The sequence below is a fragment of the Apium graveolens genome, chromosome 9, assembly GCF_009905375.1.
Source record: "Apium graveolens cultivar Ventura chromosome 9, ASM990537v1, whole genome shotgun sequence".
Taxonomy (NCBI): Eukaryota; Viridiplantae; Streptophyta; class Magnoliopsida; order Apiales; family Apiaceae; genus Apium; species Apium graveolens.
The window spans coordinates 258,884,020-259,028,198 of record NC_133655.1 but is presented as its reverse complement, the minus strand read 5'-3'; the positions used below and the strand labels follow the sequence as shown (position 1 = coordinate 259,028,198).

Below are 144,179 nucleotides of genomic sequence, written 5' to 3'. Positions count from 1 at the left end.
CATAAAATATGTTAACTTAAGACCCACTGGAACCTTATTCTTAGTAAGAAGTGATCCAAATTGAATTTTGGATACTTGCTTATAGTTTCCAATTAGTGACCTATTTACTCCTTCAGGCATATGTATATCATTGACTTATGGTTTAAAGCTGACATAATAAATCTAGGTAGAAAAATTTCCTTACCTCTTGACTCCAATGACATTGTTAGCCTGGTGCTCAATTCCTCCAGTATGTAGTGTCCTACATTGATCTGTTTGTTGTGGGCCATTGAGTAGACCAGCTTCTGGACAACACTTGATATGTTGTCAAATCCTGACTTCCTGCAGGTGAATGCCCTTATCACTGAATCAAACATAAAGGACCATTCCCTCCTTAGATGCTTCTTGTTCATACTGACCAGGTTGATCTTCTCAGAGTAATTGATGAAGTCCATGAATTCATACAGCTCATCCTGAGTTGGAGCCTCCACCAGCTTGTTAGTAGAAATTCCCAATATCATATTTACATCATTCTCAGATATCTCCACCAGTTAGCCCTAATTATGCAGTTTATCACAATTATTGCAGCTTGGTTCTCATGCACAATTGTCCTTGTTGTAGTTGTGTTCCAAAAGTCCCCTAACACATCCAAGTACAACACAGGATTAGCAGTAAGAGCCCCTATAAAGTAGGTCTCAGACAAGAACTTGACAAAATATTGGAAAATTTTAGGTTCTTGGTTTGCATCTAAGAATGCAAAAAAGTTAGTCTCCTTTGGGATGAAGGGTACAATATTGTTAGCTGCCATTGTTTTGAGTATGAAGTTTAGTGGGTAAAAAAAATTATTGAGAAAGGAGTGAAAACGAGAGAGAAATTGGTTTTGGATTGAAAAGCTAGGTTACTTGAGTTCTCGAAGTTGTAAGTATGTATATGTATCGAGATGTCTGGGCATTTATAGTAAAAGCAAATGACTTATCGAGAAGTCAAAAATAGACGTTTGGGTTATACTTATCGAGAAGTCAATTTGAAAATGAATTACATATTGAGAAGTCATTTAAAATTACTCTTTTAGGGAACTAAAAATTAACTTATCGAGATGTCAAATAAATACCCAGTTTATCCGGAAATGGACTGAATTTTATTCCAATTTTTATTTGAATAAATCAAAATAAAATCAAAATAGTTTTGCCAAAAGTATTTTACCAAATTAATTTATTAAATTAAAGTATTTTAGTTCTGAGTTATCTATAAGTCTAAAAAGATACTTGTAGAGAACTCTGTAAGTTTACACTTATAGAGAACTCTACAATGACTTATCAATAAGTCATAATAAAGCTTATCGAGAAGTCATTCGAGAAGTCAGTAAATTGACTTATCGAGAACTCACTCGAGAAGTCTTAAAATGACTTGTCGATAAGTCAGTTAGACTTATCGAGAACTCAGTTCTCTATATACTTTTGATCAATTTGATTTTGCCTTGTGTTAATTTTACATATTAAAGATGTAAATTAACATTTAGGCAGTTTTCGTAGAATTTGAAAAATTCCAAGCTGAATTTGTTTTTGAAAAATAAATATGCAGAGATTTCTGAAATATTTATAATTCATATTTCAGTTAATTTCCAATTAAATCAAATTAATTTTGATTTACTAGAAATTAATCTGCTGCAAAACATTAGCTGAGTTCTTGCCTTAGGATGAAGAATTAAGCATTCCAAATTCACCTACAAGTCTAGTGAAAGTTGCTTCATCCAAAGGTTTAGTAAAAATTTCAGCTAATTGTTTTTCAGTTGGAATAAAAATGAGCTCAATGGTACCATTTGTAGCATGTTCTCTAATAAAATGGTACCTTACATCAATGTGCTTTGTTATAGAATGATTAACTGGATTAGGCACTATAGATATAGCACTAGTATTTTCACACATAATTTGAATTTTGTGTAACACTAGGCCATAGTCCATTAGTTGATTTCTAATCCAAAGCACTTGAGCACAACAACTTTCTGCAGCTATGTATTCAGCCTCTGCTGTAGAGGTTGACACAGATTGTTATTTCTTTCTATACCAGGATACAAGTCTTTGTCCAAGAAATGGACAGCTTCCACTAGTTCTCTTTCTGTCAATCCTGTATCCAGCAAAATCTGCATCTGTGTAGCCAACAACTTCAAAACCAGTTCCCTTAGGATACCACAATCCCAATTTTGGAGTCCCCTTCAAGTATCTGAAAATTCTCTTTACAACCATCAAATGTGATTCTTTTGGATTGCCTTGAAATCTTGCACACAAACATGTAGCAAACATGATGTCTGGTCTACTTGCAGTTAAATAGAGCAATGATCCAATCATCCCTCTATAGCTTGAAATATCTACATTTTTGCCCTTTATATTCATCCAACTTTGTTGTTGTAGACATAGGTGTAGATGCAGGTGAACAATCAACCATGCCAAACTTTTCCAATAAATCTTTGACATACTTAGTTTGGCTGATGAAGATTCCATCACTTTTTTGACTGACTTGAAGTCCAAGAAAGTAACTTAATTCCCCCATCATACTCATTTCATATTCACTCTGCATAAGGTTGGAGAATCTTTGGCAAAACTTTTCATTTGTAGAACCAAAGATGATATCATCCACATAAATCTGAACTAGGATCATATCATCACCATGCTTCTTGTAGAAGAGATTCTTGTCTATAGTGCCTCTAGTAAAACCATGTTTAAGTAAGAATTCTGACAATGTAACATACGAAGCTCTAGGTGTCTGCTTTAGTCCATATAGAGCCTTGAGTAACTTATACACAAAATCTGGAAATTCTGGATCTTCAAAGCCAGGTTGCTGTTGCGCATAAACTTCTTCTTCTAGCTCATCATTTAGGAAGGCACTCTTGACATCTGTTTGATACACTTTAAAATTTGAATGTGCAGCAAATGCTAGAAAATCCTTATTGCTTCAAGTCTTGCAACTGGAGCAAAATGATCATCATAATCAATTCCTTCTTCCTGTGAGTACCCTTTTGCAACAAACCATGCCTTGTTTCTGGTAACTTTACCATTTTCATCCATCCTGTTCCTGAACACCCATTTTGTTCCAATTATACTTATGTTCTTTGGTGCAGGAACTAACTCCCAAACTTTATTCCTTTCAAACTGATTTAGCTCTTCCTGCATGGCAGATATTCAATCAGGATCCATTAGAGCTTCTTTAGTTTTCTTAGGTTCTACTTGAGACAGGAAGCATGCATGTAGGCAGTCATTAGCAGTTACTATAATATCCGGGATATATCGTGTAATTATTTTTGCTATTAAATAATTATTATATGTGTTCAGTATCTATTCTATGAATTATTTGTTAAGTGTTAAATGTGTTTGGATGTTTGAAAATATTATTAATTGAGTATTTTAATTTTTATATGTCCAAAATAAAATATAGATAATTGTCATATCTTCCTAATTATTTTTATGTTGATTTATGAATTTATAGGAATCATATGAATTTTATAAAATCTTTTTTCGGGTATTTAAAACCTATTTTATAGAAACGGGAACCAACCGACCTCATCCGTTGTTACGTTTTTAGAATCCGAAACTCTTCCGAGAACTCCTTCCTAACCTAATTGCAATATTCCGAGCATTTTCCATGTTTCGACTTTTTCGATCCGGCGTACGGTTTGTCTTGCGCGGGTCCCGGCGCAACATTTTTGATACATTATTCGTTTCGGTAAATCAATAAAACTTGTATTTTTGATAAACGGGATCTTTTTATTAAACTATCACAATTATCACCTCGTGATACAAGTAACCAGGTGCTGAGACCAAGACCGCAGTACAAATTGTACTGATTTGGATAATTATCCCGAAAACCGGTACCGTTTGGATCAATTTTTATAAATAAACGTACCGTTTTACATCCGGAATTATCCAACGGGATACTAATTTTCCGTAACTATAAATAGCCTCTACTGTATTTTATTTCGTACCAGAAATAATTTGCAAACAGTTAAATAGATAATTATCCAGAGAAACGAACCGTGTTCTTCGTGTTCTTCGCAATCAAGCGAGGATTTGAGGACGTTATTGGAATCTGATCGAGGCGTATGAATAGTCAAATCGAAGCCCTCGACGAGACAATTATATCTGTATTAAAATCATCGAATAATGGTATTTACTTTTCAATTTCATATTTTTTTAAGTTTTTAGTATAATTTAGATTTAAATTCGGTTTATGATTTTGAGGGATTGTTTGAATGTTTTGTTGATTGGATATGATTCCTGAGATCATGAGGATCATTTTCAGATATACCTTGTGTGATTTTGGTTCTGTTTTAGTTAAAACCGAAATGTTGGTTTTTTATAAAATTTCAATTTGAAATTCTGACTCTGTTTTTGATTGTTGATTGTTAAGAGTTAGGGTATTAGATTCTAAATGTTCTGGGCTTTAAATCCCCCTATAACTCGTTGATTTTGGTGCTGTTTCTGAAGAAGTCGGAGTTTGGCCGGAGTTCTTCGTCGTTTTGCTTGGTTTTGATCGGAGCAGACGATTCCGATATGTGTTGCTCTGATTAGTGTGTCATCTGAATTGCTGGTGTCGTTTTAAATGTGTTTGCTGCGAAAACCAGTCGAATTGATGTTGTTTTAGGGGGTTTTGGGGCCGCCGGAACTCAGCCGGAATCTGGAAATTCCAGAAACCGGCGAGTCGCCGGTCTTCTCCCCCAATTCTCCGGCGAGCTGTTCCACTGCAAAGCCGCTGTTTGATCCATTCTGTTGCTTTCCAAAAACCAAAAACCTGTTTCTAGATTTTCTGTTTTAAAATAATTCAAAAATGCTTTATTTAATTTCTAAAAATTCATTTCTAATTCCTAAATTCATTTTAAATTCAGAAATAAATCTGAATTATTTATTTAATTAATTTTAGTTAATAATTAATTAGTTAATTGGTCAATTAATTTTAAATATTAATTGATTAATTAATTTAGTTAATTATTAATTAATTTTATTTGATTATTTAATTGGGTTTAATTATTTCTTTTGATTTAAGAATTCTAAAAAAATAGTTTCGAGCTTTAAAATATTATTTTAAATTATTTTCAAGGCTCGATAATTAATATAAAATTATTTTGAAGCCAGAATTGGCCAACCGAACCCTGTTTATTACTTTGAAATTGATCTAACGACCCGTTTTAATTCCGAAAAATGTTTTAAAAATCATTTTGAATACCCAAAAGCCTGTTTATAATCCGAGACTTCTTTATAAATGATATGTCATTGATTATTTGATGTGTTATGTGCTATATGTGACTTGTTAGTTGACTGTCGGTCTACATGTTTGGTGTTTACTTGTTTATTGCGTAACTTTCAATCCGTTAGTCGAATTTGGGTGAAACGAAGGGTAGATAGAAGTGTATGTCTAATAGAATCGTATGAGTTAAATATTGATGGATACTTATGATGCCTAGCAGAGTAAGCAAGGCGTAAGAAAGGTAAGCAGGTGATCAGAAAACGGAATCGACATGTAGAAAATACAGCTAGTAATCAGAAAATAGAATCGAGGCATAGGAAAAGTAGACAAGTGATTGTTGAAGAGAGTCAATTGACGAATACAAGTGAAATTGGAATCGATTATGATAAGGCAAGTACTTCTAAACCTTCCTCGAAATATATTGCAAATATTTCTAAATTCTCTTGTGACATATTGTTAATATTCAAAGTAGCTCTGTTTTATATTGGAAATACTCTGAATCCTTCAGTATTGAACCTGAGCCACATCATTTGATCTTTGAGCCGTAAGACTTATTCTTTGTGAACCATTTCTTGTTGATTTACCAGATATTAAACCACACAAATACGATACTACTCCACAATATATAACCACCATATACCAAACACTGGAACAAAATTGTTTACACATACATAAACGTTTATACTCAATCATACCTTGTGACAAAGTACTAAAACCTTGTAAAGACATTTTTCATCTAATACCCGATTATCCTACAGGCTGGAGGCCACTCCTTTTATATACTTTGACATACCCTTTTTGGTACCCATGAATTTTCACCATGCTTTTTATACAAATGCTTTATTTTTATTGATTATGATCCGGTTTTATTGAATTATATTGTTTATCATATTGAACTGCTTTAGAATTGGATAGTTTTCTTTATGTCGACCAGATTCGTGGTCGGACCATATCGATGGTCAAGTTAGGCCAATGTGTGCCTTGGATCCAGTTGTTAGAGCAGTGATGTGTGCTTTGCTCGGGGTTAGTGCGTGACTGATCAGCAGCCTAACCTTGGTTTTAAAAACTTAAAATGAATATCCAATTCTATTGGTTGTTTAACAAGAATCTTGAATCCTTTGAATCATCTCGTTTGATCATTGTTTAACCTCGGTTATTATTATTGTGACTTGCTAAGCTAGTTAGCTCACTCTTGCGAATCTTTTTATATATTCTACAGTTAAGAAGGATACGATTGATAGCGAGGTTTTCCTAGTCTAATGTACGAGTTAGGATTCCAGACTGAGTTGGATCGAGCTAGCAGGAACTTACTACGGTAGTGAGATAGTAAGATTGTAAGAATAATTTCATTATCAGTTGTAAGTTAAATTAGTTGGGATTTGGTACGTTGTAATAAAAGTTAAGGTTATGGCTTGTTTTCATACTTTAACCTGTTGCGATCCGTGGTTATGTAAAGCAGGGTCATTGCAAATAATATTTCTTATACAGGTTTATATATTGTGTATGTGTTGTGGACCCCAAACTTCTGACCCGGGTTTGGAGGGCGCCACAGGTTGGTATCAGAGCTACAGGTTATAAGTCACTGAAACAAGCCTAGATTGTCAGGATTGGGTAGAGGGTTAGGATTAGGAATAGGAAATAGAAAGATAAGACGTTGTGAGGTTGAGTGCAACTGTATAGTAGGTCTCCGGCACGGTTCGTGTTGCAATCTGGGATTCTTAGCTTGCGACGTGATTTCCAGGCAACGGCAACGGCAATGGCAGATCCTGATTTCCCTGTATCATCTGATCGTTTGGAGTTTTCCGTTCGAGGATCGTTATCTTCTCTCAGATTTAATTTGCACCTTGTTCCTCTATCAGTATTAGCGGCACTACCTTCTGTTATGACAATTGTACCTCTTCAAGTTATTCCACGCTATTCTACCACCTCTTGTAATGAGACTACTTATTTAAAAACCTTCATCTGCTTATTCTTTTTCTACTGGACATCCAGCTGTGAATGTATCTTTTCGGTTCCCCTACACCATATTTTATGCCCTTAGTTAAAACCTATCTTATGGAGCAACAGTATTTATGAGGATGGATTCGGTAGCTACAGTAAATGATTAGCGCATGATATATTAATAAAGGTGAGAAAAAGTTTAGAAAGAAGATTCAAGTGTTTCAGAGGTTAGCTGTTATCAGGTTAAAAGAAGCCATTAGTAATTAGGTCACCCATGATTAGCTTGTGGAATGGATTAGATAAGTATTGAAAAGAGAGAGTTAGAGGAGATTATGGATCTGGAGTTTTCTTGAAGATAGATAATGGTGTTTTGACGATATGATATATTTATAGTAACAAGGTGATGTGGCATTAGCTGACTTGTTGACTATTGGATAGTCTGTTCCACTTAATGATTGCAAGGTTGTTAACGGGAGTATTACCAGTATGGAAGCCTTGATGGGAAGCCACGAATAAGATAATATGCAACAACAGTTGAAGTTTGCATCGACTAAGGAAGATAATAGAACCAATGAAGGAGAGGAGATAAATGGAAGTGAATGGACCTTTATGTGATCGTTTCTTTAACTTGGTATCTGGTTATAAGAAGGACAACAACCCACTCATATAGTAAGGACAACCAGATTTGTGAATTTTCAAAAATTTTAAACAAGTTTTTGAAAAAAGATATTTCCTTATAAAATTTTTTAAAAGCCTTTTCTTCGAATAAAATGATTTTTTTAAACTTTGGTTGTCAAGTTACCACTTGAGTTCTTGTTTTTTAAAAGACCCGGATTACCTGGAAGGATACTTATTTTAGATTCAGTATTATTAATTCAGAGAATAAAGTGATCCGCGAGTATGAAGAAGTTGATTATTCCTAACGGTAAGGTGTAAATGTTGTTTGACAAGGTTAATAACAGAATCAGCGTACGGAGTAATTATTCATCCAATCACTGGGACTATTAGAGTTCAAGGAATTCATTGATTTAACAGGAGCCTGGGCATGACTGAAGAAGATTGGGAAGATTCCCAGATTTTTCTAAAAGAAGAATATTAATAATAAAAAGATCGTTATGTTGAATGATTCATGGTTATTCTAAATTAAAAAGAGGAAACTCAAGGATTATCTGATAAGAACGCCATTATGATCGAATTGTTAAAGTATTATACTTGTAGATGCGATGTTGCAGACGCAGGACTTAACAAGTAAGAATCTACCATAATTCTTAGTTGTGAAGGCATTTCAGCATACTTTCTAAAGTTGTTATATGACACAAGTGGGACATGATTGAACAAGCTCGAAAGATGAACATAAGTAAAATGTGGATGGTGACCAATGGTATCATCCTTGTCCTCAACATTATAGCGTATATTCCTTTTTAATTCCTAAAAATGTATGAACTCCTTTTCTTAATAAATTCTTTCTGATAATATCAAAAAGGAGGATTTTGCATTCCCTTTCAAATTTAATTGTTTATCTCAAGTTTTGCTTTCTGATTTGGGACAAACAGTGTTATGATGAGACACTTTGTCGGAATGACGAAGAGTCGGGTGGGACGCCACCTAATCATGTGTTGTATGCCATACGGTATGAAAGACTGGCCATCTTAAGTACCAATGTGGTTGTCTCATTCATATTCAAATCATTACTTCTTCTTTCTTTTCAAACTCTAACTTTTGTTTAATTTTGAATCCTTCTAGTCATTTCGTTATACTGTCGGTCTTTGCTAGAGGCTTTCAAACAGAGATCAACGTATCCGGAATCAAGCGGGCAAAGTCCCATTTACCTCTCATGCATGGAAAGGAAACAAGGGCATATGGCGGGAATTGCAAATCACTAGCTCTAGCCAGGGATGCACTAAGAGTCAAGGGAATCTACTTAAATATGAAATACGTCTTCGAGAACGAGAATTTGCGATTTTCCTGAGAAATATGTTATTTAGAATATGGATGTCATGACGTGGATGATTATTGCGGATACCGTATACGTTAAAATATTGAAAGATGCGGGAGCAACTTGATCGTATGTCTCTCAAGGTTTTGTTGATAAGATGAATTACCCTATCGAATTGATAAGATTATGACTAAAGGACTAGCAAGTTAAGAATGTGCAATTATTAAATAAGTACCAATGGTGGAATCGATATTTCTGGCAATAAGTTGTGAAGAATTGATATCAATTGAGATAAGAGGATTTGACATTATCCTAAGGAATGGATTAACTATTCAAGTGTGATGCCCAGGTAGACCGTCGTGATGGAAGATAGTTCTGAAGACGTCAAATGAGAACATGAAGAAGTTTAAAGGACAAAGGAAAGTAAAGAACTTGTTAAGAATGATTTAAGATTACAGTGACCAAAATATAAGTGCTATGACGATTATAAATAAGAGTCAGGAGCAAACCGAACTTGAAAATTTTACAGTCTCAAGATATGTTTCCAGACGAGTTACCAATATTTCCTTTAGATAAAGAAAATGCATTTATGATTGATTTAGAACCTGAAATGAAGCCAGTGTCCAAAGCCCCGCACAATGGCACCAGATAAAATAAAGGAGTTACCAGAGCAAACGCAGGAGATAATTAGAAGAAAAAGCAACCGAACCTAGCGTACCCCCTAAAGTGCACCGGCACGATGTGTTAATAAGAAAGATGGAAGTGTGAGATTATGTGTTAGCGAAAGCTCAAAAAGTTTACTCTCAAGAGCAGATATCTGTTACCTCGAACCAATGATTTGTTTAATTAAATGAACGAAGCAAGGTATTTTTATAAGATTGATTTAAGACTGGGTATATCACCAAGTGAAGATTGAACTTATGGACATATCAAAGATAATTTTCAGAACTCAGTATTATTGTTATAAAATTCTAGAAATGTTAGTTAGATGAACTGATATACCGGTGATATTTAAATTTGATGAGTAAAATCTTGAAGGAGGAATCTGGATAAGATGTATTTGTGTTATTTAAGAAGAACCATGCAACCTATACAATGATAGCTGAGGAGTCAAAGAAGAAAGAAGCGGTATAAAAAGTTACCAGGTGAAAACTTTAATGGCAGTAAGTATAATTCTTAGTATAGACAGTCAGTAAGGAGGAGACCAAAGGGGATTCAGCAGAGAAATTTAAAGATAGTATAATTGAAGAAAGACCAGAAGCAACAACAAAAGTAAGAAGCTTTATCATGTGCCAGTTATTATCAGAAATTTGTGCAAGATTTCTTGAAAGTTGCAATATTTTAGATGAAGCTAACCAGGAAAAGCAAGAAGGTTATATGAAATGGAGAAAGGTGAAGAAAGTTTTGCGGAGTTAAATAAAAGAATGGTTACAACACCTATTTTATCACTTTGAAAGTATCAGGGAGATTTTGTAGTTTATAGTGATACTTCTCGTAAGGGAATAGGATGTGTGTTGACGCAAAACAAGAAAGTTATTGCATATGCATCCAGACAACCGAAACCTTATGAGCAGAAGTACCCTACTCATAACTGGGAATTAAAAGCAACAATAATATTTGTTTTGAAAGATTGGGAAATATTATAAGTATAGAGAAAGATGTGAAGTATATACGGACCATAAGAGTTTGAAGTATGAACTCCCGAGGAAAAGCAAATGTAGTGGCAATAAATGAGTAAGAAAGAGAGAATGAACATAGAGACTGTACCAGAAGAATTATCTATGGAATTTGTTGTGAATATGTTGTGTACTTGATGATTTCATAAAAAAAACATCTAAGTGGATTTTACTTAGTGAAATAATGTAGCACTCGACGGATAAGAATTATAGTCCCGACGGATAACTCATTATAGTCCCGACGGATGTTAACTTATTATCCATCGAGTGAGTAGCTTATGTTATAATAAGTCTGTAGCACAGTTATGTATGCACCTTTGTATAAAATCTGTAGTGGCATATAAGTCATGTTGACTTTAACTAGATATGCAGAATAGGTTGATTAATTGTACATAAATGATGTCTTGTAATTCTGTATAAGTGAAGTGAAGTCATATGCTTGATTGCTACCCGACGGATAGTCTACAAAGCAACCGACGGATGATCAACAACCCGACGGATGATCAACAACCCGATGGATGATCATGTACTCAACTAATAAAGAATTCAAACAACAGTTGAACAGTGAAAGCTGAGCACAGCCGTCGAGATGTATACAAATCTACTGTGGAAGCCCATTAACCGAGTAATAGAGGATGAAAAGCAGCAAAGCTTTAGACTGATAGTTTTTTAAATTGTTCAGTCTTTTTGACTTTGTAATCTTGGTGATATATAAACCAAGAATGTAGCAAATAGAAAGAGAGAGCTGAGAAACATAAAAACAGAGAAATCTTTGTAAGCAGAATTATTAGCATTTCATGTATTCTCAGCAATTCAATTTGTAAGCAGCTGTGAGCATTCCTGCACACAGAGTCCTCTCGATATATAATATATATCTCTGGTGGAATTGTTTAAATCCACCAGAAAATTTTTAAAGACTCTTGTTTTTAATTACTTATGTTTTGATTCAATTAAGTTTCTATTCCGCATTGTGCTAATCAAAACACTTATATCTATATTCGAGTTGAACATTTTTATTTCAAGAAAAAGGTTCAAGAATTCCATTCAACCCCCCTTCTGTAATTCTTGCTATATTGTTAAGGGACTAACAATTGGTATCAGAGCAAGCTCTTAATCTACAAAGAGTTTAAAGATCAAAACAATTCAGTAAGATGAACAAGAAAGACGTTGGAGTCAAGATTCATTTTCTAGATAAAGATAATTACCATCATTGGAAGGTAAAGATGCATCTTCATATGCTTTCTCAAGATGAGGCCTATGTGGACTGCATAGAAAGAGGCCCTCACGTTCCAATGAGAGCTGCAACAGGAAACGAGCCATCTGTTCCAAAGCCAAGGCACGAAGGGTTTGATCCTGACATTGAACAAGTCAGGAAGGATAAAAAGGCCATGAACATTCTGTTCAATGGAGTTGATGTAGACATGTTTGATAACATTATCAACTGCAAAACTGCCAAGGAAGTTTGGGATACAATATAGATAATTTGTGATGGCACTGAACAAGTTAGAGAAAACAAGATGCAGCTCTTGATTCAGCAATATGAGCATTTTCACAATGAGGAAAGTGAGTCACTCACTGACATTTTTAGTAGATTCCAAAAACTACTAAATGCTCTTAAGTTGCATGGAAGAGTCTATCAGACTAAAGACTCTAATCTGAAATTCCTTAGATCTCTTCCAAAGGAATGGAAACCAATGACAGTCTCATTAAGAAACTCTCAAGATTATAAAGAGTTTACTTTGGAGAGACTGTATGACATCCTGAAGACCTATGAGCTTGAGATAGAGCAGGATGAAAGGATGGAGAGAGGAAAGAAGAAAGGAGGATCCATTGCACTAGTTGCTGATTTGGAAAAGGTGAAGGAAGTGAAGATGGAAGCTGTGGAATCAACTTCAAAGGTCTGTGAGAGTAAGGGCAAGGGGCTTGCAGCAGAAAGTGAAGATTCATTGAGCCAAGATGACATGGAGGACATTGATGAGCACCTAACATTTCTTTCCAGGAGATTTGCCAGGCTCAAGTTCAAAAAGAACTTTGGAGCAGCCAAGCCAAATAGAAACATGGTGGATAAATCAAAATTCAAATGTTTCAAATGTGGCTTAGCAGGGCATTTTGCAAATGAGTGTAGAAAGTCAGATTTTAGTAAGAAAAGGGTTGAGTCTGTGGATTATAAGCAAAAATACTTTGATCTACTCAAACAAAAGGAAAGGGCTTTTATTACACAAGAGAATGACTGGGCAGCAGATGGTTTGGATGAAGATGAAGATGTCAGCTATGTCAATCTAGCCCTAATGGCCAAGTTTGATGAAATAGAGACATGTTCCTCAAGCAATCAGGGAAACAGAAGGAATCTTTGGTACTTGGATAGTGGTTGTTCAAGACACGTGACTGGTGATTCTACCCTGCTCACAGAGTTTAAGGAGAGAGCTGGCCCAAGTATTACTTTTAGAGATGACAACAAGGGTTATACTGTGGGATATGGCTTGATTTCAAAGGACAATGTCATCATAGAGGAGGTTGCCTTAGTGGATGGTCTCAAACACAATCTGTTGAGTATCAGCCAGCTTTGTGACAAAGGTAATTCAGTACCTTGAACAAAGAAGCCTGTGTTGTGACTAATATTCAAAGCAACAAAGTGGTTCTCACTGGTGTGAGAAGAGGAAATGTGTACCTAGCTGATTTTAACTCAACTAAAGCTGAATTTGTAACTTGTCTTCTCAGTAAAGCAAGTTAAGATGAAAGTTGGCTATGGCACAAGAAGCTATCCCACTTAAACTTCAAGACCATGAATGAGCTGGTAAAGAAAGAACTAGTAAGAGGCATTCCTCTAGTGGAGTTTACAAAGGATGGACTGTGTGATGCCTGCCAAAAAGGGAAGCAGATTAAAGCATCATTCAGGAAGAAACTTGATTCAGCAATTGAAGAGCCTTTACAACTGCTTCACATGGATTTGTTTGGACCAGTCAATGTATTGTTAATTTCAAGAAAAAGATTTTGCCTAGTAATTGTAGATGATTTCTCAAAGTTCTCTTGGACATATTTCCTAAAGTCTAAAGATGAGGCTAGTGAAATCATCATCAATCACATAAGGCAAGTTAACAATCATCCTGATTTCAAAGTTAGAAGAATCAGGAGTGACAATGGAACTGAGTTCAAGAACTATGTCATGAGAGCATTTTGTGAAGAAAATGGGATCTTGCATGAGTTTTCAGTAGCAAGGACTCCACAACAGAATGGAGTAGTGGAAAGGAAGAACATATCACTTATTGAAGCTGCAAGGACAATGCTTGAAGAATCAAAATTACCAACATATTTCTGGGCTGAAACTGTAAATACTGCATGCTACACTCAGAACATTTCTCTGATTAATCAAGCAAGATGCATGACTCCTTATCAATTGTTCAAGAACAAGAAGCCAACTCTAAACTTTCTTCATGTCTTTGGCTGTAAATGCTATATTCTGAGAAATCAAACTGATCAAAATTGGAAGTTTGATGCTAAAGCAGATGAAGGAATTTTTGTTGGATATGCTGTTGGTAAAGCATATAGAGCCTACAATCTAAGAACCAACATTATTGTGGAATCTATACATGTTGTGTTTGATGATAAAAAGATTGAAGGACTAAAAGATGGAGATTACCATGAGAGCCTCAAATTTGACAATGTGGAGATGGCTAGTGATGAAAGTGATCAAGAAACAGTGTCTAAGGATAATGCAGATAAATCCACTACCGATGAAGCATAAAACTCTACATCTGTCGAGTTGCATAATACTTCATCCGTCGGGAGGCAATCTGTGTTATCCGTCGGAAAATAACCTGCCTCATCCGTCGGTACTCAAAATTCACCATCCACCGGGTTATCAAAAGGAGCAGGAAGTCAAGGTAGATCACCTATAGAAAGTACCCCTTTCTCAAATCAAAGATCCACAAACTCAGGGGGAGTTTCTAGCAATCAAAACTCAGTCACACATCAAGACAATCTTGAGGTCTCTTCATCTAGAGCTAGTCTACCTCAACAAAGGAAATGGACAAAAGATCACCCCTTTGAACTTATTATTGGTGATGTTTCTTCTAGAGTTCAGACAAGGAGAGCAACTCAGGAAGAATGTCTATACAGCAGCTTTCTGTCAAAGGAAGAACCAAAAAAGGTAGAAGAAGCTTTGTTAGATCCTGATTGGATTTTAGCTATGCAGGAGAAGCTAAACCAATTTGAAAGGAATAAAGTATGGAAGCTGGTACCCAAGCCTAAAGGAAAGAATCCAATAGACACCAAGTGGGTATTCAGAAACAAGATGGATGAAAATGGCATAGTAGTCAGGAACAAAGCTAGATTGGTTGCTAAAGGCTATTGCCAACAAGAAGGAATAGATTTTGATGAAACATTTGCTCCTGTTGCAAGACTTGAAGCCATCAGAATCTTCTTAGCCTATGCAGCCCATGCCAATTTCAGGGTCTATCAAATGGATGTCAAAAGTGCCTTTCTGAATGGAGATTTGGAGGAAGAAGTATATGTCAGTCAACCTCCTGGCTTTGAAGATCCAAATTTTCCAGAATATGTCTATTATCTTCTGAAAGCACTTTATGGAATGAAGCAAGCACGTAGAGCCTGGTATGACACTTTATCAAAGTTCCTTTTGGAAAATCACTTCACAAGAGGTACTGTAGATAAAACTTTATTTTTCAGAAATGTTAATGGCTTTAGCATACTTGTTCAAATTTATGTAGATGATATTATTTTTGGCTCTACAGATGAGAAACTTTGTAAAAAGTTTGCCAAATTGATGCAAAGTAAGTATGAAATGAGTATGATGGGAGAACTGACTTACTTTCTTGGTTTACAAGTTAAGCAAGTTAGTGATGGAATATTCATTAGTCAAACTAAATATATTTTTGATCTTTTAAAGAAGTTTGATCAAATGGATTGCACATCTGCAAAAACTCCCATGGCCACTGCAACTAAGCTTGAATTAAACACTACTGAAAAGTCTGTGGATATTTCAAGTTATAGAGGTATGGTTGGCTCACTTCTGTACTTAACAGCTAGTAGGCCAGATATAATGTTTGCTACATGTTTGTGTGTTAGATTTCAGGCTGATCCTAGAGAATCTCACTTAATAGCTATTAAGAGAATTTACAGATATCTCAAGGGAATACCAAAACTTCGCATTTGGTACCCTAGAGATTCTGGTTTTGATCTAACTGGTTATTCAGATGCAGATTATGCAGGTTGTAGAATTGACAGAAAGAGCACAACAGGAACCTGTCAATTTCTAGGAAACAAGCTTGTGTCCTGGTTCAGTAAAAAGCAAAATTCAGTTTCTACTTTTACAGCTGAAGCTGAATATATTGCTGCTGGCAGTTACTGTGCACAGATTTTATGGATGAAAAATCAACTGCTAGACTATGGTTTGCAAGTTGAGAGGATTCCTATTTTCTGTGATAACACAAGTGCAATTGCCATCACTGAAAATCCAATGCAACATTCAAGGACAAAGCACATAGATATCAAGTACCATTTCATAAGGGAACATGTGATGAATGGTACTGTGGAGTTACATTTTGTTCCAAGTGAGAAGCAACTTGTAGATATCTTTACCAATCCATTGGATGAATCCACCTTTTCAAGGTTGGTAAGTGAGTTAGGTATGCTTAATTACTCTTAATTTATCTGAGTTATTTTGCAAGTTGAAAAGTAGCCAGAAATTTAGCTGATTTTTAAGTCTTGGATGAAATTTTGGCTAAGTCAAAATTTGCATCTCGACGGATGACCTTTATCCATCAAGTTTAGTCATCCGTCGATATACTATTTGCCAATAAAAATCAATTACCTTTCTGGAATCTTTTAAAACTCGACGGATAACAGTTTATCCTCATCTGTCGAATTGTCTAAATCTCAGCCGTTAATTCCCTGAACATTATCCATCGAGTATACTTACAGTTTGTAAGCATTACACGATGGATAATGGGTGGAATTTTTACAGTTTATTTTTAAACGGCTATTTTAGGCAATTTCTATTGGTTAATTTACTCTTCTTTATTATTTTTATCCGTTGTTTTTGAGATAGTATAAAAGCTTATTTCATTCCAATTATTTTCTTTTATCATTCTCAAATTCAACTGCTTTTAATTTCATCTCTCTCAAGCAAATATTCTCTTTCTCTTCAAGCTTTCATTCTCTAACAATGGCACCTGTAGTAAAGATTATGTCTCAAACTGGGTTCATTTATGAGAAGAACAACTTCACTGCTTTGGTCAATAAGGGTATATAACAATCAGAAGACTATCACAAGATGATGGACTTTGTGAAGAACTGCAAGTTAAACTATGCCATGCTGGAATCACCCACAATTTTCTGTGAAGTTGTTGAAGAGATGTGGACCACTGCAATCTACAACTCTACTAACAAGACCATCACTCTAACCATCAAAGGTAACGAATTCTGTATCAATAGTGATGTGATAAAAGCATGTTTCAAAATTCCTGATAATAATGTGACTTCACCACACACTGACACTGATCTTACCAATATGCTTAATTCCATGCATTATGCACTTCCTACTTCTAAACTAAGTGATATTAGAAGAATGGGTCTTTGGAAGGAGTGGAGTTTCATGTGTGATGTAGTTACTAAGGTTTTCTCTGGAAAAATCAGTAATTTTAATTCTGTAAATATTTCCTTGCTTAACATGCTATACATGCTAGTCACAGATAAATTTTACAATTTCAGTGACCTTGTCTTGATTGAGTTAGGTTTTAAACTAGGTGAGTTAGCTAAAAGAGGAAAGAATGTGTATTATGCTAGATTTTTCATGTTATTGGTTAACCATCTATGTCAAGAAATTGTGCTTGAGAACCCAAACAACAAACTGGCTTGTTGGTTTCAAGAGAGAAGACTCATTGCAGACTTGAACAGAGCCAACCATCACAGGGATGTGCCAATGTTCTACTTTCCTGTAATGCAGGCACCTCAGGTAAGTGAGGTAAGTTCATCCATCCCTTCAACTATTCCAACCTCCTCAATTTCTTTGAGTTCAGGAGTAGCTATGGCAACTGTGATAATGACCAAACAGTTGCCTACCAAAGCTGCCAAAACTACTGTTATTTCTAAATCCAAATCAAAGAAAACCCCCTCTGGTATCTCTCAAAAGGTACCAGTTGAAAAATCCACCAAAGCCAAAGAGGGGAGTGTGAAGGAGGGTAAGTTGGGTGAGAGAAGGGGTGAACATCAAAGAAACCCCAAGAATAAGGTTGGAGAGTTGAGTGAATCCCAGCCTAGCCACACTGCAGTTTCCCAACAAACTGCAGTGCTTAAAAAGGATATAAGCTCACTTCTAGCTGCATCCTCCCAAAAGGATGTAGTTATTCAACAAAGCTCTCATCCAAGAGCACATGCCAAAAGGGTTAGGGACACAAGCTCACCCCAAACTTACACAAGAAAGAAGAAATCTAAAACCTCTGGGGATGCACAGGGCACACACACAGTGCAAACTGGTGCTAAAGACACAGTCCCTGCACTTTCTCAAATTCAGTTTGATGTGGCTCCAATAAATGTGGAGTCACAGCCAAAATCTCTAATAATAGAAGCATCTGACACACCATACTCACCAACAAACTCTCTGGAAGTGGATATGATAAACACTTTAATTCCTGATTCCCCTTCTCTAACTCTGTTGGGGAAGCCAAAATCTAGTGCAAGTGAGCATCATCTTTTAGATGATTTGTTGGCTCACTTGCCAATTCTTTCAGATTCTATTGTGACATCTGTGCCTCAAATATCTTCAATCAATACAGAGTCAACAATAGTTTCTCTTCCCAACTCATTCATTTCTACTCTCTCGATGGATATTGCTCATCCTTCGAGTAGTGATTGTATCCCGACGGATAAGCTTAACAGCAGTTATTCGTCGGATAGCATTACCACTCACTCGACGGATGTCACTTATCCGTCGAGTATCTCTGCACAACTTCAAACTTCAATTATTTCAAGTGCAGAAGATTTAGTGGTTGTACAGTCACTCTTAGGACTGAGAGAGGAGAGTGTATTGAGTGAGAGGCTGGGTTGCTCCCAGGCAAAAGGAGAGGAAAAGAGTGAAACTCAGCAATCCAGTTATTCAGGATTGGCAAAAGTGAGTGAGAGGAGTCCCACCTTAGTAGGTGAAGGTGAGGGTGTGAGGGTGGGGAGCCAGGGTGAGACCCTGATACAACAAAAGAGAGATTATGAGAGAAAAGCAGGTACAGGAGAAATAAGGGTGGATCCAGCCATTGCTAGTGAGTCAATGATTATGGATGATGCTGAAAAGGAAAGACAATTTCAGCAACATTACAAAGCTGTAATTGATAACATTTCCTTGGATGCTGACACTTTTACTCATCATGTGTCAACCTATCAATTGTTGGCTGCTCAGGGCAATGTGGAGGCAGAACAGACTTTGGACTTAGTACACACCTCAGAATCTCTTCAAAGAGATAAAGCTGCTGTCAATAGGATGCCTTCTCAAGCTAGTGAGCCATCTGAAGAATTTGAAGTAAATTCTAATGATGATGACTCTGTCTCTTTGGATGGAAGCATGAACTTAGGGGAGGTGAAGGCCCAAGTTCTGTTTCAAGTTTACCTGAATGGGCATGGACAAAAGAATCTACACCAGGACAATTTGGTGTATCTTTGGTTAAGCAAGTGATGGCTATTCAAAAGGCCCTTCAGGAAACTTCAGATGCTGGTACCAAGGTTATTCTTCAAGCTCACTTAGACTCTCTACATCTCATGAAGATCCAGTAATTAAGACAGAATCTAAGTGTGGATGAAGTAAAAAGGGATATAGCTGACTTGAAGACCTACAATTCTGAGAAGCTGGATTCAGTCATGCCATATGATACCATGCAAGATCTATTACTAAGATTGAGGAGAGAATCAGATTCTAAAAAGAAGCTAACCAAGCTGGAAGACAGAATTCAAGTTATTAAGAATTCAGTGGCTATCCTTCTTCAAAATCAACAGACTCAGACAAATCTTCTCATACAACTGGCTAAAGCACAAGGCCTAACTCTTCAACTTGATGATAACAAAAAAGGGGAAAGGGAATCAAGTAAGGGGGAGAAAGGACCAAGTGAGGGGGAGAAACTTCAAGTACAAATCAGCAAAGTAATTGTACCTTCAATTACTATCTCCAAGCCAACAGTTGCAGACGGTATAGATCTGATTAAAGCAGTAGTAGCAAATTTGGAAGTTGCTGAGAAAGGAAAGTTGAGTTTGATCAACTGGAATAAGATTGATGAGGAGATACAGAAAAAGTTTGAACTTGTCAAGGAGCCAGTTAAGTCAGCCATTTATCACTCTCAAGTCAAGCCAATCAGTATGAATGAGATGAGCATGAATTATCTGGAAAAAGGACAATCCTCCTATATCAAGTCTCCAAAGGCTGAAACAATTCTAAAACCAAGGGCAACTTATCCAAAATCATCTTTGAAGAACCCCTTGGACATTGTTTATGAGACACCCAAGCCTGATGAGAAGAAGCTTCTGTAAGGGTCAATTGTCTTCTATAAAGATCCAGCTGATTCAGCTTTAAAAAAGAGAATTGCTAAGATATTCAGAAATGGAAAGGAAATTTGTGTGGTAGCTGGACATCCACAATTTGCTCAAGCAAAGAGAGAAGAAAAATCCAGATTGAAGCAGGAAAAGAAGCAAGCTGCTCTAGATGCAAAGAAGACTAAACAAGAGAAAGAGCAGATTGCTATCTTGACCAAGCTACAGGCTGTGAATTCATCTCAATAAATTCCCTCTCAACCATCTGAAGCTGCTGAATCAAAGAAGAAAATTGAAGAACAGAAGAAATTCCCAAGGAAAAAAGAATTGGCTAGAAGAACAAAAAGGAAACTGGATATTGTTGACAAGGAATTGGAAGATCAATTTCCTAAGGAATCCACACCAGCTACAACTCAAGCATCAAAGTCCTCTGTGGTATTTGAAGACATAAGGGTGGTGGATCCATACAGGAATATTCATGGTGAACCTATTGTGCCAAAGGATGAGCCAATAGAATGGGATAAATTCCCAATTCCTGACTTCAACTTACCAATCCAGAGCAAGCCAAAAAGGACAAAGTCAAGGGCAGTCAAGAAAGTGAAGCTGTCACCTCTCAAATCCAAATCAGTAGTTAAAACTCAACCCAAAGTCAACAGGGGAGACTACTTGTACTTGTGTGACATCAAAGAATTTTCAGATCTAAATCTTTATCTGGATGAGCTGGATGAAGTGAGGGGAATTGATGCATACAGGAACCTACCTGAAAGGTTAGTGTTCAAGTACAAAGGAGGAAGGGAGATTCAGTGGCCACTTTACAGGATTCTTCAAAAAAGCCAAGTTGTACTGGTTAAAGTTTATTCATCCTTCAAGAAAAACTTTGGATTCAATGTCACTGCAAGAAGACTAGTATTGAAGAAGATTGAAGAACTAAGGAGTGTTAGAGCTAAAGATGCACTCCCAAAGACTCTAATCATCCCATACACAGGGAGAAGAGTGCATCTAAGGCCTTACTGGCTGATGGAGTTCATGGATGACAAGGGTGTGAGAAGATTATTCAGATTAGAAGACCAATTGAGTATCTCTAACAATGAGACTCTCTTGGAAATGCAATAAAAGCTAGATCTCTCAGAATCTGATGAACTGGAATTCCACAGGCAGCTACAAAATCAGATTGAGGAAAATAATAGAAAGCTTGGAAGAAGATCCAGACCTTCAAGAAACTAGAAATATCTGCTCAGGCTAGAGGAGCATCTTGAAATGACTGTGAGCCAAACCTTGTACACTTTGATTATTTGAAGCACTTTCAGTATTATCTACTTATCATTAAAGCTGTATGTTTAGGATGTTTTGTTATCATCAAGTACCTCTTAATTTATGGCTACAATTCCAGTAGACATAAATTGGGGGAGATTGTTGTGCATATGTTGTGTACTTAATTATTTCATAAACAAAACATCTAAGTGGATTTTACTTAGTGAAATAATTTAGCACTCGACGGATAAGAATTATAGTCCCGACGGATAACTCATTATAGTCCCGACGGATGTTAACTTATTATCCATCAAGTGAGTAGCTTATGTTATAATAAGTCTGTAGCACAGTTATGTATGCACCTTTGTATAGAATCTGTAGTGGCATATAAGTCATGTTGACTTTAAATAGATATGCAGAATAGGTTGATTAATTGTACATAAATGATGTCTTGTAATTCTGTATAAGTGAAGTGAAGTCATATGCTTGATTGCTACCCGACGGATAGTCTACAAAGCAACCGACGGATGATCAAAAACCCGACGGATGATCAACAACCCGATGGATGATCATGTACTCAACTAATAAAGAATTCAAACAGCAGTTGAACAGTGAAAGCTGAGCACAACCGTCGAGATGTATACAAATATATTGTGGAAGCCCATTAACCGGGTAATAGACGACGAAAAGCAGCAAAGCTTTAGACTGATAGTTTTTATAATTGTTCAGTCTTTTTGACTTTGTAATCTTGGTGATATATAAACCAAGAATGTAGCAAATAGAAAGAGAGAGCTGAGAAACACAAAAACAGAGAAATCTTTGTAAGCAGAATTATAAGCATTTCCTATATTCTCAGCAATTCAATTTGTATCCTCTCGATATACAATATATATCTCCGGTGGAATTGTTTAAATCCACTAGAAAGTTTTTAAAGACTCTTGTTTTTAATTACTTATGTTTTGATTCAATTAAGTTTCTATTCCGCATTGTGCTAATCAAAACACTTATATCTATATTCGAGTTGAACATTTTTATTTCGAGAAAAAGGTTCAAGAATTCCATTCAACCCCCCTTCTGTAATTCTTGCTATATTGTTAAGGGACTAACAGAATTCTAGAAGTTGGAATTGGAAGTCAGGTTTTATGATCCAAAAAGGAGTAAGAATGTATAAGTATGACTTTTCAGTCGGAATTGTTAGAGAAGATAAAGAAGTGTCAGGAAGAGGTAATGGATCAGGATATAAATCGTTTAGTGGGTGAAGAATTGTGCACGCAAAAAGGACAATCAAGGTATACTCAGGTTTTCTTCTAGAATTTGGATTCCACCAGTGACGGAGTTGAAGAATGAAATTTTACAGAAAGCTCATAATTCAAGGTATTCAATCCATTCAGAGAGTACCAAGATGTATAGAGATTTAAGGGAAAATTATTGGTGGCCAGATATGAAAAGGGAAATTGCGGAATGGATTAGCAGATGTTATATATGTCAAAGAGTTAAAGTAGAGCATCAGAGACCAAGTGGATTGCTACAGCCATTGGAGGTTCCAGAGTGGAAGTGGGAGCATATCGCCATGGATTTCATAGTTGGGTTACCAAGCACAAAAGCTAATCATGATGCCATTTGGGTTATAGTGGATAGACTTACCAAGTCAGCTCATTTTCTGTCTATAAATGGAAGATTTTCACTGGACAAGTCAGTTCATATGTACTTAAAAGAAATCGTAGTTCGTCATGGAATTCCTGTGTCCATCGTATCCGATCGAGATCCAAGATTTAATTCAAGATTTTGGAAGAGTTTTCAAGAATGTTTAGAAACGGAACTGAATATGAGTATGGCTTACCATCTACAGACGTACGGCCAGAGTGAAAGAACGATCCAGACAATCGAAGACATGTTACGTGTTTGTGTTATTGATTTCAAAGGAAGTTGTTAAATTTATCCAGAAGAGATTGATAGCAGCACAAGATCGTCAAAGGAAGTATGCAGATCAATCAAGGAAAGATATGGAATTCGAAAAAGGGGATTTGGTATGACTAAAAGTATCACCGTGGAAGGGTTAACGAGATTTGGAAAGAAAGGAAAGCCAAGCCCAAGATATGTCGGATCTTTTGAGATTTTAAAACGCGTTGGCAAAGTAGCTTACGAGTTGGCGTACCTCCACACATGGAGCACATTCACAATATTTTTCACGTATCGATGCTTAAGAAGTATAATCCAGACTCCAGGCATGTAATAGAATATGAGCCAATAAAAGCTTCAGGCAGATTTGTCATATGTAGAAAGTCCGATAGAGATTCTAGAGGAAAGAGAGAAAATATTAAGAAATAAAGTGGTAAAGTTAGTAAGAGTATTGTGGAGAAACCCAAAGGTTGAAGAGTCAACCTGGGAGTTAGAGAGTGATATGAAGGAAAACTACTCTCATTTGTTTTCTTAGGAGATTATGAGGACAGAATCCTTTTAAGGGGGAAGGATGTAATATCCGGGATATATCGTGTAATTATTTTTGCTATTAAATAATTATTATATGTGTTCAGTATCTACTTTGTGAATTATTTGTTAAGTGTTAAATGTGTTTGGATGTTTCAAAATATTATTAATTGAGTATTTTGATTGGATATGATTCCTGAGATCATGAGGATCATTTTCAGATATACCTTGTATGATTTTGGTTCTGTTTTAGTTAAAACCGAAATTTTGGTTTTTTATAAAATTTCAATTCGAATTTCTGACTCTGTTTTTGATTGTTGATTGTTAAGAGTTAGGGTATTAGATTCTAAATGTTCTGGGCTTTAAATCCCCCTATAACTCGTTGATTTTGGTGTTGTTTCTGAAGAAGTCGGAGTTTGGCCGGAGTTCTTCGTCGTTTTGCTTGGTTTTGATCGGAGCAGACGATTCCGATATGGGTTGCTCTGATTAGTGTATTATCTGAATTGCTGGTGTCGTTTTAAATTTGTTTTCTGCGAAAACCAGTCGAATTGATGTTGTTTTAGGGGGTTTTGGGGCCGCCGGAACTCGGCCGAAATCTGGAAATTCCAGAAATCGGCGAGTCGCCGGTCTTCTCCCCCAATTCTCCGGCGAGCTGTTCCACTGCAAAGCCGCTGTTTGATCCATTCTGTTGCTTTCCAAAAACCAAAAACCTGTTTCTAGATTTTCTGTTTTAAAATAATTCAAAAATGCTTTATTTAATTTCTAAAAATTCATTTCTAATTTCTAAATTCATTTTAAATTCAGAAATTAATCTGAATTATTTATTTAATTAATTTTAGTTAATAATTATTTAGTTAATTGGTCAATTAATTTAAATATTAATTGATTAATTAATTTAATTAATTATTAATTAATTTTAATTGATTATTTAATTGGGTTTAATTATTTCTTTTGATTTAAAAATTCTAAAAAAATAGTTTCAAGCTTTAAAATATTATTTTAAATTATTTTCAAGGCTCGATAATTAATATAAAATTGTTTTGAAGCCAGAATTGGCCAACCGAACCCTGTTTATTACTTTGAAATTGATCTAACGACCCGTTTTAATTCCGAAAAATATTTTAAAAATCATTTTGAATACCCAAAAGCCTGTTTATAATCCGAGACTTCTTTATAAATGATATGTCATTGATTATTTGACGTGTTATGTGATATATGTGACTTGTTAGTTGATTGTCGGTCTACATGTTCGGTGTTTACTTGTTTATAGCGTAACTTTCAATCCGTTAGTCGGATTTGGGTGAAACGAAGGGTAGATAGAAGTGTATGTCGAATAGAATCGTATGAGTTAAATATTGATAGATACTTATGATGCCTAGCAGAGTAAGCAAGGCGTAAGAAAGGCAAGCAGGTGATCAGAAAACAGAATCGACATGTAGAAAATACAACTAGTAATCAGAAAATGGAATCGAGGCATAGGAAAAGTAGGCAAGTGTTTGTTGAAGAGAGTCAATTGACGAATACAAGTGAAATTGGAATCGATTATGATAAGGCAAGTACTTCTAAACCTTCCTCAAAATATATTGCAAATATTTCTAAATTCTCTTGTGACATATTGTTAATATTCAAAGTAGCTCTGTTTTATATTGGAAATACTCTGAATCCTTCAGCCTTGAACCTGAGCCACATCATTTGATCTTTGAGCCGTAAGCCTTATTCTTTGTGAACCATTTCTTGTTGATTTACCAGATATTAAACCACACAAATATGATACTACTCCACAATATATAACCACCATATACCAAACACTGGAACATAGTTATTTACACATACAGAAACGTTTATACTCAATCATACCTTGTGACATCAAAGTACTAAAACCTTGTAAAGACATTTTCCATCTAATACCCGATTATCCTACAGGCTGGAGGCCACTCCTTTTATATACTTTGACATACCCTTTTTGGTACCCATGAATTTTCACCATGCTTTTATACAAATGCTTTATTGTTATTGATTATGATCCGGTTTTATTGAATTACATTGTTTATCATATTGAACTGCTTTAGAATTGGATAGTTTTCTTTATGTGGACCAGATTCGTGGTCAGACCATATCGATGGTCAAGTTAGGCCAATGTGTGCCTTGGATCCAGTTGTTAGAGCAGTGATGTGTGCTTTGCTCGGGGTTAGTGTGTGACTGATCAGCAGCCTAACCTTGGTTTTAAAAACTTAAAAATGAATATCCAATTCTATTGGTTGTTTAACAAGAAACTTGATTCCTTTGAATCATCTCGTTTGATCATTGTTTAACCTCGGTTATTATTATTGTGACTTGCTAAGCTAGTTAGCTCACTCTTGCAAATCTTTTTATGTATTCTACTGTTAGATATATTTGATAATGTCATGGCTAATATGATTTATGTTTAGTTTTCAGATCTTACTTAAACAGGATGAATCAGTACTTACTGGAAATCAGGACTTAAGGATATCAGTACTTATATTATCAGGAGATAATCATCAGAAGATGGATATCAGAACTTAAGTACTGAAGGACGTTAAGATAAGGAAAGCAGCTTATTTATAGGACGAGAAGATCGAGACAAACATAAGAAGAGATATGCATGAAGAAGGAATTCTATGAAGAATAGAATACTTTGAATAAAAGGTATCTGATTGATATATTTTAGAAAGCAGAATTATATTCCATATCAATTAGCGATTATCTTGTAACTGTGTAGTATATAAACACAGACATAGGGTTTACACTATAAGTGTTATCACAATCGAGAAGATTATTTATTATAACCCTAGCAGCTCTCGTGATATTTGTTCATCACTGAGAGAGAACAGTTCCATACTGTAATAGAGTTTATTGATTTAATAAAGGTTGTTTTCTGTTACTTGAGTTATTAAAGTTCGATTTGATTGTACTATACACTGTATTCACCCCCTCTACAGTGTGTGTGTGACCTAACAAGTGGTATCAGAGCTTATCTGTTAACGCACAAACAGTTTAAGATCCAAACACAATCATGTCTGAAACAGAAACTCCAACTAAGCCCACCAAAACTGAAGAACCTCCAAAGACACAAATTCAAAGCCGATATGAAACTATCAGAGTTCCCATATTGAGACCATCTGAATATCTCATATGGAAGGTGAGGATGACCATGTTTCTGGAAGCGACAGATCCAGAATATCTGGATAGAATCAAGGAAGGGTCTTACAAACCATCCAAGCTCGTTGTTGCAGTTGCAGGTGAAGCAGCAAAGACTGTACCAAAGGAGAAAAGTGATTACACTGCTGAAGATATCGCATCAATTGCTAAGGATGCTAAGGTACGACACTTATTGCATAGTGCCATTGATAATGTAATGTCAAAAAGGGTAATAAACTGCAAGACTGCAAAGGAGATATGGGATGCCTTGGAAACAAGATGTCAGGGAACTGATACGATTAAGAAGAACATGAAGACAATTCTCACTCAAGAGTATGAACACTTTGACTCAAAGGCTAATGAGTCATTGACTGATTTATATGATAGATTTGTCAAACTCTTGAATGATTTGTCACTGGTTGATAAGGAGTATGAACTTGAAGAACCAAATCTTAAATTCCTGTTAGCTCTTCCTGAATGCTGGGATTTGAAGGCAACAACAATAAGAGACAACTATAATCTTGATGAAACAACTCTTGATGAAATTTATGGAATGCTCAAGACTCATGAACTTGAGATGGAACAAAGAAGCAAGAGGAAAGGAGGAAAGTCAAGGACAGTTGCTCTTAAGACTGAAGAAGAATCCCCCAAGACAGCTACCTCAAGGAAAGACAAGGGTAAAGCTCTTTTCACAAAGTTTGATACTGAGTCATCAAGTTCTGAAAGTGATGATGACTTAGAATCTGAAAGCTTGCCTGAGACAGATGCTGATGTAGAGATGATGAAGCTGTGTGCTCTTATGGTGAAAGGGATCACAAAGATTGCATACAGGAAGTTCAGGAAGGGAAAGAAGTTTTCCTGGAAAGGCACAAGTTCTGATAAGAAGAATTTCAGAAAATCTGAGAGCAGAGGCTGACAGAGGAGATTATACAAATGTCAAATGCTACAACTGTGGTGAGAAAGGCCACATATCTCCTGATTGCAAGAAAGTGAAGAGTGACAAAGGCAAGGCGCTTGTCACAAAGAAGAAAAGCTGGACAGACACCTCAAATTCTGAAAGTGAGGAGAATTATGCCTTGATGGCAAATGCTGATAAAGCAAGTGCTGAAAGCAGTTCTGAAGCTGCTGTATCAAAGGTACCTCAAACTACTTATGCTTTTCATACTGTGATATTAATGAGTTGAGAAAATATCTTAAGACCATGTTTATTAGTTATAGAGATCAAACTTTAACATGTGAAATATTAACTTCTAAAAACCTGACTTTTAAGAAAAGAAATGATTTCTTAGAAAAGGAGTTAGTTATGTTCCATCAAACTCAGAAAGATAGAGATGATGCTTTTTATGTTAGGGATGAAGTGCTAAAAATGAATGAATCTCTAAAAGCTGAGTTAGAAAAGGAAAGAGAGGTTATCAGGACTTGGACTAACTCTGGCAGAACAACTCAGAATCTGTTAAGTAGTGAAAACTGGAAAGAGGACTTAGGTTATGGAGAGGATAAGAATGATAAAGGAACTGTAGATGTTAAGCCTGTAGCTGTTAAACAAAAATCTAAGCTAAAGCCTGTTAAGTTTGTAGTTGTAAAGTCTGATAATGAGAAATCAGAAGTTAAAAAGGAATTAACTTCTGACAAACTAAAACAGGAAAAGACAACTGAAGTAAACGTAGGCTTAATGACTAAGAAGCAGCTTAAGCTGAAAGATGTTAAGAATGCAAACAAGGTAAAGTCACCTAGGAAAAATAGGAATGGAAAGGAAGGTGTGAATAAAAGCAATGATTATAAGCCTATTCCTGATGCTCCTAGGAAAACGTGTCATAACTGTGGAAGTTCTAACCATCTGGCTTCTTTTTACAGGAAAAATAAGAACAAAAACTCCTTACCTTCAAAGTCAGGAGTTAAGAGTCAGTCTGTTAAATATAAGCCACAAAATCCTTGTTTTCATTGTGGTAGTTTATGGCATTCTATTTATACTTGTAAGGAATATCATAGTTTGTACTATGATTATTATCAAATAAAACCTTCTTTAAAGAAAGTTTCCATTATTCCTTCTAGTGTAAGTTCTGATTCAAAGTCTGATAGTGTAAATTCTGATAAGAAAAATGTTAACATAAACTCTGATGCTAAATCCGCTGTAAATGTTAACAAACTTAATAAGGCCAAAGAATCCAAGCAAGTCTGGGTCCTTAAAACTAATCATTAGTGGTCTTTGTGATTGTAGGGCAACAGGAAAAATATCCTAGTTCTGGACAGTGGATGTTCAGGACATATGACTGGAAATAAAGCCCTGCTATCAGACTTTGTGGAGAAGGCTGACCCAAGTGTTTCTTATGGAGATGGCAATATTGGAAAAACATTGGGATATGGCAATATCAATCTTGGGAATGTCATCATTAAAAAAGTAGCTCTGGTCTTAGGACTTAAACACAATCTGCTGAGTGTCAGTCAAATATGTGATAAAGGTTATCATGTGGATTTCTTTGAAGAATACTGTGAAGTTGTAAGTAAATCTACAGGCAAAGTTGTTATGAAAGGATACAGGCGTGGTAACATTTATGAAGCCAAGCTTTCAACAAGTACTGATGGTTCGGCAATCTGCCTGATGAGTAGAGCATCAATTGAAGAAAGCTGGAATTGGCACAAGAAACTCTCTCATTTAAATTTCAACAATATAAATGAGTTGGTTAAGAAAGATCTTGTAAGAGGACTGCCAAAGTCAGTATTTGCTCCTGATGGCCTTTGTGATTCTTGTCAGAAGGCTAAACAAAGGAAATCTTCATTCAAGAGCAAGACTGAATCATCAATTCTTGAGCCTTATCACCTACTACATGTTGATCTATTTGGTCCAGTAAATGTCATGTTTATTGCAAAGAAGAAATATGCTATGGTCATAGTGGATGAGTGTTAGGGCGAAAACACGCACTAATATTCACGCAAGTATACGCGTTCGCAAGTAATATAGAATACTTTCTAGTTCGTTCCCACAGAGACTCAGACTAAATTATTGTCTAATTAAACTCACTCACCAATGTATGATTACTTCTCAATGTTAAGACACTAACACTTAAGATTGTTGATTAAATATTAACTATAATTAACTACTTAATTAATCACTTACTTAACACTTCAAATTATCAATAATAAAATACTCATGAGATCACAACTTCATTATTACTTCCTTCAATTGCCATTATTATTACCTTTAGCATGTGACAGTGATGATATTAATCGAATAACACGAAACTGATAAAAGCCAACTTTCATTGTACTAATACCATTCTACCAAGCATCCACAATTAAGATAGAAGTTGAATAGTCATCAATTATGTTGAGTTCCTATATGTCTACAGAAATTGACAACACAACGATTTAAGCACAATTTATTCCTTTTGATTACATAGGGCAAATAAAACTGTTAGAGTTACCTACTAATCATGCACAACATACATGAACCTATGCTAGCATGGCAAGTTCTAAATCTCAAGATCCACCGTTGCTTCACAAGAGATTAACACCCTATCTTATATGTTCGCGACGCACATAAGAAGAATACGCACAACCAATGCTAGATATCATACAATCATCACACACTAAAGTATTAAACAATTAACTAAAGAATTCCATAATAAATCCGTTACAACCCCATGATCACGATTAGCCCATAATAGCATTTATCGTCATCATGGGTTCATATGAAATCATGATAAACAAACACAAGAAAATAATAACTAAACTAATTATATTAAAATAGAGTACGTCACAAGAGTAAATAAGTTCAAAGTAAGAAAACTAGCATCCAACGTTACAACGAAACAAGAATCACAAGAAAATATGCTTCCTCTTCATTGCGGTGTGCTAAATCGGTCTTCTTCCTTATCTCCTTCGCTCCTTGCGTAAAAACACAATCTTCTTCAATCCACACTTGTGAAAACGTCTCAAATCTACTTATATAATAGTCCCATAAAACTCAGATTATATAGAAGTGGAAACCAAACAGAAGTAGAAGTCCTAAAATAATATATTTTTTTCCCCGACCCTGCGCGGCCGCTCAGCATAGCTGAGCGGGCGCTCAGCTTGCTGCGCGGCCGCTCATCAATGCTGAGCGGGTGCTCAGACCTCTACTGGAAAAAATCTGATTTTGCTCCGTTTCTTCGCCATAATCTGCCCGTTTCTTTCCTCTCGCAATGGTGAACACATGTCAAGGCTTATTCTTGATGATTCCTCCCCCGAAATGCAACTAATACCCTGAAATACATAAACACTAGAAAAACGCATCAAATACACAAAATACTTGATTTCAAGACACCAATTTAAGCCATTTTAAGACGTTCTAAGTGGTATAAAATGCCACTTATCACACCCCCAAACTTAAATCGATGTTTGTCCTCAAGCGTCACAGACTCAAAAACAAATAAAAACATGCATGAATGCAATCTATATGAAAATGCAGCGATCCCCCTTTCTACAATTAACCAACCAAATTGCAACATCTTAACAAATGCAGTTAGACAACTAAAGATCAATAAACTCATGCAAACGGACATACAGCCAGAAACGTGGTGTGTACAAATGCTTAACAGATATGCTTCGGAACTAGACCAATTATTATGACTTGACTATCCTCAAGGCAATCACATGATTATACAGAGAATAAAAATTCTAGACACAAAGTGATATTCAACACTACAAGAATTCTGGAGCTTATTACGGAATCGTGCTTTTTATTCACAACACAAATGCTTAATTGACCGTGCAATGAGTGAGGTCCACAAAAGACTTATACAATGGTATCCATGTAACGAGCGTTAGGTTAGCGGATCCCAGACTCTAAAAACCTTAGGTCACTAGGCACAAAGTCCCCTAAGAACTTAATAACTCGAATACCAAAGAGCCCACTCTTGATCAATTATGCATAAACTAAATATTTTTTTTTCTAACTTCTGAGAAAGTACGTTTCGCTCCATCTTGCTCAACCCTAGACTACTCGCACCATATGCGAGCCGGCTACTAGCCATTTGACGCCTAGCCACAACTAGCAACGAATTCCATTTTTTTTTCTCCAAATTTTTTTTTCTTTTTCATGCCTTTATCACTAAGAACCTATAATCGAATTCTAAGCATAATAAATAGATTGACCTCGAAAACAACCAAATTATAACAACAATCTAGCCCTTACGCATTCTCTAAGACTTAGTGGAATTACAAATGTTTCTAGCATGCATATCAACCTACACGACTTAATATCACTTTAATGCTATCACTACACTCGCATCAATATCATAATTCAGTTGATAAATCATTGCAAAAGGGATCATGGTAAATGCATGAGCTACATGACATACATAACAAAAAAAACTATATGGCATAAATTATGCAACTATATGAACTAAACTATCATGAATATGCAGCTATATGACACACACACAATATTCCTTAACTACCACCCCCAAACTTAAAACCTTCACTGTCCTCAGTGAAGGTAGTAGAAAGGAACACAGGGTATACCTACTCGGAATCATCATCATCATCACCCTCAGTGGGTGGAGTATCAGGCGGCGGGTATGCAGAGTCCTCACCAAAAACTGGCCACTGGATATCAGCTCCAAGGCCCCGAAAAGCAGTCCCTAACGCAAGGGTGAGCTCCTGAGCAAATCTGCTCTGCGTCTCGTACATAGCATCCATCCGCCGTGTAAGCCTCCTATACTGGGCATCAACCATCCCAGCACCCTCCTGAGCTCTCAAAGAACCAGCCTCATCACGCCCTGGCCTAGCCATAGTAGCACCTCGTGCTGGACGCCCTCCTGGAAGACGATAACCCAGCCCATACTCCTCAGGCTCACCACCGATCCACTCCTGTATCCCATTCAGCATCCCAGAATCAATCGGAGCTGTCGGCAACTGCAACTGCTCATGAGCCGGCCAGTTCACTCCCACTGCTTGGCATAGCTTTGTAACCGTGGATGCATAAGGGATGTTCATATGCTTCGCTCCCCTCAAAAACTTTAGAATTCCTTGGTAGATAAACTCACCAAGGTCCACATAGCACTCCTCATTCAGAATTCCCCACAACAATTGTGCTCTCTCAACTATGACCTCGTGTGCATGCGAAGAAGGCAAAATATTAGCACAAATAAATGCATTCCATGCACGGGCATACCTGTTCATGACGATCGCCGGAAAGTGACGATACTCATTAGTGCCGGTCCTGAAGGTCCAAACTATGCCCGGTCGACAGAGAGTCGCACAAATCAAATCCAAGTCAAAATCCTCAGCAGTCTTTTGATTCTAGTTCTCCTCCTCGGGTTTCCTCTCTCGCTGGCCAATCACACGGCGAATTGCCGCAGGGTGATAAACAACTGTCAGCCCTCGGACCACAGAAAACCCATTCTTTTCGGCCTTCACGTTTGTGTAGAACTCGCGAACAACGCTTATCGGTACCGCCTCGGGTGACTCACAAAAAGCTATCCACCCCTTCTCTGCAATCATGGGCAGCAACTCACCATCCCTTCCTGATGGTAAAAATCCTCTCTCCTTCAGAATTGGCTTCCCCAATAGCCTAGTGTACTCCTCCTCCGCGGCTCTGTCAGTTAACCGAGGCCTTGCAGCAGTACCCCTCGATGAATCGGCAGTAGGAACTGTACTGCTGCTGTCAATAGTGCGTGCTCTCTTGGGTGCCATTTGATTCGTGAATAAAAGTGTGTAAGAACTGAGTTTTGGTGCTTGGGAAAGAGTTTAAGTGTAGGAAGTTTGTGGGAGATATGTAGGATAGGTGTATGTATATATAGGGTGTGGAGTAGGTTAAATTAGATTAGGAGTGGGGTTGAGGGATAAAATCATGGGGTAATGGGAAAAGAATTTGTGGGTTTATGGGCTGTGATGGGTTTTTATGTTTTTTTTTTCTGAACTGTAAAAAAAATTCTGGTACTCGACCCCTGAGCGGTCGCTCAGCGAAGCTGAGCGGCCGCTCAGCGAAGCTGAGCGGGCGCTCAGGGGGTCACTGGAATTTTTTTTTCCAGCCCCTGTTTTCTGATTTTTTTTATGTTTTTGGATAGGTTATTAACTTCTAAGGGTTCCTGTAACAACAATTCATGGGTTGCCTCCCACGCAGCGCTTCTTTTTCGTCATTAGCTTGACGTTTCGTACCCTTCTTAAGTAGTCAACAAAATGGCACTGACCACTTCTCGGTTTGCCATGTCCCCATAGTAGTGCTTCAAACGCTGACCGTTAACCTTGAATGCTTGGTCCGGATCAGTCTCAAAAATTTCCACCGTTCCATGTGGAAACACAGTTTTGACGATAAAAGGCCCAGACCACCTCGATTTCAACTTCCCTGGAAAAAGTCGGAGCCGAGAGTTAAATAAGAGAACTTGTTGCCCCGGCATAAATAACTTAGGATGTAGCTTCCTATCGTGCCACCTCTTCACCTTTTCCTTATACATTTTGTTATTCTCGTATGCTTGAAGTCGAAATTCATCAAGTTCATTAAGCTAAAGCATTCTTTTCTTACCAGCTGCATCTAAATCCAGGTTCAACTTTTTCAATGCCCAGTAAGCCTTATGCTCAAGCTCCGCAGGTAGATGACATCCCTTACCGTACACCAACTGAAATGGGGACATACCAAGTGGAGTTTTGTATGCTGTTCTGTAAGCCCAAACAGCTTCATCGAGCTTTAAAGACCAATCCTTCCTTGACGGACAAACAACCTTCTCTAGAATGCGCTTTATCTCTCTGTTAGACACTTCCGCTTGACCATTTGTTTGCGGATGATAGGCAGTAGCTACTCGATGATTCACATTATAACGCTGCATCATAGAAGTGAACTTACGGTTGCAGAAATGCGATCCTTCATCACTTATGATTACCCGAGGTGTTCCAAACCTTGTGAAAATTTGCTTATGAAGAAAATTTAGCACTGCCTTTGCATCATTTGTCGGTAAAGCTTTAACTTCGACCCATTTTGAGACATAATTGACTACCAGCAAGATGTACTAATTATTGCAAGACGAGATAAAAGGCCCCATGAAATCGATTCCCCAAACATCAAAGACCTCGACTTTAAGCATCACATTTAATGGCATCTCATCCTTCCTTGTCAAATTTCCCACTCTTTGGCAATGATCACACCTTAAAACAAACTGATGAGCATCCTTGAACAAAGTAGGCCAAAAAAAACCTGCTTGCAGAATACGAGCTACCGTCTTCTCACCACCATAGTGTCCACCATAAACCGTGGAATGGCAGTCTCGTAATATCCCCTCCGTCTCACAGAACGGGATACATCTCCTGATGATCTGGTCAACTCCCTGTCTAAACAAATATGGTTCATCCCACATATACCACTTTACCTCATGCAGAAACTTCTTCTTTTGAGCGGATGTCAAATTAGGAGGCATTACATTGCTGACGAGATAGTTTACAATATCTGCAAACCATGGTTCTTCCTCCTGAATTGCAAACAACTGCTCATCCGGAAAAGATTCATTGATTAACGTCCTATCTTGTGAAGTAGAATCGGGATTCTCCAACCTAGAGAGATGGTCAGCTACTTGATTATCAGTACCTTTTCTATCCTTGATCTCTAACTCAAATTCCTGAAGTAAAAGCACCCAACGAATGAGTCTCGGCTTCGGATCCTTCTTGGAAACCAGATAGCGAATAGCCGCATGATCAGTGAATACTGTTACTTTCGTACCAAGTAGATAAGATCGAAATTTCTCGAAACCAAAGACTATAGCCAAAAGCTCCTTCTCAGTAGTGGTGTAGTTCAATTGGGCCCCATTTAAAGTCTTACTCGCATAGTAGACCACATGGAAGAGATTTTTCTTGTGCTGTCCCAGAACTGCACCTACCGCATAATCACTCGCATCACACATCATCTCAAATGGTTCTGTCCAATCTGGTGCTGTAATAACTGGTGCAGTGATCAAACTCTTCTTGAGAGTCTCGAATGCTGCCAAACATTCATCATCAAATTTGAAAAGCACATCTTTCTCAAGCAAATTGCACAACGGCTTAGATATCTTTGAAAATTCCTTGATGAATCACCGATAAAAACCCGCATGACCAAGAAAACTACGGATTCCTTTCACAGAGTTAGGTGGGGGAAGATTTTCAATGACTCCCACCTTGGCCTTGTCCACCTCCAGACCCTTGTTAGAGACCTTATGCCCAAGAATAATGCCTTCACGTACCATAAAATGACATTTCTCCCAATTGAGCACCAAATTAGTTTCCACGCATCTTTTGAGTACGGCGCACAGATTATTCAAACATTCATCATATGAATGTCCAAAGACGGAGAAGTCCTCCATGAACACTTCGACGTTATTTCCAATCATGTCAGAGAATATAGCCATCATACATCTCTGAAAAGTGGCCGGGGCGCCACATAACCCAAACGAAACTCTGCGAAAAGCAAACGTGCCAAATGGACAAGTGAAGGTAGTCTTTTCCTGATCCTCTGGTGCAATACAAATCTGATTATACCCTGAATAACCATCCAGAAGACAAAAATACTCATGACCCGCCAACCTGTCAAGCATCTGATCGATAAATGGAAGAGGGAAGTAATCCTTCCTTGTGGCTTTGTTCAATTTTCTATAATCCATGCATACTCTCCATCCTGTAACTGTTCGAGTGGGGATGAGCTAATTCTTTTCATTTGCAACCACAGTGATACCTCCTTTCTTAGGTACACATTGTACGGGGCTCACCCACGAGCTGTCAGAAATAAGATAAATGATGTCTGCATCCAGCCATTTCAGAATTTCTTTCTTCACCACCTCCTGCATGATGGGATTCAGTCTTCGCTGCTGTTCTACAGTTGGCTTACTACCTTCATCTAGCAGAATTTTATGCAAACAATATGAAGGACTTATCCCCTTGATGTCTGCTATGGTCCATCCAATAGCCGATTTGAATTCTCTCAAAATCCTTAAGAGCTTGTCTTCCTCACTACCTGAAAGGTCAGATGAAATAATAACAGGTAACGTAGATGAATCACCTAAAAAAGCATACCTCAAGTGTTCAGGTAATGGCTTGAGCTCCAAGGTAGGTGCTTCCTCTATTGATGGTTTGAGCTTTCCTTCAGCATTCTTAAGGTCAGAAGTACCAAGAGATTTAAACGGCATGTCCAGCTTTCGCTTCCAGGGAGAAGCGTTCAGATATTGTAATTGCTCGTTGCCATCTTCATCATCGCTGTCAAAATCCCCCACTAAGGCCTTTTCCAATGCATCAGACATTAACATGCGATCGAGTTCCGAAGTAATCGCGGAATTAATCACATCTACTTTTAAGCACTCCTCATCTTCTGTAGGGAATTTCATTGCCTTGAATACGTTGAAGGTCACATCCTGCTCTTGTACCCGCATAGTAAGTTCACCTTTTTGCACATCTATCAAGGTACGGCCAGTAGCCAAGAAAGGTCTTCCCAAGATTATGGGAATCTTCTTATCTTCCTCAAAATCCAGAATAACAAAATCTGCAGGAAAGAAGAGCTTATCCACCTTGACGAGCACATCCTCCACTATGCCCCTTGGGTAAGTAATGGAACGATCAGCCAATTATAGAGACATGTATGTGGGTTTTGGATCAGGCAGATCCAACTTTTTAAAGATCGACAACGGCATCAGATTAATGCTTGCTCCCAAATCACAAAGGCACTTGTCAAAAGTCAGATTGCCAATGGTGCAAGGAATGGTGAAGCTACCTGGATCTTTCAGTTTTGGTGGTAACTTTTGCTGCAGAACAGCGCTGCATTCTTCCGTGAGAGCAACGGTTTCAAGGTCATCCAGTTTCACCTTCCTTGAAAGAACAGTCTTCATAAACTTCGCATAACTAGGCATTTGCTCCAGAGCCTCAGCGAAAGGTATATTGATGTGAAGTTTCTTGAACACCTCCAGAAACTTCCCGAACTGTCTATCCAGCTTTTGTTGCTGCAATCTTTTAGGAAATGGTGGTGGAGGATAGAGCTGTTTCTCCCCTGTATTAGCCTCAGGCAGAGTGTGTTCAACAGTAGTCTTCCTTGGTTCCGCCGCTTTCTCCTTTTACTTAGATTCTTCATCACTAATTTCAGCTTCTCCTTCGTTTGCCTTTTCAGCATCAGCAACTTTTCCAGACCTTAAGGTAATAGCCTTGACTTGCTCTTTAGCTTCCTTCCTGCCTGGTACTTCCGTGTCACTGGGAAGAGTGCCAGGTTGACGATTGAGCACTGCATTGGCTAATTGACCGATTTGATTTTCCAAGGTCTTGATAGAAACCACATGACTCTTGCACAACAGCTTAAGTTCCTCAAAATCAGCACTAGTAGGTGCAGCTGTACTTCCCTGTTGAGGATATGATTGCCTTGTAGCATACTGCTGTGGTTGCTGGAATCCAGGTGGGTTAAACTGTTTACTCACTCCTTGCTGATATGGTTGCTGAATAGCATTCTGATTATTCCCCCAGCTGAAATTTGGATGATTTCTGTTGTTAGGATGATAGGTCGCTGGCACAGGCTGCTGTTGTCGCTGATAATTATTCACATACTGAACAGATTCGTTGACCAGAGAACACTGATCCGTAGCATGAGAACCTGCACAAAGCTCACAAACCATAGCTATTTGATTAACTCCATATATAGCCAAAGAATCAACCTTCATTGATAGCGCTTAGAGCTGGGCTGCAATAGCGGTGGCTGCATCAACTTCCAGAATACCTGCTACCTTGCCTGACGTCATCCTCTGAGTTGGGTTTTGATGCTCATTTGCAGCCATCGTCTCTATAAGATTATACGCCTCAGTATAGCTTTTAGCCCATAAGGCGCCTCCAGCTGCTGCATCGAGCATGGGCCGAGATTAGGCCCCCAAACCATTATAGAAACCAGTGATCACCATCCAATTCGGCATACCATGATGTGGACATTTTCTCAACATTTCCTTGTAGCGTTCCCAAGCCTCGCACATAGATTCAGTAGGTTGCTGCGCAAACTGAGTAAGAGCATTCCTCATAGCAGCAGTCTTTATCATCCGATAAAACTTCACCAGAAACTTTTGCACAAGATCTTGCCACGTAGTGATGGACCCAGCTGGTTCAGAATGTAACCAGTCTTTAGCCTTGTCCCTCAGTGAGAATGGGAAAAGCCTCAACTTGATAGCCTCATCAGTCACGCCATTATACTTAAAAGTGCTGCAGATCTTGACAAAATTCCTTATGTGCATGTTGGGGTCTTCAGTTACCGCTCCTCCAAAAGAAACAGAATTCTGCACCATCTGAATAGTGCCCGGCTTGATTTCAAAGGTGTTAGCTTGAATAGCCGGATGAAGGATGCTTGACTGAATGTCATCAATTTTAGGCCGAGAAAAATCCATAAGAGCTAGATCAGCTTGAATAATACGATCTCCCATGTTTACCGGTTCTTTCCGCTCAGTTCCTAAATCCGAATCCTCAAAATCTAACTTCTTCGTAATATCAAGAACTTCGTCTGTATCCTTAGCTGTATCTAAAGTCCTCTTGCGAGCACGAGAACGAGTTTGCATAAACGCTTGCTAAAGTACCTGAAACACAACCGGAAATAATAAGTAACTACTACGTCCTAATCACTGAGTCCTAATGACCAATGATGGTAAGTACATAAACTAAACAAATACGCCGAGTCCCCGGCAGCGGCGCCAAAAACTTGTTAGGGCGAAAACACGCACTAATATTCACGCAAGTATACGCGTTCGCAAGTAATATAGAATACTTTCTAGTTCGTTCCCGCAGAGAATTAGACTAAATTATTGTCTAATTAAACTCACTCACCAATGTATGATTACTTCTCAATGTTAAGACACTAACACTTAAGATTGTTGATTAAATATTAACTATAATTAACTACTTAATTAATCACTTACTTAACACTTCAAATTATCAATAATAAAATACTCATGAGATCACAACTTCATTATTACTTCCTTCAATAGCCATTGTTATTACCTTTAGCATGTGACAGTGATGATATTAATCGAATAACACGAAACTGATAAAAGCCAACTTTTATTGTACTAATACCATTCTACCAAGCATCCACAATTAAGATAGAAGTTGAATAGTCATCAATTATGTTGAGTTCCTATATGTCTACAGAAATTGACAACATAACGATTTAAGCACAATTTATTCCTTTTGATTACATAGGGCAAATAAAACTGTTAGAGTTACCTACTAATCATGCACAACATACATGAACCTATGCTAGCATGGCAAGTTCTAAATCTCAAGATCCACCGTCACTTCACAAGAGATTAACACCCTATCTTATATGTTCGCGACGCACATAAGACGAATACGCACAACCAATGCTAGATATCATACAATCATCACACACTAAAGTATTAAACAATTAACTAAAGAATTCTATAATAAATCCGTTGCAACCCTATGATCACGATTAGCCCATAATAGCACTTATCGTTGTAGTATAGTGGTAAGTATTCCCGCCTGTCACGCGGGTGACCCGGGTTCGATCCCCGGCAGCGGCGCCAAAAATTTGTTAGGGCGAAAACACGCACTAATATTCACGCAAGTATACGCATTCGCAAGTAATATAGAATACTTTCTAGTTCGTTCCCACAGAGACTCAGACTAAATTATTGTCTAATTAAACTCACTCACCAATGTATGATTACTTCTCAATGTTAAGACACTAACACTTAAAATTGTTGATTAAATATTAACTATAATTAACTACTTAATTAATCACTTACTTAACACTTCAAATTATCAATAATAAAACACTCATGAGATCACAACTTCATTATTACTTCCTTCAATAGCCATTGTTATTACGTTTAGCATGTGACAGTGATGATATTAATCGAATAACATGAAACTGATAAAAGCCAACTTTCATTGTACTAATACCATTCTACCAAGCATCCACAATTAAGATAGAAGTTGAATAGTCATAAATTATGTTGAGTTCCTATATGTCTACAGAAATTGACAACACAACGATTTAAGCACAATTTATTCCTTTTGATTACATAGGTCAAATAAAACTGTTAGAGTTACCTACTAATCATGCACAACATATATGAACCTATGCTAGCATGGCAAGTTCTAAATCTCAAGATCCACCGTCGCTTCACAAGAGATTAACACCCTATCTTATATGTTCGCGATGCATATAAGACGAATACGCACAACCAATGCTAGATATCATACAATCATCATACACTAAAGTATTAAACAATTAACTAAAGAATTCCATAATAAATCCGTTGCAACCCCATGATCACGATTAGCCCATAATAGCACTTATCGTCATCATGGGTTCATATGAAATCATGATAAACAAACACACGAAAATAATAACTAAACTAATTATATTAAAATAGAGTACGTCACAAGAGTAAATAAGTTCAAAGTAAGAAAACTAGCATCCAACGTTACAACAAAATAAGAATCACAAGAAAATATGCTTCCTCTTCGTTGCGGTGTGCTAAATCGGTCTTCTTCCTTATCTCCTCGCTCCTTGCGTAAAAACACAATCTTCTTCAATCCACACTTGTGAAAACATCTCAAATCTACTTATATAATAGTCCCATAAAACTCAGATTACATAGAAGTGGAAACCAAACAGAAGTAGAAGTCCTAAAATAATATATTTTTTTCCCCGACCCTGCGCGGCCGCTCAGCTTGCTGAGCGGGCGCTCAGCTTGCTGCGCGGCCGCTCAGCAATGCTGGGCGGGCGCTCAGACCTCTACTGGAAAAAATCTGATTTTGCTCCGTTTATTCGCCATAATCTTCCCGTTTCTTTCCTCTCGCAATGGTGAACACATGCCAAGGCTTATTCTTGATGATTCCTCCCCCGAAATGCAACTAATACCCTGAAATGCATAAACACTAGAAAAACGCATCAAATACACAAAATACTTGATTTCAAGACACCAATTTAAGCCATTTTAAGACATTCTAAGTGGTATAAAATGCCACTTATCAATGAGTTCACCAGATACACATGGGTGTATTTCTTGCACACTAAAAGTGAAACTGCATCTATCTTGATTGATCATGTCAGGCAACTGGATAAATTGGTCAAAGATTCTGTGAAAATAATAAGGAGTGATAATGGTACTGAGTTCAAGAATTTGATTATGGAAGAGTTCTGCAAAAACCATGGAATCAAGCTGGAAATTTCTGCTCCTGGAACTCCACAGCAAAATGGAGTTGTTGAAAGGAAGAATAGAACTCTCATTGAAGCTGCACGCACAATGCTTGATGAAGCAAAGCTTCCAACCTATTTCTGGGCTGAAACTGTGCAGACTGCTTGTTTTACTCAAAAACACCATATGAGATGGTGAAGAAAAAGAAACCAAATCTGAAGTATTTTCATGTATTTGGATGCAAGTGTTTTGTTCTTAAAACTCATCCTGAACAGCTATCCAAGTTTGATCTAAAAGCTAATGAAGGGATCTTTGTTGGATATCCACTTTCCACAAAACCCTTCAGAGTCTATAACTTGAGAACAAGAGTGGTCATGAAATCTATCAATGTCTCTTTTGATGATAAGAAGATTACTGGACTTGAAGATTTTATTGATCATGATCAGCTGAGATTTGAAAATGAAGACTCAAATTCTGATATTGAAAATCCTGACAATCTAAATCCTGATACTGCAAACTCTGATGGATTAAACTTTGATGTTATTAAAACTGTGGTGACTACGCCAAAGGAAGATGCACCTATGCAGGGGGAGCATACTCAAGATATTACCACATCTCAAGAAGCATCAGAACATACATCTGGCTCTTCAAGTTCTGATTCGTCAAGTTCTGATAAGCCAAGTTCTGAAAATTCTGAAAATCTAAATTCTGAAGAATCCAACTCAGAGAGCATAGTTTCAGGGGGAGCATCAGAAAATGAGAATGAAGACATCATGGATCATGGGGGAGCATCCAGTTCTAGAGAAAACCTTCCATCTGCAAGGAAGTGGACTAAATCACATACACCTGATTTGATAATTGGAAATCCTGATGCAGGTGTCAGAACTAGAAAAGCTACTTCAAGTGAATGTCTTTACAATTCTTTTCTTTCTCAGACTGAGCCAAAGAAAGTGGAAGAAGCTCTTCAAGATGCTGATTGGGTGCAAGCAATGCAGGAAGAGTTAAATGAATTTGAAAGAAACAAAGTCTGGACCCTAGTGCCAAGACCAATGAACAGATCTATTATTGGTACAAAGTGGGTATTCAGAAACAAAACTGATAGTGATGGCATAATTACAAGGAATAAGGCAAGGCTGGTTGCAAAAGGATATTCTCAACAGGAGGGAATTGATTATGATGAAACATTTGCACCAGTTGCTAGATTGGAAGCCATAAGGATATTTTTGGCTTATGGTGCTCATAAAAAGTTTACTGTCTTTCAAATGGATGTGAAAAGTGCTTTTCTCAATGGAGAATTGGAGGAAGAAGTATATGTTGAACAACCTCCAGGCTTTGTAGATACCAAATATCTAGATTATGTCTACAGGCTTGATAAAGCACTTTATGGATTTAAGCAAGCTCCAAGAGCATGGTATGAGACTCTAGCTCAGTTTCTTCTGGAAAGTGGATTTAACAGAGGAACTATAGACAAAACACTGTTCTACCTCAACCATGGAAAGGACTTACTTCTGGTTCAGATATATGTTGATGATATCATCTTTGGTTCTACAAATGACAGACTTTGCAAGAAGTTTGCCAAACTGATGCAGTCAAGATATCAAATGAGTATGATGGGGGAACCTAGCTATTTTCTGGGCCTTCAAGTCAAGCAGAATGAAGAGGGCACTTTTATTTGTCAAACAAAGTATACCAGAAATTTGCTGAAAAAATTTGGAATGCAAGATTGTTCAAGTGCATCCACTCCCATGGCCACTGCAACAAAATTGGACAAGGATACTGGTAAATTAGTAGATATTACTGATTACAGAGGTATGATTGGCTCTCTACTCTATCTAACTGCTAGTAGACCTGATATCATGTATGCTACCTGTCTTTGTGCAAGATTTCAAGCAGATCCAAGAGAACCTCACTTAACAAATGTGAAAAGAATTTTTAAGTATCTTAAGGGAACAGCTGATTTGGGATTGTGGTATCCCAGAGAATCAGATTTTAAACTAATAGGTTACTCAGATGCAGATTTTGCAGGTTGCAAAATTGACAGGAAAAGCATAAGTAGAAGCTGCCAATTTCTTGGAGGCAGATTGGTTTCTTGGTTTAGCAAGAAACAAAAGTCAATTTCCACATCAACTGCAGAAGCAGAGTACATTGCTGCAGGAAGCTGTTGTGCATAGATTATTTGGATGAAGAATCAGTTACTGGATTATGGGTTAACATATTTTAAAATCCCTATTTATTGTGATAATCAAAGTGCTATTGCTATGACAGGTAATCCAGTTCAACACTCAATGACCAAGCACATCAGCATTAGGTACCACTTCATAAGGGAACATGTGGATGAAGGTACAGTGGAATTGCACTTTGTTCTAACAGATCAACAACTAGCAGATATCTTCACAAAACCACTATGTGAAGCTACGTTTACAAGATTGGTAAATGAACTTGGAATGGTTTCAGGTTCTTTCTCTAAATCTGCTTAGTTTTGTTCTTATGCATCAGACTTTATGATCAGTATTTATAGAAATTACCCTCTTTGTGTATTCTGTGCTTAATTGAAAATTGCTTAAGTACTGAATGTTTTCTGATGTGACTTTCTAAACTCTGATAGTGATATGTCTGTTTATGTAACTATTCAATCCCATGAGGATACCTGTGCTAGATGATGACCTAGTAATCTTCAATATACTAGAGATCCCATGTTAGAAGTAATTATTTATGTGAAAATCCATTGACACAAGCAAATTCTGATATTGAGCTTAGTTAAGTTTACTCTGTCTATCTTATTACTAAGTCAAAAACTAGAATAATGCTTCTCATCTGTTAAGTTCTGGTGTTAGTAAATCTGCTGAATGTACTAAGTGCTGATAAACCTCACTTATTAAAAGAAAAAGGAAAAAGAAAACGAAATAAAATCAGGTACTCTTTTGAGGTCTAGAGTAAAAATGTGGAAGGGACGACCCAAGTGCATTGCTGGTATTAAGTAATATGCATCAGAAAAGCAAAATATTTTCTTGGTGACTTTTCACACTCTATGATTACTAGAGAAATACTCTGATAATAGCATAAATTCTGATAAGCAGTCGTGACTCACTTACACTGAGAAGCCACTGTAAAATAGAATTTAAAAAGATGCACAAAATTAGCACAAAACATTTGAGGTGGACTCAAGCATGAACTCATTCAATGGTAGGCTTCAGAATAATGACAGATTTTTAGTAAAGTTTTAGTTATGTCTTATTTCTAAGATGTACTGAAGTGAATCAGACTTTACTCTTTGTCTGATATTTAGCTTAATGCACACACTAAACACTCCATATGAATGATGAAAATTACTGTGGTGATCTATGTTATGTTAGATGAACAGTTTATGTGTTACATTGCATAAATTCTGAGGACAAGTTCTGATGAACGTTCTGATGATTTAGTTCTGAAGAATCTAAATCAGAATTTGTGTGAAGAATTACAAAGATAGGCATTCATTTTTCGAGTTAAGAAATCATGTTCTGATATCTGTTAAGTTCTGATATAAGTCTAAGTTCTGATATTAAATTCTGATCCTTTACTTGACTTATCTGTGGATAATATCTAAAAACAATCTCATTTTAAATCAGAATATGTTCAGGCGGAATATTAACAGTCACTATAATTAGGGATAGTGGTCCACGTACATGCACAGTAATTCTTACTTGTTACCTGTGCGCATTAAACCCTGTCTTACACTTCCAATGACTGTTTTTCGTCTTCCAAGTTTAGGGAGACGAGGTAGAATTAATTCTACCTGTCAGCATTAAATTCCTTGTGTCTCCTGGCATTCTCTTGCCTATATAAACAACCACTTCACATCAGCCTATACATCAATTTTTTTCTCACAAACTCACCTTCATTTTCTTCATACACAACATCATGGTTAACTACAATATGTTTTTAAACTATGAAACATTCAACATGGAGCTGAGCTGTGAAGCCTGGCAGCAGGAATGGCACGTCACTCCAATTCCTGATGAGATTTGGGACTTTGTTCCCCAGGAGGTTCTCACCCACCTCCTGTTCTTTTACATGGACTACCATCACCATCTGGAGTGATTGGAGGAGTAAAGGCTGGAAGCTCTCCGCCAGCAAGAGAGAATCATCAGACTCGCTATTCTTTTTGTAGAGAGTAGGAAGAAGAAATAATTTATTTTCTTCTTCCTATTTTTCTTCATCGTCAGCTTTGCCCTGCTTCTTGAGCTAGGACAAAGGCTGTTGATGTTAGGTTTAGAAGCTTAGGACAATCTTGTAAAGCTCTGATGTAATTTAAATTTCATGAATTTATTCTCTTAATATATTAATGGAATTTCTATTTTCTTGCAAGTTATTGTCTCTGAGATGTTTGTAACTTAAATGCAATGATAAATCCAGATATATCCATGTTCTGATGACCATTTCTATTTTAATTTAAATTAAGTTCCGATCTTACAATATCAGTACTTATTTACTTGATTTATTTTGGTCATTCTCATACTTGAATTTTTTCTCAGAATATTGGTGTTGCAGTAAAAAAAAATAATTGAATAAGTGGGAACAGTTTCAATTTTGAATTAAAACTGATTTACCTTGATTAATGGAATTACTGGGTAAGTGGAACGGTTTTTCCTTGAAAAACTGCAAGTGGGTAAGTAATGATTACTGTTTTCCCGTGCCCATTAACTATTCATTATTGTTGCATGTCTGACAGGTGTCCAATGGTTATATTTTTTTTACCAAGTATAAGTAAGAAAGAGAAAAGATTATACAATCTTTTATTTACTTTTACACTTTTTCTCTCTTTCCTTGCTTTTACTCTCTTTCATCTCCTGATGTTGGTTTTTCATACAGATATTTTATCAAACACCTTACAGGCACCTCTTACTTTTCGATTTTTCTCATGGCACCTAAGGATTTGATCATTGATGGAGCTAAGTTCGTTCCAAATAACTATGCTACAATTCTCGATCATGCTGAAGCTCCGTCTGAGCTGCATTTTGTGCAAGATCTTCTTGCACACAGTGAAATTGGGTATGCATTGACCCAGCCTTCAGTCTTTTCAAGCAAACAAGTTCTGATGTTTTGGCGGACTGGGCACTTTGATAATGGTGGTACAAACGGTACTCCCAGTATTGTTTTCGAAGTGGATGATTCTACACATGTGGTAACTCCTGGTACAATTCGCAAGGCCCTACATTTACCAGAAGGATGTACTTTTTCAACCCCGGAGGAATCAGCTCTTCAAGAGTTAATGGCCAGTATGGGGGTATGAGCAGAGTTTGGCAAAGCTTGGGCAGTTGAAACGGGCTCATATCAGAAAGGAATGGAGCTTCTTCTTCGACTGCATCACTAAAGCTTTTGGGAATAAGTGTTCCAACTTTGATGTCATCCCTATAATGAGTCAGCACATCGGGTATGCTATCATTAACCAAACTCATTTTGATTTTGCAACTGCTGTGATAGGTTTTATTGGGGATAGGATGACAGAAGATAGGAATATTGTCTACTTTGCTAGATTTTATCAGCTTATATATAATTTCTGTTGTGCTGATGAACCCCAACCTACCACTGACTTAACTCCACCTTTCAAACTTGCAAAACGAGCCTTTAATGATTTGATAAATGCTGACCTTAAGAAAAAGGTGGTTAGACCTTTACAGATTCCTCAGTCTGTAAAACAGATCTTGGTAAATTCTGATCCTGACACCTATAGATCTGTTTATCCTAATGTACAACCAACCACCACATCCCAAACACCACAGCAACCATCAGAACATACCACTCATCCATCTACTACTCAACCTACCCTCAGAACATATCTCAAATCATATCTCTCAACTTCACAGACAGCTCAACCTTCATCCTCAGGACCTACTGTGAAGTCTTCATCTTCCAAGCCTAAGAGGACAAAGGCTGTTCCTCAAACACCTCATAAGAGAAGGAAGATTGTTCTGAGAGATGAGTCTGATAGTGAGGAACAGGTTTCTACTTCAGAACCTGTTGTTAAAGAAGCTGAGAAAGTTCCTTCTCAGAAGGATTCTGGAATTGGGGGATCTAAGCTTCTCAAAAGGCTTAGAAGAATGACTGTTGCTGAAACTCCCAAGGAATCCATACCTTCAAAGAGATACAAGAGACAGAGGGCTAAAAGGCCAGTTTCAGATGATGAGGAAGCAGCAGCTAAGGAAGGAGATCAAGACTCTCTGATCTCACAAGAACCAGATTCTGCTAAAGCCCCTGCTTCTCCATTAACTCCAACTCAGAAAGCTGCTATTGAAATGGCAAATACACCTTCTGTGTCTCCTGTTCAAAAGTCTGTATCTCCTGTTGATTCAGGCACAAGTCCTGAAATTGATATTCAGAACCTGGTTTTGCCTGAGGTACTTTACTTAGAAGCTTCACCAACAATTAATCCATCAACAACACCTGTTACTGATGCTGCTCAAACTCCAAAATTATCTACTACACCTTCTCTGCATCTAGATGCTAATGATCAGAATGTAGGTGAGCATCAGGATATGGCTGTTGATCAGAACTTAGAACCAGATCAGCACTTAGAGGATGATGCTGAAGCCTCCATTGCTTCTCATACTGTTGTTTTATCTGAAGAAGCTGATTCTGTAAGTTCTGATGCTGCAATGGAACTCGATTACTTGTGTTCCATCAGCAAAGAGTCTTGCTGAGCACTTGACAAAAGCTGATGAGATGTTAATAAATGATGATTTCAAAATATAGATTTGAGTCACTGCATTGAGTACTAAACATTTACAAGGTCTCCATTCAACTACTCATGCAGAGATACATAAAATTCAGGAAGAATTAATCAAGCAAGACCAAGTTCATAAAATTGACAAGAAAAAATTCTTCCAACCTACCTTTGACAGAGTTGCTTATATTGAGAAGACTCAAGAGAAACAACAATCTCAGATTAATGATATTTTGAAAAATCAAGCTTCTCAGAAATCTCAACTTGATGAAATTCAAGCCTCAGTGGAATTGCTTGTCTCTCTTCTCTTACCTTCTGACGCCAAAAAGGGGGAGAAAGTAATTAAGTCCAAATGCAAAACTGATAAGACACTGAAGGGGAAGGATCATGAAAAAGATGACCAGGGAAACTCTGGAATGGGTGGAGGTCATAGTCAAGGTAGAGGTTTCTCATCAAGAAAAGATGAAATCACAAGTCACAGGACAAGTTCTGATGCTGGAAAAAGAATTATTTCTGCTACTGGTAAAATGATAAGTTCTGATGAACTTTTAGATCATGATGAAGAAATGTCAAGACAGTTATTTCTTCAGGAAAATCTAGGAATGGACTTGGAGAGTCTAATGGAAGAAGAAGCCAGACTTAAATCAGAAAAAGTCAAATTTAAATCTGAAGCTTCTGGTAAAAAGAAACTTCCAAAACTCAAAGGCATTATGATAAAAGAAAGGACAAATCCTGAAGCAACCATGGCTAAATCACAACTGCAGATATATCTAAGGTCCAAGGGAAAAGAGAAGGTTGGTGAACCTATCAAGGTTTATGTGCCTCCTGTGAATGAAGAAATTACAAATGAAGATGATGATCTTGCTCTGACTTCAAGAAAAGTTTCTAAGACAACCTCTGACATGGCTCAAGTTGTTCATAGTCAAGAGATAGTTAGTTCTGATATTTTGAAGAAGCAAGTAACCTCTGACATAGCTCAAGTTAACTTGATATCAGAAGATAAATCAAAGGAAACCTCTGACATTGCTTATGTTAAACCTTCAAAGAAACTCCTACCAGGATTCACTAAAGCCAAACAGACTCAACCTTTGAAGACTGCTGCAAGTGGTTTTGAAGCAAGAGTGGTTACTGGAAAGGAAGCAAGAGATAAAACTGGATTGAGAAGTGCTGATGAAAGAAGAATACAGAACACTGCCAATGATCCAACTTCCTTAAGTGAACCAGGTATTGGAGCAACTCCTGAGAGATTGAATCAACTGGAATCTATACAAATGGTTTACCATACCAACTTGAAAGAACACATCTTGTTGTACTTCATGACAGATGGTAGGGTTTATCATATAAGGGAAAATGCCATTCCACTGAAGTATTTTGAAGAACTGGAGCATGTATTGTTTTTACTTCAAGTGAATGACTCAATAACAGAGAGTGCTGCAAACTATTTGTAGAATCAGATTCAGAGACAAAAAAGGCTTTATTCTGTTAAGACTGACAACACATATCTTCCAAAGTACAGAGATCACAAGGGTGATATAGTTGAGATGAAGCTCAACACTGCAAAGATTATAACTACCTTTCTGGGTTACAGGGCTGTGGAATTCAATCTTGAGTCTGATAAGGCATATTTGATCAGACTGGATCAGGATATAAGAAAAGCTAGAATTAATGATCTCAGAGCTGCAATCTTTTAAATTGGTGAAGATACTGCAGAACTTAAAGATGCTTAAAGGAGGATGATTGATGAACTCAGATATGCTGAGAGATGTTTGTTGAAGAACTATCTCAGAACAACTCCTGACATCAGAGAGATCGGAAGATGAAGCCAAGTCAAGATCTACAATTGCTTAAATTCTGATATGAATACAGACTAAAGTTGTTATCAGAAGTTAAAGATTGGTAAAGCTTTAAGGACTGTAAGTTGTAGTTATCTAGTCAAATTCTCATGCATTTGTACTTAATGTTTTTGACATCATCAAATATCTGTTAAACTTGTATATTATGCTAATTTACAAGTTGGGGGAGATTGTTAGATATATTTGATAATATCATGGCTAATATGATTTATGTTTAGTTTTCAGATCTTACTTAAACAGGATGAATCAGTACTTACTGGAAATCAGGACTTAAGGATATCAGTACTTATATTATCAGGAGATAATCATCAGAAGATGGATATCAGAACTTAAGTACTGAAGGACGTTAAGATAAGGAAAGCAGCTGATTTACAGGAAGAGAAGATCGAGACAAACATAAGAAGAGATATGCATGAAGAAGGAATTCTATGAAGAATAGAATACTTGGAATAAAAGATATCTGATTAATATATTTTAGGAAGCAGAATTATATTCCATATCAATTAGCGATTATCTTGTAACTGTGTAGTATATAAACACAGACATTGGGTTTACACTATAAGTGTTATCACAATCGAGAAGATTATTTATTGTAACCCTAGCAGCTCTCGTGATATTTGTTCATCACTGAGAGAAAACAGTTCCATACTGTAACAGAGTTTATTGATTCAATAAAGGTTGTTTTCTGTTACTTGAGTTATTAAAGTTCGATTTGATTGTACTATACACTGTATTCACCCCCTCTACAGTGTGTGTGTGTGACCTAACATCTACAGTTAAGAAGGATACGATTGATAGCGAGGTTTTCCCAGTCCAATGTACGATCTAGGATTCCAGACTGAGTTGGATCGAGCTAGCAGGAACTTACTACAGTAGTGAGATAGTAAGATTGTAAGAATAATTTCATTATCAGTTGTAAGTTAAATTAGTTTGGATTTGGTACGTTGTAATAAAAGTTAAGGTTGTGGCTTATTTTCATACTTTAACCTGTTGCGATCCGTGGTTATGTAAAGCAGGGTCATTGCAAATAATATTTCTTATACAGGTTTATATATTGTGTATGTGTTGTGGACCCCAAACTTCTGACCCGGGTTTGGAGGGCGCCACAATTACACTTCTAATTCTCATACCAGCAGTAGGATCACCAATAATTGCTTCTCTAGTGTGACTTATATCCCACTTCCTTGCGTGAGTTTGTTGACTTATGCCTTTATCATTTTCTTCATCATTGGAATGACTTGTAGATCCTTCTTCTCTTTCTCCCCCTGAGTTTGTGCTATCAAATTTAGGTGTTTGAGATGAGATTCCATTCCCATGATTTTCCAGTTCAGTAGTCTCTTCATTCATCATCTGTTGTGCAATAGCTCCATCTTCTTTATCAGAATCACTATGAATGTTGAGGTTTTCAAATGCAAGGGCTTCTGCTTCATTATCATCAAGGCATTCCAATCCTGGACACTTGTTATCATCAAAAGTCACATATGTGCTTTCCATAATCTTCTTTTGATCAATCACATAGACCTTATAGGCAGTTCTCTCCAATAAATATCCCAGAAAATTGCTTCAAAAACCTTTGAGTCAAATTTTCCCACATATTCAGAGTTGTCTTTTAAAATGTAACACTTGCTTCCAAACACATGAAGATGCTTTACAGTAGGCTCTCTCTTAGACATGATTGAGTAGGGTGATCTCCCATGTACCTTGTTAATGTGATATCTGTTTTGAGTATAGCAAGCAGGGTTAACAGCTTCTTCCTAAAAACTTGTTGGCAACTTGGCATCTTGCAACATTGTTCTAGCAGCTTCAACTAATGTTCTGTTCTTTCTTTCCACTACTCCATTTTGTTGAGGTGTTCTAGCAGCAGAGAACTCTTGAACAATGCCTTTGTTTTTGCAGAATTCACTTAATGTTGCATTTCTGAATTATGTTCTATTATCACTTCTCAATCTCTTTACACAGTTTTGATCTTCAGCCTATTTCTCTATCTTCTTTATGTGCTCAATTATGATGTGAGGAGTCTCATCTTTTGAGTGCATGACTTGTACCCAAGTGTATCTTAAGAAATCATCCACCATCACAAGTGCATATTTGTTCCTTGAAATTGATAAAACATTTACTGGCCCAAACAAGTCCATATGAATAAGTTATAATTGTGCACTTATAGAATTCACAGTTTTTGACTTGTGACTTGATCTTTTCCTTTTTCCTTTCTGACAAGCTTCACAAACTTCAACTTGAGCAAACTCCAGATTAGGCATGTCTCTTACTAACTCCTTTTTGACCAAGATGTTAATTGCCTTGAAATTCAAGTGAGACAACTTTTTATTCTATAGCTTGCTTTGTTCTACAGATGCCTTGGTGTAGAAGTAACAAATTCCATCCTTTTTTGCTGAGTCTAGGTCTGCAATAAATAAGCTTCCTTTCCTTACTCCTTTCAGAACAATTTCACCAGTTTTTTTGCTGATAAAAGTGCATTCTTCTTTGTTAAATAAAACTTCAAAACCTTTGTCTGCAAATTGGCTAACACTGAGAAGATTCACTTCAAGACCAGCTACTAGTGCTACATCATCAATGACAACATTTCCAGAAATAATCTTACCATATCCCATTGTGAATCCTTTGATGTTGTCTCCAAAGGTCACCTAAGGGTCAGCCTTCTCCTCAAACTGTGATAGCAGGGCCTTATCACCTGTCATATGTCTGGAACATCCACTGTCTATAATCCATATGACCTTCTTCATTTTGCCCTGCACACAATGAGTTTTAAGTGTGTTTAGCAACCCAAGCAGTGTTGGGCATTTTCTTCTTGTTAACTGATTTAGCAGAAGTAGAGTGAGTTGTTTCAGATAAAATAGAATTAATTGACTGTTGTGCATTTTCCCTATCTGTTGCAGACCCAATTTTTATTTCTTTGAGGTCTACTCTCACCTTGTGGCAACTTTTCATCACTTTCAAGTTGCAAGGGATGCAATCAAACTTGTCACAGAAAAAGTAGGGATCATTTGCATATGCTTCATTGTATTTGCAGGCTCCTTCAACTGGCTTGCTAACACTTTTTTTACAAAGGTGAGTTAGCCACATTTCTCACATTTCTTTCTTGGAGCATCTGCAACATAAGCAAAATTGTTGCTTTTGTTTATCCCAATTTTCCCATTTCAATTTTTCTTATTCTTTCTTGCATCTTCAGTTTTGGTTTCTTTGACAGGTGTCTTGGAACCTTGGTTGTCCATGAGCTTCTCTTCAGCTTTAGAAGATTGAGTTGCTTGTGCATTTTTCTTCTCATTGTCTTTATTAGCAATTTCTTGCTTGATAATCAACTCTTCTTCACTGAAGTTAACTTCACATGCCTTGTACATAGGTGAAACAATCTTTTTCAGCATTGCTGGAACATTTTTTTATTTTCTGTTACTTTTCCTTTGTTACCTATATTTTTCTTCTTGTTGTTCAAGACATCATAATCAAGACCAATAGCAATATTTGCACATGGCTTATTTTTCTCATGGTATTGTCCAACCAGCTCAGATGCATTCTTGAAGAAATTCAACTTCACTTTATTCTTTTACAGCTTCTCCCTAAACACTGCTTCAATCTCACTTGCACACTTGAGCTTGTTCTTCAGATATGCATTCTCTTGTCTCACAGCTTCAAGCTCTACCAGCAACAATTCAGCTTCTTGTTTCTCATTTTCAAGCTTCTCATTTATCTTTGTCAATCTGCTAACCTATTCATTAGCAGCAACCATACTTGTATGAATGTGAAACATCTCTGTGTTCATCTTCTCTACAGTTTTCTTATATTGACTCACATTTAAATAAATGGTAGTGAGAGTTGGTACCTGTGATTTTGATGAGGGTGACTCCACTTGCTTCAAGGCCATTAGTGCATAATTTTCAACTTCCTCATCTTCATTATTATCAGAATCATCCCAACTTCTTCCCTCTGAAATATAAGCTTTGCTTTGTTGTTTCTTCAGAAGAGCTTCATACTTTGCTTTCAGTTCAAGATAAGCTTTTCTTTCTTTGCTTTCTTAGGTTTCCTACATTTTGTAGCAAAATGGCCTAGTTCATCACAGTTGAAGCACCTTATCTTTGATCTATCAACAGATCCAGTTTTGTAACCATTTTTGCTATCAGATGTGTATTTCCCTTTTCCTTTTCAGCTGCTATCTTTGTTGAGTGATTGTCCTTTATCCTTGAAGAATCTAGGCTTCTTTACTCTAATATTAGAGAACTTACTTGCCAGATAGGCCATTGACTGATCAAGCTCATCAAGTTCATCCAGGGTGTAGAACTCATCTTCTTCCAATTCCAGAATGACTTGTTCGTGTGAATCATTGTTTCTTTGCTCACTTGCTGAGGCAACTGGAGTCTGGGATCTTGGCTCATCATTAGAGGTCTGGCCTTCATTGACAATTAGAGCACTTGAACCATCTACAACATGCCATTGACCAGTTCTTAGTGATTTCCTTTGAATCATCTCTAATTCATATATTTTTAGGATTCCATATAAAACTTCCAGTGTTATTCTGCTCAAGTCTCTCCCTTCTCTGATTGCTGAAATTTTTTGTTCCAACTGATCAGGGAGTGTAAGCAAAAACTTTAAGTTAACTTCTTCAGCTTCCTAGTATTTGTCATGCAGCTGCAAGTCATTTATCAGCTTGTTAAATCTTTCAAACACATCCATAATACTTTCTTTTGGCTTAGCCATGAAACCCTCATACTGTGAAATCAGTATCCTTCTTTGATTATATCTAACTTCCTCAGTTCCTTCATAGAGTATTTTAATCTTTTCTCAGATCTGCTTAGTAGTGTCACAGTTGACAATGTTATTGTACATTACATTGTCAAGTGGCTCTATTAGGATCAACTGCAACCCACTGTCCAAAGAGACTTTTCCTTTTTCAGGCTCAGTGTACTCTGAAGGATATTTAGGAGCATAATGAGCCGAAATGACCATGTCTCTATCTGTAGATTCCTCAACTCTAACCATAGGAGTGAAAGGCCCATTTTTGAGAATCTGAATGTAGAGTGGATTGACCATCCTGATAAACAGCAACATTTTCTTCTTCCGCATAGTGTAGTTAGTTTTATTAAAGGTAGGGATTTTGATGCTACTGATTTTCTGTGTATTCATTCTTCCAAGATCTTGAATCTGTTTACTTTCAGATTTTTCTCTGATACCACTTGTTAGGTAATGCATTACACAGAGGGGGTGAATGTGTTTTTGGTATTTTTATGTTTTTCTTAATTTATGAATGGTTTCTTGTACTGAAATATGTTAATGCTGAAATTAAACATGCAATAATGAGTAACACAGATCTTTCAAAACTCACTTAATTTTATATTAAAATTAAGAATGTGTTGCTACAAAATTTCTAGACTCTTTATTGATAAAGAGCTTAGCTTCTTCCATTAGAGAATACAAGATTTTTCTGATCTAAAAGTGTTACAAATAATAAAATACAAGTGTTAACTTTGTATGATAATTAACTACCGGTTTAAACGGTATATAATAAGAGATGATATTCACTTTAGTAAACTGTCACTAATCATTCCATTTTAGGAAAAGTATATCTTCCATTTATGGCTTAGCATATCTTTGCATACTGTGTTAACTTTGATCCTCCTTTGTCAGTTAATCTTCACCCTTGATCTTGCATACTCTTCAAGCTGCTTTTTGTAGACTTGTCAATCCAACTGGTTGGATTGTTTGTTGATTTCTAATCTTGGATATTGAACTGGTCTGCACTTTGTACTTTGAGTTTTACCTCGAGATCTCCAGTTTGGTATATAGGGAACTTGACATCTCGATAAGTATATTGGCTTATCGAGATCTCTCATTACTCTATAGTTGATTTGACTTGTAGAGGTCTCTAAGTTCTTTATAATAGAATTTAGCTTGTCGAGATCTCTCCACTTCTCACTTTGTCTTATAGACATCTCTGAGTTCTCTAGTGACTAATTGACTTGTTGATAACTCAGAGTTCTCTAGTGATATTTGATTTATCGATATCTCAGAGTTCTCTAGTGATAAATGACTTATCGATATCTCCGAGTTCTCTAATGATATTTGATTTATCGATAACTCAGAGTTCTCTAGTGATATTTGACTTGTCGATAACTCAGAGTTCTCTAGTGAAGAAATGACTTGTCGATATCTCCAATCTTCATGTCTTCAGTTTGGCTTGTCGATATCTCTGAGTTCTCTAGTAGCTTTCCTGAGTTCTCTATAAGTCATTCTGGAGTTCTCGAATGACTTCTCTATAACACTAAATCTGTGACTTGTAGAGATCTTGACTTAGAACATTTTTCTCAAAACAGATTTATTCAACTCCAAGCTTCTTCATAATTCTTCTGAGGTATGATCTTCTTGATCTTCTTCCAGATAGAATTCTTAGGCTTGATACTGTTTACTGAAAAAGACTTCAGTATGCTCTTTGACATTTTTACAGATTTTGAATGTTACAATACAAAATGCAAACTAAGATTACAATACAACTTACTTAGGGTTGTCAATTTGACTTAATCTTGTTATTGTACAGGCATGTCTTGCACAACAGAAGAAGATGCAAATATTCCTGTCATTCTTGGGAGACCTTTCTTAGCTACAGCCCGAGTTACAATTGACATGAAGAATGGAAGAATTTATTTTCAAGTGGGAGAGATGAAGATAGAATTTAAGCTGAAAAATATAATGGGATATCCGTTTATGGATGAGATAATAAACAGAGTTGATGTACTAGAAGAAGTGATTGATATCAAGACCGACAATTTTCATGTGAAAATCCACTTCAAACCGTTCATGAGGGTAACTTGGATGAAGAGAACAAGGATTGTACGAGAAATAAGAAAATTCTGAATATAATTCATGTAGCAATGCATGATCATTCCAATATGGTACATCATAAGAAAGTTAAAGAGAAAGCTGAAATCTCTCTTGCGAAAGATCTCGCGAATGTAAAACTCAAAGAACTTCCACCACATTTGAATTATGTACTTTTGAATGATGAACTAGTTCTCTTTGAAGTTTATCATGACAATATGTTGAGAATATGGATTACCGATGATGAAGTAGAAGAGTGTGAGTCTAAATCTACTGAGAGAGATAACACCTTGTAAGTGTTAGGAAGAAAAAGAAAAATACAAAGTCTATAGATGCAAGAATTGATGGGAAAAATATTCTGGAAGCGAGAAAATTAGATCTCAGGTGTCGTTTGAATGGTTCTTCTGATAAGAACTATCCTAATTTTCTCTTGAAGCCGCCATGAATTTGATTTAGAAACGTACGGCTAAACGACGATAACGACAGCGCTTCTTGGGAGGCAACCCAATGTGTTGATAATGTAAATCATTATAATAATTACTATTACTATTATTATTATTATTATTGTACTATTATTGTTATTAAATATTTTTATTCTATTTTTAGGAGATTAGTTTATTTTTTATTTAATTTAACTCCCATAAGTTGTCTTGATAAATTTTGTATGAAGCGTTTTAGGAATAATTTGTGTGACAGGTGCATTTTTGAAGTAAAATAAAATCCCGCATTAACATTATGCGCGATTCAAATCCCGCGGTACAATATTTCTCCCCGTGGTGGGGCAGGTTTCTGTTTGTTAAAAAAATTGGGCACCTCACGCGTGCACCCCCAATCTCACACGCTACCCGAGGGGCAAATCATTTTTGTTCGGCCAATAATTTTGAAGCGTTTCTCTCTTCCCTCGGTGCACTGCCTACCTACGGTGTGCTGAGTTTCTGTAGTTGATTAACTGAATGCATTGACAATCCAACGCCGTTGATTTAATTCAGATTTAGAGGACTGGTCCACCGGCACCAGGCCTGACTCCATTTAATTTAGATTTAGAGGCCTGGTCCCCCAGCATTTTGTTCAGGCCCAAATCCTACCATTCAGATTTAAAGGCCTGGTTCTGGCCCAACTTCATTTAATTAAGAGTTATAGGCCTGGTCCTTCAGGCCCAACTCCATTTAATTAAGATTTAGAGGCTTGGTCCACCAGCATTTTGTTCAGGCCCAAATCCTATCATTCTGTTCAGGCCATTCAGATTTAGAGGCATGGTCCATCAGCATTTTGTTCAGGCCCTAATCCTATCATTCTGTTCAGGCTCAACTCGACAGGCTAATCAACTGCCACCTGTACGCAGCAATCTCCACGTCATTGTCATATCAGCCGCCATCTATTCTCCATGTCAGCATCATTGCCTAGTCAGGCACATGGTCAACATTGCCACGTCAGCTGATCTATTGGCTGATGCTAAAATTTTTAAGAAATGTTGAAGGAGGTATTTGAACCCCTGACCTCAATTTTGAGGAGGATAGAATTCTTATGTGACACCTCCAAACACGGGTGAAGGACAAATTTAGCCTATTTTTACACAAAATTGACAAAAATAACCAATTTCTGAAAAGTTGGTCAACTTTAGCCGATGGGATACCCAACTGTCAGTGGAGTATCCACTTTATACAAGATACCCAAATGGCAGTGGAGTATCCCATATATAAAATACCCAACTACCAGTGGAGTATCTTATACAAATTGGGATACCCAACTGACAGTGGAGTATTCAATCGGCCAAAATTGGCCACTTTTTTCAGAATGACTATTTTTGTTAATTTTTTTCAAAAATCGGCTATTTTTGTCATTTTTTCTCCAAACACTTGAGCTGCCTTAACTTTATGTTTAATAATGGACTCAATTTTATATATCCTTAAGCTGAGCCTGAAGTTAAAGCATGGGAAGCCCATCCTCTCACCATTATTCTTGGACCGAGACTTCGTGCTTATGCACTAGGGGAGTATTTTTAACCTTTTTTGTATTTTTTTATATATTCTTTTTATATTTTTTTAGGATTGTATTAATTAAATATTGTATTATATTATATTATATTATATATTTTATTCATTGAGGACTATGAACCATTTAAGTATGGGGATGTGTTCTTAATATTTTAAAAAAATATTTTTTTGTATATAATTGTCTTGTCTCAAGAGTATGTTAGCATAGATAAGTACGCATTGTGTAGATTTATTTCGCATGACTATTCTAAGTTTTATATCTATAAAAAATCATTTGATAATTCCTTGTGTGTGCTTACGAAAATTTTAAAACTTGAAATGCTTCTTAGTCAATTTTAGTGAGTCGACCTTGTGAGAATTTGAGTCTAATTTATGATTGGTACACTACATATAAATCCATTTTTATTGTGTGATGTTCATCATTTGGCATGTTGCTCTAGAACTTTCTTTAAAATATTTTGAGACTACATGATATGTGTATGCATGAATATGATAAATGCACTAATATTAACCTCATTATACCAAAACAATATCCATGAAAAAAAAATCCTTAGTGAACCTCCTTGAGCTTATATCCGTTTCTTTCGTATATCACCAATCTAAAATTTTTGAGCCTACTTGTTCTTTCTTGTCTTGATTTACTGGTAGAACATATTGATTCAACTTCATGGTTGGTGAATATTTAGTGTGGGGATTTCTTTTGTTATATAGTTACAATCTGGTGGGAGTTAATATGATGGAGCAACTTGATCTTAGAAAAAAAATAAAGTATTAAGTCCTTCTTTGAGATCAATGGGTAGTAAATGCAATGTCATATGAAAAGGACGATCCATGTACATGTGCTGGTATTAAACACAATCTTGGTCACTTTTCACTGCCCTTGATTACTGGGAAATGAATTGACTTTGAAAAAAAAATTGACAAAAAATGAAAAAGAAGATCAAGTAGGATTTTTGTTTATTGATTATTACAATGTGAAACAGGGGAAGTACATGGTTATATGTACTTAACTTTTACATGATCTATTTTTCATGTTGGGTGCTTAAATTAAAAGTGTACATTATGCTCTATTGGTTTATCAAGCTTAGTCACTTGTTAGCCTATTTCTTTGATTCCATACCCCTTTACCTAAGCCTTATTACAACCTTTGACAAAGACCTTTTGATTCATGTATGCATATATTCAAGGTAGTGGAGATTTGGTGGACAACCAAGCATATAGTAGCACATGTAAATTGATTGAACTTGAGTGAAACACTTACACCTATACACTTGTGTGAGTTGAGAGTCATATGATATTTATATCCATAATGTGCTTACTTACTGAATGCGGCTTTGATGTCTATTTCATGATATTTTTGTCTACCAAGACATTGTGTGCATACTTAGATTATTATGTGTTAATGATGCCTAAAGTGAAAGTACTTGTACTTTCAGATAGTTCAGGATGGTATGTGAATGAGATTTACAATGTGTGGAGTACTATGATATGTTTCATGCTTGAGAGACATGATGATTGAAAATATTTGATTTTTTGGGTATATCTTCAATAAACCCTCACGAGACAAAACTCGTCCTACTGGGGCTGCCTGGGGGTTTAACGGCTTGTTGTATGTGCTCAATGCAATCGTGTTATCTATGAAAGTGGAGTTAGTTAGTTAGTTAATATTAATTTTTATTTCTTCTTTGCCCGAGGACGTGCAAAGTGAGAAGTGTGGGGATGTTTGATAGGGTATTTATTTATATATATAATATATGATTTTATTCCTCATATTTGTTATATTTTACATTAATTTGGATTTTTATTAATTTAATTTTAATATTTTATTGTCGGAAGTAAGGAAATCATAAACTTGGATGGATTGGAGAATAAGAGTTTAATTTGGAAATTTTTTAGAAAGAAATTCAGATTTGTTGGACTGCATGTGCGCAATTCACTGTTTGGTCTTGAGTTCTAGAAGTCAGAATTTGACTATTTAACAACCCACACGAAGCTAACGGAATTATCTTTCATTCTACAGAGGTCCAAAGATAAAATTGCAACTGGAACAGCCCAGAATTATTGAAGAGAAGTTAGCTGCGAATTTTCCTTTAGAAACCCAATCAGTTTAGGAAACATACTTGTATTTTTCTAGAAGCATTAAAAGACTTTTATTATATATACATAGATACATATATAGAGAGGGGATCATTACTTTTATTCTTGTAAAATATTAAAACTTTTATTCTTTATTCTCATTAATATCAATTATGTGGTCTTATTACATTATGTATTTTATTAATCAAGTTATGAGTGAGTAGATTTTTAATCTAGGGTTAAGTTGAACCCTAGTTATGATTGATGCATGATTTTACCAATTCCCCCAATTTAGTTATATTACATGCTCTTACTTATTGAGTTGTGCTTAATTAATAATTACAGGTCAGACGTGATTATGTGTATTGTTTGAACCAAATATCGACTTATCAACAAGAGTTGGACTTAGGTGGTTGTGATTTATCCAATAAGGACATGAACTTCTCCATGAAAATAGGTAGAACGGATTGTTAGGAAGTTAGAATGTTGTGTTTAATGTCTTTAAATTGCATGATACCATGAAAATAGGCTTGATTGTATTTTAGAAAAGCCATTAATACTCGAGAGAGGTTATTGGTATTTTGTAGGGCATCTTTCCTCTTGAGTAGTATATGAATGATTTGGGGTGAGAAATCATAATTGCATTGATTCATGCTAGTGGGGATACTTAACTCTGGATGTTTTAGTTATTTGATTAATATAACGTATTTGTTTTAGTATAATTTTAGGTAATCAATCTCTCAATTTTTATTATGTTACTTGCTTAGTTAAATCAAGTCAAGAATTACTATTATTGGTACATTTGTCTTTGTGGGATCGACTCTGACTTACCCTACTTCGTAGTTAGAAGGATTTTTTATGAATTATTATTTGATAGGCACGTGACAGCCTTGTCATGCACTAGCAACAATGTAGTTAAAATTAGAAAATTCTTGGCAGGCTTTTGAAAAATATTTAACTTTATAACTCATTGTTTGTATGCTTATTGAACTTAATTAAAAATAGTATTTGCTAATGTTGTTTGTAAATATTTTTCAGGTTCTACTTTTACTGGAGAAATTAGAAAGAGTGTGTTGATTGTGGGGCAAAGAAATACTACTACTGTTTCTTCTTAAAATTTTATTGCAGAAATGCGGTTGTGTTGTTTGATAGACTGATTTTTAGTATTTAGTAGCGATATTTTGTTCCAAAACTTTGGCATGAATGCCCAACTTCTGTTAAGTATGTTGCTAAATTAGAGTTATACATTTGTTGTTGAATGGTTCAAAATCTATTTTTTAATTAGTCTCAAAATGTATTTTTAGTTTTTGGTTATATTTGGAAAAATGGATCCGGATATTATTCGTATGGATAATATCTGGTGGATATGGATACGAATAATTTTTTCCTAAAATTTTGGGATACGAATTCGAATTCAGATACGGTTTTTTGTTTTCGGATACGGATATGGACAAATCCATATTCGAATTATTTATTTGACACCCCTAATACGTAGGATACCAATCACGAAGAAACTAAAAAATCCCAAAAGAACCAAACCTAGCAAACTGCAATTCGGGGAATTTAGTTTCACACCCTAAGAACAAAGCCACCATTTATAATACTACAACAGGCAGCCATAAATGACAAACTCAATCAATGCCTATTCCACTACCATCAATTTCATATTTTGATCATCCTCCTTAATCCGATTATTTCCCTTCTCTTGTCCTGCAATGAAAAGAGTATGGGACCTCTTCTTTGATGGATTAATAGTGACAAGTAGAGCATTCAAATTGTTGTTAACAACTGCTTCTAGAATACCTTTTCTATAAAATTTTTCAAAAACTTCAGTCTCAAGATCAAAATCCTCCTAATTGACCATGTGGGTATTGCAGTCAGTATGATTTTAACAGGCGATCCGAACTCTGTATAGTGACTGACTGTAACACCAAGATACAATTTTACTATACAACATTGCAGTCTTCTAGGTCCAGTAAGATTTCTTACTCAATTTTTCTCGTGAGTTTTGACAAAATTAACTTGATTTGTCCTTGATATACTGTAACGACTAGGATTTTCGCGAATTATATTACGCGAATAAAATATAAATTATGTGATTTATGTGTAACTTATGTGAATTGGTGAAGGAATATTTAAAAATATATTATTTCAGTTTGATGAGTCAATATAAGACTTGAGTTATGGTATGCTACTAATAATGTAGTCGGAAAGATTTTCGGGCCGTCCGCTGAGAGACGAACTGTAAAAGACAATTATGCGAAAAGTAGATTTGATGTTATTATTGGAAAAGAGAACTTATATTTTATTTCATCGGATATATTATGGTTTAATTATGATATTTTAGTAGTGTTTGCGAATGATTTAGAGTAGTTTATGAATTTTATTGATTGGTGTTGTTGTTTGATTGAATTAGAGTGGTTCTATTGAATTGGAATGGTTTGGAATGGCACTGCAGAAAACCTGCAATTTGTTTTTGAAAATTTAGCCTCAAAACCGACCGAAAATATCCATAATCGACCGTTTTTTACTATAACAATTCTCAAAAAAACCGACCGGCAGAATACATAACCGACCATACTCTTCATAAAATCGACCATCTCCTTAAGAGGGTGGTCAGTTATGTGTCCTTTAGTTGGCTTCTGATTTTAAATGGACTATTGTGCACCTTTTGACCACAGTCGGTTTTGAGTTTCAGTCAATTGCCAGAATCATAGACATAACCGATCGTCGGGGGTCGGTTTTAATCTGATGACATGGCATCACGTGTGCACACGTGTATAAATTGGACTCCCCTTATTTGGCTTGAGCAAAGAAACATAATCGACTATTTTGCTGGTTGGTTTTAATGGTTTAACCCGACCACAATTCAAAACCGACCGGTCTTAAACCAACCACCTGCGTTCGTCGGTTTTATATTTTGAACCGACTGGTTTGATTTAAAACCGTCCATTTTCGTCGGTCGATTTTGTCCTATTTTTTTTAATACTTAGAACATTTCATACAAGCTGTACTTTTGCAAAATTCACATGAAATGTAACATTTCTGTCCTGCACCATTTTCTGTTTTGGTACGAAAGACCTTGGATCAACGAGGAAGGTGCATGAAGCATAAAAAAGTGCGTTAGCCTGGGGAAGTTTGGTTCGAAACATACATAAGTTCCAGTTAGTTTGTTTGGTTGGGTTTTGAATTTAGATGTTGGTGAAGTGGCTATAAAAGGAGCTTTATCATTAATATCGAAATTTATGAGGTTAACCTAACGTAGTTTGATGTCTTTGCACAGGCATTTTGACAAAGATGTGTTTGTGAAAAGAGTATCGAAAGTCACCTGCATTTCTATAATTGGTTCATACTTGTTTATCCAGCAAGCTGCAAGGTGGTAGGAGGAGGCTGATGAATTAATTATCAGGCTATATTTATCATATATGACAAGCTGCTGCTGCCGTGCTGTGCTACTTGTGTTCATAAATAATGGAAATGATACAGATTGCATCTAGAAACAACAGGCTACAATGAATGAGTTGAATGATTAAATCAGGAAAACCTAGTTCTAACTTGTAAATACTACTACTATTCAAATGAATTTATTATATGCATCCTCTTCCTGCTTCCTCCTCAATTTATATGTACTTCCAGAATGACTACATTATCCATTTAATAGTAGTAGTATCAACTTTGTGATTACATTTCGCAACTTCAAATCCTTGGTTAGCATCCTACTTCAGATAAGCTTCATCAGTTCACCTTCTTAAAAGAATTACAATTTTAAATTAACCCCCTCTCTCCTTGCCAAACATAACATAATGTTGAAATAATAATAAACTAAATAATAAAATTATTAAGATAATATATTTTTCCGTCCCAACATAATATATGCACTGGATTTTACTTCTTATTAAGTAATAAATTCCTAAATATTATATTTTTTATGATCTCAATTTTATTATTTTAAAGAGTTTTAACTGCATGATTTACATTTGGTGTCACTGGCATGCAACAACCATTGTAATTCGATTTTTATAACAACCAACCACTAATTTCAATTTTGCAATTCGATTTTTTTCGATACAGTGTATTTTGGTTTAGTTTATCTTTTTTCAGTTATCTTTTTTTTAACAATATTTTATGACCCCTAAATTTAACATATACTCTCTCTATTTTTTAATATATGACGTATAATTTTCTCGCATAAATATTTAGAAGGTTTAACCATATAGTTAAAATAATTTTTTTCGAAAAATTAATTTTATGTATAAAAATTTTGATCTCATACAAAAAAATAATTTCTTAAAAATAATAATATATGTGTATAAAAAAATCAAACTGTCATATATTATATATCTTAAAAAATAGAGGGAGTATCATTCCAAGCTATTGCATTTACCAATGGAAACCAACCCCGGACCCGGAGTTGGAATTTGCCAGCCTAGCTACTAGATTAAATGTATTATTCAAAGAATGAAATTTTGGAGCCGCGATGAGGAAACAAGAGACTCTACAGCTTCCCAACATTTTGCATGATGAAGCAACTTCCATCTTTACTCCATATCAACTTGTTGCACAAACACTTTCTCCAAACCTCTTTACTTTAGGTAATTTGCACAAACATTTCTCCATGAATTGCTCAATTTCTCTTCTTTTTTTAACACACACATTCTGAACAACAACTACCATAGAGGCATAGAGTAATGGCTTTAGAGCCCATATCTCAATTGTTCAAGTCATGTCATTAGTACACCTCCCTATTCAATAGATTTTGACAAATAGACTTGTGCAAAATCAAGAATGTGAAAATGGTATTATATACTCCATACATATGCCCATTGGCCATAAAATTTACATATAAGTTGTGAAAATTTAATAGTGACTGAAATTGAATGGCTTCCACCTGAAATCATTTTATGGGCCATCATCAATAGGATTGAAATTTGAGGAGTACATGTACATGTAACAAATTATCCAATCAAAATATTACAAGTGTCCACACAGTTAGCTTCCTAGTTCCAACTTGCAATGCTTGATGTTGTAAAAAGAATAAAATCTTGCAAATACAAACACGTAAGGTACTACATATGTACACAACCCTATACATAGGTGAATGATAGATACACACCCCCATGCAACGCTTATATCCATTGGTCGCAGGTAGTAACCAGCCCACTAATTCCCTTTTCTAGCATGCTTTATAATTTTCTTACTCATAAACCTCTAAATTATTGTAATGTTATCACATTCAAAATATAGATGTAAATTATAAACAATAGAAATATAGCAAATAATAAATTTGTTCAAAAAAAATAATTTATTGTTATTTTTAGGCCTGCATCTCTGCATGCACTTTTCATCTCCTCTCCCTAATTTATACTATCTCTCTCTCCCCCTCTCTGTTAACATCTCTCTCTCTCCCTCCCTCTCTCTCTCTCTGTTAAGATCTCTCTCTGTTAAATATGAATAAGCTACCTATAGCTAAGAGAACTCGGTCGGGGGTAGATAGGATGCTTTATCAGCGTTGTTTAGAGCAGAGAGGCAACTCAGGCAAGAGAGTTAAAAGATCCGGCGCCGGAGCTTCTGTACCAGAGGATGGTGGTGTGTCGGAGGTTAAGTGTGTAAAAGTTGATTGGGAGGATGATGGTGAAGAGTTTAGTGAGGTTAAGAAAGTTGAGAGTTCAAAATCAAGAAAATCTGAGGGGAAGAGTAAGAGTGATAAAAAGATTGAAAAAACATGCCATGCAAGTGATGTGGTTCTGATGTTGGATAGTAGTAGTGATAGTGATGATTCTGGTGCAGAGGATGAGTATTTGAGTGAAGAGGAGGTTGATTCTGATGTTATGGTGGTGTCTGTTATTGACAAGGGGGCAGAAAGTGAAGAAGAGAGAGTGGTTGCTGATGATGTTGTTGTTGATGATGCCAAGCAAGATGATGCAGAGTTTTCGGATTCCTCGTCTAGTGAAGCCGAGAATTTTTATTGTGAGGAATCTGATGAAACTTACAGTGAGAGTTCGAAATCTGATCACGATGATGAGGGTTTGGATGAATCGAGCTCGAGTGATGAGTCCAAGGATGAAATCCAAGATGTTTCTTCGGATGATGTGGTGGAGTGTACATTGTTTAGGGAAAAGAGTGAAATTAGAGGTAAGGGGAAGGAGAGGAGAGTTGAGGGTGGAGAAAAGAGAAACAAGATTGGTAATAGGAGCTGCGATTTTGTCGATGATGATGACACTGATGAGGATAATTTGATTCGCAAGAATGCAAGAAGTGTGGGAAGGAGTAATAAGGAGAGGACTGTTAAGCGTGGATTAAAGAAAATAACAGGGGTGCGAGATTTTGAGGTGAAACCTAGAATTTGGGAAAGGGATGATGTTGTTGGAAGGAAGGAGGAGAGGATTGTTAAGAGTGGATTGAAGAAAAGAACAGAGATGCGAGATTTTGAGGTGAAATCTAGAATTTGGGAAAGGAATGATGTTGTTGGAAGGAAGGAGGAGGAGAGGATTGTCAAGAGTGGATTGAAGAAAAGACCAGAGGTGCGAGATTTTGAGGTGAAACCTAGAATTTGGGAAAGGGATGATGTTGTTGGAAGGAAGGAGGAGAGGATTGTCAAGAGTGGATTGAAGAAAAGACCAGAGGTGCGAGATTTTGAGGTGAAATCTAGAATTTGGGAAGGGAATGATGTTGGAAGGAAGAACGAGGAGAGGATTGTTAAGAGTGGATTAATGAAAAGATCAGAGGTGCGAGACTTTGAGGTGAAACCTAGAATTTGGGAAGGGAATGATGTTGCTGGAAGGAAGAACGAGGAGAGGCTTGTTAAGAGTGAATTAAAGAAAAGACCAGAGGTGCGAGATTTTGAGGTGAAATCGAGAATTTGGGAAGGGAATGATGTTGTTGGAAGGAAGAACGAGGAGACGATTGTTAAGAGTGAATTAAAGAAAAGAAGAGAGGTGCAAGATTTTGATGTGAAATCTAGAATTTGGGAGAGGAATGATGTGAAATGCAAGGGGAAGGAGAGGATGGTTGAGGTTGGACACACCAAGAAAATTAAAAAAAAGCCAGAAGTCAGGGAGGTTGTGGAAATGCTTTCTTCTTCTGATGATGATGAAATACGTGGAAATTTTGTTGAAATAGATAGTCGAGAAAGAAGGAAGCAGCTGGCCAAGAAGAGAAAGGCAGATGAAAATCTGGACCGTCTCCGGATTCTTGCTGATTCTCTACATGGCAAGGGAGAGACTTGGAAAAAGTTTGAAAAAGAAAAACCGAAATACAAGTTCTGGTTTAAAGACGAGGATGAGAAGCCGGTGGAAAAATCAGAGTTTGATAAACATGTTGATGAGCTCTTCAAAGAGATGAACATGTGCCTTGCTTTTGACGAGATTGGTTCCACGCCACTGGTATGTATTCACTCGAGTAACATACACAATTCACAATTGAAGATAACAATATTTTACTAGTATATGATTTAATGTATATGTTCTGAACTAGTGTTAACTTGTTTACTAGCAAAACTTTCTGTCATTTCTGCATACTGAACACATAGGTCTTGTTTACCGAGTTGAAGTGGCCATGGCTATCAGTGTTGTGTATCTTAGGGCCAGAACTCTTAGGAAATCGACTAATTATTGCCTTGCTAGGTTTTAGCACTAGCTCCTTTTAAGCCTTATTGGACTCCTTCCGTACTTTAAGAAAGTGTCAGTTGCATTAAGCTTGTGAATTTTCCATCCCTTGTCATTCTTCCACTGTAAAATCTCGGCTTGCTAGACAAGTGTCTTGCAGCAGCTTTGCTCGAGCTTCTTCATTCACATGTGCCTTGAGTCGAAGGTAGTAATCACTAATCAAACACAGGCACCCCACTAGCTCTTCTTGTATCCGTTGAACAATCAGCATTTGGGTTGAACATTTGCCTGGCCTCATCCACTATCCCCTTCTCATAAAATGCAGGCTTGCATTTTTCACCTTGTTCAAAAGAATATTATTGAAGCACAATTGCTCTTAATATTAGGACCTTTAACCATTTTTTTGTTTTGTTCCCTGCTCTCTATAACTGCATATTTATTCCCCTAGACTAGAATTGTGTATTCATTTTCTGTGCATGAAAATTAGATAGCAAAAGCTGCTAAGTTCCCCACATATATGCCCCTGATAGCATAGCTTTGTGAAGGTATATTTATTGGCTCCAGCCAAGCCTAAAATTGCAATTTACACAACTTAATTAACAGTTACGATGAGAAATCTAAAAACACAAGTGTATATAGCTACCGGAATGTCTCCAGCTTTGATAGGAAATATAAGTAGTATCCGTGATATGTTTAATGAGAACAGAAGTAACATCTTATTCATATTTTTCTTTAAGCACACATCTTAGTGGAGAATACAAGCAACTTTCATTTTCTCATCCATCAGGCAACTTAAATTTACTTTCTTAAATTGATGATCTTTGTTTAACTATCCAATCTTTACGAGAAGCTAAAACAATTAGCAAAATCTAAGGAGAAATAAGTAGTATACTTTCATGTCTGTGAGGCTTGAATTTCTGTTCCTGAATTAAAAATATATCTTTTCTAGGCTTACTCTTATAATGTTTAATACAGCTGAAAATTTCAGTTCAACTGATATATAATTAAGATATTGATCTCTCTTTTGACCATATGCAGGAGGTTGAAAATGGTGATCACGATCACTGTACAACACAAACTGATTCGGCTACTCTTTGTAGTCAAGGCATCCACCATCTTGTTCTTGATGAACAAATTGGACTTATATGCAAGTATTGTTCACATGTGAGCCAAGAGATGAAGCATATTCTTCCAACTTTGGTAGGTCGTGCTAGTCTTTGCGTTTACTCTCAAGTGCCGACCTGATTTTACTTGAAAATAATATCTTATTAAGTATTTATAATCATCTGATAATACGAGTAGTTTATACCAGGAACACTTGTCTTCTGGCTTCGTAAATTATAGCATCTTTTAAGTATTTTCATGCTCTTTAAATATCTGCCTTTTGCTTCCCAGTCTCTGCTTGTTATTAAAGTTGCTTAATGCATCCTCTTTGAACTTTGTTTGTGTACAGAGCAAGCCTTCTCCACAACCACGAAGGAGGGGTTATTTTGTACAATCAGGATGCCGTATATACTCGGATAACTTCCGATACACTGATGCTGAAATACCTGATTCTGAAAACTATGACACTACTGGAACTGTCTGGGATTTGGTACCAGGGGTTAAGAGAAGCATGTATGAACACCAGCGTGAAGGTTTCGAATTCATTTGGAAGAATCTTGCTGGAGGAATTAACATTGAGGAGTTGGAGAAGTCTCTGTCAAGTTCTGGTTCTGGATGCATAATATCTCATGCCCCCGGGACAGGAAAGACTCGCCTTACTATTATTTTTCTCCAATCATTCATGAAGCTGTACCCAGATGCTAGGTCAGTAATCATAGCTCCCAAGAGCATGCTTCTTACGTGGGAAGAGGAGTTCAAAAAATGGAACATCGGTATTCCTTTACACAATTTGAACAACTTAGAGTTCTCTGGACAGGAAAATCCAGCAGCTTTAAGCGTTTCGACAGGAAGGGACAGCAGGAACAATGATACTCAAACTCGTTTGGTCAAGCTTTTGTCATGGAAAATGGATAAAAGCATTTTGGGAATTACTTATGCTTTGTTTGATAAACTTGTGAGAGATGCAACAAAGAATGCTGACTGCAGTCCTATAGTGGAGCAAATGGGAAAAGCCCTTCTTAAGCTTCCAAGTCTTCTAGTACTGGATGAGGGACACACACCCCGCAATAATCAAAGCAGTATCTACAACTCTTTGCTTGATGTTGAGACACAGAGGCGCATCATTCTTTCGGGAACTCCCTTCCAAAACAATTTTGATGAGCTATATAATACCCTGCGCTTGGTGAACCCCAAATTTGATGGAGGGATGAAGAAAAACTTGAAGAATATTAGCAAAGAACTAAAATCTAAGTGGTCTGGCCAGAGACTGACTGAGCTAAAAGGTATGATTAGTCCTTTTGTGCATGTGCATAAAGGAAAAATACTACAACAAAGCTGTCCTGGTTTGAAGGATGCCTTGATTCGCTTGCAGCAAACAGACTTGCAGCAGGAGCTAATAGGTATTATGAGTCGCAAGGATCTGAAAGCTGGCTACCTGGAATTATCGTACGTGGTTTCCCTGGTATCTGTCCATCCTTCACTCTTGCCTAAGCGTTATTTTGAAGAGCCTCTGTTCTTAGCCTATAGGGATAAGCTTGAAAAGCTAGAAACAGATCCTTATTCCGGTTCAAAGACAAAATTTGTCGTGGAACTCTGTAGGCTGAGTGAGGCACTAAACGAAAAGGTACTCATTTATAGTCAATATATCGACCCTCTGATCTTCTTAAAAAGGCAGCTTCAGACTTACTTTGGATGGACTGAAGGAACAGAGGTGCTATATATGGATGGAAATTTTGAAGCAAAGCAGCGCCAATCTTTAATCAGTTCTCTCAATGATCCGAGAAGTAAATCGAGGGTACTACTGGCATCAATAAAGGCCTGTTCTGAGGGCATACATCTTGTGGGGGCTTCAAGAGTTGTTTTACTGGACGTCGTGTGGAATCCTTCTGTTGAAAGACAAGCAATAAGCCGAGCCTATAGGATCGGCCAGAAAAAGATAGTATACACATACCATCTAATCGGAGAAGAGATGGACAGTAAAAAATTCAAGGTCCAGACTGCGAAGGACAGGTTATCAGAGATTGTTTTTTCTTCAACTGATGGGGATAGCTGCAAGGAAAATGTGCAAAATGTAGTGTGTGAAGATGAGATCTTGCAAAAGATGTTGCAACACAATGACAAGCTAGGGGGAATGTTTGAGCAAATTATTTTGCAACCAAAAGAGTCAAATCTTATTGATACATTTGATTTGGTTGCAGAGGAACTAAACTGATGAAGAATGGCATGGGCTGATGTGCATATGGGCTACACCTTTAAAAACCTCTTTCCTAATTAGCAACTGTCTCTTGTATTCTCAACTTTTAACAAGAAGACTGTATTATTTTAAGTATTAATGATGTTGAATGACTGATTTAATTTATGAAAACTCAGTGGCTTGGTACTTGTTTGCCTATATATACTTTTTATATATTCAGTGATTTCTTCCAGATTCATATCAAGGTATCCTTTCCCTCTATGCTGCCTCTCAGAAGTGTCAAGAAAATAAGATGCTGAGTACTAGGGAGAGGATTTTCGAGTTCATCCCTTTTTTGGTATTATCTCCTACTGCCAAACCTATCATGTTTGCTATCACTGTGACAGCTTGTGAAGTGAATGCAGGTCTTGCATCAGCCTGAGAATGGCCTAGACATACTGAACTGCTGGCCTAGACACATTTGAACCAGTTGTCTTGCTAGCAAAATATGTCGATGTCTAGCTGATGGTTTTATCGGTTTTATCTCCTACGTACTATAATAAAAACAGTAGAAATCTGCTATTGATGCTTAAGCTACATGGAATCGATTGAAAGTCATTCCATATGGTGTTTTCTTGAACCTGTATGTTCTACTGGTAGTATCTTTGTCTCGTCGGGAAGGTTTTGCTGCTTCTAATAAAGTGCGCAGAAAGTAGAAAACCATAATTTCCAATTTGCAATGTGAGATAAATCAAAGAATCTAGTTGCAACAAAAGTTTGAGTATAAGTTTGAAAACACATCCCTACTCAAAACGTTTCTAATAAATCATTTCTAAACATCCTAGTTGCTAGACAAAATACTTAACTAGATGAGCGATCTAGGATTATTTTCTACCCTGCAAAAACAGAACTCACATGCTCCATTCCTGTTTATCAAAAAATTCCCATCCATCATCAATAAGCTCCTTTTGATGGCCACACACCTCCTCTCCTTGTAAAAGCTGATCATCAGCAATAGATGTGTCAGGTGCCTGCTGATCATCAGCAATAGATATGTCAACTCCCTTTGTGCTGTCAGGAGAATGAACAAGTTCCGACATTTGTCGAGGCGCCATACTTGTTATAGATGAACCGGAAGAAGTCAATGACACCAAGGTATAGCTGGAAGACAATAACTTGCTTAATGGAACATGTTCGTCAAACTTCTCCTTAATCAATTTAATGTCCTGGCATACAACTGATATTTCTCCTCTGCAAAAAAAATAATTTAAAGTAAATTTAAAGTTTTTGCATCCACAAGAGCTTTAATTTTCTGCATTCCTGATGCCTCTGATAAATGACAGCTAGTTGTATGTCCACAACAGGTAGTGAGGTAGATCTACACACATGACACAACTGACTAACATGGGACAGTAAAAATTTTTGACCTAAAAAAGTTGGAACTTACTGAATTATGTCAACTAATCGGCCACGATCCATGAGAAACTCTCTCAACTAAAAAACAGAAAAGGGAAGATATTAACAAATTATGCACTGTAAATATTTATATTAACAGAAGAAACACTAAAAAATATTTGGTTAGACAACAGATAAGAACCTCCGAGTTCTTCTCTGCTTCTTGCTCCAGAATCTTCGACTCCTGAACAACCTTTTCCATTATGCTGTTTTCATTTGCTAGGGACTTCTGAGCATATTCTTCCTTGTCCATTCTTTCTTGCTCCGCAGCTTTGATCTCTCTTTCTGCTTCTTCTAATCGCACTTCAAGTGTCTGACGCATCTGAGATAAATGACTATAATAATTAAGATATTGATAAGAAAACACTTGTCACTTTTCTTACTGCAACAAGAAAATATAATACAAGAAACATGTCAAGTGTAAAACTGACTAAACAAGACTATCAATATACATAATAAGTATATTAACTGTCCAGCTTACCAAACAACTAATGCTAAACGAGAAATAATATGCAGGAAGAGCACCTAAGCTGCTTTTGGCATTGCTATTTTAACCAGATTCAGTACATCAAGGCATACTGACACAACTAACAGCTATATCTTAGAAACTGAGAAGGATACAGTAATATACTAATATGACTCGTAGAGGCCGATTTCTCTAGTTAAAATGACACTCACGTGGAGTCTAATACAGTACTTCCGGGTACATCATGGCCAACCAGCAGGACTAATCTATACTTCTAGAAAACCCACAAACTAGAAGAAGTATCCAGCATTAAAAAAGGGTCGTTGTCAGGTTCATATACGTGTAAACCTAACAATGCAAGCTCCCATATGACCCCACCCCCCCCCCCAACAACAGTACTCCCTGGTACGTCATGGCCAACCAGCAACACTAATTTATACTCCTAGAAAATCACCAAACTACATGAAGTAACTATCCAGCATTAAGAAAGGGATGTTAACATAAAACGCAATGCAAACTCCCAGCAGAGTAAATTTCTATGACATAACCTCATCAAGCATAACAATGGCTTTATTTCTTTCATCTGATATATTGACCAAACGAGACTGAAGCTCCTTCACTTCAGTGGCTAGAATAGCCTTTTCGCCATATACTTCCCCAGCATTCTGCATTCAAAGAGGATATTAGAGGTAGCTTTAAACATATTGGCCAAAAAAATAAGTCAAAGCAAACAAGCATTAACAGATCAGCCAAAATAATTTAAGCCAAAGGTTCAGAACCATGTCATTTGCTTCCTTTGCACGTTGAAGCATCTGTTTCAGCTCATTCACAGTGGCAAGTACACTCAAGCCCCCATGAGCAGCTTCTTCCTTCGCTTGTTCTACATTATTCTCTTTAAGCTCTACTTCTTTCATCAAGCTAAATAGTGACTCCTTCGCTGAGTGCAAGTTTATCTGAGCACATCGTTCAGAATATAACATCAAAAGACAGTCACTTCCAGGATATACATCTATATATAAATAATTCCACTACATTAAATCTATTTCTTGCGAGTTCTTTAGTTGGCAGGTGATGAACACTTCGAAATGCCACATTTTGACAAAAAAATTAAAATTTCAGAAAATCTAATCATATCAGCAGAAAAAGATCGAGGATACTGATTTGGACGAGACAACATGGGGACAAGTTTGTACAGCAGCAGTTACCATAGTACCAAATGTATCAATCATGTCAAACATTTTACCATGTTTGCGTAAAAAATAAAATAGAGTCTCCTTTGACTGAATTAAAAAATTCTGTTCATCCAAATCGGGCAAGTAAATTATTTTGATTCGCCCAAAAAATCCCAGATCCTTCAAATCACAAGTTTATCTTGATGTACTTATTTAAAGACAATAAGGATTATAAAGTTATTCCGACAACATATAATGATAATTCGAAAAAACATTAATAAAAAAATGTAATTCAAATTTAAAGTTTAGAAGAGAACAAATGGAATAGAAAATTGAGAAAGATAGTTGATTGAGATTGAAAAGGAGAGTTGATCAATAAATACCAAAAGATAATAAACTTTTAATACAAATGCTACTAGCATCTAACAGCTTACGTTTATGGTTAATTAATGAAAATTTAAGTAGATGTACAACAAAAGGAAACAGAATTTGAGTATGATAGTACCTTCTCACTCCTGGCAGATTCAATAATATCTTCAATATGTTGAGTACTGTAGATATGCCCATATTGAGATCTGATGAGAGTGTTCACATCAGTCTCACCCTTAAAATCATCGAATACAGTAGTTGCTAACCCTTCCTCAGATGCAGCTATAGTAAAATTACTCTGCACTAGCTTATCAGCATTAGCAGATGGTGTCTCGGGATCAGCTATAGTTGACAATCTAGATTCATTTTCACAACCAACTATTTCACTAGATGGTACATCACTTCTTGAAACAGTAATATATAATGAACTCGGTTCTGGTTCCTCGTTAATGATTGGCGTGACAGGCGCCGTGACAAATTCATTGCTGTTTGTAGAACCTTCAAGCGAATCATTTTGAATGGATGATGGAGCTACATTACCATCAAGAGATGAATTGACTAAAACTTCTGAATAGTCTTTGCTACTCTCTTGTAAAATTTCTGATGAACTATATTTTTCAGTAGCAAAATCTACATGCACTATCTCAGATTTGTGATTTAGGGCATTTTCATAAGGCAAAGTTGTATTCACAGTGGAAAAATGAACCTCAACTTTACTTGTATCAGGAGACACCACTGGTGAATTGTAACAATCACGCTCATCTCCCATACCAACAATTCCACCATTTTCACATGAAAAAGACTCACTTCTCTGAACAACTGCAGGTGCATCAGCTACAGCACCTAAACAGAGAAGATAATCATATAAAACTAATACAATAGAAAATCAAATATAGAGATATAAAATCAAATATAGAGATATAAATTTAAGATCTTGTATAACAGCTACAACAGCAACTAGATTCTAATGTGAACAGACGGACTACCTCCAGATGAAAAAGAATTAGTCTCATTGGCAGAATTAAGCCCCACTGATTGCACAGAAAGAAAAGGTATGATCTCTTCAGTAACAACTGCAGCAGCTACATCACTATCCTTCGAGTTCTCTATTGCAACAGCTCTAAGCACACGAGCATCAACCTATTTAAACAAAGCATCTTTAAATTAAACTATATATAAATAATCAATTTCATCATAATCAAGGATACACAAAATGGTTTATACCTGTACTACATATACAATTCCAATTTCCAAAATTAAACAACCAAGGCCGAAAATCGAGCCAAAAATCATCAGTTTGAACTTTCTTTTACATAATCGAGTATTACTTTACCAAATCGATAATCAAATATAAAAATGTGTGTGTATTTGATTGAGAATTCGACTGTACCTGAGGAAAAAGCTGCAGCAGATGTTTATAAACTGAATCTAAACTCATCTTCTTCAACACCTTTTAACAACAAACTGCAAGCACATAACAAACAAAGTCACACACAAAAACCAAACATCATAGTACTATAACATGAACATCAAAAAAAACAATACATGAAACATTAATACCAGTCAGAAACACATTGTATTGTGTATTAAACAATCATAACAAAAGCAGCGAGGATCAAAGGAAAATAAATACAAAACATAAAATATTAATAAAAATCAAGAAAACAGAGCAGAATTAAATGGTGTAGAAACGAGATTAAGCTGCAAAGTAAGCACTTACCCAGAAACCCTAAGGTCGATATTTAATTCTGGAAAATAAAAAGATGTGATTTTTGGTTTGATGTTGTTAGGATTTAAGGAGGAGAGATAATAAATACGAAGCGGATATATATAGAGAGTTGAGACGGAGAGAAATACGTACGGTCGACTAATCAGCGCCGAGTATTTGTGTATGATGATGATATGTATTGTTACGAATTTTAATAGATTTTCATAAATGAAATCACATCTTTATATATTTTTCTTTTAGTAATTATGCGGGTTCTAAAAATCTCCGATTTAATTGATTAAGCCCCTATAAAGTACCTGACCGATTCAATTTTTGAAATCCGATTAATTTTTATGAATTTTCTTTTATTATTAGAATATATATAATTATTTATTAAAATTAAAATACTATATTAATTTAAATATGAATAATTATAAAAATTATGATATAATAAATATATATTTGTTAAGAAATAACTAATATAATCATAATAATATATTTAATATTATAATATATTCTATTTTTGGTCCGATTAATTCTCAATTTTCAATTAATTCTAAATTGATAGTTTGACCGATCTTCCCAGGTTACCGATTTTTACAACACTGCTAATTACTCCCTTGATCCCATTCCTGTTCGTTTGTTTGACAGTGTTATATTCAATTTAAAATTAAATTTAAGAAAAAGAAAAGTATTTCGTTCTTTAACCATATATGTTGTTTGAGATACAGGACTTTGTTTTATAAAATAAATATTTTGATTCCTATACTTTTAAATTTCTATTATTGTCCCTCCATTCAAATATTAGTCTTTATTGATATGAAAAATAAAATTTCTAAAAAAAACAATTGATTTAGTATCATTTGTGACAAATACATACATATATATATATATATATGTACATCATATTGTAATAATTCTCGACAAATCAGTCAAATTTCTTCAAAATTCGGTGAAAAATGAGATTTTGAGAAAATTTGAATTTTTAAAGCCTTTATAAGAATATGATTAATTAACTTTCTTTTGGAATCAATGTTTTATTATTGACATGTATATAAAATACATCCTAAAAATATATTAAATGTCTTATTAATTGCGTCTGAAATTCTTGTCCAAAACCTAATACAAAACCAGGTTGGTCAAGATTTATTACAGACTAAAAACGGCTGAAGTCGCTAAGGCCGACGAGCAGAGGTCCTCTAGGTCTACAAACATGAATTATACATAAACTAGACCCAATACTATTAAAGGAACATAGACATAACGTCCAACATCGACATTAACTCCTAAAAGGAAGGATTTAGAATCCCTTACCTTTAAAGAGTCCGAATTACTATATAAATTGAAGAATTGTCCACCAAATGTTCCAACACCTGTTTAATCCTACACTCACCTCTATATAAAGGATTCTACCATTCAACTTATAACTACATTTTGATTTCATTGTTTACGAAATATATGTAGGTATTTTGCGGGGACCTCTATCATCTATTGCGAGAACAACCACTAAAACTCGAAATTCACAAATCCTAATATTAAATAATAATGAACCCTAGTTTTTATTGCACCACAGTTATAAATATTTTGTCAAATTAGCCTTTTAAAGAAAGTTTGATAATAGAATGAGAATCCCCGATTTAATTATTAATTCTAATTATTACATAAGATACTTAATTGTCTTTGTTTTTATTTCTCTTTTATTTTTTCATTTTTCACGTCACTAGTCAAATTTTAGATGAAAGAACGTTAAATATAAGATTTTTAAAAAATTGGGATCATAATGTTTTTTTTTTATTTTTATTGAACTTAAATAAACATAATCACATACAAGTATATAATATTAGCTTAAAAGTTAAAGGGCCAATGAATTGATTTCCCGTTTAAAAATATTAACCTCGTCTTCAATTTCTATTTCACAACATTTTGCCGGGAGAGTTTCAAAACCCCTGTTACATAAATCAAATACACAACAATCAATCAGCTTCTCCACTACATACACAAATTCAATCAGGTATGTTCTTTCGCAATTACATTACTCTATCGTCAATTCTCCACACAAATCACAATTGCACAATTTCTAGGGTTAGGGTTTTATTTCAATCCACTGCTTCAATTTCAAGTCTTAAAGTAGCTTGGCGTAAAGATCAAAAACTAGACCAATCAATTGAAAATGATAAACACTGGAGACTCTGCGCTCGTGTCGTAAAAGAAGTGTTAAATGAACCTGGCCAAGTTATTCCCCTTCGGTACTTAGAGAAACGTCGCGAAAGGCTCAAATTACCTGTTAAGATTACTACATTTATGGATAGGAACCCTAGTTTGTTTGATTTGTATTTGGATAGAATTAAGCCTAAGTCGGAACCGGTTAAGTTTGTTCGTCCGAGTTTAGGGTTGAGGAGGTTTTTGGAGGAGGAGGAGAGGATTAATGTCAAGAATGAGAGGCGTGTTGTGATGAAATTGTGTAAGTTGTTGATGATGGCCAAGGATAGGGTGGTTAGTGCGGATAAATTGGTTCATGTGAAGAGGGAGTTTGGGTTTCCGAATGATCTGTTGGTGAGTTTGGTGCCCAAGTATCCGGAGTATTTTAGGTTGGTTGGGAGTCCGGGGGAGGGGAAGTCGTTTTTGGAGTTGGTTTCGTGGAATGAGGAGTTTGCGGAATCGGTGATTGAGAGGAAGGCGAAGGAGGAGGAGAATGTAACGGGGGTAAGGGTTAGGCTGGCTTTTAATGTTAAGCTTCCGCCAGGGTTTTTTTTGAGGAAAGAGATGAGAGAGTGGATTAGGGATTGGATGGAGCTTCCGTATGTATCCCCGTATGAAGATGTGTCGAATTTGGATCAAGCGTCACGTGAAATGGAAAAGAGGACGGTTGGCGTTTTTCATGAGCTGCTTTCGCTTTCTCTTTATAAGAGGATACCTGTCCCGATATTGGGGAAATTTTGCGAAGAGTATAGGTTTTCTAATGCATTTTCAACTGTGTTTACAAGGCATTCGGGAATTTTTTATATGTCGTTGAAAGGTGGAATTAAGACAGCTATGCTTAGGGAAGCTTACAAAGAGGACCAGTTGATTGACCGAGATCCACTTCTGGAGATCAAAGATAAGTTTGTGGAGTTGTTGGAAGAAGGACACAGGATCAGGGCAGAGCAGTTGAGGGTACAAAGAGAAGCCATTCAAAAAGATATGGAGCTGGCGGCAGTTAAGGACTGTGAACTGCACTCTCATGAGTAAAAGCAAAATCTTTTTATCTGAAGTTGCTAGTAGTTTCTTTTACATTTACAAACATGATACCATGGTTGTCACGTCGATGAGTCAAGGCGAGGCGATGGACCTCCCGCTAGTCGACTAGTCGACTAGTCGTAGACTAGACAAAAAATATATTTATTATTATAAATTTAAAATGTTATATATATACATATATATATATATATATACACATAGATTTCTAAGTTATAGGTTTTAAGTTTTTACTCCTTCCACAATATTTTACTTCAGATTCTAAGGAATTATGCATCCGACACTTAAAGAGAATGATGAAAAAGCGAGAAGAGTTAACAAAAATAACAAAGAGAAGTACTTGCAATCATGTGAAATATGTAACAATTGATAAATAACAATTGTGTAATACAACTGTGATGTGATGTGGTAGTGCAGCAAACAACAAAATTTATGCAGAAAAAATATATACATTCAGCAGCTCGACTAGTCGACTGCTTAGTCGCTTGGTCGACCAAGCGGTTGACTAGTCGACCGCTTAGTCGACTGAAATATCAACATTCAGATAGTCGACATGTTGAGTCGACATCCAATCACCGCTTAGTCGACCAGTCGCCGACTAGTCGACTAGTCGGCGTCATGACAACCATGCATGATACACAGTTTTGGTACATTTTGAGTAAAGCCTATAGACCAAACACATGACAAAGGGAACCACTAGTGAAAGCAAAATCTCCGTCAATTTTTTTCTGTAAATTCTCTAATCAGTTTGAATTGCAAACCAGATAATCTCTGGTCTGTTTAAAAGGTTGCAGATTGCGGACTGGTATGGTGTTGTCAAAATAGGTATCGTGCATACCAGTAAACCGGACTAAACCAATCCATGATCATCTCTATCTCATTAACTATCTGTCAAGAATTGATGATATTAAATAACGCACAGTCTTGGACTGCGAATATAAAAGAGTCCACGTGGCATAGTATGAGTTTACTCAGTATTAATATGATTTTAACATATTCTGAATGTACTTGCATAATCTGAGTCTAACCAGACACATGTTTGTTGGTCTGTTTGTCATGTGCTTCCACCATTCTGTCAAATATCAATATATCTTGCTAAGTATTAGTTTTCAACATATTACAAGCCTGTTTAATTATCATGTAAAAGACAATTTTTTTGTCCCTTTAATTAGAGGTTCAAGTTTCAGGCGATTTATCTTGCCAAAGTTTTTAAAGTGCTAATGTAATTGTCACTCTGCAATTGTGAGGTGTCATAATGTGCCCTAAATTGCGGAACTACACTGTATAATAATCTTGCATCAATGAGATTTTAACATCTTGCTATTTATTTAGCGAAGAACCAGCTTTGTGTAGGAAACTATTTTAATTCTGTATTCATCATCACCCGTTTTATGTATACTTGTACATGTTGACATGTGAATTATCTCCCCTTTCTTTGTTTATCCTCTTGGTTTGGTTTTGATAATCTTCTATTAGCAGCTTGCAGTGAAGAACCGAAGAAGTAATAACTGGGGACCATGCCAATAATTGTAATTTCCCTACATGTCTACTGGCTTGATATCGGTATGAAGGATGTGGGTTTTATTGTGTATATTTATAAATTTTCTGTATGTCTTGTAGTAATTGGTAGTTGTACATCTATATTCGCCAAGTCCTTCCCATTACCATTTACCACCAAGTCAAACTTCAGCGTAGTGTTTGTACTTCATAAAGTAAATGCTTATTGTCACATATAATTTGCATCTTACGTTTTTTATATAAAACTGTTATACAGATGTTGTAAATGTTATTATTGGATTTTTTCACATTATATATGTTGCGGTAAATAGCTTTAACAACACTTATTTTCCTTTGATATTCATGATTTGGCCCATGTAGGCATTTGGCTTTTCACATTGACTTTGTAGAAAATATCTACTATGAGAGGTAGTCTAGATTTATATATAACACGATAGATGACCAATAATAGTTTTTTTTTATTAATTTGCAGACTCATACTGCTTAGCTGTGTGTTTAAACTTCAGGGTTGTTTTAGACGAACCCTCAGTTTAGATTTTGTACCAAATTATCTTGAATGGTAGTGTAGATATCGGTAAACACAAATTACTTCCGGATTAGTGAGGTAAATATTCTTTAGAGAATAGGACACATAACTATGTGTTCAACTTTATACTTATATTAGATTAAATTTCGTTATGAGGATAGTGGGCTACTAATATACATGTAAAGTTACATATATAGGCCTAACGAATAATAGAATTAGATCTATAATTTATCAGTAATTACTCTGCACATGTTTGTTTTCTGATCTATATGGCTTCGTATTCATAACGAGGTAGCACACCTTGCGTGCGCGCACACGCTTGCACATGTGTATAAATAAAAGCAACCAGTTAATATTTTAATTAGTATAAAATATAAATGCATTATCCATTTTTCCTTGGGTGTCTGCCCTTAATGGCATACAAATACAATTCAATGTTGGATGCTTATTTATATGTGGGTCTCTTGCAATAAATATAAAAACTTCTCGAGCAGTACTTTACTATACGTACAATTGATGGAAGTCAACTTCATTAATAATACTTTTTTTTATGTACAATTTTTTGGCATAAAATGTAGTTGAAGTTGTAGATCTATTTTCAACTGGGGATGAGACTTAATGAAGGCTGAAGCTAGTAGTAGCAAGTCATGATTTACTCCAGGTTCTTACTTAAGCGGCAGAGCAATAACTTTGTATATTTATAATTTATCTATACTGTAATTTAATGTATATATATATGTGTGTGTGTTAATGTATTGTTTATATTTTTTGTGGTGAACTGTATCATCTAGTGTACTATGTTTGGTTTTCCTTTTGCTGATTAAGCAATACGGTTTACTACTTTATTGTCTGAACTACAGAGACAGTAGGTATATAACCAGTCAACCAGGTCATAGCTTCAAGAAGTGACTTCAGTCTTGCAACTTAATGTACATGAGTTCGATTCTTAGAAAAGGTATATGGTCCAGACTAGATTCTGTATGGGTTATCAGTGAATTGAATTGAAGAGCAATTCTTATAAGCGTATGGGTCTGTGATTTTTGTATATTGTCAAGTATGTAGCATCTAATGGTAATATATGCTTTTAACTTCACGATTTTGAAGTATTGTTATGTGCAGCCTTATACTGACACTTCTAGAGCAAACCTGTATCTCGTACCAAATGGCTTTTTAAAGCATTTATGAATCATCTCAAACTGTCAGTGTGTCAGCTCAGAAGGTTGTTTCTGGTAGGGGAAATGCATTCCTCAGCTATTTAATGTAAGGTACTAATATGATTTCTGAGGCAAGGTTTTATGTTGTGTTGTATATTATAAAAACTGTACTTTTAGGACCATTGGGAGACGGAGCTGAGATAGTTGCATAAGAATTTAAATATCTTCTTAACCAACAAAAAGTATTATAAACATTTCAGGATGATACAAATAAACAGTATGTGTTTTTTTTGGGGTTGGGGTGGGGGTGGCTTGACAAATGCTAACTTGTGGAAAGGAAATTTTTGATTATCAAGATCAATATGTACCTGAATATCCATGCTGTGGTTTTGGAAATTGATTGTCTTAAGCTTTGGCAGTGAGCCAATATGTAAAAATCATTTTAACTGGACTATAAACTTTGAGAGAACTATTTATAAGTTCTGCAGTGTTTGATATGTCATCTACGTAGCCTAATCAGTTGCTACCTGCAGGTTTCATCCAAACGATTATGCAATCTTATTCCGTTACCTGGGAATCTCGTATTGTAACTAAACTTTCTTTCACTCTTTCAGCAATTGCTCCAGCAATTAAAATCTTCTACTCCCTCCGGTCCATTATGTAAGGCGTTTGACTTCTTTGCACGTAATTCTTAGGTGTTTTGATCACACACTAAAAACTAAAAAAAATCATTTTTCTATACAAAAAAAGGAAATTTTTAAGAAATTTATTTTAACTATATGGTCAAAACAACCAAAATTACATGAAAAAAAAACTATATAATAGTTAAGAGGGAGTACAATCTAAAAGCCTCCTCCAGTAATATTAACATTATTTGAAAACAATTCACTTATTTCCAAATTTTCCCGTGCTCTCTTTTGCTAACTAAGCAAGACTCAGACACATTTTTTAAACATTACGACTGATCTAATTTACAGGGCCTTTTAAAGACCAGTAAAATTGAGTTACTCTTAAAATATTTCTTGTCTTGGCATAGTGCTTAGCCTGTGGTTGTGTTTCTTGCAGAAACCTTGGAACAAGCTTATTCTACTTGTTGGGTTCGACAAAAGTTTGAGGGATTGAGACTTCATAGGATAAATTTTAGAATTCACCTGCATGCGAAAAAGAAGACACTGTTAGAAATACAGTGAGAGGTTAGTGATGTGCTTATGTTATAATTATACAGGCATACATATATCAAGGCAGGTTTTAATGTCATGGAAGCTACTGAACTATGTTTTTTTATAATTGATATTGTTTATTTATTTATTTTAGTTTGCATGAACTCAATATCCATAGTAAATCTTGCGAATTTAAATTGCACTTTATAATTGATAAAGTTGTCTAATAATGGGTAGTTTAAGCCTGATAAAAAGTTTAATGTTCTTAATTAAATTGAGGTCAGAAAAAAGTTGACCTCTACCATAATGTGCATCAAATTATAAACTGTGCATCAAATTGTAAGTGAGCAACAAACGCTCCCTCACATAAAATAAATGGAACTCAAACCAATTTTTACCTAATAATCTCTGTAAGCAATTAGCTATCACACTTTCCCCACTCTGTCATTCAGTTTCTTATTCTACTATTTATGAACCTGCTAGAATACCTAATTAGATACAATCACACATGTCTTATGATCTAGACTGTAAAATAACACCAGTATAAATGTAGAAGGATGACCTTCTAAACAGCTAATACTGGTAACAAGCATGGATTATAAAGCTTGCAACCTTAAGTTAACATCTTTTTTGTTATTCCTGGTTATGAACCCTAAGATTGAGTGCTTTCCCATAAGGCCACCTTTAGCTCCTATAGTACCTACTCCGTTGTGTGATGCTCAGATTGCAGTGGCATCTAGTGCATGTTCAATGATGCCATTTTCTACATTCCCTCCTCCATCCCCGCTGTCACAAGATCTTCCGGCTCCTTCACCCAATTCTCCTCCCTCACCTTTGCACAGATCTAGACACAGACACAGTCACGGTCACGTGGTGCATAGTCAAACGCCTGCAGAACAGGAATGCTGCCACTGGGTACGGGCAATAGACAACGAGTGTGTTTGCAATGTGCTGGTTCACTTGCCCGTCTTCCTTTCCAAACCTACCCACACATACAATGTTATTACTGATCCTTCTTGCAATATTGCTTATACATGCCCGGGCCGGCTAATGTAAATGTAGAAAGTATCTTTCTTGGAGGGATAAATAGTTTTACTTACTTTCTGATTATGTCTAAGATCTGTATCTGTAAGACCAAGTTCTGTTTCGTCCCTTTGTAATCTTAAGCTGTGTCAAGTTCAGATTCAACTCTCGCTAAATGTTCTATTTTTATACAGATTAAAATAACAAATTAGTCTTGGTAGTTGGTAGTAGTATTGTAAAATTACAGCTGGTGCTCATGACCTTTTATCCTTGTCCTTTAAACAAAAGAGACGACCAGCAGCCTCTTGTGTGTGTAATTGTTTTACTTATTGTTATTAGGCATAAATATTGTAGGTAAATATGAAAAACTATGGAATGAACGTATGAATATATTTATTAGCTGATAAAGACCATAAGTAGTCTAGGAAGAGACAAGGTAGTGACTGAAAATGAAGTTTTATTCTATGCTCATCTCTAACTTACAGAACAGCGGTCACTGTTTCAGTACATTATTTCACTCTAGACTACTCCGTAGTTGTACAATATATATTGTCCAACCATACTGAAGTGAGCATGATTACATACTTGGTTTTTGCTTGTGCATGATTCTTTTATAATAAGCATGTAATAGGACTTGTATCTTTGAGGAATCCTCAAGAGGTTTGCATGACCATGAGTTCCTCAGGAATGGATTGCACTAGAAATAAATATTACAGCATGATAGCTGCAAAGTCATTTGTCCATAGAGTTAGAACTTTCTGATGTTATTGCATTATTAACACAGGGCTTGTTTTTACCGAGTTGAAGTGGCCATGGCTGTCAGTGTACCACTATTGCATAACTTCGGGCCAGAACTGTTAAGAAATCGACTAATGATTTCCATACTTGGTTTTAGTACTAGCTCCTTCCAAGCCTTATTGGACTCCTTGCCATACTTTAAGAAAACGTCAGTTGCATCAAGCCTTTGGATATCCCATCCCTTGTCATTCCTCAGCCGTAATATCTTGTCTTGCTGGCGACAAGCCAATTTGCAACTGTTGATCTTCACTTGATATATAGCTTCTTGCAGCAGCTTTTCTCGAGTTTCTTCATTCACACGTGCCTCTAGTCGAAAGTAGTTATCAAATTCAGGAACCCCAATGGCTCTCCTAATGCCCGTTGAATAATCAGCATTTGGGTTGAACATTTGCCTGGCTTCATCTACCATCCCCTTCTCAACCATCTGATCAGCACGGTCTGATATAATTTGATGGAGGACTGTCATCGGGACATCCACCCAAAGGTAACAACAGTCATACTTATATCGAAATCCAGAAGTTTCATCGTCAACGAGTGACTCTATGTAAGAATTTGACCCTCCAGCGATGATGGGAAGTTTCTGGCGATCTACAATGGAAGCCACCGCCAGGGAAGCCATGTGACAAAAATCTGTGCATGTAAAGTCTGCAGAAGGATGCATTATCCCCAAGAGGTGGTGTGGCACACCACAACTCTCTTCAGCTGTAATTCTGTTTGTAATTACGTCTAAACCTTCATAAGCTTGCATTTTATCGGAATTAACCACCTCCCCATTAAATTGAGTAGCTAGATCGATAGAGAGTCTTGACTTGCCAGTACCAGTGGCTCCCATAACAACCACCACTTTGTCTTTAGATGGTAGTAGCCTGGAATTGTGATGAGAGTTGCTGGCCCGAATTTGGAGAAAGGGGTGAGTTGGTTTGCTGATAAGCATGGACATTGTCATTATCTGAAACTATTTGACTAATTAATGCAAGTCGATGAGTGAACGAAAGATTAAAAAAAATTGTCTTGAATAAGGAACCGATGAGCAAATAAGTCTATACAAGCATATTAATATTCCCTTAGGTATAACTAAAGTACTGCTGCAACTCGAGAGTGACCACTTAGGATAATGTGTATAGAACGCGGAACAAAAATGTGTAGCAGATACTGAGTATTATTTTATCGCAAAAGAGAAATCCTCTTATTTTTAGGCAAACTAAGGGTGGTTTGGTGGCTTTATATATACATGCAACTCGTATAACTTGAGAGTTGAGACAAATCAAAAGATTTGAATGCGCCACATGTCGTCTAGTAGGGATGAATATGATAGTCAACAAGTTGAATGGTTGTGGACTCTCAGTGACTTGTCATGACTTTGTTATACTCTGCTAAATGACGAATTATCTATATATTCCTGCACTCCAATTAATTTTTTCTCTCATAAAATTATCTGTATGTAGAGGATGGTTATGTGTTGAGGCTTTTTAAAGTTTGAACTGTGTGATGCTTGCCAGGTTTAAACTTGAAGTCTTCCTTGAAAGTACTTTCGTTAACGATTTTGGACATGAAAACGAAATTGGTTAGCTGTTCGCTGTTCCTACAAATTAAAAGAATAACTTAAACTGCATAGAAGTTCATTGTCCTAATCACTAAAATTAGAATAAAATATAGTCCTAATCACTATAATTATGTAGGATGAGATCACTAATCATTAGTTCATGTTAGTCCGGATAACCTAAATAAAGCTTTCCTTACGTACATAATTTGGTATTAGTCTATTACAGCATAAGACAGCATAAGATCATATGATTAGACATACAATTCTACTTATATTATGGACTTGGCTCGACGTGGACTAAAATGGTGCAAATACAGAGAGAGCACAGCTAAGTACATTTCTAAAATGAACAAAGTATCAGTGGATTATTATGTGTTTATTATGTGGGTATGATTACAACTTCTAAGTAATCATAATGCACGAGGTTGAATATGTTTATACATTTATCATGTGCATATATAAGTTAGCTATAAATAACAAAAAAATATTCAATATAATAAATATAAAATTTTGATCTGGTCATACTAAAATAACCTGGATAATTTTTTATTTGACATCAAAGTCACACAAAAAATAGATAATTATCGGTAACCAGATTTTAGTAATGGAAAAATGCTATGTACCCAAAACAGTAAGACATATATAATCACTTTGTGATATGTAGCATCATTCATTCATAATTCATCATAATTCAATGAACAAAACAGTTAATTTATGTGGTGATAATTTATGGAAGTGAAAGAATGATTGGAATTGTCATCAATTTCAAGTCGTAAGCCAATATATACCCCTCTAAGTAGCTTGAAGTTGACCATATTACGTACTAATAGTATTAGGAAGCATTATTAGGAAGAAAAAGAAGGATTCTGAAGTTGACAGATATAGAGATATTATTAAAAACACTAGGTACGTATTAGAGGATTGGATCATTCAAGCGTGCTTTAATATCATACACATCCGATTCTCGTAATCTATGTCCAAGTGGTTCTTCCCACTTTGTGCTGTTGCAAAACAACCATATGATAATTACATTTGTTAAGAATATGAACCTATTTTTGAATATTAGCTGAAGATGTTTTTGCATTATTATCTGTTATAAAAATCGGCCGATTTTTCAAAAATCGCCGATAAATTGCTCAAAAATCGGTCAAAAATATTGATCCGATTTGACTGATTCCTGATAAATCGCCGATAAATCATCCGATTTTTTAAAAATCGTCCGATAAATCGTAAATCAGTATCTCAACCGAATAATTCTGATTTCCGAAATCTATAACACTAATTATACCGTACCATAAAGAACTGTCCAGAATATATGTCTTTTATGACCATCTACATTTCAAGCTTCCAATTCAATTGTTCTGTTGAGAATTTAGTGTTTAATTGTCATTTTATGTTATGTTTACATAATGGGAGATGTTCCGAAAAAATAATTGTCAAGCATACCCGTATGATTGAGAAGAAGCTGATTGTTTTATAATATATTATATCGCAGAAATTTTTTGCGGTAATTATAAGTGATGGGCTACCATATGCACATCAAAAATTGATTATACACGTATTTGCGAAAAATTTCCGCGATATAATTTATTGTAACAATCGCTCGACTCTGACCGACTTTATTTTAGATATACTAGAGTAAGTTTTTTTTTCTTTTCTGTTACAGGTTTCAAGATTTATGGCATTGGTGAGATTATGGATTAAAAATAGTAATGAAAAGGGTGAGATAATAATTTTTAAAAAAACTTTACATAAGAGCAAGTCCAATGCATATAGCTATGTTTAGTCTTAAAGTTATAATATAGGACTAAAATTATAAAATTAATGCATAAATATATATTGATAGATAAATGCATAAATGAATACTTGATCTTATATTTGAGATCAAGAATGAGTATAGACATTCTTATCACATCATTAAATAATTAATAATGGAATGCAAAGAGGTTCACTTTTGATTAAAGTAAATGAGTTGTACAAAAGTTTAGACAAATATAAAATTATTTAGTTGTAAATTACAATTAGAGTCGAGTGCTACTTTAATACCAAAAGCCACTTTTTAGTACCATAATATAGCAATGACTATAACTATTTTTCATTCAACTTGCTCTAATAGGTAAAAAGGCATAGCATAATAAGCAATGCTACGTACCCCGAAATAGATCCAAAATTTATTATCAAAGAACACATGACGTCTTTTTATTCATGGCAGGGCTCGTGCACGAGGGGTCCATTTCATGTACAAGAGATTGATGAATAATATAATAATACATCATCATCCGAAAATCATTTTAAAAACGATTTCGGGAACTCTATTATTTCTCTCATTCAATACCTCATGAGATACTCATACGCATGTATTGTACTATCTTAGCACCAGAAATATTGAATTTGTTTGTAAGCTTTGAATCCAAAACTAATATGAAATCTACAAATTTTTTGGAAAGCTTGTCTTGTTACATACTTGAAGTAGAAGTGCAAGACTTACGAATAAAAGGGGGTCTTGTAATATTTAAAGTTAAAATTTACTGTATTTATATTTTATTGAAGTAATTATTTAGGATTTCTCAACTGAGGACAAAATAGAGGCATAAGTATATCTATAATAGCTTCTTCGCGTGATCATGGACGTGAAAGATTGGATTATTGTTTTGTACCAAAGGAAAATCCTAAGTTGTTAAATATAATAATAAAACAAGAAACAACAATAAAGTATTGGATTTACAATGAGATAGTGAGAATGAATGTTGTTGATGTGTGATTGTGATCTTAGCTAATGAAATCTTGTTACGAAACTAACAAAGGCGAAGATTTTTATCTGTATATAGTAAAGAAAATGGATATGAAATAGACTGCATTTAGATTGCAATCTGGTTGATTGTCCTTGCGATATTGGAACCAGAAGATTTTCACAAATTCACCTGATAGTTACAAAAATATAGCTCCTCTGTCTTTTTTTTTCTTATATAATGGGTAACCAATGAAAATAATATGTAAATTCATTTGAAAATTAAAATAATTTAATAAAATATATTTTCAATACATCTTATGTAGCTTGGTACTGGTTTTGTGGGTGGATATGTACCCTTTGATTTGGATTCTTCACTAATTAATTTCCAAGGAAATGGTTTTTCTTTATCAAAACTTTTGTGTTATTTAGAGAAAATACATGCAATGTATAGTATATAATGGCATGACTTACTTGAAAATACCTCCTAATTTATTTTTAAATGCATGAAATTTAGTATAATAATATTTGTATTTAAGAAACAAGTGAATTTCATGAAAAAGTTAATGTGATAACTTTTGTAAAATAAGAAATTTTTGCTAGTTGTCCATTTGGGTATTTATGAGTTGATGGCGGGCTTTAATCAATTTTGTTTAATTTATATTTCACATTTTGATAACAGGCACATATAGAATAATTAATATGTCCATATCATATTTTGTATTTTTTTTGTAAATATGACAAATAACTTGACAGGTAAATATCATATAAAAATTTACCATACAAAGCGCATAGGACATTATCATTATGATTTAGAATATTTTTAATTTTAATTAATATTTGTTTTAATTATTTTTTGGTCATTAGATTTTTCATATTAAATATTTATAATTGATTGTTTAAATAGAAATAAAAATAATAAAATAAAGTTTGTTATCCCACTTGAAGTATGGAAAACCATGTGTGAAATTATGCATGAGTTTTAAATTATTATTTTTTGAAAAATGCTAGAGGTACAAAATGAGTAACCAAAATAGTTATAAATGTCACAAATATGTTGGTTAAATATAAATGGACCCCTCTATTACATTAATAGCACCAATTGAATTATTTTATTATGCCACGTCACCCTCATTTTGTGGCAATTTTTTGTAACTTTTTTTGTGTCTCTAGCATTACTCTTATTTTTTTTCTCGATCAAACATCAAGATAAACCAAACCAAGTGGAAGCAAACTACCAATGTAAATTAAAAGGGAACATGCAAGACTAAGTCTAATTAGTAAATTTAATTAATTTATTCACATAAAAAATAAAATTGGAGGGAGAGGTCACCAATCACCATGGTCTTTTGGATTAGTCATCTGGCGCCCAAAAGTTATTGTTGGTCCGTTTGTGCTGGATCAAATTCAAATCGTGATGAATACGAACAAAAAAAATATAGGGTTCAAAATAAAAAGAAGAGAAAATTGAAAATGAAAATGAAGTGCACTAGCAGAATAATCTGGTTGTCAGGGAATCAGTCCCACTGTGCATTTGTAAGTCTTAACAACATAAGGAAACAGTTGTCAGTGGTACTGGTTCATGAAAGCTATAGAAAGTTTGTCACTTTAGCTACCCACATGAACGAGTTCGATGGACTTAACAATATTTGTCTGGACCATCACATTACAAATGTTTTCTTAGCCCTTTGACGGCATTAGTATCTTATCTTTCCTAGTTGTTCAACTATGAATTTGATCCTATGAAATTCTTCTGGCTACAAACTTTTGACTCCAGTTCTACGTTTGACGATGCAGTATACATTTGCCAGAAGGTGTAAATATCTTATTCCTTTGGGTTCTGGTCCACAGTCCACACTATCAGCATAACACAATTAACAATTTTATGATCCAAAATCCATAAATAAAACTAAATATTAATTATGAACTTTAAGTTTACATGATTGGGTGTGTGTTGCCAGAACTGCAAACTGATTAGATAATAAGATGATCGTTTGAGTTCGTATGATTGACACCCCCCTCTACGTCCTTTGGTAAATGCAATGCATTGAAAAGAAAATATATATTATTCCAGAAATAAATCTAATTCTAGTTTCTGAAAAAAGTTTGATTTTGTAGCCTTCCATATTTTGGAAATGCATATTATCCCCCTGTCTCTCTTGCTTTGAAAACCAAAAAAAAGGTGCACACGGAGTGAATCTTGGTTAAGATGGTGCAGTTTTAGCGAGTTGTAGTAGACATGACTGCGTCAGCGCTTCGTAGTATTGCTGAATTGTTGAGAAACTGACTAATGATCTCCACGCTTGGCCTTAACACGAGTTCCTCGTATGCCTTACTAGACTTCTTGCTATGTTTTGGGAATACATTTGTCGCATCAAGCCTGTGAATGTTCCAACCTTTGTCATTTTTCAGCGCTAGAATCTTCTGTACCTGGCGGCGAGCTAATCTGCAAGTGTTGATCTTCACTTCATCTAATGCTTCTTTCAGCAGCCTGGCCCGAGTTTCTTCATCTGCAGATGCCTCCACTCGAAAGTAATGATCAAGTTCTGGTGCGCCAATGGCTCTCAGTACCCCCTTTGAATAATCAGCATCTGGTTTGAACATTTTCCTAGCCTCCTCAACCATTCCCTTGTCAACCATCTGATCAACGCGATCCGATAAGGCTTGATAGAGCAAAGACATTGAAACATCTACCCAAAGATAACAGCACTCGTACTTGGACCGAAATCCATAAACCTCATTATCAATGAGTGCTTTAATGTAGGTATTCGAGCCTCCAGCAATGATTGGAAGACGTTGTCGAGCAACAATGTCATCCGTTTTTTCAGAAACCATGTCACAAAAATCAGTGCATGTGAAATCTGCATGGCAAGGGAGTACTCCAATAAGATGGTGCGGAACACCATTACACTCTTCCTCAGTAATCTTGTTAGCAGCAATGTCTAATCCTTGGTAAACTTGCATTTTGTCAGAATTAATGACCTCGCCATTAAATCGAGTAGCAAGATCAACTGAGAGTCTGGACTTGCCGGTACCAGTTGCTCCCATAACGAACACAACCTTGTCTTTTGATTTTAATGTTGTCCAGGAATCGGGCATTGGCAAATCCAAGATTGTTGCTGGATTGTGGAGCGAAGGACGAGGTTGTTTGCCGACAAGCATGGACAACAACATTGCCATTTTTCTGCACATGATTAAATTAAATAGTTTAAAGAGAAGTGTAGCACTTAATAATTATCACTTAGAATAATCACACGTTGTCTAAAATTTTAGTTGCCTGATTATAAACTGATAATACTAAATCCTTTCTAATATTCTTGATAATTCTACACAACTCTACAGATTTTGGCATTGGATAAGGATAAATGAAGAAATGAGTATGGTAAATTGGTAAGTATTGTGATTAAATAAAGATTGATTTGCGTCCAGGAGGGAGGAACTATTGTGTAGTGTAATATTAGGAAAATCCAAATAGGGAACACATGCAGATCCGGTCACCCAAAAATGTAGCAATACTATCATTTACAATATTTGGTAAATGCAAGATTTTTATTTGTTAGTATCAAATATTCATATAACATTAACCTTTAAATTTCTTAAAATGCTTATGCACAAAGCTTAACATTTGTATTTGTGTGTATTCCTATGCATCACAAAATATTGACCTGGCTAAGCCTAAATCTTGTTAGTTATGGCTTTCTCTTTAAGTCCAACGGAAAAATGAATTTAATTATATTAGTGGTTAAGAAAATGGTAGATTGCAAACTTCTTCGGTTAAAGCGTAAACAAATGGCCTCTAAACGAATGCAACACATATATATATATATATATAATCTACATGTATATTATATAGATGTTGTTCATAATATATCAACAAAACATATAAAATCATAAGTATGAATACTATGAAATATAATGAGGCTGCAAAGCTGGGGAGAAATCAGGGGGACCAAGAGGTCATTATCAAATGTCAAAATTTCAGCATAAAATTTTAAAAAAATATAAAATAATTTAAATTTATTCTCCAAAACATCATCATTCGATCATTCTAAACTATATTTCCGGTTCAGTCCTAACTGCAAGCTAAGGTGCAAATGAAATGAACAAGACAAGGAATTAAAAAAAAAACAAGAATAAAATGAATCGAGTGCAGAGTTAGGAGACGTGGAATTATTACCTGCAAGCTTGGCCTTGGCACAACTTTGTTGCTCCTAATTATTTGTTGTCTGCACCACTTGTTTAGAGCCTCTAAACTACTCTAATATATAATACTTGAGAAGAGCTATGAAATTATTCTCCACTTTTCTTAATTTATATATTGAAAATGTACCTTTTTTTTTCAATTTGAGGGAATCTCTTATTAATAAAATTTTCTATATAACGGTTATTGCATTGGATATCTTTTCTTTTTTAATTATAATCTTTGATTCCCCTCGTGCTATTTTTCTTTTATTCTGTTTTCCATAATTGTAAGATCTTCCATATTGAAGTTGAATAATTGGATACGATAAAACCATTTGTTTTTTTTATCAGTTGGATATTTTGCATTAAAAATTTTTGTAACCGAAAAAAGTCGATTACATATCACTTAACGGTTTCACTTTGAATCTTTAAAATGAGTTGAAATTTTATTAAAAAAAATACAATATTTTAATGTTAGTAGAATAATAAGAAAATTCATATATCAATAATTTTAATAATTGGTATGAAATATATATATATATATATATATATATATATATATGTTAAGTTCTATGGAGACCGCTTTTTTGTTGAAGACCTTGGAGACCAATTATGTTTTGCAAGTAAAATCTTGCATAAAAATATTGTAAAACGTATTATTTTATGGATCTTGTTCCTCAAAGATCATTATTTTATTCAAAATCTTCAATATCATATACGTACTGCATGTAGAACATTAAAAAATATTTTACTCTACGAAACATGTTTAATTTGCAGAATATTTCTTCAGTTTGCAGAACATACACATTCTACTATTAAACTTAAAGGATATTCAACAATTATAATGAATTAGAGATATTCGTAGAACATACTTCACAAAATAATAATTTTTAAAGTATTTTGATTGCAGAAAATCAGAGGTCTCCGAGGTCTCCGATGAAAAAGCGGTCTCCATAGAGATTTACTTATATATATATTATCAGTATTTTATTTATATGACATACTCATTCACATGTGTACCGCAAAAAAAGTAAAATTTAAAATACAAATGCATTTTATTATAAAGATATTAAATATAAGATATCATATGTTAAATATGTATAAAGGAACATAATCTTTAAAGTATAAGAAATAAACGTCAGCATGCCTGGGTTCGGCTTATTTTGTTAACAAGTTCGAACATATTTTTTTGTATAATAAGAAAATTGAGTACGACTCAATTTATTAAAAAGCATGAAATTAAACATAAGCTCGACAAGACTTAGTTCATATACAATACTAATTCATGAAAATTCAACCATAAAATAATTTCTCAAAATTAGCAATTTATCTATTTTCAGCAATCTTCCTGGGAAGATATAAATAAGGGTTATAACGAAGCAATCTTCTCAAGATGATATTGTTAGGCACAAAGCATGCGCTAAATAATTCACGCAAGTATATGCGTTCGCAAGTAATATAGAATAATTTCTAGTTCGTTCCCACAGAGACTCTGATTAATTATATTTAAATAACACTTACTCACCAATGTATGATTATTCTTCAATGTCAAGATAATAACAATTAAGGTTGGTTAACTAATAATTACTACGAGAATTAAACACTTGAATTAACAATATTAAACACACATGAGATCCTAACTTCATTACTACTTCATTCAATAGTTATTGTTATTAACCTTAGCATGTAATGGTGATGATATTAATCGAATAACACGAAACTGATAAATGCCAACTTTCGTTGTACGAATACCATTTTACCAAGTATCCACAATTAAGATAGAAGTTGAATATACATCAATTATGTTGAGACCCTATATGTCTACAGAATTTGACAACATAACGATTTAAGCACAAGTTATTCATGATAATTACACAGAAAAAGTAAAACGGTTAGAGTTACCCACTAATCATGCATACAATACATGAACCTATGCTAGCATGACAAGTTCTAAATCTCAAGATTCACTGTCGCTTCACAAGAGATTAACAGGCTATCTTACATGTTCGCGACGCATATAAGACGAATAAGCACAACCTATACTAGATATCATTCAATCACCACATACCAAGGTATTAAACAATTAACTAAAGAATTTCATAGTAAATCTGCTTGGATCGCATGATCACGATTAGCCCATAATAGAACTCATCGTCACCATGGGTACATATGAAAGCATGATAAAAACACAACGATATAAGGCTAATAAAAATACTTAATAAATAATGAAGTACGTCACAAGAGTATTAAGATTCAAAGCATAAAGAAAACTAGCATCCACTATTACAACGAATTAAAAGAATCACAAGATAAACGTATGCTTCCTCTTCTTCATTTTTGCGTGCTAAAACGGTCTTCTCAATCTTCTTGCCCTTGCACTTAATGAAGAAAACGTCTTCCCATAAGATTTATATAATAGCCTAAGAGAACCAGCGCCAATAGAAGCCCAATTGTACTTGAATTAATAAAATCCAGATTCTAAAATTCCGCACACAGGCGGTCGCCTGCTGCCTCCACGCGCCGCTTGCTAGCACGCGGTCGGGTGCTCCTGTCGCGCGGCCGCCTGCTACCCTTCTGGAAAATACTTTATTTTGCTTATGTTTTTGCTGATTTCTTCGTTCATCACCCCTAGACTGATTTCAAGCACTTCCTTAAGCTTTATTCGATGAAAACCACCTATCTAAGCAAGTTATACCCTGAAATACAAAAATACTAGAAAATGCCTCAAATACACAAAATACTTGAGTTCAAGACACCAATTCAAGCCGTTATGAGACGCTTTAAGTGGTATAAAATGCCACTTATCACACCCCCAAACTTAAATCGATGCTTGTCCTCAAGCATCACAGACTCAAACTTAGAATAAAACATGCATGAATGTAACTTATATGAATGCAGCGATCCCCTCGCGATGACTAAACCAACCAACACATGACATATCAACAAATGCAATTAGGCGACTAAAGATCAATCGAATCACGCAAGCTAACATACAACTAGAAACGTGGTGTGTGCGAATGCTTAACATATATGCTTTGAAACTAGATCAATCACCATAACTTAATTATCCTCAAGGCAATCACAAACTTATACGGAGAATATATTCTAGACACAAAATGAATTATAACACTTCAAGATTATTGGAGTTTATTACGGAATCATGCTTTTATTCAACACATAAAACAAATGCTTATTTGATCGTGCAATGAGTGAGGTCCACAAAAGACTTATGCAATGGTACCCATTTAGCGAGCGTTAGGTTAGCGGATCCCAGACTATGAAAGCCTTAGGTCACTAGGCACAAAGTCCCCTAAGAACTTAATAACTCGAATACCAAAGAGCCCACTCGTGATCAATTATGTATTAAACCATATTTTTTTTTTAAATTTCTAAGCAAGTGCGTTTCCCTCCATCTTGCTCAACCCTAGACTACTTGTATACAATACGAGCCGGCTACTAGCCATTTGACGCCTAGCCACAACTAGCAATGAATTCCAATTTTTATCTTTTCATGTCTTTTATCATTAAGAGCCTAGCATGCATTCTAAGTATAAACAATAGATTAATCTCAAAAACCATCAAACCATGACAACAATATAGTCCTTAAGCATACTCTGAGGCTTAGTGAAATTACAAGTGTTTCTAGCATGCATGTCAACCTAACAAGATTCAACATCACTCTAACGCTATCACTACACTCGAATCAATATCACATATTAATCGGTAAAGTAGCACAAAAGGATCATGGTATATGCATGTGCTATATGACATGATAAATAAAGCTATAAATCCTTAGAAAAAAAACTATATGGCAAAAATATGCAACTATATGAACTAAACTAACATGAAAATGCAACTACATGACACACACACAAATATGTTCCTTAACTACTACCCCAAACTTAAAATCTTCACTGTCCCCAGTGAAGGTAATAGAAAGGAACACAAGGTATACCTACTCAGATGAATCATCATCATCACCCTCAGAGGGTGGATTGTCAGGAGGTGGATAAGCAGAATCCTTACCAAAAACGGGCCACTGGATGTTAGCTCCAAGGCCTCTAAATGCAGTCCCAAGTGCCTGGGTGAGCTCCTCCACAAACTGACTCTGCGACTCATACATCGCATCCATCCTCCTTGAAAGCCTCCTGTACTGGACATCAGGCAATCCCGAGCCATCTCCTCCCTGAGCTCTCGAAGAGCCTGCCTCTCCCTGAGCCTGACTAGGCCTAGCCATGGTAGCACCAGCTGCTGGAACTCCTCCTGGAAGCTGATACCCCAAACCATGTGACTCGGGCTCTCCACCCGTCCACTCATGCATCGCATTCAAAGTCAATTAATCAATAGGAGCGGCCGACATCTGCAACTGCTCATAAGAAGGCCACTGGACTCCAACTGCCATGCAAAGCTTCGTGACAATAGAGGCATACGGGATAGAGTATTGCGATTTCCCCTCAAAAAATTCAAAATCCCTTGGTAGATGTACTCACCAAGGTCCACATAATATTCATCATTCAGAATTCCCCATAACAACCTCACCATCTCCACTGTAACCTCATGTGCATGCAAAGACGGAAGAATATTAGTACATATAAACGCATTCCAAGCACGAGCATACCTGTTCATCGCGACAGCAGGAAAACTACGATAATTGTTGGATTTCCTTTTGAACTTCCACAATGTGCCCGACTAATAGAGAGTAGCAATAATCAAGTCCAAATCAAAGTCCTCAGGGGCCTTTGCATTCCAATGCTCCTCTTGTGGTTTCCTTTGTCGCTGTCCAATCACCCAGCGAATCGCCACGGGCTGATAATCAACAGTAAGCCCACGAACAACAGAAAACCCATTCTTGTCGGCCTTGGCATTCACATAGAACTCGCGAACGATAGTCATCGGAACCGTCTCAGGTGACTCGTAGAATATAATCCATCCCTTCTCAGCAATCATCGATAGCAAGTCACCATCCCTCCCTGATGATAAGAACCCCCTCTCCCTCATAATAGGCTTAATTAGAAGCTTGGTGTACTCTTCTTCAGCAGCCCCATCCAACAATCGGGGCCTCACAGTAGTATTTCTCGAAGAATCAATAGCAGTCGGATTGGTGTTGTTGCTACCCACAGTTCGTGATCTCTTTGGGGCCATGAGAACTGAGAATAAGAGTTGGAGAGTTTGTGTTTCGTGTGTAGGAGAGATTTTGTAGAGTGAAAGTGTGTGGGATGTGTATGGAGAGGTTGTATGTATTAATAGGGCAAAATTAGGGTTAGAATTTGATTAGGAGTGGGGTTGTGGCAAGGTATGGGGGGAAAATTGTGGGTTAATGGGCTATATTTTTTTGTGATTTTTTTTTGTTTTTTTAGGCTGAAAAACGATTTTTCAACAGTCAGGGACGCACGCGGCCGCCTGACACCAGCACGCGGGTGCCTGCTAGCACGCGGTCGCCTGCTCCTAGCACGCGGGCGCCTACTAGGCTTCTGGATTTTTTTTTTCTGCAAACCTTTTTTTCTGATTTTTTTGGGTTTTTGGATAAAGTACTATATTCTAAGGTCTCCTATGGTCTTATATCTTGGGTTGCCTCCCAAAAAGCGCTTATTTTACGTCATTAGCTTGATGTGGAGTTATGCGATCAAGTTGACAATAAAAAGGCACTAACCACTTCACGGTTTGCCGTATCCCCATAATAGTGCTTCAATCTCTGACCATTTACTTTGAATGCTTGGCCCAGATAGTTCTCAAAAATCTCCACCGCTCCATGTGAAAACACAGTTTTGACGATAAATGGTCTAGACCACCTTGATTTTAACTTTCCAGGGAAAAGTCAGAGATGAGAGTTGAATAGAAGAACTTGTTGCCCAGACACGAATGACTTAGGCGATAGCTTCCTGTCATGCCACCTTTTTACCTTTTCCTTATACATTTTGTTGTTTTCGTACGCTTGAAGTCGAAATTCATCAAGTTCATTTAACTAAAGCATTTGCTTCTTCCTAGCTACATCTAGATCAAGGTTTAACTTCTTCAATGCCCAATAAGTCTTATGCTCAAGCTCCACAGGTAAATGACATCCCTTACCATAGACAAGTTGAAACGGGGACATCCCAAGTGGAGTCTTGTATGCAGTTCTATAAGCCCGCACAACTTCATCGAGCTTTAAAGACCAATATTTCCTTGATGGACAAACGACTTTCTCTAGAATGCGCTTGATTTCTCTATTAGACACTTCAGCTTGACCATTAGTTTGCGGATGATAGGCAGTAGCAATGCGATGATTCACATTGTAGCATTGCATCATAGAATTGAACTTACGATTGCAGAAATGCGACCCTTCGTCACTTATGATAACTCGTGGCATTCCAAAACTAGTGAATATCTGCTTGTGAAGAAAACTCAACGCTACCTTTGTATCATTAGTCGGTAGAGCTTTGACTTCTACCCATTTCGAGACATAATCGACTGCCAGCAAGATGTACTGATTATTGTAGGACAAGATAAATGGTCCCATAAAATCGATTCCCCAAACATCGAAGACCTCAACTTCAAGTAGCACATTTAAAGGCATCTCATTCTTTCTGGAAAGATTCCCAACTCTTTGGCAACGATCACACCTTAAAACGAATTGATGTGCATCCTTAAACAACGTAGGCCAGAAAAAACCTGCTTGAAGAATCTGAGATGTCTTTTCACCACCATAATGTCCACCATAAACTGTGGAATGAAAGTCACATAATATCCCCTTCGTCTCACAGAATGGGATACATCTCCTGATGATCTGGTCAGCTCCTTGTCTAAACAAATATGGTTCATCCCACATGTACCACTTCACCTCATGCAGAAACTTCTTCTTTTGAGCCGCATTCATATTAGGAGGCATTATATTGCTAACAAGATAGTTCACAATGTCTGCGAACCATGGATCTTCCTCTTGAATTGCGAACAACTGCTCATCCGGAAATGATTCGTTGATCAATGTCTTATCATGTAAAATAGAATCGGGATTCTCCAATCTAGAGAGATGGTCAGCTACTTGATTTTCAGTACCCTTTCGATCCTTGACCTCTAACTCAAATTCCTGTAGTAAGAGAACCCAACGAATAAGTCTAGGCTTCGAATCCTTCTTTGAGACCAGATAGCGGATGGTAGCGTGATTAGTGAACACTGTCACCTTTGTCCCAAGTAGATAAGATTGAAATTTTTTGAAACCAAAAACTATAGCCAAGAGCTCCTTCTCAGTAGTGGTGTAGTTCAGTTGGGCTCCATTTAGCGTCGTACTAGCATAGTAGACCACATAAAAAATATTAGTCTTTCGCTGCCAAAGAACTGCTCCCACTGCATAATCACTTGCATCACACATCATCTCAAAAGGTTCTCTCCAATCAGGTGCCGTAATAACTGGTGCGGTGATTAAACTCTTCTTGAGAGTCTCGAATGCTGCCAAGCATTCATCATCAAATTTGAAAGGCACATCTTTCTCGAGCAAATTGCACAACGACTTAGATATCTTAGAGAAGTCCTTGATGAAATACCGATAAAAACCCGCATGACCAAGAAAGCTACGGATTCTTTTCACAGAAATAGGTGGTGAAATATTTTCAATGACGCCCACCTTGGCTTTATCCACCTCAAGACCTTTACTAGAGACCTTATGCCCAAGAATGATGCCTTGTTGCACCATGAAGTGTCATTTTTCCCAATTGAGCACCAGATTGGTCTTAACACACCTTTTGAGCACCAAACGGAGATTACTCAAGCATTCATCATACGAATGTCCAAAGACGGAGAAGTCGTCCATGAATACTTCGACATTATTTCCAATCATATCAGAGAATATGGCCATCATGCATCTCTGAAAAGTGGCAGGTGCACCACATAAGCCGAAAGAAACTCTGAGAAAAGCAAACGTGCCAAATGGACTAGTGAAAATAGTCTTCTCTTGATCATCTGGTGCAATGCAAATCTGATTGTAGCCCGAATAGCCATCCAGAAGACAATAATAATCATGACCAACCAACATGTCAAGCGTGTGATCAATGAATGGAAGAGGGAAGTGATCCTTCCTCGTGGCTTTATTCAACTTCCTGTAGTCCATGCATACCCTCCATCCTGTGACTATTCGAGTGGAGATGAGCTCGTTCTTTTCATTTGCTACCATAGTAATACCTCCTTTCTTAGGTATACATTGCACGGGGCTCACCCAAGAACTGTCAGAAATATGATATATGATTCCTGCATCCAGCCATTTTAGAATTTCTTTCTTCACCACTTCTTTCATGATAGGATTAAGCCTTCGATATTGCTCAACAGTCGGCTTGCTACCTTCCTCTAGCAGAATTTTATGCAAGCAGTACGAAGGGCTGATCCCTTTTATATCTGCTATAGTCCATCCGATGGCCGATTTGAATTCTCTCAGAATCCTCAAGAGCTTGTCCTCATCACTACCTAAAAGGTTAGATGCAATAATAACAGGAAAATTAGATGCATCACCTAAAAAAGCATACCTCAAGTGTTCAGGTAGTGGTTTAAGCTCCAAAGTAGGTGCTTCCTCGATAGATGGTTTGAGCTTTCCCTCAGCATTCTTGAGATTAGTATTACCAAGAGATTCAAATATCATGTCTAACTTCCATTTCCAAGGAGAAGCATTCAGATATTGTAACTGCTCATTGCCTTCATCATCTTCACTGTCAAAATCCCCCAATAAGGCTTTTTCTAAGGCATCAGACCTTAGCACATGATCAAGTTCTGAAGTAACTGCAGAATCGACCAAATCCACCTTGAAGCACTCCTCATTTTCCGTAGGAAATTTCATCGCATTGAACACATTGAATGTCACATCTTGATCTTGCACCCTCATAGTGAGTTCACCTTTTTGCACATATATCAAGGTACGGCCTGTAGCCAAGAAAGGTCTTCCCAAGATTATGGGAATCTTCTTATCTTCCTCAAAATCCAGAATGACAAAATCTGCAGGAAAGATGAGCTTGTCCACCTTTACTAGCACGTCCTCCACGATGCCTCTTGGGTATGTAATCGAACAATCAGCCAATTGTAGAGACATGTAGTTAGGCTTTGAATCAGGCAAATTCAGCTTTTTGAAGATAGACAACGGCATCAGATTGATGCTTGCTCCCAAATCGCAAAGGCACTTGTAAAATGAAAACTTGCCAATGGTGCAAGGAATGGTGAAGCTACCTGGATCCTTAAGCTTTGGAGATAACTTTTGTTGCAGCACGACACTGCACTCTTCCGTCAGAGCAACGATATCAAGATCATCCAGTTTTACCTTCCTCGAATGAATACCTTTCATGAATTTCGTATAACTAGGCATTTGCTCAATACCCTCAGCGAAAGGTATGTTGATGTGAAGTTCCTTGAACACCTCCAGAAACTTACCAAATTGCTTGTCCAGCTTTTGTTTTTGCAATCGCTTAGGAAAAGGTGGTGGAGGATAGAGCTGTTTCTCCCCTGTATTACCCTCAGACAGAGTGTGTTCAACAGTAGTCTTCCTTGGTTCCCTCTCTTTCTCCATTTGCATTACTTCTTCATCTAAAACTTCAACTTCTACATCTTTTGCTTTTTCAACATCAGCAACTTTTCCAGACCTTAAGGTGACAGCTTTGACTTGCTCTTTAGCTTCCTTCCTGCCTGGCACTTCAGTATCGCTGAAAAGTGTGCCAGGTTGACGATTGAGCAAGGCATTGGCTATTTGTCCAATTTGATTTTCCAAGGTCTTGATAGAAATAACCTGACTTTTGCACAACAAATTTAACTCCTCGAAATCAGCACTAGAAGGTGGAGCAGAACCTCCTTGTTGAGGATATGGTTGCCTTTGAGCAAATTGCTGAGGTTGCTGGAATCCAGGTGGATTAAACTGTTTATTTACAGCTTGCTAATATGACTGCTGAACAACATTCTGATTATTGCTCCAGCTGAAATTGGGATGATTTCTGTTATTAGGATGATAAGTAGCGAGCACAGGATGTTGCGGTTTTTGGAAATTGTTCGCATACTGAACAGATTCATTAACAAGAAAACAATGATCCATAGTATGAGAGCCTACACAAAGCTCACAGACACTAGATAATTGATTTACGCCATAGTTGGTTAAAGAATCGACCTTCATAGTCAGCGCCGTGAGCTGTGCTGCAATAACTGTAGCTGCATCAACTTCCAGAATACCTGCTACTTTCTCAGGCATCATCCTTTGAGTTGGGTTTTGATACTCATTTGCAGCCATAGTTTTAATGAGATTATAGGCCTCAGTATAGCTTTTAGCCCACAAGGCGCCTCCAGAAGCTGCATTGAGCATGGGTCGAGATTGGACCCCCAAACCATTGCAGAAATCAGTGATCACCATCCAGTCAGGCATCCCATGATGTGGACACTTTCTCAACATCTCCTTGTAACGCTCCCAAGCTTCGCACATAGATTCTCCTGGTTGCTGCGTAAACTGAGTAAGAGCACTCCTCATAGCTGCAGTTTTTGCCATTGGATAGAACTTCACCAGAAACTTTTGCGCAAGATCTTCCCAAGTAGGGATGGATCCAGCTGGTAAAGAATGTAACCAGTCCTTGGCTTTGTCCCTCAGAGAGAATGGGAAAAGCCTCAGCTTGATAGCCTCATCAGTGACACCATTATATTTGAAAGTACTACAGATCTTGATAAAATTCCTGATATGCATGTTGGGATCTTCAGTCGCAGCCCCTCCGAAAGAAACAGAATTCTGCACCATCTGAATAGTGCCCGGCTTGATTTCAAAAGTATTAGTCTGAATAGCCGGATGAATGATGCTGGACTCAATGTCATCAATTTTGAGCTGAGAAAAGTCCATAAGAGCTGGATCAGCTTGAGCTAGACGATCACCCATTGTTTCAGGTTCTTTCTTTTCATTATCTTTCTCCGAATCTTCAAAAACTATCTTCTCCGGAAAGTCAAGAGTTTTATCTGTCTCCTCAGCTTTATCCAGATTTCTCTTGCGAGTGCGAGAACGTGTTTGCATAAACGCTCGCTAGAGTACCTGAAATACAACCGGAAGCAGTAAGTAACAAGTCTTAATCAATGAATCCTAATGACCACTGATGGCAAGTACATAAACTAAACAAATTAACACCGAGTCCCTGGCAGCGGTGCCAAATACTTGTTAGGCACAAAGTATGCGCTAAATAATTCACACAAGTATACGCGTTCGCAAGTAATATAGAATGATTTCTAGTTCATTTCCATAGAGACTCTGATTAATTATATTTAATTAATACTTACTCACCAATGTATGATTATTCTTCAATGTCAAGACAATAACAATTAAGGTTGGTTAGCTAATAATTACTACGAGAATTAAATACTTGAATTAACAATATTAAACACACATGAGATCCTAACTTCATTACTACTTCATTCAATAGTTATTGTTATTAACCTTAGCATGTAATGGTGATGATATTAATCGAACAACACGAAACTGATAAATGCCAACTTTCGTTGTACAAATACCATTTTACCAAGAATCCACAATTAAGATAGAAGTTGAATATGCATCAATTATGTTGAGACCCTATATATCTACAGAATTTGACAACATAACGATTTAAGCACAGGTTATTCATGATGATTACACAGGGCAAGTAAAACGGTTGGAGTTACCCACTAATCATGCATATAATAGATGAACCTATGCTAGCATGACAAGTTCTAAATCTCAAGATTTATTGTCGCTTCACAAGATATTAACAGGATATCTTACATGTTCGCGACGCATATAAGACAAATTAGCACAATTTATACTAGATATCATACAATCACCACATACCAAGGTATTAAACAATTAACTAAAGAATTCTAAAGTAAATCCGCTAGGATCCCATGATCACGATTAGCCCATAATAGAACTCATCGTCACCATGGGTACATATGAAAGCATGATAAAAACACAACGATATATGGCTAATAAAAATACTTAATAAATAATGAAGTACGTCACAAGAGTATTAAGGTTCAAAGCATAAAGAAAACTAGCATCCACTGTTACAACGAATTAAAAGAAACACAAGATAAACGTATGCTTTCTCTTCTTCGTTGTTGCGTGCTAAAACGGTCTTCCCAATCTTCTTGCTCTTGCTCTTAATGAAAAAAATGTCTTCCCATAAGGTTTATATAATAGCCCAAGAGAACCAGCGCCAACAGAAGCCCAATTTTACTTGAATTAATAAAATCCAGATTCTAAAATTCCGCACACAGGCGGTCGCCTGCTGCCTCCACGCGGCCGCCTGGTCCTGTCGCGCGACCTCATCTACCCTTCTGGAAAATACTTTATTTTGCTTCTATTTTTGTAATATCCGGGATATATCGTGTAATTATTTTTGCTATTATATAATTATTATGTGTGTTCAGTATCTATTCTGTGAGCTAATTGTTAAGTGTTATCTGTACTTGAATATTCAAAAATAATATTAATTGAGTATTTTAATTTTTATATGTCCAAAATAAAATATAGATAATTATCATATCTTCCTAATTATTTTTATGTTGGTTTATGGATTTATAAGAATCATATGAAATTTCTAAAATCTTTTTCCGGGTAATTAAAATCTATTTTATTAAAACGGGAACCAACCGACGTCAACCGTTGTTACATTTTTGGAACCCGAAACTCTTTCGAGAACTCCTTCCTAACCTAATTGTAATATTTCGAGCATATTCCATGTTTCAACTTTTTCGATCCGGCTTACGATTTGTCCTGCGCGGGTCCCGACGCAACATTTTCGATACAATATTCATTTCGGTAAATCAATAAAACCCGTATTTTCGATAAACGAGAGCTTTTTATTAAACTATCCCAATTATCACTTCGTAATACGTGTAACCAGGCGCTGAGACCAAGACCGCAGTACAAATTGTACTGATTTGGATAATTATCCTGAAAACCGATACCGTTTGGATCAGTTTTTACAAATAAACGTACCGTTTTATATCGGGAATGATCCAACGGGATACTAATTTTTTGTAATTATAAATAGCCTTTTACCGTATTTTATTTCGTATCAAAATCATTTGCAGACAGATAATTATATAATTTTCAGAGAAAAGCCCTAATTACATAAACTGTTCTAAGAATCAAACAGCAAAACGAAGGCGTTACCGATCTCTGTTTTCAAAGCTTGAGTAACCAAAATGAAGGATTTGAGGTGTTCTATCAGATTCTGAGCTTTGTTTCACTGCAGAAATCAAGGTTATTTTTCTAAAAATTTATTTATTTTCGAATTTATTTTATTAAAAATATGAATTTTTGTTCGGGTGATTGTTTGTATGATTTGATGATTGCATGTTGTAGAGCTTGTTTTCCTGATGATTTTCATATGTCATACGTCTGATTTGGAGTTCAATAACATGCTCAAAAGTGGGTTTCATTTTCGAATTTCAAAATTAGGGTTTATAACCCGTATGAATGTTCTTAATTGAAATTTGGGGGTTTCTTATTTTGTGATAGATTGATGTTGTATTATAGTGGGTTGTGTTCTCTGTGAAATTTGCAATCTAGTCGTATAAGTTTCATGAACCAACGAGGTCTGTAGAGAAGGGAGCTGTGTTTTGAAGTTTTCCGATGTTCGCCGGAAACTGGAAAACTTCACGGCCAAATTCCGGCCAACTCAGGGATTGTTAGGTTGTTTTGATTGCATGATTGTATTCTTGGTAATTTGTAGAGGTGATCTGGAGCTTGTGGTAAGGTGAGGAGGTCGGAATCGTGTTCTCCGGCGAACCCGACTGTTTTCCGGCGACGGGGTGTAAAATTGCAGTTTGGTCCCTGGACTTTTGGGGACGATACAGTTAGGTCCCTGAAGTTTCCAGACTTTGCAAATTTAGGATTCCTGTTTATAAAATGTTTAAAAATCATATTTCCTATTTATTTTTATTATAAAAATTCGTTTTTAATTTTTGAAAATTCTAAAAATTATTATTTTAATTCTGAAAATTATTTTTAATTCACAAATAAATCTAAATTAATTAGTTAATTAATTTCAGTTAATTTATAATTGATTAATTGGTCAATTAATTCGAAAATTAATTGATTAATTGATTTAATTAATTATTAATTGATTTTAATTAGTTATTTAATTAGATTTAATTATTTAAAAATGATTTAAAAATTCTGAAAAATAGTTTCGAGCTTTAAAATATTATTCTAAATTATTTCCAAGGCTCGATAATTATTCTAAAATTATTTCGGAGCCAGAATGGGCCAACCGAACCCTGTTTATTAACCCGAAATTGATCCAACGACCCGTTTTAATTCCGAAAAATGTTTTAAAAATTATTTTAAATACCAGAAAGCCTATTTATGACCCGAGACTTCTTAATAAATAATATATCATTAATTACGTGATGTATTATGTGCTACATGTGACTTGTTAATTGACTATCGGTCTATATATTCGGTGTTTACTTGATTATTGCATAAATTTCAATCCGTTAATCGGATTTGGGTAAAACGAAGGGTAGATAGAAGTATGTGTTGAATAGAATTCCATGAGTAAATTATTGATAGATGCTTATGATATGTGAGCAGAAGAGGCAAGACGTAGGAAAGGGAAACAGGTAGTTGAGGAGTAAAACTGTTGTGATTGGAAGCGAGTGCAGTGTAGTAAGCTAATACCAGGCAAGTGTTCTGAACTTTCTCGAGATATTGTAGTACTTGATAATCCCGTGATATTGCAAGTGCTTTGAAGCACAGAAACCTAAATCCTGATTTCAGTTATTGTCCTTGAGCCATGAATCATATTCTTTCTAATCCATTGATTATTGTATACCCAAACAAGAACCACAAATCTACGATACTACTCTACAAATACATACAAACTAAATACCAAACACTGAAATGAACTATTATATACTCAACCCATGGTATCTTATACTTTGAAAGATCGAATCCTTGAAACCTTGAAACGTTGATTCCTTTGTTATCCAATTCTTTCATTACCCAACATCCAAGCTTTTAAATTGCCTTATTGATCCTTACAAGGATTGAAACCCTTTCATTGTTAAACATTTATTGTTGTTAATGATTTCGGTTATTGTTTACTATTGCATATTCTGTTATTATGTTAGAATTGGATTGTTTTTATAAAATTGTGGACCAGATTCGTGGTCAGACTATATAATGGTCAAGTTAGGCCAATGTGTGCCTTGGATCCAGTAGTTAGAGCAATGCTGTGTGCCTTGCTCGGGGTTAGTGCGTGACTGATCAGCAGCCTAACCTTGGTTTTTAAATTAAAAGTATAATATCCAATTCTAAATCATAATCCATTGTTCACTTGATATCATAAACATATTCACCTGATGATCATTATTCTCAGTTTTGTCATTGTGACTTGCTGAGCTAGTTAGCTCATTTGTGCGATGTTTTTTATATTCTTTCCAGTTAAAAAGGAACCAGTTGGTAAAGAGGATCCCCAGTCCAGCGCGAGAGCTAGGGGTTCAGGTTGAGAAAGCTGAGCTAGTAGGCTTCTTTTGGAATAATTTAAGTTTGTAAAAGTTTGTAATAATGTTTAATACTCAGTTTGAATTTGAAATAGTTGGGATTTGAACGGTTTGTAATATATTAGTGTGTTTGGCTTGTGTGCATACTTTAACCTGTTGCGGTCCGTGGTGATTGATAAGTAGGGTCATTGCATATATTATTATTATCTTTATTATTGTTATAAGCAGGTTATAATTAAGGTGTGTGTGTGGACCCCAAAATTCTGACCCGAGTTTGGAGGGCGCCACAGGTTTGGTATCAGAGCCACAGGTTATAAGTCACTGACACAAGCCTAGGTTGACGGGAATGAGTAGAGGAATAGAATTAGAAGTAAGGTATAGGATGATAGAACGTCGAGAGGTTGAGTGTTATGGTCTAACCGGTATTAGTATAGTTTGCGTCGTGGTACGAGATTCTTATATTACGATATGATTTCAGATAGCAGAGATGACCGACTCTTTTATTCCCGTATTAGCTGATCACTCAGAGCCTTCAGTTGGAGCACCAGCATCGGATCCACGTCCTGTTATTCCACCAGCATTGGCTATTCTACCTCCACCGGTGTTGCAGCCCGTACCATTGCAGGCTATTCCACCTCCAGGCATGAGGCCACCTATTAGAGGACCCCCACCTGCTGATTCAGGCTTTACTAGTCATTCAGTCACAGGAGTACCTTTCCAGTTCTCTTCCTATCCTGTTCCATATTATCAGTTTGAGGCTTGCCTTATAGAGCAGCGATTTCTACAGGGTCAGATCCAGGAGTTATTACATATCATGCGTACCAGAGAGATGGGGAGTGGTGAGAGGCGACTTAGGGAGAGGCTTCAGGAGTTTCGCAGAACAGCTGCTGTGAGGATTGCTGAGGCTACACATGAGGATATCACCCCTGATTTCCTAGTGGAGTGGGCTAAGTGGATCCTAGAAGAGCTTGAGGAGATAGGAGGTCCAGATTTGCCATGAGTTAAAGATTCTGAGATGGAGATGCTGAGCAGTGTTGTTATGGTTATGTAGTATGGACAGTAGTGTGTAGTGTGTATCAGTAGACTTTTGAGTTGTATTTATAGACTAACGATGCTGACTAGTGAGTAGGTTGTTGTACCCTTTTTGCTTTTACTTTCGAAGCGTCTTTACGCTTGTACTACCTAAAACTTTTGATCTATATATCAGTACCTTTTCCTTTCCAACACTGTCATTTATTTTATTGCACCTGTTTTACTTTACCTTATTTATTGCACCAGTATATCCTGTGATACCATGTACCCTGTTTTCCATAACTGTTTATATTCTGTAAAGAAGCATGCAATTTACTTAGTTACAACTGTTTAAAAAAAAGAGATATTTCTATTTCATAAAACTTTTCTTTTATACAAAGATTTGATTCAAAAGCTAAAAAAATTGATTGATTCTTTACAGAAAATGCCTCCCAGAAGAAATACCCGCACCAACACCCAGAATGAAGAAACCAACAACAACAACAATAACAACCAAAATGATATAAACCAGAATGTGAACCCAGGACCCATGGACCCAGCAATAGCCCAGATTCTTTAAATCTTGGCCCAACAAACAGTTCACCTGGCACAACAGCAGAGACAGACCAATCCCCAGGTAACTTTCAAAACTTTTCAGGCAGTAAACCCACCAGAATTCAAGGGTTCCTTAGAGCCAATTGAAGCAAATGTGTGGTTAAAGGAAATAGAGAAGGCTTTTGCCTTGGTAAAAGTGAAAGAGGAGCAGAAGGTTGAATTTGCAAGTTACTATCTGAAGAATGAGGCCACCTATTGGTGGGAAATGGTGAAAACATTGGATAGTACAGATGTTATTACTTGGGAAAGGTTTAAGGAGTTGTTTTTAGAAAAGTATTTTCCTCAGTTTGTTCAGGATCAAATGGAGCTGAAGTTTTTAGAATTAAAGCAAGGGAACATGTCGGTAACAGATTATGAGGGGAAGTTTGAGGAATTGTCAAGGTATGTGCCGTCGTATGTTGATACTGATAGAAAGAAAGCTAAGAGATTCCAGCAAGGCTTGAAGCCATGGATCAGAGGGAATGTAGCTATTTTTGAATTGGATACCTATGCCGGGGTTGTACAGAAAGCTATGATCGCAGAGACAGAGAGTGAGATGTTCCAGAAAGAAAAGGAAAACAAGAAAAGGAAAGTTGAGGGAAGTGAGGGTCAGTCACAAACAGGGAAGTTTCCAAATTTTAAGAAGGGCAAGTTTCAGCCAGGGAGAAATTTTAATTTCAGGAGACAAAATGTAGGAGATGGAGGGAGGGGAATCGTTCAGCTAATGTGAATCAGCCGAATCAGTTGAGATTAACTTTTCCAGATTGTCAAGTATGTGGAAAGAAGCATGGAGGAGTTTGTAACAAGTTGAATGTGGTATGTTTTAAATGCAACCAGAAAGGGCACTACTCGAGGGAGTGCCGAAATCAGCCAGCAAGAGAGCCAGCAAATAAGGATCAGCCTATCCGGAATCCAGCAGTGAAGGTTCCAGCCATTGGATTTACATGCTTTAAATGTGGGAAGCCAGGACATATGGCCAGGGATTGCAAGACACCAGCCCCAGTCAGTAATGCATTAAGGATTATGGGATCTACCCCAACAGTGAATGAGACTCCGAGGGCTAGAGTTTTTGACATGTCGGTGAAGGATGCGATCCAGGATACAGATGTCGTGGCAGGTACGCTTAATGTGAACTCTTTATGTGCCAAAGTGTTAATAGATTCGGGAGCAACTCGATCGTTTATTTCACAAGATTTTGTTAGTAAGTTAAATTGTCCAGTTGGGTATTTAAATGAAATAATGACTGTGGAATTAGCAAATCAAGAACGTGTAACTGTTAATCAAGTTTGTGGGAATTGTGAGATTGAGATTTCTGGTAGTAAGTTTTGTGTAGATTTGATACCGTTTAAGTTAGGAGAATTTGACGTTATATTAGGAATGGATTGGTTATCTAAGCATGATGCTTAGATAGATTGTCGAAATAAGAAAGTAATGGTGAAAACGCCAGACGAAAGAATAGTAACGTTCAAGGGACAGAAGCAGGTAAAGAAGTTCTTAACGATGATTCAAGCCAAGAAGTTACTACGACAAGGATGTGAGCATTTCATAGCATATGTGATCGACAGAAGTCAGAAGCCAGCAAAACTTGAAGATATTCCAGTTGTAAATGAATTTCCAGATGTATTTCCCGACGAGTTACCAGGACTTCCTCCAGATAGAGAAATTGAATTTGCAATTGATTTAGCACCTGGAACCGAACCAGTATCCAAGGCCCCGTATAGAATGGCGCCCGTTGAGATGAAAGAGTTAGCAAAGCAATTGCAAGAGCTGTTAGAGAAAGGAGTAATTAGACCCAGCGTATCCCCGTGGGGTGCACCAGTATTATTTGTTAAGAAGAAAGATGGAAGCATGAGACTGTGCATCGACTATAGGGAGCTCAATAAGTTGACGATCAAGAATAAGTATCCGTTACCCAGAATTGATGATTTGTTTGACCAATTGAAGGGAGCCAAGTATTTCTCCAAAATCGATTTAAGATCGGGATATCATCAACTAAAGATCAAACCAGAAGATATACCAAAGACAGCTTTCAGAACAAGGTATGGGCATTACGAGTTTTTAGTGATGTCTTTTGGATTGACCAACGCCCCAGCAGCATTTATGGACCTGATGAACAGAATTTTCAAAGAATATTTGGACAAGTTTGTTATAGTATTTATAGACGATATTTTGATCGATTCAAAGACGGAGGAGGATCATGCGGAACATTTAAGGACAACTTTGGAGATTTTAAGGAAAAAGAAGTTATATGCTAAATTGTCGAAGTGTGAGTTTTGGCTACAGGAAGTTCAGTTCTTAGGACATATAGTCAGGAACGAAGGGATCAAAGTGGACCCGGCAAAGATCGAGGCAATTACGAATTGGGAAAGACCGAGAACACCCACTGAGGTAAGAAGTTTCTTGGGATTGGCAGGATATTATCGACGATTCGTTCAGAATTTCTCAAGAATTGCAACACCATTGACAAAGCTTACACGAAAGAATGAAAAGTTTATATGGAATGACAAGTGCGAAGAAAGTTTTCAGGAATTGAAGCGGAGATTAATCACAACACCTGTTTTGTCACTTCTAGACGATCAAGGGAATTTCGTAATTTATAGCGATGCTTCCTACAAAGGATTAGGATGTGTTCTTATGCAGCACGACAAGGTGATTGCGTATGCGTCAAGGCAATTGAAACCACACGAACAGAAGTACCCTACTCATGATTTGGAGTTAGCAGCTATAGTTTTCGCTTTGAAGATTTGGAGACATTATTTGTATGGAAAAAAGTGTGAAATTTCACGGATCACAAAAGTTTGAAATATATATTTACCCAGAAGGAACTTAATATGAGACAAAGGAGATGGTTAGAATTGATCAAAGATTATGATTGCTCGATTAATTATCATCCCGGTAAGGCGAACGTTGTAGCAGATGCGTTAAGTCGGAAGGAAAAGTTAAATGTATTATCCGTACCTGAAGAGATATATAAAGAATTTCAAAAATTGGAATTGGAGATTAGAATTTGCAAGCCTGAGGAAGCAAAAGTGTACAGTATGATTTTCCAACCGGAGTTATTGGAGAAAATAAAGAAATGCCAGAAAGAGGTAATGGATCAAGATATAAATAGTTTGGTAGGTGAGGAATTATGCACGCAACAAGATGATCAAGGTATTCTTAGGTTTTCTTCAAGAATTTGGATTCCACCAGTAACGGAGCTGAAAAATGAAATTTTACAAGAAGCACATAGTTCAAGATATTCCATCCATCCAGGGAGTACCAAAATGTACAGAGATTTAAAGAAGAATTATTGGTGGCCAAATATGAAGAGGGAAATTGCGGAATGGGTTAGCAAATGCTATACCTGTCAGAAAGTTAAAGCGGAGCATCAGAGACCAAGCGGATTGCTACAGCCATTGGAGATTCCAGAGTGGAAGTGGGAACATATTGCCATGGATTTCATAGTTGGATTACCAAGGACAAGGGCTAATCATGATGCCATTTGGGTTATAGTAGATAGACTTACCAAGTCAGCTCATTTTCTGCCTATAAATGAAAGATTTTCGCTCGATAAGTTAGTTCATATGTACTTGAAAGAGATCGTAGTTCGTCATGGAGTTCCAGTGTCTATTGTATCTGATCGAGATCCAAGATTTAATTCAAGATTTTGGAAGAGTTTTCAAGAATGTTTGGGAACAAGATTGAATATGAGTACGTCCTATCACCCCCAAACGGATGGTCAAAGTGAAAGAACGATCCAGACAATCGAGGACCAACGTGTTTGTGCTATTGATTTCAAAGGAAGTTGGGACGAGCATTTACCCCTAGTAGAGTTTGCTTATAATAACAGTTATCACGCCAGTATTGGGATGCCACCTTATGAAGCCCTTTATGGACGCAAATGTAGATCTCCAGTATATTGGGACGAAGTAGGAGAACGCAAAATACTCGGACCTGAATTGGTGCAACATACAAAGGAAGTTGTTGAAATTATCCAGAAAAGATTAATAGCTGCACAAGATCGTCAAAGGAAATATGTGGACCAGTCAAGAAAAGACATGGAATTTGAAGAAGGAAGCTTGGTATTATTGAAAGTATCACCGTGGAAAGGACTAACGAGGTTTGGGAAGAAAGGGAAGCTAAACCCAAGATATGTCGGACCTTTTGAAATCCTAAAGCGTATTGGCAAAGTAGCTTACGAGTTGGCGTTACCTCCGCACATGGAGCACATTCACAATGTTTTTCACATATCAATGCTTAAGAAATATAATCCAGACTCTAGGCATATAATAGAATATGATCCAATAGAACTTCAAACAGATTTATCATATGTAGAGAGTCTAATAGAGATTCTAGAGGAAAGGGAGAAAGTATTAAGAAATAAAGTGATAAAGTTAGTAAGAGTATTGTGGAGAAACCCAAAGGTTGAAGAGTCAACCTGGGAGTTAGAAAGTGATATGAGAGAAAAATACCCTCATTTGTTTTCTTAGAGATTCTGAGGACAGAATCCTTTTAAGGGGGGAAGGATGTAATATCCGGGATATATCGTGTAATTATTTTTGCTATTATATAATTATTATGTGTGTTCAGTATCTATTCTGTGAGCTAATTGTTAAGTGTTATCTGTACTTGAATATTCAAAAATAATATTAATTGAGTATTTTAATTTTATATGTCCAAAATAAAATATAGATAATTGTCATATCTTCCTAATTATTTTTTTGTTGGTTTATGGATTTATAAGAATCATATGAAATTTCTAAAATCTTTTTCCGGGTAATTAAAATCTATTTTATAAAAACGGGAACCAACCGACGTCAACCGTTGTTACGTTTTTGGAACCCGAAACTCTTTCGAGAACTCCTTCCTAACCTAATTGTAATATTCCGAGCATATTCCATATTTCGACTTTTTCGATCCGGCTTACGGTTTGTCCTGCACGGGTCCCGGCGCAACATTTTCGATACAATATTCATTTCGGTAAATCAATAAAACCCGTATTTTCGATAAACGGGAGCTTTTTATTAAACTATCCCAATTATCACTTCGTAATATGTGTAACCAGGCGCTGAGACCAAGACCGCAATACAAATTGTACTGATTTGGATAATTATCCCGAAAACCGATACCGTTTGGATCAGTTTTTACAAATAAACGTACCGTTTTATATCGGGAATGATCCAACGGGATACTAATTTTCCGTAATTATAAATAGCCTTTTACCGTATTTTATTTCGTATCAAAATCATTTGCAGACAGATAATTATATAATTTTCAGAGAAAAGCCCTAATTACATAAACTGTTCTAAGAATCAAATAGCAAAACGAAGGCGTTACCGATCTCTGTTTTCAAAGCTTGAGTAACCAAAACGAAGGATTTGAGGTGTTCTATCAGATTCTGAGCTTTGTTTCACTGCAGAAATCAAGGTTATTTTTCTAAAAATTTATTTATTTTCGAATTGATTTTATTAAAAATATGAATTTTTGTTCGGAAGATTGTTTGTATGATTTGATAATTGCATGTTGTAGAGCTTGTTTTCCTGATGATTTTCATATGTCATACGTCTGATTTGGAACATGCTCAAAAGTGGGTTTAATTTTAGAATTTCAAAATTAGGGTTTATAACCCGTATGAATGTTCTTAATTGAAATTTGGGGGTTTCTTATTCTGTGATAGATTGATGTTGTGTTATAGTGGGTTGTGTTCTCTGTGAAATTTGCAATCTAGTCGTATAAGTTTCATGAACCAACGAGGTCTGTAGAGAAGGGAGTTGTGTTTTGAAGTTTTCCGATGTTCGCCGGAAACTGGAAAACTTCACGGCCAAATTCCGGCCAACTCAGGGATTGTTAGGTTGTTTTGATTGCATGATTGTATTCCTGGTAATTTGTAGAGGTGATCTGGAGCTTGTGGTAAGGTGAGGAGGTCGGAATCGTGTTCTCCGGCGAACCCGACTGTTTTCCGGCGACGGGGTGTAAAATTGCAGTTTGGTCCCTGGACTTTTGGGGACGATACAGTTTGGTCCCTGAAGTTTCCAGACTTTGCAAATTTAGGATTCCTGTTTATAAAATGTTTAAAAATCATATTTCCTATTTATTTTTATTATAAAAATTCGTTTTTAATTTTTGAAAATTCTAAAAATTATTATTTTAATTTTGAAAATTATTTTTAATTCACAAATAAATCTAAATTAATTAGTTAATTAATTTCAGTTAATTTATAATTGATTAATTGGTCAATTAATTCGAAAATTAATTGATTAATTGATTTAATTAATTATTAATTGATTTTAATTAGTTATTTAATTAGATTTAATTATTTAAAAATGATTTAAAAATTCTGAAAAATAGTTTCGAGCTTTAAAATATTATTATAAATTATTTCCAAGGCTCGATAATTATTCTAAAATTATTTCGAAGCCAAAATGGGCCAACCGAACCCTGTTTATTAACCCGAAATTGATCCAACGACCCGTTTTAATTCCGAAAAATGTTTTAAAAATCATTTTAAATACCAGAAAGCCTATTTATTACCCGAGACTTCTTTATAAATAATATATCATTGATTACGTGATGTATTATGTGCTACATGTGACTTGTTAATTGACTATCGGTCTATATATTCGGTGTTTACTTGATTATTGCATAACTTTCAATCCGTTAATCCGATTTGGGTAAAACGAAGGGTAGATAGAAGTATGTGTTGAATAGAATTCCATGAGTAAATTATTGATAGATGCTTATGATATGTGAGCAGAAGAGGCAAGACGTAGGAAAGGGAAATAGGTAGTTGAGGAGTAAAACGGTTGTGATTGGAAGCGAGTGCAGTGTAGTAAGCTAATACCAGGCAAGTGTTCTGAACTTTCTCGAGATATTGTAGTACTTGATAATCCTGTGATATTGCAAGTGCTTTGAAGCACAGAAACCTAAATCCTGATTTCAGTTATTGTCCTTGAGCCATGAATCATATTCTTTCTAATCCATTGATTATTGTATACCCAAACAAGAACCACAAATCTACGATACTACTCTACAAATACATACAAACTAAATACCAAACACTGAAATGAACTATTATATACTCAACCCATGGTATCTTATACTTTGAAAGATCGAATCCTTGAAACCTTGAAACGTTGATTCCTTTGTTATCCAATTCTTTCATTACCCAGCATCCAAGCTTTTAAATTGTCTTATTGATCCTTACAAGGATTGAAACCCTTTCATTGTTAAACATTTATTGTTGTTAATGATTTCGATTATTGTTTACTATTGCATATTCTGTTATTATGTTAGAATTGGATTGTTTTTATAAAATTGTGGACCAGATTCGTGGTCAGGCCATATAATGGTCAAGTTAGGCCAATGTGTGCCTTGGATCCAGTAGTTAGAGCAATGCTGTGTGCCTTGCTCGGGGTTAGTGCGTTCTTGGTTTTTAAATTAAAAGTATAATATCCAATTCTAAATCATAATCCATTGTTCATTTGATATCATAAACATATTCACCTGATGATCATTATTCTCAGTTTTGTCATTGTGACTTGCTGAGCTAGTTAGCTCATTCGTGCGATGTTGTTTATATTCTTTCCAGTTAAAAAGGAACCAGTTGGTAAAGAGGATCCCCAGTCCAGCGCGAGAGCTAGGGGTTCAGGTTGAGAAAGCTGAGCTAGTAGGCTTCTTTTGGAATAATTTAAGTTTGTAAAAGTTTGTAATAATGTTTAATACTCAGTTTGAATTTGAAATAGTTGGGATTTGAACGGTTTGTAATATATTAGTGTGTTTGGCTTGTGTGCATACTTTAACCTGTTGCGGTCCGTGGTGATTGATAAGTAGGGTCATTGCATATATTATTATTATCTTTATTATTGTTATAAGCAGGTTATAATTAAGGTGTGTGTGTGGACCCCAAACTTCTGACCCGGGTTTGGAGGGCGCCACAGTTTTTGCTGATTTCTTCGCTCATCACCCCTAGACTGATTCCAAGCACTTTCTTAAGCTTTATTCGATGAAAACCACCTATCTAAGCAAGTTATACCCTGAAATGCAAAAACACTAGAAAACGCGTCAAATACACAAAATACTTGAGTTCAAGACACCAATTCAAGCCGTTATGAGATGCTCTAACTGGTATAAAATACCACTTATCGGATATAAATAAGGGTCATAACGAACCCTCGTTCGTATTTCAACTTTATTTTAATAAGTATGATTTGATTTATGAAACAACATTTACTAAATGTTCTATTTTTTTATATAAGCACTATTTGCTATATTTAATTAACAATAAAAATTAAGTAGAAAATCGATTAGCCATATTTAATTTAGTGAAATTTTATTGTATATTTATTAGTTAATCCAGAATTTACTATATTTATACGATAATAAGTTTAACATCCGATATTGATAATAATAAAGTGATTGGTGTTTTTATACGGACAAGTCAACAATAAATATATATCAAATTGGACGCTATTTTGTACTAAATTGTGGTGAGTTATTTGATCTAATATCCATTTGATTGTTGATTTAGTTGTTATACCTGATAAAGTATATGATAATGTATAGAGAGAAGAGGGAAAATTAGAATTTTATTATAATTCAACTTCTTTTCGATTATAATTTTATATATAGCAACCAAATAATAATAAATAAAACTATATTTACAAAAAATTATTATAATAATTAAACTATCCAATAATAATAATATTATTATTATATATGTTAACATTCTCCCTTAAACTTACGATGGTGAACTGAAAGTTTGCCAAATAAGAAACAACGCCACGTAACCCAACGGTCTAAAGTTGTAACAGAGAAAACAAAAGTATCCAAACGAATCTGAAAATGAAGTCACCAATTCAAAACAACCAAAAGCTTCCGAGAGAATCCCAAGCACAACAGCATAAGAGAAATCGTTCAAAGAAACAACAATACAGGAGAAAACACAACAATCCAAGTATGTCCAAAACCAAACGAAAGTTAATAAGAAGTCCAATCAGCAAGAGAAGAAGAACCATTAATATTATCCAATAATCAACCAAAATAACTTAAAAAGTAAAATAAATCTGCAACCACCGAAATCAAATCTAAATCTAAAATCAAACCAACTTCAAATCCAAACCAACTCTAAATCCAAACTATGTTGAAATTAAACCAACAAATTTTATCCAAATTTAACTAATAATTGCATTCAATTCGAACATCAAACCAAAATAAAAACCAAATCCAAATTATATCTGAATCCAAGTCAACAAACTACATCCAAATCCTAAATATTCCCAAATAGCCGGCCAAGCCTTACCTTAGGGGATTAGGGGATTGCGGGGGAGAAGGACTAAGGATCAGCCTCATAACCCTTCGCTGCCAATCGTAGACTGGTGACCGGGGAATGGGAATTCTCGGACTCGAAGTGAATTCATTGTTCAGATCAAGGCGCATCTGTCTTAGGTAAAGTAATTTTTTTATCCAATTGTTCATTCGCTAAGTGTTTCAAACGTCTTACGAAGGTGCATTTGATCTTGATGTCCTGGGTCCTTCAAGGTCTCGTCGCTTCGGTGAAGAATGGTTAGTAGTCTTGGTGCCAGAGCTAGTTGACCTCCCTTAACTTCAAAAAAAGATAAAAAGCATCCAGCAGCGCCACGCCAATAGTGCATTTCCAACGCCCGAGGAAACTGGTCGAGTGGACCAGTGTGAAGCTTGAGTTTCGTTGCAAATTGTATCCAAATTAATCAAATCACACAAAGGGCTAATTTTGCATAGAGTACCAAATAAACTAAACCAGTCTCGCGAAAGGCCAATTGTGCCTAGAACACCAAATAAACTAAAACAATGCCGCAAAGGGCCAATTGTGCCTAAAAAACTAAATAAACTAAATCAATCCCACGCAGTGGCGATTCTAAAATTTAAAAATGGGGTATAAATTTAAGTAAAGCAAAAATTGCATAAATAAAATTTAATCACATTGTCAAATAATACTTATATTTTTCCTCTACGAGTTTTTATATCTGAAAATGATGTATTATAATCTTCATTATTAGAAGAATCAATAACAAGGGTCAATTGGAGTTGATGCATAAAACAATGAATGTGTTGACTGAGAAGGTACAAACAGTCGCTTAATTGGAATGAATGATGTCGCGAGTTATTCGCTAGGTGAAAATGAGGGCGTATTTGGTGATTCTGGTCGCCATGGTTTGAAAAACCTTTTCATTCCTCAATACCTACATTAAGCATTAAACAAGAAATTATAAATATCAAACAATTAAAAAATAACCATATTTAAAAAGTTCTTAATTCATGCATTTTATCAAACACATAGAAGAATACGACATTATATACAATGATGTATGAGCTAAAGATTTATCCTTACCTTAAAAATAGCTAGACAATAAATGATAATCTAATGAAGTAATGGAGTGAATTAACTTCATAAATAAATTCTGCAATTGTATGATTGTATCTTAGGACTAAAATGCGGTAGAGTATACAATTTATTTTTTAGGTTGTATAGATGTCCAACTATGGAATGAGTATTATGTCCCTGTGTTCGTGTGTGTTATACCTATTTTTTATAAATAATTGGGGGATAATTGTCACCCCAATTTATACTCTATAATCGCCCATGATCCCACGAAAGGCCAATTGGGCCTAGAGCACCAGATAAACTAAATCAATGTGCCTATATCACCAAATAAACTACCAATACCGCGAAGGGATAATGTGCCTAGTGTTAGTGTGTGTGCTCTAGAGAAAACACTGTTATGTTTATGTTATGAGACATTTAGATTATTAATTATGATTCTATGGATTATTCTTTAGTAATTTATTATATCTTTATTTTTTGCGATAAAATGTTATATTAATAAATGTCCTTGGAATAAGGTATGTAAATCTATATCTCTAAGTACGTGACTTAGAAATGAGATTATGAGAATACACTACAAGAAAAAAGTCCATAGACATCGCTTTTTGGCCGATGTCTATGCTGTTTCCCAACCGATGTTGATGTCGGTGATGTCTATTCTAGACATCGGTGAATACCCGATGTCTATACTGGATTAGACATCGATTTTAGTTAAAAAAACAGATGTCTATGTGTTGATTATTAAAACAAAATGCTATAAGTAAATTATTTAATAACTAAATTACACCTAATTAAACATGTTAAACATATCATGAGCTATGTTTTTTGTCACAAAAACATCGATTTTAGTGAAAAACACTGATGTCTATGTGATGATTTTTCACAAAAAATGCTATAACAAAATTATTTAATAACTAAATTACACCTATTTAAACATATTAAACATATATTGAGCTATGTTTTTTGTCACAAAAACATCGATAATTTTGACAGAGGTGATGTAAAATGGCATATTAAACATCTGTTTCTTTAATAAAAGGTGATGTCTAATTAAGCGTATAGACATCAGTTTTTTCTAGAATGAAGTGATGTCTATGTATCATTTAGACTTGAACATGTTAGTTTTTCACATCAGTTATTTGCCTTAAACTGATGTACATTGCGTTTTTTGATATCAGTTTTGTTTGGTTAAAAGTGATGTACATTATCTTTTTTGACATCAGCTTTTCTTAATTAAAAGTGATGTGTAAGAAATTTATAGACCAAATTGTGTAAAGTTTTACATCACTAATTTTCTAAAAAAGCGATCTACTCGTTACTAATAGACATTTGTTATAAATAAAACCGATGTCCTTTACTACATAACCAAAACTAAAACATTGGAATAACACGCATCCATACAAATCTAACCAGTCAATCATTCATACATTTAACCATTCAATCATCCGAAAACCACCAACACCAACCCCATCATCTGTATCAATCATCCAAAAATCACCAACACCAACCCCATCATCTGCATCAATCATTCAAAAACTACAGAATCTACATTACCAAATGTACAACCCCCAGCATTTACAAACCTATACAGCAACCCCAGCATTTATACACTTACATTCTTACTACACAGAACCGTCTAAATTACCAAATGTACGACTACGCAAAAGAAAAGACCTTGAGTACAAGAATTGATCAGATATGCTCTTGGATGAACTGCAGAGCCTCAATACGAACTTCATCTAGCTTTTCAATGCTGTAACACGATCGAGTCTTGGCCAACCACTACAAATTCCAAACAAACAAAATTCAGTACATGAATGAAAAGTAACCATATCAAAAAGTAACCATATCTCAGTATATAGCAAACTGGAAGCGTCAAGGTAATACCTTTTTAGCAAAATTCAACTTGTCACGGATGCAAATTATCAAATTATAAATGTACTATTTTCAACTAAACACTTGCATACACAATCACTAAATTAACCACACACTTGCATCCAAAATTCAGAACACGACTACATTTAAATATAACATACTAATACCAAAATGAATTCTCCTGCACATAATTGCAAATAAAACAAAACTGAGATTTCATATAATACATAATGCATATTATACACAACACATAGATCAACATAAGAACCAACTGCATAGCACATAGATAAAAAACACACTATCAAAACTAACAAAACAAATCAAATGTATAAGCGTACAAAACAGAGTTGGAGAAGAAAACTCACCGAAGATCGAAAAATCAAACAACACTAATGTCCTGCAAAAACAAATCACAACATTACAAACAAATGAAAACCTAATTTACAAAAATAAAAAAAATAAACAAAAATATAAATGTACAACTAAAAAATTCAAATTACCTAAAGCTTTAAATCTTTTTCTCAGATTAGGTCTTGTATACAACAAGAAGAAAAGTATTAGCAACAAGATTTGACACTAAATTAATAAAAAAAATAAGGGTTTCGAATTAGAAAAAACCCCAATTTACAAAATTAGGGTTTTGAATTCAAAAATCCTCAACTTTTAAAACTGGTCTTCATGCAGAGAAGACCAGTTCGATTCAAGAAGATACAACACTTACCGAAGTAGAGAGGTTAAACGAAAGAGGCTTAACGGAGAGATTCAGAGCGGAGAGAGGTTCAGAGAGAGAGAGAGAGAGAGGTTCCAGAGACAGGTTCGAGAGAGAGAGAGAGAGGTTCGAGAGAGAGAGAGGTTCGAGAGATTATGATGGTGAGATGATGGCCGGAGTTCAGAGATATTTTGAGGGGAGAGAGGTGAGAGAGAGAAAGAGGGGTTCGAGAGAGAGAGACAGGTTTGAGAGAGAGAGAACAGTTTTCTGTTTTTTAGTTTTTAGTTTTGATTTTTTGTTTTGATTTTGTGTCTGAAGATTGATTTGGGGGGAACCAAAATTTGGTTAAGGGGGGAGAATTTTGGGATTGGGGTAATGTAGAACTAAAAACTGAATGAAATTTCACTAACGGGGGAAGAAATGGTGGGCGCGAATTTTGTTTTTTTTTGGTGAATTTTAGACATCGGTTTAATTATAACCGATGTCTACAAAGAACAAAGACATCACAAAAACACGGGGTGATGTCAATACTTTTTTTAACATCAGTGGCAAAGTTAATCGATATCTAATGTGTGATGCCTATTGACATTATTCTTATAGTGATAATATTGATATTCCTAAAGGTCCCTAGTCAAGTATTATTGTTAAGGGACGATAATAAATACATTGAGACTAGTGTGTTTGTTGACTGATAATCACATCTCATTAATCATAGGTAAGGTGATAATAAAGTCAAAACACAGGCACAATTGTATTAGATACATGGTGCTGGATTGACACGTTGTGAGATACTACATGTTTATAGTGTCATAAGTTAATCTCACAGTGATAATGATATATTGGTCCTTAGACCTGATGTCATTATATTTCTATACGAGAATTAATATACTTTTTTACTATTGAAAGTTATCCTTGACTGAGTAATAATAAAAGTAGACATTAGGTATATTATAAATCGCATGAGAAATATGAATGGTCTAGATATGATTTAGCCCTCCTATATTAAGGAATGATATTAATGGCCTCTTGATTGAGTAAGACTATAAAATGCATGGCCATGCTCAAATACTGATTTGTTTAATAGTTTACTTATTGATCAAGAAAACAAGGATTAAACGTTAATAGAGGATGACCCAATGCATGCCTCGAGTTTGATCTATAATATAAGGCTAAAGGGATTATATTACATTGTACATTATTCATGAAAGGTTTAATTGAATCACCAATTATTATTATTATTATTATTATTACTTGGGTAGCAATGATGTATTACTAGATGCCACTCATTATTTATAATTTTATTATTAGAAAATAAATTTACTGCCAATGTAATAATAACCTAAAGGGTCACACACAAAAATTGTTTAAAATAGAGTGTTATTTAAATTATGAATTTAAATATTTTTTTATTATTATTAATTTGAATTTAATTATTAAATTAATTAAGTGAGACTTGTTTAATTTTATATATATTAGAATTCGAATTTAATAGTAATATAAACCTGAAATCAGACTGGGTCATTTTTCAGAAGCCCATTAGATTTAGGGTTAGGCCTTAATCCTCTCTCCCGATATATATATTAAGATGTATATATTTAAGGTTACTTGTCACATTATATTTTTAAGAAAAACCCTAGCAATTCTACCTCTTAGAGATGCTAGAGAGAAAGAAAGAGAGGAAGAGGCAACCAAATCGGCTAGTACCGGCTCCGGTGATCGTTGGACGATCAGACGTTCGTGTGGATACCTTAGAGAGCAGATCTTCGCAAGGAGGTCTGCTATGGTTCATCAAGATTAGAACTTCCATTATAATCAGAAGGAAAGCTTTATTAAGGTATAAGATCCTATTCTCCATAATTATCCGGTCATTATACATAGATCCTGCGGTAGAGATTCAATTTTTTTTTATTTTCTGTTACGTTTTGTGCCTCGAATCCCCAACACCTAGAGCATCAAATAAACTAAAACAATCCATCAAAGGGTCAATGTGTCTAGAGTATCAAAATAAAAAAACAAAATACGAAGAAGTTATACTGATAAACGAGGGCTACTCCCATAATTGATCACGAGAAAGAGAAAGGAAGATGCGATGGTAAGAAAGAGAAAAGAAAATAATTTTATTAATGATTCAGTATCACCAAAGAGAGAGAGAAAGAGAGCGTCTATGAGAGTTGTTGTGCAAGACATGCCTCTACATAACAAGACTAAGTCACTTTGACAACCCTATGATTGAGGTGTATAATAATTGTTAGATATATTTGATAATGTCATGTCTAATATGATTTATGTTTAGTTTTCAGATCTTACTTAAACAGGACAAATTAGTACTTAACTGAAATCAGCACTTATACTGAAGTCAGAACTTAAGTCATCAGTACTTAAGGTTCAGGAGATATTTATCAGAAGATAATATCAGGACTTAAAGGAAACGTTCAGATAAGGAAGGCGGCTGATTGAAAGGAAAAGAAGATCAAGACAAACGTAAGAAGAGATATGCATGAAGAAGGAATTCTATGAAGAATAGAATACTTGGAAGAAAAGATATCTGATTGATATATTTTAGGAAGCAGAATTATATTCCATATCAATTAGCGATTATCTTGTAACTGTTTAGTATATAAACACAGACATAGGGTTTATACTATAAGTGTTATCATTATCGAGAAGATTATTCATTGTAACCCTAGTAGCTCTCGTGATATTTGTTCATCACTGAGAGAGGACAGTTCCATACTGTAACAAAATTTATTGCTTTGAATAAAGTCTGTTTTCTGTTACTTGTGTTATTAGAATTCGATTTGATTGTGCTATACACTGTATTCACCCCCCTCTACAGTGTGTGTGACCTAACAAGTGGTATCAGAGCCTATCTGTTAACATACAAACAGTTTAAGATCCAAAAAAATCATGTCTGAAGTAGAAACTCCAACTAAGCCCATCAAAACTGAAGAACCTCCAAAGACACAAATCCATAGCCGATATGAGGTTATTAGAGTTCCCATATTGAGACCATCTGAATATCCCATATGGAAGGTGAGGATGACTATGTTTCTGGAAGCTACAGATCCAAAATATCTTGATAGAATCAAGGAAGGGCCTCACAAACCAACCAAGCTCGCTGTTGCAGTTGCAGGTGAAGCAGCAAAGTCAGTACCAAAGGAGAAGAGTGACTACACTGCTGAAGATATTGCATCAATTGCTAAGGATGCTAAGGTACGACACTTACTGCATAGTGCCATTGATAATGTAATGTCAAACAGGGTAATAAACTGCAAGACTGCAAAGGAGATATGGGATGCCTTGGAAACAAGATGTCAGGGAACTGATACGATTAAGAAGAACATGAAGACAATACTCACTCAAGAGTATGAACACTTTGACTCAAAGGCTAATGAGTCATTGACTGATTTATATGATAGATTTGTCAAACTCTTGAATGATTTGTCACTGGTTGATAAGGAGTATGATCTTGAAGATTCAAACCTTAAATTCCTGTTGGCTCTTCCTGAAAGCTGGGATTTGAAGGCAACAACAATAAGAGACAACTATAATCTTGATGAAATGACTCTTGATGAAATTTATGGGATGCTTAAGACTCATGAACTTTGGATGGAACAAAGAAGCAAGAGGAAAGGAGGAAAGTCAAGGACAATTGCTCTTAAGGCTGAAAAAGAATCCCCCAAGGCAGCTACCTCAAGGAAAGGCAAGGGTAAAGCTCTCTTCACAAAGTCTGATACTGAGTCATCAAGTTCTGATAGTGATGATGACTCAGAATCTGAAAGCTTGCCTGAGATGAATGCTGATGAAGAGATGATGAAGCTGTGTGCCCTTATGGTGAAAGGAATCACAAAGATTGCATACAGGAAGTTCAGGAAGGGAAAGAAGTTTTCCAGGAAAGGTGCAAAATTCTGATAAGAAGAATTTCAGAAAATCTGAGGGCAAAGGAGGAAAGTCTGACAGAGGAGATTATACAAATGTCAAATGCTACAACTGTGGTGAGAAAGGCCACATATCTCCTGATTGCAAGAAAGTGAAGAGTTACAAAGACAAGGCTCTTGTCACAAAGAACAAAAGCTGGACAGACACCTCAGATTTTGAAAGTGAGGAGAATTATGCCTTGATGGCAAATGCTGATATGGCAAGTGCTGAAAGTAGTTCTGAAGATGCTGAGTTAAAGTTACCTCAAACTACTTATGCCTTTCATACTGATGATATTAATGAGTTGAGAAGATATCTTAAAACCATGTTCATTAGCTATAGAGATCAAACTTTAACATGTGAAAGATTAACTTCTGAAAATCTTGCTTGCAAAAAGAGGAATGATTATTTAGAAAAAGAGTTAGTCATGTTCCATCAAACTCAGAAAGATAGAGATGATGCTTTCTATGTTAGGGATGAAGTGCTTAAAATGAATGAATCTTTAAAAGCTGAGTTAGAAAAGGAAAGAGAGATTATCAGGACTTGGACTAACTCTGGCAGAACAACTCAGAATTTGTTAAGTAGTGAAAACTGGAAAGAGGGCTTAGGTTATGGAGATGATAAGAATGATAAAGTGTAACACCCCCAGATCCGGGGTCGGGGATCCGGGTCGTCACGGTCTTTCTTTCCACAATATCACTTCACTTAATTAATAATAAATAACCTTATGCTGTGACCCCACACTAACACACACCACAACCCGTTATAGTCTCGGAGATGAAATTTAAATAAGTACAAGTCTTTGAATCCACAATTTAAAAGTTATTACAACCCAAAATGATTACTTGATAAATTTACAGTTAATTGCCATTATCTGCCACAAGTTATAATTATACATAATTGATTCTCAAAAGTAGATGGTCTGATCTACAATAGATCTACCTCTGCAGCTATAGCAGCTACAACATCAACGGGAAGACGCGGGACGCTTCCCACGCGCTTGCGCTAGGTCTGCTGGAGTCTGGCCATCTTTCCTAACTGTTGTTGTGTGATGAAGAAATAAAGCAAGGGTGAGCAGCAAGCCCCCCAAAATAATATGTATAATGATTTACAATATATGAGCCTACTCATAATACTCATGAAAGTCTTGGTCAAAAGAAATGAACCAAGTTTGATATCTTAATGCGATGAAGTCGCAAAATATTCAGTATATATACATATATACTTTTCAAAATATTGGAAGTCCTCTTCCATGCATAATATACACAAAGTCCCAGTGTATAACTGTATAAAAAAATATCGTTGCAAGGTGATCTCATATATCTAACCTTGTCTCAATATTTTTCTGAAAATCTTTGTCATGCATAAGATAATCATTTACTAGATATAAGTTTAAAAGATGAAGTTATAAGGTACTCCAATATACTTATATCTTTCCCAAATACTACTTGAACTACCCCCGTTCAAGTTATAATCAGTTTCAAAGGTTCATCACATAGATGAGACTACAAGACAAGATTTGAATAGATTCAATCTTTGAATATCATTATAAATAATGAAGTTACGAGATACTTCATTAAGTCCCGATATATAAATATATTCATATATATCTCCCATACATTTCCTAAAAACCTCTGTCATGAAAAGTATGAACAGAGTTGCAATATCCAATGAATTTGGAAGGAAAAGAATTTTGGCATAAACCAGATATCTTGCTGATCAGGCAAAGATACCAATAAGTAACCTTTTCTACTAGTAGATGGATGAATCCCCCACCGGTCATCACCCTGGCCACATAAGGACCTTGTGCTGGACCGCCACCCGGCCTCTTACGCGTTGATGGACTGCCACCCAGCCACTTACACATTCATAGACCGTACCCCGGCCTGTCGCTTATGCCGACTCAATCAGATGGACTTACTTCCCGAACAGTGGGCAAGTAATCAAATTGTTTTCTCAAAACAGCAACCATGTTGCGAATATAAAATACACCACAGAGCCGGATCCCCAAGATTTTGAGCGAATATTCAAGTCTCCTTCGAAAGAAAGATCTTAAATCGGAAAACGAGTTTTGGGATCCGCTCTAACTTTTAAAATCATTTTGAAGACTCGAAAACATTTTTAAGAATGTTGGAGTAAAGCTGATTTAATGAAATAAATCAGTCCCGATATATTAGAAAATATCTGAATATTATTATTTAAATAATATTCCCATAAAGAATAATCTTTATAAAAATAATTGAAGTAGAAGTTTTAAAACTTATACTTGAAACGAGTATTAAATAACCAAAGATACACTTATATGAAAGTATTATCTTTATTTGAATAATCGAAAATAAGTTTGATTATTAACACCTTATTCTTTAATAAAATAAAGAATATATTTCAGCAAATAATCGGAGTCATAGATCCTCAAATGAATATTCAAATAATATTCATTAAATAATATAAACTGAGTCATAAGCCCTCGAATGAATATTCAAATAATATTCAATTAATAAAATAAAAGGAGTCATAAGTCCTCCGATGAATATTCAAATCATATTGAAATAATAAAATAAACTGAGTCATAACCCTCGAATGAATATTCAAATCATATTCAAATAATAAAATAAACTAAGTCATAACCCTCGAATGAATATTCAAAATAGTATTCAATTAATAAAATAAAAGTTATCGAATAAACCTTATTCGATTAATAGTTTGGAAAACTATAACCATATATATATAAAAATATATATATTATACTCGGGAACATCGACTCCCGGTTTAGAAATATGTTCACCTTTGGGTCCCCTATACTAAGGGTATACGCAACTACTGCTTATCTCTAGCATAGGTATTATGCAACTATAAGCATCGAAAACAACAGATAGATAACCAGATTACGAAACAGACATGCATATATACCATATCAGCATGCTCCAATATATCGCAAAATTTGCTAATAACAATCATGCACTTATCACAAGATAATGCATATACATATATTTACATCACAACAACAGTTATAACGGGTAGAAAACTTGCCTGAGCGACTTGGGGTGATAAAAGGCTCGGGACGAGTCTGGTAACCTATAAACAACAAGTAAGTTGGAATTAAACCAAAATCACTTGTAAATCTATACTTTAACTAACTTAGACTCTAACGCTTGTTTTGCGCTCACTGATTCGCTTAAGTCACTCGGGTACCCTCGGCTCCACCATTTTTAATAATTTAACCTTTACGAGTTTTAAAGCGATTCCTTCGCGAGTGTCTTACCAACTGCCTAACACACTTACCATAAATGTTTCATACATTAATTAACCCGTTTTGGTCTTTAACCTATGTTTCAAATTAAGGCGAGGGGAAAAGTTTCGTTCGCGAAACGCCGTTACTTGAAACGGTCGTTTCTCCTAAACCGTGCATCGGAATCGAACGAACTACATATCAAAACGAAGCTCGTAACATGAGCTATCTAAACATGGCAGTGGTCATAATCTAGCAGGGGGTTCTCGGGTCCTAATGCTATGCACAAAAACAGTCCAAAGAAAATCGGACGTTACGACGGCTATGTTTACGCGATTTCCAATATTTTAAACCATTCAAACCCATTCCAAATCAACCTCAAATCCAACATACAACCAACATCCATCCTCATCACATCATAACAACCCCAACCAATTCAATTTAATCATTCATACTTATGCCTAAGCTTAACTTTAATCATACTTAAGTTCTTTTCATCAAAACCTCAACATTTACCATTCCATTTCACTACCATTTCAAATCCCAAACTCTAATCACAACAACAAGCTACAATATCATCCTACTAATCAAAATCATCTTATAATATATAGGAATCTAGGGTTTGGAGATGGTATACCTTCCTTTGAGTGGTGGGAGGAGCTAGGAAGCCTTAAGAAGCTTTGAGAAGTCTTAAGAATGCTTGGATCTTCAAGAAAACAAGAAAAACTTCAAGTTAAAAACTTGAAAACACTATTCATAGTCTTCTTCTTTGATTAAATGGAGAAGATGGAGAAGGAATTGATGGCTTAAACTCATGATATAGCCCTAACTAAGCATGAAGATGATTAGGGAATTAACTCACCAATTTAGGAGGCTTGGATCTTGAGTTTTTGAATTCTTGCCCATTTGCAATAGTAAAAAGCCGAGAGCATGATGAACCATGCCTTGGTTTCTTTTTGATTTTGATGAAAATGATTTTGCTTGGCTTGGTTGGCTTGTTTTTGTGTTTGATTTAGTTAATTACCTAGTTGCCCTTGATTTTGTGTGGTTAAAAAGTCACCACATCTCCTTCCTTTTTTGTCATGCCTATGTCACCTTGCACATGTCATAATGCTCCCACTTGTCCACACCTTGTGGTTTGATGATGTCACAGTCCCTGGCTTCTTGTACAAGCTTGTCTCTTGGTCACTTATTTGTTTTACGGTTCGCTTATCTTTCGTTCTCGTTTATCGTTTGAGGGATCATACCCGGGATCTTATTACTTAGGTTCCCTTAACCGTTCTCAATATATTGTATTCCTTTTATGATCCTCTCTTATAATTCTTTAATTTAAATCCTTTTTATTCTGTTACCTTATACTCAATTCTCTCCGTATCTAGTGGATTTCCGGGAAAAACCAAAGTGTTCGGAATTGGATTCTGACGATCTTTACATACACTTATATACCATATAGAGTACTAATAAAATCTCAGAATATCCATAACAGAACCCCTATATAGTGTGGCATGAAAAGTTTTCTCGTTCAGCAAAAATACTATTCATAAGGGTTTCAAAATTTCTCAAAAATTGGGGTTATTACAGTCTCCCCTCCTTAAAAGGATTCCGTCCCGGAATCAGATAGAAATGAATAGGGATACCTTCTTAATATTGCACTTTCTAACTCTCAAGTCAATTTTCCCACATTGTGGTCCTGCCACCAAACTCTGCCTAGTTTGATAATCCTTCCCCTAAGCACTCGTTCCTTCTTAATCTATACCCTTCCTGGTTGCCCCATATAGGTTACGTCTGGTTGCATGTCTATGCGCTCATATGCCCCTATTTGTCTAGCATCCGAATTTCACTTTCTTAACATTGATACGTGAAACACGCTATGACTTGCTACATGTTCGGGGGTAGGGCTAGCTCCTATGCTAACTTCCCAAACGTCTTAATATATCCGAGGGTCCAACAAATTGTAGACTTAGCTTTCATTTCTTTCCGAACCTCATCCTTCATTTCCAAGGGAATACCTATAACAACACTAGGTCCCCTACTTCCTATTCTTTGTCCTTTCGGGTCAAATCGACATACTTATCATGTCCATCTTGGGCTACTACCAGCCGTCCTCTGATTAGATCTATCATATCCTTGGTCCTTTAGACCACTGCTGGTCCGAGCATCTTGCGCTCTACAACTTCATCCTAACATAAGGGAGATCGACATTGTCTTCCCTCAAGGATCTCATAAGGCGACATCTCGATAATGACATATGATCTATTGTCGTAAGATAACTCAATCCGAATTAAGTGATCATTCCAAATTCTTTCAAGTCTATTGCACAGACTCACATTATTGCTTTTAGCATTAGAGCTTCTGCTTCTCAATACCCATTCTTTTCCAGTTCGTAATCGCTACTACCTTCCGTTCCTAATATTATACTGGTTATACTTTTGCTCGTTAGCGTTCTATAACCTTTTAATAACCACGTCAACCTTAGTATCACGAATGTGTTCCCATTCCGCATACTACCACCACTTTATTACTCCTTTTTCAGTTGTTTCTATTTTCCAAAATTTGATCAATCAAATAGAAGTAAAGGAATTTGTTGAGAGATCACTATGATCATGAACACTTGTTATATCGCATAGTTAGTACAGAAGGTGGCCAGCCTTTAGTACTTGACAAGCAATTAAACAATAGCTGGTATCCTACTCGGCTTCTATCACACAGATAGATAGTCATTCGGCAATACCTCCCCTTTTGGAAGGGTTGTTCTTCTCAGCTTACATGAAATGAAAAGAAGAGAAAAGAACGAACTGAAGAGAATTGTATATATGAAAAAAATATACTGCCACAAAATATCTGGCTTGGAACCTACCTCTGAACTATAGAGGTTTGTCATAGGAGAACAAAACATATACGTATTTATATCAGCATCAAGTATTATAGCATCGTATTTCCCATGCCTAAATATTTCTATTCCGTCCATCATTCTATGGACCCATGCTCTTCCTCGAGCTTATACACAATCACCTTTGAAACTCCCTCGATATCGAAAATCAAATCTGGGATCTCATTCTAGACCTCATCGTTACTAGAATCCATTTCTATACCGCAACCTTCTTCGTATGGGTAATACTACTCTTTATCGATAAGAAGGAATAAATATATCATAGGTAGATAATTGACTTAATTAGTCTATCAATGATAACTTATACACCACCACGACCCAATTAGTGGTACTTACTCTCAACATCCATTCCAATACAACTCTCACGGTTGTAAGTAATCAGCTCATTACTCTCAGAATCATTCCTACATTACTATGGCCCACCGTTGACCTACTGTAGTCATTCGTTTTCCATGAAGTTTTAATAGCTAACCATACAGAGTCCATTCATATCATATCAAATTCTTCTAAGGAGGTAACATGATCACCGTTCTTGATTCATGAAGAACACTCCTGATCCTGACGTACATTCATGATGTGAAGCAGATAAAATTGCAGAAGAGTTTCAATCAAAGCAACGATAGCAGGTTAATACCATTCTTAATCATATGCCTTAAATAGAAGACTTAACTCAAAGGTTCGTCTAGTCCTTTTGGAAACATGGTCCTGGCTTATCCCAAGATAGGACCTCCTAAGATAGATAGCCCGTTCATGGCGATTACACGAATTAAACTTTTACCAACTACTATTACGGTTGGGTATTGCACAGTCATCAGAAGGAATGTCAATCTTCCAAACCATAATACAACCTTCACAGTTTTAACCATCATCACTATATTCCTCTGGCACAAGCGCCTATAATTATCCTTTTACCTTTAAAGTGTCCGCCACCTCTTTGGCCTTTCCTGATATTAAAATTTCCTTATAGTCAATGTCATTTTAACCACCTCCAAATAAATTTTCTACCTTATTTCAATCACTGCTTTTGTGAAGATGTATTCCTTAAAATCTGATGAGTAAAAAAAAATATCACCATTTTTCCATAAGTTATTGCCTCAGTCTTTAGAGGTTAATCACTGTCACGACTGACTCTCAATCATACTTAGAACATCTTTTATCTTAAGTCTTAATTGCCCTGAATAATTTGGACCTTTACTGGTTCGATCCATACTTTCTCGTGGTTTAACACGTGCCCCACTTGGCATCATTATAATTATGTCATATTTCCTTTATCAACATTTTTATTCTTGAGAATTTCGAATATTTCCTTTCTCCTTGTAAAACCTCTAAGGTTATCCTTCAATCGTTCCTCCTGTATTCCCTAGATACAGGGCATATCACAATACCATTTACTAATAGTAGAACCATTGTCTATATACTTCTGCAAAATTTCTCTACTGATTCTTAAAGGTTGTTGTTACCTTAACCCTTTCCCAATCATACTGTCAAAACTCATACTGTCCCTATTAAGGGTGACATGCCAACCTTTATGCAGTCCCCTAGGATTCATTTTAAGTTACCAATGTTCTATCCTTAATTCCACCTTTAAAAGGTACCTGCATCCTTCCACGAATAAATCAAGTCATATTTCCTTGATAGATTATCATATTCATCATTCCCACCTCGATAGTCTATACCTAACTTCATAATAGCATCCTTATTCAAATTGAGGTCAATTCATATGGCCTCCAAAAGATAACAACGGTTATCCGCTTGTCTTGCCTAATTTGGTAACGATAACAAGGATGTTCTGGAAGATATTGGTCGTGTTCAACGTGAACTTCTTCTTAATAATTCCTTATTTACTTTTGTTGTTTATCTCAACAGTCACCTCAATGTTGGGATATCTTTCATACCTGGCGTCTCCCTTTCTGGGTATCAAGCCACCGGTCTTACATTTCCCATTCTTGAAGGTCACTTCCTTCATCCAATTTTCTTAATTTCTTACTTTCTTGTCTCCTCAGTCTATCCGCGTCTCATTATTTATCCTTCGAATTACCTCAAGGTTTCCTCGAATCCTCCCAACTTAAAGGGGATAAAATATACATAACTCTTATGCCTTCAACCATCAATTTTAACTCATGGTGAATCACCCTCATCCTGACGATTACATACTCTTCTATTTCTATTTCTACGAGTCTTTAGGGTTTCCTCATACCCAACTCCCTTATCATTCCTCAAACTCTCTTGCCTTTATATTCCTTTCTCTTATTATTATTTCATGAACCAACACAACATAAGCATTGATTTCAAACATCCCGTCATTCTGGATTCGTGTCTTCAGAACGAATCTTGATAACTTTTACAACTTAGATTCATAGTTCATCATACTCGTCTGCCTTTGTTCTGGCTCTAAAGCTTTTACACTATTCCATAACCTTGGGAATTACTTTCCCGAAAACAATTGGCTGAACTTTAATCAGTTTATTATAATCTCTTGCTCCGTGCCTTCCTTGGCCTTTCACCAGCGGGTGGTCTCTCTCTTGGGAGGGTAAGTGACAAAAACAGTCCTTTTGAGATTCGTCAATCATTTAGAATCTTAAATGATCCCTATATTTCCTTTATCCAGGCTCTTGCCTCGGCTGGGTCAGCTTGTTCCATGGAACTCTGAGAGCTTAGCGACTTAAAGGTCCTGAAAGAATTTCTCACCGCACTGTCTCCTCAGGGTGGTGGTTGGGGATAATAGTCTAAGTTCTTTTTAGACAGGTCCATGAATTGCCGTATAGGAGTACCGTCTCGGGTCTCCTTTCCTTACTCGACTTTCTGTTTCCTTAGTATGAAATGTTTCATCCTACTCCCCATAATTGGGGTCATCTTTTAATTTAAAATCCTCATTTTCCACTCCATTATGTCATGGGTTCCTTCTATCTTGATGGCGACCTCCCTGACTATCACGTTCAGGGTTTGCTCTAAATCTTATTCCTCAAACTATGGCTCTCATCTAAGTTCTCATCCTTACGCTCTTGAACTTTCGGAACCCAAATTCTATAGGAATACCTCATTATTCCCTTATCATCTCTCTCGGTATTAATCTCATATCTATTTGTTGGCTCTCTGCCTTCATTCATCACTTTTTCTGGCACAATATGTTCCTTTCCAATAATTCGGGCTGTATTGCAATCTCAAACAACTTTTCGGTACCGGCTCCGGTTACCTTCATATCTATTTCCATTTTTTTTTTCAAAATCTCTTATCAACCCTCCCAAAGTCATTATCATCTTGAGTCTCTCCTTTTTACTAAGGGCATCAGCCACCACATTGGCTTTCCCCGAATGATAAAGAATCTCCCAATCATAATTCTTGATTAGCTCTAACCGCCTCCTCTGTCGTATGTTGAGCTCTTTCTACGTAAAAAGGTACTAGAGCTCCTATGGTTTGTGTAAATCTTGCACTTCTCTCCATACAAGTAGTGCCTCCAATCTTTAGGGTAAAACTATTGCCACGAGCCTAAGCTCATAGGCAGGGATATCGAATTTCATATTACCTTAATTGTCTTGACATATACGCGATTACCTTACCGTGCTGCATAAGCACGCACCCTAAGCCCTTGTGCGAAGCGTCACTACACTTCACAAAATCTCCTTTTCCATCCGGCAATGCCAGCATAAGGGCCATCACCAACCTCTGCTTCAGTTCTTGAAAGCTGTTCTCGCATTTCTCTGTCCATTCGAACTTCTCAGTCTTACGAGTAAGCCGCGTTAAAGGGGCTACTATCTTTACAAACTTAAACGAACCTCTGGTAGAGACCGGCCAATCCTACCTCTGGTAGTCGACCCAACCAGGGTCATCAATTCATCAGTGGTCCTTTATCCAATCTCGTCAGGATCCTCCATGGGATCCTCCTCAGCAACTATCCCTTCTAGGACAACATCCTCAACCGCTACATCCTCAATATCAACATCATCCGGTCCTGCGTTAGGACGCTCTATTGGATCCACAATCTGATCTCCAATTAGTAATAAAACATCATCGCGTTGATGTTCCTCAACTTCAGGGTTCGGAGTCCCGCTACCATATACGATAACGAACTACGCTTCTATCGCTACATTTATAAGGGTTCCCATAAGGGTTTTAACTGTCAGTACTACGTTAGGTAGTCCGACTATGAACTTGGCAAGAGTTCTTATTATCTTAGTGAACTTATTATCTTAACGTCCCATCATCTCTGAGGTTTATAACGCTTAGCTCTGATACCATTTCTGTAACACCCCCAGATCCGGGGTCGGGGATCCGGGTCGTCACGGTCTTTCTTTCCAAAATATCACTTCACTTAATTAATAATAAATAACCTTATGCTGTGAACCCACACTAACACACACCACAACCCGTTATAGTCTCAGAGATGAAATTTAAATAAGTAGAAGTCTTTGAATCCACAATTTAAAAGTTATTACAACCCAAAATGATTACTTGATAAATTTACAGTTAATTGCCATTATCTGCCACAAGTTATAATTATACATAATTGATTCTCAAAAGTAGATGGTCTGATCTACAATAGATCTACCTCTGCAGCTATAGCAGCTACAACATCAACGGGAAGACGCGGGACGCTTCCCACGCGCTTGCGCTGGGTCTGCTGGAGTCTGGCCATCTTTCCTAACTGTTGTTGTGTGATGAAGAAATAAAGCAAGGGTGAGCAGCAAGCCCACCAAAATAATATGTATAATGATTTACAATATATGAGCCTACTCATAATACTCATGAAAGTCTTGGTCAAAAGAAATGAACCAAGTTTGATATCTTAATACGATGAAGTCGCAAAATATTCAGTATATATACATATATACTTTTCAAAATATTGGAAGTCCTCTTCCATGCATAATATACACAAAGTCCCAGTGTATAACTGTATAAAAAATATCGTTGCAAGGTGATCTCATATATCTAACCTTGTCTCAACGTTTTTCTGAAAATCTTTGTCATGCATAAGATAATCATTTACTAGATATAAGTTTAAAAGATGAAGTTATAAGGTACTCCAATATACTTATATCTTTCCCAAATACTACTTGAACTACCCCCGTTCAAGTTATAATCAGTTTCAAAGGTTCATCACATAGATGAGACTACAAGACAAGATTTGAATAGATTCAATCTTTGAATATCATTATAAATAATGAAGTTACGAGATACTTCATTAAGTCCCGATATATAAATATATTCATATATATCTCCCATACATTTCCTGAAAACCTCTGTCATAAAAAGTATGAACAGAGTTGCAATATCCAATGAATTTGGAAGGAAAAGAATTTTGGCATAAACCAGATATCTTGCTGATCATGCAAAGATACCAATAAGTAACCTTTTCTACTAGTAGATGGATGAATCCCCCACCGGTCATCACCCTGGCCACATAAGGACCTTGTGCTGGACCGCCACCCGGCCTCTTACGCGTTGATGGACTGCCACCCAGCCACTTACACATTCATAGACCGTACCCCGGCCTGTCGCTTATGCCGACTCAATCAGATGGACTTACTTCCCGAACAGTGGGCAAGTAATCAAATTGTTTTCTCAAAACAGCAACCATGTTGCGAATATAAAATACACCACAGAGCCGGATCCCCAAGATTTTGAGCGAATATTCAAGTCTCCTTCGAAAGGAAGATCTTAAATCGGAAAACGAGTTTTGGGATCCGCTCTAACTTTTAAAATCATTTTGAAGACTCGAAAACATTTTTAAGAATGTTTGGAGTAAAGCTGATTTAATGAAATAAATCAGTCCCGATATATTAGAAAATATCTGAATATTATTATTTAAATAATATTCCCATAAAGAATAATCTTTATAAAAATAATTGAAGTAGAAGTTTTAAAACTTATACTTGAAACAAGTATTAAATAACCAAAGATACACTTATATGAAAGTATTATCTTTATTTGAATAATCGAAAATAAGTTTGATTATTAACACCTTATTCTTTAATAAAATAAAGAATATATTTCAGCAAATAATCGGAGTCATAGATCCTCAAATGAATATTCAAATAATATTCATTAAATAATATAAACTGAGTCATAAGCCCTCGAATGTATATTCAAATAATATTCAATTAATAAAATAAAAGGAGTCATAAGTCCTCCGATGAATATTCAAATCATATTGAAATAATAAAATAAACTGAGTCATAACCCTCGAATGAATATTCAAATCATATTCAAATAATAAAATAAACTGAGTCATAACCCTCGAATGAATATTCAAAATAGTATTCAATTAATAAAATAAAAGTTATCGAATAAACCTTATTCGATTAATAGTTTGGAAAACTATAACCATATATATATAAAAATATATATATTATACTCGGGAACATCGACTCCCGGTTTAGAAATATGTTCACCTTTGGGTCCCCTATACTAAGGGTATACGCAACTACTGCTTATCTCTAGCATAGGTATTATGCAACTATAAGCATCGAAATCAACAGATAGATAACCAGATTACGAAACAGACATGCATATATACCATATCAGCATGCTCCAATATATCGCAAAATTTGCTAATAACAATCATGCACTTATCACAAGATAATGCATATACATATATTTACATCACAACAACAGTTATAACGGGTAGAAAACTTGCCTGAGCGACTTGGGGTGATAAAAGGCTCGGGACGAGTCTGGTAACCTATAAACAACAAGTAAGTTGGAATTAAACCAAAATCACTTGTAAATCTATACTTTAACTAACTTAGACTCTAACGCTTGTTTTGCGCTCACTGATTCGCTTAAGTCACTCGGGTACCCTCGGCTCCACCATTTATAATAATTTAACCTTTACGAGTTTTAAAGCGATTCCTTCGCGAGTGTCTTACCAACTACCTAACACACTTATCATAAATGTTTCATACATTAATTAACCCTTTTTGGTCTTTAACCTATGTTTCAAAGTAAGGCGAGGGAAAAAGTTTCGTTCGCGAAACGCCGTTACTTGAAACGGTCGTTTCTCCTAAACCGTGCATCGGAATCGAACGAACTACATATCAAAACGAAGCTCGTAACATGAGCTATCTAAACATGGCAGTGGTCATATTCTAGCAGGGGGTTCTCGGGTCCTAATGCTATGCACAAAAACAGTCCAAAGAAAATCGGACGTTACGACGGCTATGTTTACGCGATTTCCAATATTTTAAACCATTCAAACCCATTCCAAATCAACCTCAAATCCAACATACAACCAATATCCATCCTCATCACATCATAACAACCCCAACCAATTCAATTTAATCATTCATACTTATGCCTAAGCTTAACTTTAATCATACTTAAGTTCTTTTCATCAAAACCTCAACATTTACCATTCCATTTCACTACCATTTCAAATCCCAAACTCTAATCACAACAACAAGCTACAATATCATCCTACTAATCAAAATCATCTTATAATATATAGGAATCTAGGTTTTGGAGATGGTATACCTTCCTTTGAGTGGTGGGAGGAGCTAGGAAGCCTTAAGAAGCTTTGAGAAGTCTTAAGAATGCTTGGATCTTCAAGAAAACAAGAAAAACTTCAAGTTAAAAACTTGAAAACACTATTCATAGTCTTCTTCTTTGATTAAATGGAGAAGATGGAGAAGGAATTGATGGCTTAAACTCATGATATAGCCCTAACTAAGCATGAAGATGATTAGGGAATTAACTCACCAATTTAGGAGGCTTGGATCTTGAGTTTTTGAATTCTTGCCCATTTGCAATAGTAAAAAGCCGAGAGCATGATGAACCATGCCTTGGTTTCTTTTTGATTTTGATGAAAATGATTTTGCTTGGCTTGGTTGGCTTGTTTTTGTGTTTGATTTAGTTAATTACCTAGTTGCCCTTGATTTTGTGTGGTTAAAAAGTCACCACATCTCCTTCCTTTTTTGTCATGCCTATGTCACCTTGCACATGTCATAATGCTCCCACTTGTCCACACCATGTGGTTTGATGATGTCACAGTCCCTGGCTTCTTGTACAAGCTTGTCTCTTGGTCACTTATTTGTTTTACGGTTCGCTTATCTTTCGTTCTCATTTATCGTTTGAGGGATCATACCCGGGATCTTATTACTTAGGTTCCCTTAACCTTTCTCAATATATTGTATTCCTTTTATGATCCTCTCTTATAATCCTTTAATTTAAATCCTTTTTATCCTGTTACCTTATACTCAATTCTCTCCGTATCTAGTGGATTTCCGGGAAAAACCAAAGTGTTCGGAATTGGATTCTGACGATCTTTACATACACTTATATACCATATAGAGTACTAATAAAATCTCAGAATATCCATAACAGAACCCCTACATAGTGTGGCATGAAAAGTTTTCTCGTTCAGCAAAAACACTATTCATAAGGGTTTCAAAATTTCTCAAAAATTGGGGTTATTACATAAAGGAACTGTAGAAATTAAGCCTATAGCTGTTAATCAAAAATCTAAGTTAAAGCCTGTTAAGTTTGTAGCTGTAAAGTCTGATAATGAGAAATCAGAAGTTAAAAAGGAATTAACTTCTGACAA

At 36.0% G+C, this 144,179-nt stretch overlaps 6 protein-coding genes and 3 non-coding genes across 17 annotated transcripts; 6 read left to right on the top strand and 3 right to left on the bottom strand.

The window, feature by feature from the left end:
* Positions 1-39,006: 39,006 nt before the first annotated feature.
* Positions 39,007-39,113, top strand: LOC141687736 (small nucleolar RNA R71). The gene has a single exon (XR_012561221.1). It is a non-coding gene; the product is annotated as a small nucleolar RNA R71 (small nucleolar RNA).
* Positions 39,114-40,550: 1,437 nt separating this feature from the next.
* On the top strand, positions 40,551-40,622 carry TRNAD-GUC (transfer RNA aspartic acid (anticodon GUC)). Its single transcript has one exon. It is a non-coding gene; the product is annotated as a tRNA-Asp (tRNA).
* Positions 40,623-66,889: 26,267 nt separating this feature from the next.
* LOC141687261 (SNF2 domain-containing protein CLASSY 3-like) lies at positions 66,890-72,830 on the top strand. Its single transcript, XM_074492467.1, has 3 exons — positions 66,890-69,078; positions 70,339-70,500; positions 70,754-72,830. The coding sequence occupies exons 1-3, from the start codon at positions 67,144-67,146 to the stop codon at positions 72,614-72,616; spliced, it is 3,960 nt and encodes a 1,319-aa protein (XP_074348568.1). The 5' UTR covers positions 66,890-67,143; the 3' UTR covers positions 72,617-72,830.
* A 473-nt stretch (positions 72,831-73,303) lies between these two features.
* On the bottom strand, positions 73,304-77,912 carry LOC141686812 (uncharacterized). Its single transcript, XM_074491891.1, has 9 exons — positions 77,760-77,912; positions 77,430-77,503; positions 77,026-77,179; positions 76,176-76,882; positions 75,278-75,451; positions 75,047-75,163; positions 74,175-74,354; positions 74,025-74,071; positions 73,304-73,828 (listed from the first exon to the last, which is right to left on the bottom strand). The coding sequence occupies exons 2-9, from the start codon at positions 77,475-77,477 to the stop codon at positions 73,489-73,491; spliced, it is 1,767 nt and encodes a 588-aa protein (XP_074347992.1). The 5' UTR covers positions 77,478-77,503; positions 77,760-77,912; the 3' UTR covers positions 73,304-73,488.
* A 1,713-nt stretch (positions 77,913-79,625) lies between these two features.
* Positions 79,626-87,922, top strand: LOC141683304 (protein WHAT'S THIS FACTOR 1 homolog, chloroplastic). Of its 9 annotated transcripts, XM_074487995.1 has the most exons (8): positions 79,632-80,971; positions 82,461-82,544; positions 83,604-83,686; positions 83,886-83,980; positions 84,145-84,290; positions 84,713-84,839; positions 85,245-85,372; positions 87,147-87,922. In XM_074487995.1, the coding sequence occupies exons 1-2, from the start codon at positions 79,761-79,763 to the stop codon at positions 82,468-82,470; spliced, it is 1,221 nt and encodes a 406-aa protein (XP_074344096.1). In that variant the 5' UTR covers positions 79,632-79,760; the 3' UTR covers positions 82,471-82,544; positions 83,604-83,686; positions 83,886-83,980; positions 84,145-84,290; positions 84,713-84,839; positions 85,245-85,372; positions 87,147-87,922. The 9 variants fall into 9 exon arrangements, 7 of the variants coding, with proteins under 7 accessions (XP_074344096.1, XP_074344098.1, XP_074344100.1 ...); XR_012560224.1 differs by lacking the exon at positions 87,147-87,922 and having other exon boundaries at positions 79,626-79,758; positions 85,245-85,492; XM_074487997.1 differs by lacking the exon at positions 87,147-87,922 and having other exon boundaries at positions 84,145-84,285; positions 84,794-84,839; positions 85,245-85,492.
* On the top strand, positions 85,931-86,395 carry LOC141686200 (uncharacterized). The gene has a single exon (XM_074491250.1). It carries the CDS (start codon positions 85,931-85,933, stop codon positions 86,393-86,395), a length of 465 nt encoding a protein of 154 aa, XP_074347351.1.
* LOC141683306 (adenylate isopentenyltransferase 3, chloroplastic-like) lies at positions 87,156-88,480 on the bottom strand. The gene has a single exon (XM_074488001.1). It carries the CDS (start codon positions 88,104-88,106, stop codon positions 87,156-87,158), a length of 951 nt encoding a protein of 316 aa, XP_074344102.1. The 5' UTR covers positions 88,107-88,480.
* A 5,171-nt stretch (positions 88,481-93,651) lies between these two features.
* LOC141686199 (adenylate isopentenyltransferase 3, chloroplastic-like) lies at positions 93,652-94,611 on the bottom strand. The gene has a single exon (XM_074491249.1). It carries the CDS (start codon positions 94,609-94,611, stop codon positions 93,652-93,654), a length of 960 nt encoding a protein of 319 aa, XP_074347350.1.
* An 11,357-nt stretch (positions 94,612-105,968) lies between these two features.
* LOC141687563 (small nucleolar RNA R71) lies at positions 105,969-106,076 on the top strand. Its single transcript, XR_012561058.1, has one exon. It is a non-coding gene; the product is annotated as a small nucleolar RNA R71 (small nucleolar RNA).
* Positions 106,077-144,179: the final 38,103 nt, after the last annotated feature.

Excerpts from the sequence above, each read along its gene's own strand:
- LOC141686200 (XM_074491250.1), top strand. The coding sequence starts at position 85,931 with ATGGATTATAAAGCTTGCAACCTTAAGTTAACATCTTTTTTGTTATTC.
- LOC141686812 (XM_074491891.1), bottom strand. The coding sequence starts at position 77,477 with ATGAGTTTAGATTCAGTTTATAAACATCTGCTGCAGCTTTTTCCTCAG. Across the intron at positions 76,883-77,025 it reads TAATTCTTTTTCATCTGGAG|GTGCTGTAGCTGATGCACCT; the intron begins GTAGTCCGTCTG and ends TTCTCTGTTTAG. Across the intron at positions 74,072-74,174 it reads AAGCAGAGAAGAACTCGGAG|TTGAGAGAGTTTCTCATGGA; the intron begins GTTCTTATCTGT and ends TCTGTTTTTTAG.
- LOC141687261 (XM_074492467.1), top strand. The coding sequence starts at position 67,144 with ATGAATAAGCTACCTATAGCTAAGAGAACTCGGTCGGGGGTAGATAGG. Across the intron at positions 69,079-70,338 it reads AGATTGGTTCCACGCCACTG|GAGGTTGAAAATGGTGATCA; the intron begins GTATGTATTCAC and ends GACCATATGCAG. Across the intron at positions 70,501-70,753 it reads AGCATATTCTTCCAACTTTG|AGCAAGCCTTCTCCACAACC; the intron begins GTAGGTCGTGCT and ends GTTTGTGTACAG.
- LOC141683306 (XM_074488001.1), bottom strand. The coding sequence starts at position 88,106 with ATGACAATGTCCATGCTTATCAGCAAACCAACTCACCCCTTTCTCCAA.
- LOC141686199 (XM_074491249.1), bottom strand. The coding sequence starts at position 94,611 with ATGGCAATGTTGTTGTCCATGCTTGTCGGCAAACAACCTCGTCCTTCG.
- LOC141683304 (XM_074487995.1), top strand. The coding sequence starts at position 79,761 with ATGTTCTTTCGCAATTACATTACTCTATCGTCAATTCTCCACACAAAT.